This window comes from Trichosurus vulpecula, chromosome 5 (assembly GCF_011100635.1).
Source record: "Trichosurus vulpecula isolate mTriVul1 chromosome 5, mTriVul1.pri, whole genome shotgun sequence".
NCBI classification, from domain to species: Eukaryota; Metazoa; Chordata; class Mammalia; order Diprotodontia; family Phalangeridae; genus Trichosurus; species Trichosurus vulpecula.
The window spans coordinates 294,657,799-294,783,420 of NC_050577.1; the positions used below are offsets into that span (position 1 = coordinate 294,657,799).

General features: G+C 48.1%; 1 protein-coding gene across 1 annotated transcript; it reads right to left on the minus strand.

The window, feature by feature from the left end:
• Positions 1-20,451: 20,451 nt before the first annotated feature.
• Positions 20,452-101,178, minus strand: MYH9 (myosin heavy chain 9). Its single transcript, XM_036760448.1, has 39 exons — positions 100,882-101,178; positions 69,830-70,181; positions 63,331-63,487; positions 53,131-53,158; positions 51,497-51,590; positions 47,028-47,120; positions 46,353-46,416; positions 45,094-45,192; positions 44,321-44,464; positions 43,285-43,380; positions 42,368-42,486; positions 41,513-41,665; positions 41,003-41,176; positions 39,581-39,754; positions 38,999-39,113; positions 36,806-36,999; positions 36,384-36,505; positions 34,842-34,911; positions 33,658-33,818; positions 32,965-33,073; positions 32,493-32,624; positions 31,521-31,727; positions 30,825-30,962; positions 29,978-30,101; positions 29,198-29,369; positions 28,367-28,579; positions 27,925-28,069; positions 27,314-27,520; positions 25,807-25,911; positions 25,415-25,567; positions 24,618-24,866; positions 24,304-24,516; positions 23,619-23,831; positions 23,120-23,281; positions 22,669-23,010; positions 22,361-22,569; positions 22,136-22,244; positions 21,877-22,049; positions 20,452-21,769 (listed from the first exon to the last, which is right to left on the minus strand). The coding sequence occupies exons 2-39, from the start codon at positions 70,160-70,162 to the stop codon at positions 21,652-21,654; spliced, it is 5,883 nt and encodes a 1,960-aa protein (XP_036616343.1). The 5' UTR covers positions 70,163-70,181; positions 100,882-101,178; the 3' UTR covers positions 20,452-21,651.
• Between the last annotated feature and the right edge of the window lie 24,444 nt (positions 101,179-125,622).

A 125,622-nucleotide genomic window follows, 5' to 3' on the forward strand; every position in this document is an offset into this window, starting at 1 on the left:
AAAGTCTTTGTGCCTGAGATTCTTTAACTGTCAAATGAGGAGGTCGAGGTAGGTGGCCTCTGAGGCCCTTTCCAGCTCTAGGTCTGAGATTCTATGTCATGTAGCCTTCCTGAGACTACCATACGTAAAATGTTGGTGTCTGTGGTCTCTGTGGTCTCTTCTGCCTCTATACCTCAATGATCCTAAAGGTTCACTATTACCCGAAGCTGCAGCCTTCCTCACCTCACCCCAGAATCTTCTATTCTTGACTTGCTTCCCATCACATGGGCCAACATCCCACAGGATAGATGGAAGAGGACAAATTAGAGGATGTTAGAGATTCCCAAAGGGAGGCCTGCTTTTCCCAGGCTGAAGGGAGGGCACTTTGTCTGGAGAACTTAGACCATTTTTTTAAAATAAAATTGTATTTTCTTCATTTAACAAACATTTATATTCTCTTCCTCCCACCCCTTGCCACTGGAAAAAAAAAGAAAATTCTTAAAAAATAATGCCAGTCAAGTAAAATGAATGCCCTATTCTTGGCCTTATCCAACCAAGCAGGCCTCAATCTGCATCTTCTGTCCATCCCCTCTTGGTCAGAAAGTAGGGAGCAAGCTTCCTCATCAGTCCTCAGGAATCACAGCTGGTCAGTAGCTACTAAGCTACTAAGCTATCAGAGCTATTAAGTCTTTGAAAAATATTCCTTTTTATCAGTCAATAACATTTATTAAGCACCTACTATGTGTCAAGCAATGTACTAAGCAATGGGGATACAAAAAGAGGCCAGAGACAGTCCCTGACCTCAAGGACTTTACAATCCAATGAGCAAAGTAACATTGGAACAAATACGTACAAAGCAACCTGTGAGTAGTCGGAGCTGTCTGAAAGAACCCAACCAATTGGGTAACTCAGCTTGTCCTCTCCCTCTTCTCCCCTCCAAAAGAAGGTAAATTTTGACGGCTGGAAGCTCCCCAGTTAACTTGGGGCTTACTGGCTATATTCCTGCCTTTCTCTCTCTCCCTCTCTTTCTGTCTCCCCTTCTCTGTCTCTCTCTGTCTCTGTCTCTCTCTCTGTCTCTCTGTCTCTTTCTCTGTCTCTCTCTCTCTGTCTGTCTCTTCTCTCTCCCCCCCTTTCTCTTTCTGTCTCTCTCTGTCTCTGTCTCTCTCTCTGTCTCTGTCTGTCTCCTCTCTCTCTCTCTCTCTCTCTCTCTCTCTCTCTCTCTCTCTCCCTCTCTCTCTCCTTTTCTCATAGATCAAACCTTAAACCCATTTCACTCTGAAGCTCATACATTGGACCACAATAGGTCCCTGACTAAGCTCCACTTAATGCCTAAATTTTGGACCCTCCTGGCTCAGAGTGGATGTCAATGGTAACTGTTTCTCTTTGGAGTAACTGTTTCTCTTTGGAGTAGCAACCCTGAGGGGCTTCCTCTCCCAGTTTGATTTTTTTTTTAAATTGAAGGGGCCATCCCTTCACTAACTGCTAAAAGAGGTTAAGTCACTGAATGGACGTTACCTCACTTTAAGTGAGAACCTGAAAAGATCTTAGCCTAAAAGGGATAGGGTCTCCCAGTGCATTCTGGGCCATCTCCAGTCATCCTGATGAATATCTGCCCACTGGACCCAGATGACTCTGGAGGAGAAAGTGAGGCTGTTGACTTTGCACAGCCCTCCCTCATTAAATCAAAGTCAACTGCAAGTCATGTCATCATCTCCCTGATGTCACGGTCCTCTTTGAGAACGAAAGACAAACACAACACACACAAAGATGGTCATACCCTTGATCTTGCCATTGCCCAGAAATGTACCGTCTCTACATTCAGGAATTCTGAAATTCCCCTATCTAACCATAATCTATTGACTTCACTTCTCCTTCTGCCTTCCCTTACATAACCTAACTCTTCATCTGCATTTAACCTCCAGTCCCTTGACTTGTCACCTCTCTCCCAGGTCATCTACTCTTCCTTCTCCCCATCTTGACTTCTTGGTGAACCAATTCAACTCTCCACAATCCTCCTCTCTTGAATCCCCAGTTAACTTGGGGCTTACTGGCTATATTCCTGCCTTTCTCTCTCTCTCTCTCTCTCTCTCTCTCTCTCTCTCTCTCTCTCTCTCTCTCTCTGTGTCTCTGTCTTTCTGTCTCTGTCTCTTTCTCTCTTTGTCTCTCTGTCTCTTTCTCTGTCTCTGTCTCTCTGTTTCTCTCTCTCTCTCTCTCTCTGTCTGTCTGTCTCTCTCCCTCCCCCCTCTGTCTCTGTCTCTCTCTGTGTTTTATCATATTGCCAATTATGTCTAGTCAAGCCTCAGCCTTCAATCACTCCCACCATGGATCACCTACACATGAGCTGCTGAACAAGGTAGAAAAGAGCATGCATTCATTCTGACAGGGTCCTCTACAAATATGTTTGTTGTTGTTGTCATTCAGTTGTTCAGTTATGTCTAATTCTTTGTGACTCCATGGACCATAGCATGCTAGGCTCTTCTCTCCTCCACTACCTCCCAAAGTTTGCCCAAGCTCATGTTCATTGCTCCCATGACACTCTCTATCCCTCTCATCCTCTGATGTTCCCTTCTCTTTTTGCCTTCAACCTTTCCCAACATCAGGTCTTTTCCAATGAGTCCTGTCTTCTCATAATGTGGCCAAAGTGTTTAAGCTTCACCTTCAGTATTTGACCTTCCAGCAAATTAATTTCTTGCCTGATTGGATCACCCTGTTGTCCAAGGGACATAAATAATCTCAACTGGGCTCTCACTGCTGCCAGGCAGTCCTGCTATACCTCCCTTATTAACTCACTAGCCCACTCTCCACAGCAGCTGTTCCAAACCTTTTCATCCCTTCTCAAACCTCCCACTCCCTCAGCTGAGAAACTGGCCTTATATTTTATAGAAAAAATTGAGGTCATTCACCATGAGCTCTCTCTTCTCCCCTCTTCCTATCTCCTATAGAGATGATGCCTTCTACCGCTATTTCCTCCTTCATCCCTGTTTCACACGATGAGATGGCCTAACTCCGCAGCAAGACTAACTCTTCTGCCTGCTCAAGTGATCCCATTCCATCCCATCTCCAAAAGACTGGCCCTTTGTCATCCCCACTCTCTCACTTATTTTCAATCTCTCACTCTCTACTAATTCATTCCCTTCTGTCTACAAACATGCACATGTCTCTTGCATCCAGAAAAAAAGTCCTCACTTGAACTGTCCATCTCTGCTATCGGCCCAGAACTCTTCTGCCTTTTGTAGCTAAACTCCTCAAAAAGGCCACCTACAGTAGGTGGCTCCACTTTCTCTCCTCTCACTCTCTTCTTAATCCTTACAATGTGGCTTCTGACCTGCTCACTCCACTGAAACTACTCTCTCTAAGATTACCAGTGATCTCTTAGTGGCCAAATCCAATGGCCTTTTCTCCAGCCTCACTCTCCTTGACCTCTCTGCAGCCTTTGACACTGCTGACCACCCTCTGCTCCTTGATATTCTCTTCTCTCTAGGTTCTTAGGATACTCCTCTCTCCTAGTTCTCTTCTCAACTAGATAGGTAAGATAGGCTAAGTCAGATGACTGATCCTTTTCTGTCTCATTTGCTGGATGCTCCTCCAGATCACATCTCCTAACCATAGGTGTCCCTCAGGGTTCTATCCTGGGCCCCTTCTCCTCTCCCTATATACCTCTTCACTTAGTGATCTCATCAGCTCCCACGGATTTAATTACCATATCTATGCTGATGACTCTCAAATCTACATTTCCTGACTAACCTTTCTGCTGACCTCCATCTTACATCTCCAAATGCCTTTCACCCTTCTTGAACTGGGTGTCCAGTAGACATCTTAAATTCAACATATTCAAAACTGAATTCACTATCTTTCCCCCTAAACCCTCCCCTCACCCATCTACTTATACAAAGGACAACACTCTCCTCCCAGTCTCTCAGGCTCACAATCTGGGAGTTATCCTGGATTCCCCACTATCTCTCACCTTCTATATCTAATCTGTTGTCAAGTTCTATTGACTGCAGGCTGGCAGAATCTGTTGAATACACCCCCCTCTCTCCTCTAACATCGGGCAGGTCTGTATCATCTCACACCTGGACTATCACAATAGCTGCCTGCCTCAAGTCTCTCCCTACTTCAGTGCATCCTATACTCAGCCACCCAAATTACTTTTCTCTAAGTCCGGTCCTCTGGTTTTCAAAGCCCTTCCTAAGCAAGCCCCCTGCCCCCTTTGCAGTCTTCTTCCACCTTACTCTCTGATGCATGCGCTTTGATCCAGTAACACTGGCTTCCTGCAGTTTCCATGAACAAGCTGTTCCATCTCTCTGCTCTGGGGATTTTCCCTGGCTGGCTTTCACCTCTTTTTTTTTTTTTTTTTTGGTATCCCCAGCACTCACTTTAGTGTCCCTAGCACATAGTAGGTGTTTAACAAATATTCATTGATTGATTAGTGCCCAATTCTGCCTCCCTTTGCATCCCTAGCACTGAGCACAGTGCCTGGCACATAGTAGGTACTTCATACATGTTTCTTGATTGCTTTTATTTAAGCTCAGGTCTACCCACTTATTTGCTGCTTAATTTTGGAAATTTTCTTAACCTCTCTGACTCTGGCTTGCTTCCCTACCAAAAATGCAGAAGTCTCTTGCTCTGCCTGCCACCCCAGGCTATTGTAAAAAACCAAGTGAAATAAGGCAGAGGAGGTGGTCTAGAAACAGAAAATTGGTATACAAATGACATGTATAATGATCGTTTTTATTACGGTTTTCTGCTGACGTCTGTTTTGGCCTGAGTTCAAATCCAGCCTCAGACACTTACTAACTGTGAGCAAATTATTTCATTTCCATCTTCCTCAGTTGCATTATTTGTAAAAATGGGAATAATAATAGCATCTGCTTCTCCGGGATATTGTAATGATGAAATGATATAGTGTCTGTAAGGGGCATTATGAACCTTAAGATGTTATATTAATACTGGTTACCTTTTGTTGTTCTCATGATGCTTATTATCTATATTGGGCAGCAGTCGTGTGTCTTCTTCCTCTCCTCTGTCTCTTGAAGCCCCAGGACTGAGCACAAAACGTTGGTACCTTCCAGCATGGGACAATCGCCTCCCCATGTTCCTAAGGCAGGGGCTTTTCGCTGGTCCCTTTGGCAGTCCAGTATGGTAAAGCTTATGGAGCCTTTCCCAGAATTGTGTTTTTAAGTGTATAAGATAAAATGCAAAGAAGACCAGTTATGTTGAAATGCAGTTATCTAGCTCATTTTATTTTAATATATAATATAGTTTTAAACTATATATGAACTATTATATTTAATAATTTAATAGTTTTAAACTGTATATACAAGGTACTACATTTATGTATTTGTGTATATGTATATTTCTAGATACACAATTTTAATAGTGCATATATACATGCACACACACACACACACACACACACACACACACATATATATATATATATATATATATATATATATATATATATATATACACAGATAGACATAACAAGTTCATAGAAGTCCTACCCTAAGCCCTTCCTAAATCTCCACGGCTATTTCCCAGCTAATGGGCTGTTGTCCTTTCTAGAAGGTCAGACATGAGGGTGAGGGTGAAGGGGAAAAGAGGGTAGGGAGGGCAGGTCAGCTCTGGAAGAGGTATCTGCTGCATCTTCCAACTACCAGATGAATAATTAACAGGGGTCTGGCCCTAAGAGCCCTGAGCCATCATTTCTGGGATGACTCAAGTGGCCAATCTGTCACCAGAGGCCAAGCTCATAAAGCTCTCTAGGCTAAGCTGAGGGATCTTAAAGGCTAAAATGCCAGGGAAGAATGAGATCATAATACTGATAACCACGATAACATCCTTCATTTTTACATCTCTGTTTCTGCTAATGGCGCCAGCAACTTCACAGTCACTTGGCGTCATCCTTGACTTGATTGGCCACCGAACTAGGAAAAGCTTCCCCTTCAGGAGACCTGGCTTGCTCTTTGTCTCTCTGTCTGTCTCAGTCTGTCTCTCTCTTCCTCCCTCCCTCTCTCCCTCAAGTAGAGTAGCTAATAATTTCTTGACTTGCCAATAATAATATCATATTTCAAATGGCTGAGCAACCAATGAGGGAAATGGCTCTTCTGTGTCTGATTCTCAGCAACAAGAAGAAATTGTTTTCTGGGATGGATGTTATGGGGTCCTTGGGGGGAAGTAACAAATCACAGAATGTGTAATAAAGAGAGGAAAGGCAGGAATAATCTGACGTGTCCTGTAGATGTTTGAGTGTTCAGAAAAAAAAGCAAGTAGGACATCAGATTCTTTGTAATCTGAGTCCATGGGCCCATGGGTGGCAGCAGGCCCATCATTTCAGGTAATCACCTACTACCCTGGAGTCTGGACGGACTTCAAGGAGACTGTTGCAAGAAACTGTTTAATCGCATTTTATGACATGGGTAGAATGGAATGGGCTGATAGGACCTCCCTATTCCTTGGTGTTGTTAACATTTAGGGGGTAATGAACTTTTCTTCAGGGTCATGAATTGACCTGCCAAGTTGGAGGTTGTAAAGGGAGGCTTAAAAACTTAATTGAAAAGATCAGAGGGCAGGAGCTTCGAGCTCAGCTTTGGAGGGCTAAGTCAACTTTATGGGATTTTTAAAAGGACCTATAAAAGCCCTTTAATGGGAGGCAGTATGGTACAATGTGAAGAGCATTGTTCTGAGGTGGGAGGACCTGGCTTCCAATCTCACCTCTGATGCTTAGACAGCCCCTATAATCTGACAAGCTGAGCCCTCAGACAAGGTGACATCCCCCCTTCTTGGGGCTTCGGAAACACCCTTGAAGGGCTGGAGCAATGCTACTGGCTTGAATGCCCATTCCAATGTATTCTCCAGAGCATCAGCTGCCAGTGATTAATGCCTAGCATCATTTAATCAATTAACATCAACCAGCTTTTGTTGTTGTTTGGTCATGCCTTACTCTTCATGACCCTTTGGATTTTGTCCATGGGGTTTTCTCGGCAGTGATACTGGAGTGGTTTGCCTTTTCCTTCTCCAGCTCATTTTACAGATGAGGAAAATAAGGCAGGTTAAGTGACTTGCCCAGGGTCACACAACTAGTAAGGGTCTGAGGCCAGATTTGAACTCAGATCTTCCTGACTCTAGGCCCAGCACTCTGTCTACAAGGCCACCAACTACCCCCAAATTTATTGTCACAAAACAATATTTACTAAAAATATATAGCAAGAAAAGAAGTACTAAGGTTTCTCCCCAATGCCTGGGAGAGCATTCTGTCTTAATGCTACCTTGGTCTCTGGAAGAGTCAGTTCAGATTTAAAGCAGTTGCTGCAGTGTTGGCCCCACCAAGCTGAACTATCCCCTCTTATGAAGCTGAGCATCTTGGCTGGGGGCAGAGGCCACAACAGTCTCTTGCCGGGCTGGGCCTCAGAGCTGTGCTGGCAGGTTAGGCTCAGTTGAACTCTGGCACGGACTCCAGCCTAACCCTTGAACCAGAACTGGCAACCAAACATCTGGATTTGCTCCAAGGTCCACATGGGGATTGTAGGCATTGATACATACAATGCGTGCTCCAAAGGGCCAAGTCCCTTTCACATTCGCTGGGTGTGGGACTTTGGGCACAGCACTTAATCTCCCTGACCTCAGCTTCCTTCTCCGCAAAATGAGACAGCTTTATGCCTAGTAGCTATAAAGCCTTTGATGCTATGATTGGAGAGGGGAGAGTGGAGCCAAGTCTAGGTTATTGTCCTGTTATATAGGGGGAAATCTCTCTAACAGTGAGAGTGACTTCAAAGTGGGCTGCCTCTGCAGGTAGTAAGTTTCCCCATCACTGTAAATCTTTAAGTAGAGGCTGGGAAACCACTTGTTGGGGATGTTAAAGAAGGGGTGTGTGTGTGTGTGTGTGTGTGTGTGTATGTGTGTGTCTGCGTCTCTGTGTGTCTGTGTGTCTGCATGTCTGTGTGTCTGTGTCTGTGTGTGCAGGGGTCTAATTCAGGTACTAGTTGGACTAGATGGTCTCTGAGGTCCCTTTTCAAATCTCAAATTCTGTGTTTTTGTATGAAACAGAGATGGTGTTGACTAATCTGATCTCTTTGGCCATGAGATTCTAGGAAGCATTGAGGACCCAGAGTCAATCCAGAGTTACTGACAGCCTGCAGATTTCAGTACTTGTATGCTCTTCTTTAGAAGTGACCAGTGGCAGGAATCCTTCCTGAGAAAGCCTGTCCCATCCAAAGAGAGGTCACTATCTGTCTTCTTGCCCCTACCCTAGATTGGTACAACAGAACTCTCCCCTAAAAGGATTAACAACTTTCCTCAGAAGAATCTGGTATGGGACAGCTATTTATCTCCTCTACCACAAAAGATATTTTTAAAAAATTATACAATAGATATATATTAAATAGATATTTCTTAAAACCCCAAACCTGAAAGGCACATATTAATACATATTTAAAACATAAAACAATAACCCTTCAACAGAGGTGCTTTTGTACCCTCAATAACAACAATAACCCCCCAATAAGTACTATTACACCCTCTTGAAAGGCAAAGGCACTTTGTGAGACTACTGAACAGACATTTCCCTTTTACCTCAGATCTGTACTATCTGAGCAGCTCACAAGATCTAGGTCTTCTGGGCATCCGGGACATAGCTTAGGCCATCTTAGTCCTTCTGGCTATAGCATCTTTCTGGTGGTGGTGCTCTGCCCTGAGAAACCTTCTTTCTTTTTTTAATTTCTTTATTTATTTTTAGTTTACCACACACGGTTCTACATAGTTTTGAGTTCCAGTTTTTCTCCCCTCCCTCCCCCCTCCCTCCCCAAGACGGCATGGAATCTCATATAACTGTCATGTATAACTTCGCATTGAATTAATTTATGCACTAGTCAAGTCGTGGAGAAGAATTTTGACCAATGGAATGAATCATGAGAAAGAAGAGACAGAACCAAAAAAAAAAAACCCAAAAACAAAAACAAAAAAGAAGCAGAAAAGGCGAGCATGTAGTGTGCCTCAGTCTGTATTCAAACTTCGCAGTTCTTTCTCTGGATGAAGATAGCATTCTCCATCGTGAGTCCCCTGGAGTTATCCTTGCCCCTTAGGTTGCTGAGAAGAGCGCAGCATCTCAGGGTTGGTCCTCACGGAATCCATATATCTGTGGCTGTGCACAACGTTCTCCTGCCTCTGCTCCACTCACTCAGCATTATGTCGTGTAGGTTTTTCCAGGTTGTTATGAAGTCTGCATCATCCCCATTTCTTATGGCACAATAGTATTCCATTACCTTCATATACCACAGCTTGTTCAGCCATTCCCCAATTGATGGGCATCCCTTTGATTTCCAATTCTTAGCTACCACAAAAAGAGCTGCTATAAATATTTTTGTACATATGGGTCCTTTTCCCGCTTGTGTGATTTCTTTGGGATACAACCCTAGAAGTGGTATTGCTGGGTCAAAGGGTATGAACATTTCTATAGCCCTTTGGGCATAGTTCCAAACTGCTCTCCAAAATGGCTGGATCAGCTCACAACTCCACCAGCAATGCAACAATGTTCCAATTTCCCCACATCCTTTCCAGCATTTATCATTTTCCTGTTTTGTTATATTAGCCAATCTGACAGGAGAGATGTGGTATCTAAGAGTTGTTTTGATTTGCATTTCTCTAATCAGTAGTGATCCAGAGCATTTTTTCATATGCCTATAGATAGCTTTAATTTCTTCCTCTGAAAACTGCCTGTTCATATCCTTTGACCATTTCTCAATTGGGGAATGGCTTGTGTTCCTATATATTTGGCTCAGCTCCCTGTATATTTTAGAGATGAGGGCTTTATCAGAGATACTAGTTGCAAAGATTTTCTCCTAATTTTCTGCTTCCCTCCTAATTCTTGTTGCATTGGCTTTTTTTGTACAAAAACATTTCAATTTGACATAATCAAAATTATCCATTTTGCATTTTGTAATGCTCTGTATCTCTTGTTGGGTCATGAATTCTTTACTTTTCCACAAATCTGATAAGTAAGCTATTCCTTGCTTTCCCAAATTACTTAGAGTATCAACTTTTACTCCTAAATCATGAACCCATTTTGACTTTATTTTGGTATATGGTGTAAGATATTGGTCTATGCCCAGTTTTTGCCCTACCTTTTTCCAATTTTCCCAACAGTTTTTGTGAAATAGTGAATTATTAGCCCAGAAGCTGGCCTCTTTGGGTTTATCAAAGAGTAGATTGCTAAACTTGTTGATTTCACCTACTTGTGTACCTATCCTATTCCACTGATCCATACCCCTGTTTCTTAACCAGTACCAGGCAGTTTTGATGACTGCTGCTGTGTAGTACAGTTTAATATCTGGTGTGGCTAAGCCACCATCTCTAGCATGTCTTTTCATTAATATCCTAGATACTCTAGACCTCTTGTTTTTCCAAATGAATTTTGTTATTATTTTGTCCAGCTCAGTAAAAAAAATTTTTGGTAGTTCGATTGGTATGGCACTGAATAGATAGATTAATTTAGGTAAAATTGTCATTTTTATTATATTAGCTCGGCCTAACCATGAGCAACTGATATTTCTCCATTTATTTAGATCTGATTTTATTCACGTGAAGAGTGTTTCATAGTTATGTTCATACAGGCCCTGGGTTTGTCTTGGCAAATAGACTCCCAAATATTTTATAGTGCCTTCAGTAACTTTGAATGGAATTTCTCTTTCTATCTCTTGCTGTTGGGCTTTGTCAGTAATGTATAGGAATGCTGAGGATTTATGTGGGTTTATTTTATATCCTGCAACTTTGCTAAAGTTGTTTATTATTTCAAGTAGTTTTTTACTTGATTCTCTAGGATTCTCTAGAGAAATCATCATATCATCTGCAAAAAGTGATAATTTAGTTTCTTCTTTTCCTATTCTAATTCCTTCAATTTCTTTTTCTTCTCTTATTGCTACAGCTAATGTTTCTAGTACCAAATTGAATAATAGGGGTGATAATGGACATCCTTGTTTCACCCCTGATCTTATTGGGAATGCATCTAGTTTATCCCCATTACAAATAATGCTTGTCGATGGTTTTAGGTAGATGCTATTTATAATTTTGAGGAAGGTTCCACTTATTCCTATGCTTTCTAGTGTTTTTAATAGGAATGGGTGTTGTACTTTGTCAAAGGCTTTTTCTGCATCTATTGAGATGATCATATGGTTTCTGCTAGTTTTGTTGTTGATATGGTCAATTATGCTAATAGTTTTCCTAATATTGAACCAGCCTTGCATTCCTGGAATAAATCCTACCTGGTCATAGTGTATTATTCTCATAATGAGTTGCTGCAATCTTTTTGCTAATATTTTATTTAAAATTTTTGCATCAATATTCATTAGAGAAATTGGTCTATAATTTTCTTTCTCTGTTTTAACTCTACCTGGTTTGGGTATTAGTACCATATTTGTTTCATAAAAAGAATTTGGTAGGACTCCTTCTTCACCTATTTTCCCAAATAGTCTACAAAGTATTGGAATTAGTTGTTCTTTAAATGTTTGATAGAATTCACATGTAAAACCATCTGGCCCTGGAGATTTTTTCCTAGGGAGTTCGTTGATGGCCTGCTCAATTTCTTTTTCTGATATGGGGTCATTAAGAAATTTCACTTCCTTCTCTGTTAGCCTGGGCAGTTTATGTTTTTGTAGATATTCATCCATATCTCTTTTAAGGTAATCATTTCCCACTAGATAGTTAGCCAGAACCAATTCACGAGCCCAGGAACTCTTGAATTCAGGAGACAACTGGAAACATTCCTTTCCTAAGATTTTTGGTTGCTGGTGACAAGAGTTGTGTTGAGGGAAGAAACACAAAGACGGAAGGAGGCAACCGGGCTCAGGCTCCTGCTCAGAAGCACATGCTGATCGCCATGTCCTGGTGCTGCAGTCACAGGGATGGGGGGTGGGGAGCAAGGGACAATGAAAAGAATGAGGAAAGAGAAATTTCCTCCTCATTTGCTAGAAGTCTAATGAAAAGCTGGTGCTTCCAAAGGGATGAGGAGCTCTTTAATAGCCTAACTTGGGGTGGAGGGCATGGTGCATTTTTCTATCCTCCACAATGCTCAGTGTTCCATTTTTTCTGACTCTACCGAGCTCCCAGCCATGGGGAGGTGGAGGTGGCAGTGGGGAGGGAGCAATACAGAGCTGCTACATCACCCCAGCAAAGCGCGGCCCGTGTCCTCTGGCAAGAGGCCAACGTACACGGCCAACTCCTGGGATCACCCCTATTGTATACACAACAGTTGATGTCCTACAAAACTGGCAGAGGGTGAACGTCCACAAAATGGATCACAAGGGCAGTTTGGGGAGCCATACCGTTCACACACTGTGGCCAATCAGATAACAAAAGATGCCTTTACTGTTTATCATGTCTACATACGCAGAAAGATACAGGATAGAATAATTACACAGTTAGAGAGATCTTCATTCCAAAACTGGAGATGCATTCCATTGCCACCACTAATCATACTTCTGTCTCCTTGAAGACAGGGAGATCCTTGCTTTTGTTCTTTTATACCCAGTGCTTAGTACTTAAAATGCAAATAATAATAACAAACCACCTACTATGTGCCAGGCACTGTGCTAAGCACTTTATGTCATCTCATTTGATCCTCACAACAACCTATGCCCATTGTACAGTTGGAGAAGCTGAAATGAGCAGAGGTTTAGTGACTTGCCCAGGGTCATACAGCTAGTAAGTCTCTGAGGTTAGATTTGAACTCAGGTGTTCCCAATGCCCTCTGTTCTTGGCGCTCTGTCCACAGTGCCATCTAGCTGCCTATACTTAGCAAACAGTTGTGCCTAGATTGAGAGTTGAATTGGTATAATGGACAGAGAACTCAGTTTAGTATCAGGAAGACCTGCCTCGGATACTTGCTAGGTGTGTGTCCCTGGGCAAGTCATTTAGCCTCTCTGGGCCTCAGTTTTCTCATCTGTAAAGTTAGGGGGTTGGGCTAGGTCCTTTCCAGCTCTAAATCTATGATCCCATGATCACTGCCAATGGGTCAATCACCAAGCATTTATTATGTGCTGGCTATAATCCATTCTCTTCCTGGCTGCTCTTCCATCTCTCCAGACTTCACCACCATGACCCAACATCGTGGAGAGGATGTCTTCTCTTCCCCACCATGACCCAACATCGTGGAGAGGATGTCTTCTCTTCCCCACCATGACCCAACATCACGGAGAAGATGTCTTCTCTTCCCCACCATGACCCAACATCACGGAGAGGATGTCTTCTCTTCCCCACCCTCTTTCCAGTTTTCTCTATGGTGTCTTCCTCTACTAGAATGGAAACTCCTTGAGTTCAGGAACTGTCTTTTTGCCCAGTGCTTGGCATACAGTAAGTGCTTAATAAATGATTGTTGCCCATGGCCTGTAAGTCACTATGCTAAGTAATAGGGGTATAGAAACAAAGCAAAAACAATCCCTGTTCTCAAGGAGTTTACATTCTAGGAAGTGCCAGAGACATGTTCTTCCTTTGCAGTGCTTCCTGGGAACAGCAACATCTCATGAAGGCTTTCCTGAAGTCTCAGTAAAAACAATGGTGGCTTGGGTCATGAGGACAGTGGAGTGGCATGAAAAATGTTGGATTTTGGTGTCAGAGAGTCTAGAATAGAAGCTTGGCTCTGCTCTTTTATTGGCCATGGGCTAGTAAAGGCAAATACCTTCCCTTTTCTGGGCTGTATCGTTGGTGAAATGATGTCTAGGGTCTCTCCCAGTTCTAAAGTCTGGTCTTTAAGTCGGAGTGGGTCTGTTGCTACAGAATCCATACTTCTATTTTCCTTGAGTCTTCCAGCCATGACTTTGTAGACTGAAGAATTCTCAAGTTGAGATCTCCATCTAGTGGTCACATGAGGCACATGAGTTAGGAATATGAGTTTTGGGAGTCTAGCTCCCCACTCTGCCGCTGACTTTCAGTGACCTTGAGAGAGGCACCAGTCCTCTCTGGGTCTTTGTAAAATGAGGCCTAGCTAAATCGTCCCTAAACTCCCTACTGGTTCTGAGATTCAATGTATGGATAACCATTTTAAATGATTAAGGAAGTTGCCTGGTTGGGTAGCTTTATGTGGACTCTCCAGAGTCATCGAAATCCAGTGGCAAGAATGGCCCTGGATGCAGTGGGTGACCTTGGTATCTTTGATTCTTAACCAAGCTCTAAGAGCTCCTCGGCTTCCAATTCAGCCATCTTCATGACCTTTGGAACAAATTGTCTGCATCTGGGGTAGACAGCCCCTATTATATATTAGATAAGAACTCTGTTCCCCATTTCTTTCTGCCCCTGCCTTCCATTAAGACCCCAACTGAGAAGCTTCTCCATCCACAAAGTCTTCACAGAACCACAGAATCTCAGAGTTGGAAAGGACCTCGGTGACTCTTCCATCCACTCATACCAGAAAGTTCAGACCACTGTTTGCTTGAAGGCTGCCAGTGAGTGGGAACCCATCAGCTCCCAAGGCCACCCATTCTACTCTGAACTATCTCTAATTGTTAGGTGGCTTTTGCCTCGGGTTCGACTCTGAGATATTAGGTGACTTACTTGGCAAATTTCCCAGTGGGATTTGAAAGCAGACATTCCTGAATCCACACCTCTAGCCTCTAGCCACTTCACAATGATCCCTGTTTGTTGTTGACTCAGCCTGGCCATGATTTATTCCACCAGGGGCCAGAGTGAGGATGGGAGCTCTACACCATGACCCGGAGCCTGTGGGAAAACACAGCCTAGGTCAGGAGACCTTTTCCCATGGTAACCAGTAGGGATGGCCCAGACTGTATAACCTGAGCACATTGTGGGGATGGGGAGAAGATGAAGTGTGAGCTGGGGTCAGAGGGGCCTCCTGCTCCTTTACCCCTTAAGAGAAAACTGAAAACACAGAATGTCAGAGCCAAGAGTGATTTTAAAATGGGGAATGAAGCTAGGAGGGCCCTCAGGACAGGGGATGTCAGAGCTGGGAGGGCCTGAGAACAGGGGATGTCAGAGCTGAGAGGGCCCTTAGAACAGGGGATGTCAGAGCTGGAAGGGCCCTTAGAACAGGGGATGTCAGAGCTGGGAGGGCCCTTAGAACAGGGGATGTCAGAGCTGGGAGGGGCCTTAGAACAGGGGATGTCAGAGCTGGGGGGAGGTATTGTCCTCAGCCTCGATCTCTGGTTCCTCATCTCTAAAATGAGGGTGTCACCCAGTCTAGTTCATCTCTAAGGTCCCTATGTGCTCTAAGCATCTCTCTGGGAAGAGGGTGAAGGAAGGAGACATCCATAGAGGTCCTCTGGAACAAAGCTGGGTTTGGACTACCCAGTCTCTCCCCAGGCCCTTCCAGCTCAAACATTCAAGGATGCTGTGAAATCAAGAGCCAGGAGACAGAAGAGATGCCATCTCTGTCCCAAACCCTTCTCCCCACACCTGGCCCCACTCATCAAGCCAAGGGTCTGATTGGGAAGCGGGGTTGGGAGACCATTTGGAAATTAGATTCCAGCTAATGGGAATGATGCCAGAATGCTCCGCCATCATCATGCCCACAATCTGAGCTGCTCAGATGAAGCCCCTCCCACATCAACAGGCCTTCTTCAGCCAGCTCTAATTTTCCCCCTGCCCTTCTATAACTCAATGCCCCTGGGCTTTGGAGTGAATGGAGGAGAGAGCACAGCTTGGGAGCTCCCAGGCAGCCTGACCATTCATCATTCTCCTTCTGACCTCCAGGGGCCTCCTTTGTCTTCAGCGCCCCCCTCCATCCCCCTGCCCCAGTCTCTACCACCTGACTTTAGACACATAGAACACAGCACCTGCTGTGTGCAAGGCCATTCCTTCTAGACTGGACATTCTCTGTCATGTGCACTAATAGGCATCAAAGCTTTACGTACCTAGATGTAGATTTTTTTTCCTTAATAACTTTGTTTTTATATCAATCTTTTCCAGCATAGCTGTTAAATGGTTATCTAGTGTTTGCCCTTAGATTTTAATGAGGTGGAACCCACCAGCACCTAGGCAGTCCAGTCCACTAAATTTTAAGCTTCTTTTTTTACATGTGACAGCTAGGCGGTACAGTGGATGGAGGGCTGGCCTTGGAGTCAGGAAGACCTGAGTTCAAATCAGACATTTCCTAGCTGTGCGACCCTGGGCAAGTCACCTAACCCTGTTCACCTCAGTTTCCTCATCTGTAAAATGAGCTGGAGAAGGAAATGGCAAACCTCTCCAGTAGCTTTACCGAGAAAACCCCAAATGGGGTCATGGAGAGTCAGACGCGACTAAACTATGAACAAGACATTTTTTTTCCCTTATTCAGCATCAGTTCACAGAAACCTTCACATCTTTGCCTTTTTCGCATCACCCAGAACTCAGCACGGTATCTGGGAGATAGTAAACACTCTACGAATGCCTGTTGACCAGCCTTCACTAGCAGCCATTTTATATATAACGCTCCATAAGCTCCAAGATCTCCAGGGGGGAGTGAGAAGAAAAATCACCTCCCTCCACCTGGCACTGAAGGCCCCTCTTCGTTCAGGCTCTGTGCTTCCTTTTCAGTTTTATTTCTTGTTTATTTTCTTCCTCTTCACTTAGGTTCCAGCCTCATCCTTGCCCACCTCCTCCTCTGTGCATCCCCTTCTCAGACTCCTCCCAGCTCTGACATTCCCTCTTCCAAGGGCCCTCCCACAGTCACTCCAACTCTTCATCTTCTGCAGGGTTCTTTATCTGGGGCCCACAAAACTTTTACAGTACTTTATTTTATGCATTTAAAACATTGTTTTGAAAAGGGATCTGTATAGAGGCTTCACTAGATTGCCAAGACATCCATGACACCCACACAAAGAATGTTAAGAACTCTTACTCTAAAGAATTTTCTGGTTCTGATGTTAATAATAAAGCTCTGAAGATGTGCAGGGCCTATTACATGCTGTCTCATTAGATCACATCCTGTAAACTGTACTCCTCTCTCAGCCACATTCACACATTGCTCATTTCCTTTGGCATTAAAAATGATAATTCCAGAGGGCCATGGATAGGGATGCCCATCAGTAACCCATCTCACCCCACCCATAGGGAGGACACGATTTTGGAGAGAATGTTATCCATCTCCATTTCTCCTCCTCCTCGGCCATTCTAGCCTATGCCTAGATTTGCTTACTGCTTATTGGCCAAAGTTGGGTGCCAAGGGCTGCCTCTCACCCTCCTCTGTACCATCTCGAAATTCCTGAGTTGAGGGAATGCCAGAAGGAACCAAAGCCATATCCATGGGATCACCCTTAAGGATCGGAATGAGGTCCCATCCACCTCCATTCACCAGCAATGTAAACTGAGGCATGAGCTGATGTGGTGAACTTCTCCAGGGTCCATAGCTAGTTGGTCCAAGGGCAGGGACTGGAGTCCAAGTATCCTGACTCCCAGCCCAGGGTCTAAGCCAAGCCTCTCTCGCATCCTGAAATTTCCCAGTTAACCCTACCTTCTGTCTCAGAAGATGACCAGTGGCCTCAGCTGCCTGTCCACCCTTCAGCAGCAGCAGGGGGTGGTCAGCCTGGGATGTGGTCTTCAGAGGTGACATCATGACACTTGGGTTTTCCCAAATGCCTTCTACAAAGCTGGGGAAGGAATTGTGGAGGGGTGCCCTAGGTGTGAAGACAGGCAAACACTCCCACTTTGGGAAGGTTCTGTCAGTCCTCCTCTCCTCTTCCCATTGTTCCTGTCCATAATTCTGACCCCACTCCAGGTCTCCTCTTATCCAGCGGCTTCCTGAGTCACGTTCCTTTTGCTTGGCATTCAAGGATCTCCACACCTTAATTTTCCAGCCTGATCTAATTTTATTCCTTCAAACACTATGCTCTACTCAAAATACACAGTCCTTGGCCAACATGACAAAACAGGAAAAAGACAAATGCTGGAGAGGACATGGGAAAACTGGAACATTGTTACATTGTTGGTGGAGTTGTGAACTGATCCAGCCATTCTGGAGAGCAATTTGGAACTATGCCCAAAGGGCTAGCTATAAAAATGTGCATACCCTTTGACCCAACAATACCACTTCTAGGGCTATATCCCAGAGATCACACAAAGGGGAAAGGGACCCGCATGTGCAAAAATATTTATAGCAGCTCTTTTTGTGGTAGCAAGGAATTGGAAATCAAAGGGATGCTCAACAATTGGGGAATGGCTAAACAAATTGTGTAGGAATGTAACAGAATACTATTGTGTTATAAGAAATGAGGAGCAGATGGACTTCATAATAACATGGAAAGACTTATATGAACTGATGCCGAGTGAGGGGAGCAGAACCAGGAGAACATTGTATACAGTAACAGCCACACTGTGTGATGACTGACTTTGATAGACTTGGCTCTTCTCAGCAATACAAGGTTCAAAGACAGCTCCAAAGGACTCACAACGGAGAGAACTATCTACATTCAGAGAAACTATCTGCTCTCTTTTTCTTTTTCTGTCTCTTCTTTTTTGGCTTTGTTTCCTTTCTCATGATTCACTCCATTGATCATGGTTCTTTCGACTATTGTGTAAATATGTTTAATGCGATGGTATATGTAGAACATATATCAGGTTCCGTGCTGTCTTGGGGGGGGAGGGGAAGGGAAGGGAGAGGAAGAAAATTTGGAACTTGTGGAACTGAGTGTTGTAAAATAAAAATTAAAAAAAATCTAAAAAATAAAAATTACACACACACACACACACACACACACACACACAGAGTCCCTGGCTGCTGGGGGGGGGCTTGGAGTCAAGAACACCTGAGTTCAAATCTAACCTCAGATACTTACTAGCTATGACTAATTTTTGAAGTGATTGACAACTTCTGTCTGCCTCAGCTTCCCCAATTGCTAAATGGAGATAACAGCACCTTCCTCTCAAGGTTAGTGAAAAGTACTCCTGTAGCAGGCACTTAATAAAATCCTTCCTTCCTTGCCTCCTTCCTCGTGCCTTCACCTCCTTAGATCAGGGGTCCTGCTATACCTGGAGTATCACTCCCCACCCCCCAATTTCACTCGAATCTGTCCTTTAAAGCCCAAATGAACCTAAACCGCTGTCTCTAGAATGCATCCCCCCACCCCCACCCCACCCTTGGCTTCACATCTCACAAAAGCACAAAATCGCATTTCCCTTCCTCTGGCTACAGCCACTCTCCAGGGCTCTGCTCCTCCTAGGCACTGGTGGAACGTCACGTGGTGGCATTTACCTGTCCTGGCTACAAGACAGAGATGGGTTTATCCACCCTTCTTTGAACCTGGGGCAGGCAGCTCAGCAACAGCAGGCACTTTCTAGTTGATGGCAGGCCTCTCTCCCCTAATCAGAGGGCATCTGGAGTCCAGACCCCATGAGCACATTTTACGATGTTACACTGACAGGCTGGAAAGCACCAAGGGAACAAGGGCCCACACCCAATACAGAGCAGAGCCCCAGACCCAGAAATAAGGCACCAACTACCAGCCTCCACCGCCACCTGCTCTATCACTAATGAGTCCCAGACAAAACTTCTACCTGGCAGCCAGGACTTGCTTCTTTTTGTGTTCCCTTGATTGATAATGGTAGGAGGAGGAAGCTAAGATTCCCTAGATGGGCTTTAAGATAAAAAGCTTGAGCATATCCCCTATCACCCAGGCTCACCATTTGGGTGCTCTGCTAACTCTGGGATCTGAACATACCAAGGCAAGAGTCCCCTGGAGATCCTTCACAGCGGGGATGATTTGGAGGGCCTGGATTCAAATTCCACCCTGGAAGCTCATTCCCTGGGTGATAAGCCCTGTTTCCTCCTTTGTGAAATGAAGCAGTTGGCCCAGAAGACTTCTAAGCTCTCCATGCAGGGTCTTATGAGCCTCAGCTCCCGGGGGGCATCTCCTTTAGTCCCTCAGGGACCCTCTCATGCCTCTGCTGGGCTCTGTGCACAGCTCATAAAAGCCCCAAGAGCCATGGCCCTTCTGTTACTCTAGTCAGGTCCCTTTCAAGGCATCTGTGGAATTGGGTGGGGAAAATGACATCTTATTTTCCCTAACTTGACCTGAAATTTAGCATTTCCTTCATTTGCTTCAAAAGCCTTCTGAGAACGGCCCAGAATGCCAAAGGGGCGGGGGTGGGGGGAGATCCAGGACAGAGTTCTTGGCCCTTTTTCTCAGCATTGCACAGATCATCGCTCCATCCGCTTCAGGGTGGTGAGAAAGACCAAGGCTCTCGGTTCTGCCCCACACTTTTCAGCTAACAATCTCCTTTCTACCTATTACAAGGCTCTTGATCATTGCCTTGATACAAGGCTATAAAGCAAAGAAAAGCAGAAAAGACAAGTTGGGAGCAAGAGTCTGGTCTAAGCTGCTCCTACCCCCCCAAACCTCTTAAACTCCCTCCTTCACCTTCTCCCCCAAGAAGCTCAGGAGTGGCCCCCACTGCCCACGGGAGGAAGGCTGGAGCAAGGCCCCAGGGCGGCCCCTGGCAAACCCTCAGTCATACATGCACCCACAACATACAAGAACGCACACAAGACACAGGTTGGTCTGCAGCACGTGGTGCTCTTTATTGACACACAGGTGGCTGCAACATACACTAAGGCACTTTTCTTATATAAAAAATGGGCGGGGCTTGAATGAATTTCTCCGTGACAGCCGCTGGGACCTGACCTCAGAGCTTAGGCATAATGGAGCTTCATAGAGTTTATGGTCTGGGGAGTTGATGGTGGGTTTTTTTTTAAATTTTAAAGTTTTCTTTGCTCATAGGTAGGTAAGTCTGAGTAATGCAGCACGTACAATACAGTTAAGAATACAGGTAAATCCAGCAACCAGTGTATGGTGGAGAAAACGCAGACTGCTCCCTAGAACCACGGTCCCGGGGGGAAGGCAGTGATCAAGACCTTTCTTTTATTCTTGAGAGAGACACGAGACTGTGCAGGCTAAGGACTTTCTGGGGTGCAGAATGAGCTCCCCCTTCCCTGGGCCTCTGCCCCTCTCTCTTCCAGCCCCGCTACAGCCAGGCCAATGAGAGGAGTCCTTGAACCATTAAAGAGATTTGGTCCCCAAGAGTTACCAGAAAAAGCCACCTCCGCCTGCCCCCCACCCTCGCCCCCTGAGCCAGACAGAGAGCACCCAAAGACGGAGAGCCCTAAGCTAGGAGCATAATCATTGCACTTGAACAAGGCCGGGGGGCTGACGACTTTGGCAGCGGCTCCTGGAGGCCTCCCTTCACCTGACTCCAGCCCACAGCCCCTTCTCCTGCCCATGGGTCTGGGGCTTATGTGGCCAGGCAGGGCTGTGAGGTCACCCAATGTGATTGCCAACAGCAAAGGAGGTCTAGGGTGAGGGTGGGGGTGTGGCAGGAACTGCCCTAGGGCTCTATCAAAACTCTAATTTGAAGAAAAATAGATGAATAGAAAACCACCTCCCCTTCCCTCCCCCTCCCCAGCACTCGTGGCTGGCAGCTGGGCTTCAGGGGGAGAGCGGGCCTGGCTCCCCAACGCCGCTGTGTCAGGCCAGAGGCCCCCAGCCTGGGCTCTTTGGTATGTGATTCAGGGGAAGAGGAGGAGGAGAAGGAGGAGGAAGAGGAGTGGGGAGGAAGCTGAGTGCCTGCACCAAGGCACACGATGGGGAGGGGGAGGAGCAGGATGGGGGGCACCATCACAGCAGGCTGAAGGGGAAGTGGGGAGAGGGAGGCTTGGCTCCAGCTCAAGTAGCCTGGGGGGCCCAGGAGATGGGACTTCTACTCAGTAGCCTTGGCATCACCCGCATCAGCCTTGCCGTCTACTTCCTCATCTGAGCACTCTCCGGGGCCTTTCCGGGCTACGCGGCGGGGCACGACAAAGGGCAGATCACCACGCCTAGAGAGGATGGGAGACATCAGCAGGACAGCTCTGGGGCCAGGCTGGGGGCTTGGCCCCTGTGCCCCCAGCCCTCGGTCCCTCCTGGGCTGGACATGGGGCCTTACCTGAGCTTGTTCTTGAGGGAGCTGACTTCCCGGTTCATGGCGTCAGCTGTCTCTGTGGCATCCTCCAGCTCCCGTTGAAGCTTCCTGCGGGACGCATTGGCACGCTGCGCCTCCTCCTCTGCCTCCTCCAGCTGCCGCTTCAGCTGCTTCAGACGCACGGTCACCTTGTCAGCCTGCAGAGGACAGGGGGTCAGCCGAGGGCGCCCGAGGATGTGTGGCAGGGGAGAGGGGGGTAAGGGGGATGGGGGCGCACACCTACCTGGTCCTTGTACTGCTCGGCATTGCGCCGCTCATCATCCACCTGCAGGATCACGTCCTTGAGCTTCTTCTCAGCCCGCCGCACCTGCTTGCAGGCCGCCTGGCGCTCCCTGCACCCCGGAAAAGAGCTGGTCAGTGGGAAGCCGCTGAGGGTCCCGCGGCCCTCGGGCGAGGCCCCGTCCCCTCTCCCGTCCACCCCCTGCCAACCCGCCCCGCAGGCCCATACTTGGTCTCGTTGTCCAGCTGCTCCTCGAGCTGGGCGATCTTGGCCTCCAGGGCAGTGATGGACGCCTTGTACTTGGACTTGACTGTGCCCTCCATCTCCTGCAGCTTCACCTTTAGCTCCTTGTTCTGCCTCTCCAGTTGCTGGCGTGCGTTCTCGTTCTTCTGGCCGTGGCTGCGCTCCATGTTCAGGTCGGTGTTGATCTGGTCAATCTAAGGGCGAAGAGGCAGGTCAGCCCGGAGCAGGTGAGGGGGCAAGGGCAGGGCGGGCATGCTCCTCACCACCTCCTGGGGCTTTCCCCGGGGACACACCTGGAGGTTGGCTTTCTTGAGCCGGTCATTGACCAGCTCCGTGTTGCTCTGTTCCTCCTCCAGCTCCTCCTCCAACTGTGCTATGCGGGCCTCCAGGCGCCGCTTCTCCTCCAGGGCCAGGGCGCCTTTGCCGCTGCTGTTGGCGATCTCATCCGCCAGCTCGTCCCTCTCCTGCTGGGCCTGACGCTTGGCACGCTCAGCAGCTGCCAGCTCCTCCTGGAGCTGAATCATCTCCGCCTCCATGCTCTTGAGTTTCTTCTCGTTCTCCTTGGACTGGGCCAGGATCTCCTCTCGGGAAGCCCGGGTGTCGTCCAGCTCCCGCATGTAATCCTTCATCTGGGCCTGTGGAATGAGGAGGGAGAGAACGGTGCTGGTACCATGAGCGCTCGGTTCTAGAACCAGGGCTCAGTTCTAGAGCCAGGGCCTGGTTCTAGGGCCCTGGAAGCCTTACCTGCAGTTTGCGAAGCTGCTTGATGGCCTCGTCCCGGCTCTTGTTGGCCGAGTCGATGTGGGCCTCCAAGTCCTTCAGATCCAGCTCCAGCTTCTTCCGGGCGGCCACAGCCATGGAGCGCTGCTTCCGCTCATCCTCCAGCTCAGCCTCCATCTCCCGGACCTTAAGGGGCACACAGAACAGAAGCTAAGCCTCCCCACCTTGCCAGCCAGCCTGCAGGTGCTACCCACGCTGAGCCCCAGTCACTCTGCTCTTGGGAAAAGATGCCAAGCTGGGGGAAGGAGGCCCTCTGCACTGGACTGGGCCACAAGGAACAAAAAGGCCTCAAGAGCAGGGAGCCTTTGGCAGAACCTTGAACCTGGGCCATTACAGGTGGCAACAGGGCTCTTCCCATTGAATGCAACGGGAAACAAAGCCCTGGGGACTAAGTGCCTGGTCCCAGACGCTGACCTGAGGGCCCAGATGCCAAATCTGGTGCTGGAAGGGTTGGGGGCCTCACCTGTCGGACCAGCTGCTTCTTCTTCTCCTCACTCTGCTCATCGCGACCCTGGAGATCCCGTTCAAACTGGGCCTTGAGCGCCTGCAGGTTCACCTCGAGCCGCAGCTTGGCATCCTCAGTGGCCTGGAGCTCATCTTCCAGCTCCTCCAGCTGGGTCTTCATCTCCTCCACCTGCTGCTCCAGGGCCCGTTTGGACTTCTCCAGCTCATGGACCTGTGGGCCAAGGGTGTGGCTGAGGGTCTGTGTCACTCCCCACCCTCACTTGTCCCAAAGTTTGCATACGTCTGAGCACTGTTCACTGCTGGAACTTGTGCTCAGATGGAGCGCCCTCAAATCATTGTCCCACCACAAGCTTCAAGTGCACCCTCTGCTCACAGCCTAACACAATTTGGGGGGTGGGGTGGAATGGTGGAGCTGCGGCAGTCAGACCAAAGCAGAGCCAAAGTCAGGGCCTTTAGGTTTATGACTGGAAGATAACCGATATCCAACAGAGAATATAAACAATGCAGACCTTGATTAACACTTCATTCTTGGGTGAATCAGAGGGCATTCCTGGGGGCGGAACCTTTGCCTCACACCACCCAGGGTTCAACAATCAGGGTTTGTCTGTACCTGGCTGGGTCACGGCCAGAGCCCCTGCCTCCCATCCCCGTGAGCTTGTCTGTCCCGCAGCCCAGTGACTCACACTCTTGCCAACATCGTCCTTGGAGCTCATCAGGTCCTCCATCTCGGCCCGGAACTGCTTGTTGAGGCGTTCCAGCTCGGCCTTCTGCTCGATGGCTTCCTCCAGGGCCCGGGCAAGAGACAAGGCCTTGGTCTCCTTCTCCCGCGCCTCGGCCTCGGCCCGGTCACGCTCCTCGGCATACTTGGCCGAGATGGTCTTCTCCTCCGCCAGGAGCTGAGGGATGAAAGGCTGTCAGTACCTCGCACACCACAGACGGATGGCTGTCATGGACCCCCAGAGTGCCCCCATCCCTTCCCATGGGCCGCCTCACCCACCTGGTCAAACTTCTTCTGCTTCTTCTCCAGGTTGGAGACGATCTGCCTCTGGTGATCCAGGTCGACCAGAAGGTCATCCAGCTCCTGCTGCAGCCTTGTCTTGGTCTTCTCCAGCTTGTCATAAGCTGCGGCCTTCTCCTCGTACCGCTGGCTCACCCCCTCCAGGTCCTTCTGGAGCCTCCTCTTGGCTTCCTCCACTGACTCCAGGCAGCCCACGCCATCATCCATCTTCTTCTTCATGTCAGCGACCTGTGGGCGGGAGCGCACATGTGCCCGTGGTCAGTGAGCTTGGCCACCCACACTCCGAGGCTGTTCTGCCCCACTCAGGCAACAGAGCTGGGATCACAGCCACATCACAGAGCTTGACAGGGGGACAGACTTAGTTACTCCCCCAAACAGTTCCCTCTGTCCTCAGCCAGGGAAGCTGAGTCTTTAGGATGTCCTGGTCTCTGAAGCCCAGGGGGCCAAGGGTCCTTACAATCCATACAGCCTGACTTCATGCCTAGGACTGAATCTCTTCAAGTCAATGGGGAGCCCTGAGTGGTCAGGGCTGGAAGGAGCCAGAGAGGTTGACGGCCAAGGGGACTGAGGCGGGTACTTCCCAAAAGTCATTTCTTACCAACTGGCTTCACATCTTGGTTGGCCAGTAGGGCCACTGCTGGGGGAGTTGGTGCATAAAGGGAAGCCAGTCTTTTTCTCCACGGGCAGGAAACAAAGCAACCAAACCCCACCCCATCCAAGAAGCTGGCCTTTTTGGTGACCTTTGCCCACCCTCCTCCAGCCTTGGTACCCCATACCTGAGCATGGAGGGTGGTGATCTGCTTTTCTAGGTTCCTCTTGGCCTCTTCCTCCTCCTCCAGCTGCTCCTTCAGGGTGCCCTTCTCATCCTCCGTCTGCTTCAGTTTGGTGCTCAGGCTCAGCTTCTGACGAGTCTCCTCCTGCAGGAGCTCCTATAGAAAAGGAAAGACAGGCCACAGTGGTCCCCATGCTCCCCATTCCGTGACCTAGGATTACACTGGCGGAGGCAGATCGGCACTGCAAGCTTCATAGATCTGCCCTCCAGGGTCCCATGGACTGTCAAGGTGACTTCCAGAAAATGTGATGAGGATAAGGACAGTCCCCGCCCCCTAGGTGAGAAGTGAGGTCACCAAGGGCACCTCTGAAGCCACCCACATGCCCGCACGCTCACCTGTGTGTCTTGAAGCTGAGACTCCAAAGCAGAGAAGTCTTTGGCCAGCTTGCTGGACTTGCTGTCTGACTGATTAAGGAGGCCTGTGATGTTGTCCAGCTCAACCTGCCGTGCAAGTGAAAAAGGTGCCAAAGTGGGTGCCCAGCTCAGTCACCACGCATGGGTGCCAGGAACAAAACCTCCCAAAGTTGACGCTCCCCCAAAGAGCTGCAAGTGGGTCAAAGCAAAGTGCCCACCAAAGACCATTCCCAGGGTCCTTTAACTCCTACATGTTTTGATAAAACCAGTGTGGAAATCCTCTATGCTTCCACATGCACATTTGTTACAGGGGCCTTGCTTTTATTTCCTTTCCAGGGGTGGGAGGGAGAAGAGGCACGGGAGTCCCTGCCTTGATACCCTGGGTGACTTGTCCCGGGTCAAACAGCCAGGATGTATCAGATCGGGGATTTGAGGCCAGCCTAACGCCAACCACAGTGTCACCAGCATTTACTGTGCATCTGCTCTGTTCCTGCATTGTCTCTGCCTCCAGGAGTGTGGGGGTACAGTCTGCTCGTGGCTAAGCACCCCCAAAACACAATTTAGTTTGGAGAACAGGACAATTTAGGGAATTAAGACAGCCCTCTTAAAGGCAAGAAGGGGGAGCATTCCCAGCCTGGGATCAGCCTGGCCCAGCACGTCACATAATGTAAATTGGAGCAAATGTAAAATGGAGCTGCCAGAGGTGGGGAGTGCCTTAAGTGCCAAGCATGGGCACCAGCATCTCTCTTTTCCCTGAGAGGTAACGGGAAGCCACTAATAGGCAGAAGCAGCATTAGGAACCTCCTTTCAGCAACTGTGTGGGATGGAGTGAAACGGGGGGATGATGAGGCCCTGAAATAAGGTGGTGCCAACAGGAGCATAGAAGGAGCAGGGTAGGGGAAGGGAGGGAGGGCGATACAGGACATGTTGCGAAGGTCGAACTTGGGAACTTAGGGGGTGGGCAGAGTGGTCCAGGATGACTCCAAGGCACAGCCAGTGGAGGTGGGGCATTTAGAAGAGCAGTTGGAGCTGGAGACACCCATGGGACACCAAGGTGGGGGGTAAGAAGATGGCAGCTGCAATGTGGAACAAGTCTATCTAGGAGTCACCGGCACAGAGATAATGGAAAAAGCCACAGGGGCTGAAGAGGCCTGGGAACGGGCCAGTGCTGAGAGAGTGCTTGGCAGGGCCAAAGGCTGCAGAGATGAGGACAAGGAAAGGCCTTTGGATTTAGGGAAAAGGGATGATGGTGACCTTGGGGCAGACTCAGTGTGAGGACAAGAATCAAACGGCAAGGAACAGGGATGTAGTGAGGAGGCTTTTTCCTGGATAGACACAGAACCACAGCTTGAAGGGAGGAGAGGCGGGTGAACGTGTTTGGCAGTGAGGGAGTCATGTGTTAGAGGGGGTGAGACAAGGGGCACACGGAAGAGCAGAGCAGCAGCTGGGCCACCCTAGCCTACCTGCTGGCCTAAAGCGGCAGACCCACCTGCAGCTTGGTGACCTTGTCAGCCAGCTCTGTCCGCACCCGCTCGCCCTCAGTGAGCTTCACCTGCAGCTCCTGGAGCTGCGTCTCCACCTTCTTACGCTTGTGCTCCGAGTCTCCTTTGCCCTGTAGAAGGGCCTTCACCTCGTTGGAGAGTTCTGCACGCTCGTTCTCCAGCGCCTGCTTGGCTTTCTCCAAGTTGGCTTTCACCTGGGGGTGGGGAGAAGAGTCAGGATGATGGCAGGTGCCCTGGAGGGCAGTGGGCCTGGAGCCGGTGCCCAGCCTGGGGCATGGGCAGAAATCAGGCTCACATCCCTCTGGCCCAGGAGAAAGGACGCCTTCCAAGCCATGCCTCACGAAAGGCTGACTAGGAAATGGCCAGGCAGCTCGGCCCAGAGGTGGCCCCCAGCACAGCAGACACCCTCCCATGCGTGTCCCCTGGTGCTGCCAAAGACACACATGGCACCTTCCCATACGGCCACATTGGGAAGGGAGCGAGGGGCAGTGGGAGGGAGCACTCTGCCGGCTCTGCTGCCTCCCCAGGACCCCATGTCCTTATCCGGGTTGAACCCTGCTCTGACCTCCGCTCCCCAGGCTGGCCCGAGCCCCCATACCCGTCTGGTCTGCTCCAGCTGCTCAGCCAGCTCCTCCACGGCCTGGGAGTGCTTCTGCCTCATCTCCTGGATCTGGGCTTCGTGAGTCCTTGCTTCATCATCAAGAGTCTTCTTCAGAATGGTGACTTCCTGTTCCCGCTTTGACCTGGGCAGAGAAAAGTCCATCCCTTAGCCCAGGCTGAGACAGCCTAGTGGTCTCTTTCCAGGGCAGAGAAAGGTCCATCCCTTAGCCCGGGCTGAGACAGCCTAGTTGTCTCTTTCTAGGGCAGAGAAAGGCCCGTTCCTTAGGCTGGGCTAAGGCAGCCCAGAGGGGACGCTGCTGCCCTGGACCGCCCTCCCCAGGGAGTTGTGGGACACCTGTGTGTCCCTTGGTCCCTCTGCCCCAGGGAATGCTCTGGCCTTAGCTGAGGCGAGGCCCTGTCAGAAGGGCCATGCTACGCACCTGAGCTCCTGCTGGGCAGCGGTGGAATCCAGGGTGTCCTCCAGCTCAGTTTTCAGAGCCTCCAACTCCTCACCCAGATCACGCTTCTGTTTCTCGGCCTTGTTCCGGGAAGCCCGCTCGGACTCCAGGTCCTCCTGAAGCTCAGAGATCTGTGATTCCAGCTCGCGGATTTTCTTCAGGGCCAGGTTCTTTTGGGCCGCTTCCTCCTCCACTCTGGAAGAGACCAGGACACCAGCACATCAGGGCCAGGGTACCCTGTGCTGCAGAAGCCCCCTGGGAGACCTCAATAAGGCAGCCCCAAGATGCCCCAGGGAGATGGCAAAGGTCAGTATTCGCTTCACGCTCCAAAGAAAGACCCATAATTTCAGGGTTGGGACTCTTCCTTTCCTCCATAAAGGACTAGCCTTGGTACTGCCTGACACCATCAACTCCACCCAGACCATGGAACCACCTCACACTGTTCCTTCCCCTTGACCCACTCACTCACGTTCTGGCCAACAAAACCCTAAATGTGCTCCTGTTACTTGCCCGTCTGATCCTTCAGGTCTAGAAGGGACCCCGCCTTTACCCCCTCAGCCCCCTGGATCTGTCTGCTTGATTCCCTCCCTCCTTCCTTCCTTGTCCAACTCTGAGACCCTCCCCTGCTCCTTGGTCCATTTTTCTCTCTCCCTCATAGTATTTAGGGCTGTGCTTTCTCCATTCAACTCAAGGTTCCTGGCAAGGAGGACCCGGGCCAGGTCTTACAGGTGTCCTTGCTGAAAGTACTGGTATGTATGGTGCAGGCCGGGGGATAAGGGTCCCCGGGGCTGCTTCATGCATCTGAGCCCTCACCTGGCCAGGGCGGCCTGGAGCTCCTCTTCCTTCTTGGCAAGCTGCATCTTGAGCTCTGCGATCTGGGCCTGCAGTTCCGCAATCTGGTCATTCAAGTCTGTGGAATCTCCCTCTAGCTTCCGCCGGGTCTTCTCCAGCTCCTGCCGCTGCTTCTCTTCCCTGCGCAGGCGCTCTGAGGAACAAGGAGACAGGAGCAATGGCTCATTCTGGCCATCTTTGACTGGGACCCTCCAACACTGGACCACAGGCCATGAGACTCATGGCCAATGAGGGGGGCGCCCGGCAGGCTCTGGGCCTATCTTCAGGATCCTGGGGGGCCCAGACGGGACCCTCTCTTCCTCCTCCTAACCCTCATGAAAACCACAGAGTAGCTTTGTGTGTTAGACAAGATAATATGAATGTGAAGGGCAAGAAATAACTCACACCCTGAGAGTGCTTTAACATAAGCTGCCAGGGAGGGCAAGTATCATTATTTCTAATTTACAAATGAGGAAACTAAGACCCCGATGGGTTAAGGGGTCTTAGTTAAGGGGGGAAGATGTGAAGTGGTATCTTCTGCTCTCAAATCTACACCATCGCCTCTTCTGATCACAAAAACACTCATGCTCCAGGGCCAAAGAATTCCTAGGAGGGAGGAAACCTGAACTACCAGTGAATCTTTTTAGTGACAGTGAAGTCACAGTGTAGCTTTGGGCCTCGGGAGGCCTTGTGGAGTTGGGGGAGAAGGCTGAGCTGGTGCCACACCCTCCCAAGGCCCTCCCAAGGCCCTCCCCATCCTACCTTCCAGGTCTGTGATCATGGCCTCATGCTTGTTCTTCAGCTTGGCCAGACTCTTGGACTTCTCCTCCTCTTCCGTGAGGTTGGTGGTGAACTCTGAGATCCTGTCCTCTAATAGTTTCTTCTCCTGTGAAGGGACAGATGGAGGTGTGAGCTCACCACAGAACAACCCCCCTGGTCCAAAGCCCCTGAGCCACCCTATTCTTGACCTCAGGGAATTCCTGGAGGAAAGCTGCTCAGGGAGGCCAGAGACCCGGGGGTCCATGCCTCGAAGGATGCTCCCAAGATGCTCAGCTCTCATTCTGCTGGGGGAGGAGGCTCCTGATGGCTCACCACTGAGCACACATCTCTCTGGAGTGTCCCCCAGTGCTCCTGGCTCTACCCGGCGCAGCAGCAGAACAAGGCTAAACCCTTTCACACAGCAGAAGGTGGCTGTCCTGTGCAGGCCAGCCCAGTTTGCCCCTTTGCTGTCCTGGAGATCCTCTTCTCCACCTGTGCCATTCCCACAGTGGGTCCCCAGCCCTGATCACGGTTCTCCAGCTGCACAGGCCTGCGGCTCTGCTGGCTGTAGAACCACTCCCAGCTACTGGACTAAGTTAGGCCTTAATGGTGCAATGAGTGTGGCTCTCATTGGTCTCTCTAGTACCTAGAGTTTATCTGTCTTCAGACACCATCCCTGGACTAGTCACTAGGTCTGTCCTGAGGCGATGGCCACAGCCCTCCCAGCCTGGGCCAGGCCTCCTGTGGGCTGCTCTGAGCATCCTGAGATCTACAGAACTCTCGGGCCTCCTTGACCCCTAGCACTATTAGGTCCCTGGGCAGGGCCCATGCACAGCTCCGGGCAGCTCACCTTGGCAAGTTTGCAGTTCTGGTCTTCTAGGATAATCTGATCTTCTTCAAGCTTCTTCAGCTTGGCTTCTGTGGTCACCTTCTCCAGCTGCAGCTTCTGCCTCGCACTCTCCTCTTCCTCCAACTGTTCCTCTAGTTCCTGCAAAGAGCCCCAAGACAAGGTGAAGGAAGCGCTGGCCCAGGGGCTTTGGGACAAGAGGCCCGAGGTGACAGAGCCTTCTTCTGAAGGGCAGATCATGAGAAATGGCCCCTTACGAAGGAGTCTAGATGCCCCCACCTTTACTGAATATTTCATCTAAGGTGAGATTTTGGGGTTCATGCGTTTTATTGATCTCTTTTCTCTTCCTTTTTAAAAAATCCTCCTCATGAATGACCAGGCCTTCCCTCTCAGGTCCTCCTGGCTGGGGGTCCAGCTTTGCACTCGCTTATGGCCTCTCTGGGCAAACTGCTTTCTCTCTCAGGACCTTTCCTCCTTGGTAAAACGAGGGGGAAAGTCCTTGGATGGCCTCCAAGGTCCCTCTCAGCTCTGGCACTCTGTGATCTGATGGCAGAGCCCAGGATTCAGTGACAGAATATTAACCACAATCCTAAACATCACCAGGTCCTTCTTCCCTCCTTCCAATTTCCACTTGAAGTGCCTTGAGGGCAGGGGCCCACTTCAGCTTTGCATCCTTGGCACACAGTCAGGTTCCCTCACCTGGATGTTTTGCTGCATCTTCTTTTTCTCTGTCTGCAGGTGCTGGCAGCGCTCCTCCTCCTCCTCCACTCGGGCCTCCAGGTCGTGGCAGATTTCCTCCAGCTCCTGCTTCTTGGCCGTCAGGCGGGCCCGAAGCTCCTCAGCCTCAGCACACAGTTCTGTCTCAGCCTGAAGCTGTTCCTGGAGCTGTAACTTCTCTGCCATCAACTGCCAAAGACATAGGCCTAGAGTCACTTCCAGTCATCATACAACATCCTGCCCAGAAAAGAGGCTCTCTAACATCAGCCCCTCCAACACGGGAATGGATTTAGCCCAGAATTCTTGGCTGTGAGGGAAGCCAGCCCTCCACCTGCTGAACAGCTTCCTTAAAGGAGCCCCGAAGGCCTGAATCACAGTCCACGTTGGTCTAGGGCATCAGCAAGGGGAAGCTGACCAAGAAGAAGCTTTAAGTGGTGAAGGCCAAGATGGAGCAGTCAACAATGGGACCCACTGAAGATGGGGGACCAAGAGCCAAGAAGAGCTCGCCAGGAGAATGTGAGCTTCTAGAAAAGTTATTAGAGAAAAATTTAACTGGTATAAAGAAAGCCAATGTAATTGAGATTAGAAGGGAAACAGTTTACAGGGAAAAAAATCTTTGCTGAAAGTCTCTCTTATTAAGGTCTCACATCTAAGATACAGAAGGAACTAATTTGAATTTATAAGCTTAGGAGGCATCCCCCAGCTGGGAAAATGGTCAAAGGTTATGAATGGATAGTTCCCAAGCTACCAAAAACCAAATGAATAAGCAGTCCTAACGAATTGAGAATTAAAGAAATGCAGGTGGGCAAAGAGAACGACAAAGACACATGACCAATGCAGGAAGGACACGGGGAAAACAGTTCCATTGATGTGGGGCTGGGGGCGCTGTGAACCGGTCCAGCCATTCTCAGAAGCCTGCAGGCCCAGAGTGAGGCTCTGTGGGTGGGTGCCCACCTGAGACTGCAGGGTCTCCATCTCAGTGAGTCGGTTCTCTGCGGCCAGCTGCTTCTCCTTCACTTTGACGAGCTCCTCTTCCTTGGCCATCATCTCCTCCTCCTGCCTGCTGACCTGCAGCAGGGGCTTGACCTAAAGAGACGCAAATCAGAAGAAACCAAATGACACTGGACAGACAGGCACACCCTGACATACCTGGACACAGTTCAGCCTTTGACACCAAGAAGAGGGTGATCCTATCACTATGGACACGCATGGCCCCTGTGGGTCACTGTGTAGCCAGGCAGGGGGCGAGCCCCGGGCACACAGAAGGGTGAAAAGCTGGTCACTGAGCCCACCCAAATACTGGAGGAGCCAATGAGGAAGAACGAGGGATGGTCTTAGGAAACCCCTCATGCATCTCCCAGCACCCACCACCAAGGACCTCTGAGCCTGTGCCCATACCCCCACATGCCCCGTCCACCACACCCACCTTGGTGAAGAGGCGCCACCATTGCCAGTTCCGCAGCTTCAGGTAGGCTGCGCAGTTGCGCTGGAGGACCTTCATGGCTGTAAGCTGCTGCTGTCGCTTGGCAAAGGCCCTACACAGAGGAGCACAGTGAGGCCTGCTGCCCCAGGGGCAGGCCCCTCACAGGACTCACTGGCTCCAAGCTTCCACCCTTACTGATGAAAAGGCTGAACTGGGAGCCAATGAGGGGCATGGGCAGGGCTTGTCCAGCTCTGACTCTATGGTCTAGCATCACTCCTATGTAGATATAAGGCCAGCAGACTTACAGTCACCGAGAGCCTTAATAGTGGCCATGTGGCAGCAACCCCCCCAGGAGTGGTTTGTCCCATGCTGGGAGGCCCCCTCAGCCTGCCTCTTTCCCAACCTCCCCCTCTCCCACTGTCTGGGAGGAAAGCTTTGAGTAAAAATTCCTCCCCCACTTAAGTTTTGAAACTGAACGTGGCCCCAGTGGCAGATCACATGGACCCCCACAAGAGTGAGGCCTTGCCAGTCACCATGCTAACTTACCCCCATCAGCCAGATTCCCCACATGTCCCCCCCTCACTGACAGCTGCTCTGCTTCAGCAGGCAGCTCCCTTCCCAAAGGCTGGGCACAAGAAGGGTCTGAGGACCCACCTGGGCGATGGGGAGGGAGGGAAGAGCACAGCGTCCACTTACTTTCTGGCCAGGTAGCCCCTGCAGCATGCCTGGAAGCCTATGATGACATCTGTGATCTTCAGGTCTCTCTCCTCTTCCAGGTGGGCCAGAACCCCGGCTCGGAAGAACACTTTGCTCTGGCCAATGCGGTAGAGGTTGCTGTCCAGCTCCAAGGCTTTGATCTAAACAAGAGAAGAACATGCTTTGCTCCCTAGCATGGCCAGGCTTCCAGTGGACTGGCACCCAATCCTCCTTGAATAAGCCAGGAGAGCAGGCCAAGGAACAGAGAATGGGGGGTGGGGTGCCCACAATCAAGGGGGAAAAAGATGGCAGAGATACCACTGAACTCTACTGTCCCTAGCACCTAAGGCCCCAGGATACTTCTGCCCCACAGTCAGACCATGGAAGTCCTGGTGAAGGGCCCAGAGAGGGGACAGCACAGTAGCAGCCCAAGCTATGGGCCTTCTCTCCTGTCCAGGATGCCTGGCTGGCATTCACTTATTGTAGCCCTAGCGCTGCAGGGAGGAGCCTGAAGCAAACTGGAAGTCTCTGTCTCCTCCTCCCCTCATGTCTTTCCTTTTCCGTGGCCCTTACTTACTTACTGCCCACATCCTTGACTGCTACCACTTAGTTGTCAGTCTGGCAGGGGAGAGTAGGAAGGAGAGGAGGGAGGGAGGCAGGGAGGGAGTGTTCCACTACCCACCCTGCTGCTTATGCCCAAGGTCATTTCCATGGTCACTTGACTTCCCTCTCTGTAAAATGGGGATAATTTGGTGCCCAGTCTCCCCTGCAGAACGCAGTACATACAAGGGGCTCTTGGGCATATTCCCGTTCCTTCCTCAGAGAACTGAGGGGAAGGATGTGCCCCGATCCCACAGGCAGGGCCAGAGGCAGGGTTTCAAAGACTCCATAACTGCTTCCCCTCCAATGGTGGCATGGATTCAGACCCCAGCCACTGCTCCTGGATGTCCTTGATCACCCTGGGCCCCAGGGTCCTCCTGTCAAACTAGAAGATCTCCAGAGTTCCTGCCCAGCTCTGGATCTCATGAGTGGCATTACCTACTGGACCATCACAGGTCATGCTCTGGGTGGCGCTCCCAGGAGGGTACGGAGTGGTAAATGGGTACGGTCTGACAGGCATTCTGAGCATGTTGGCCCACAGAGAGGGTGGAGGAAGGGGAAGAAGAATTAGCAGCCTGGCTTACCATCAACACACACGCCTGTTTTCCATCCATGAAGCCCTTAGGGATTGAGTTTGGAGTCAGGATCTCATATCTGAAGAAGAAAGACACATTAGCCCTGATGCTGAGAACTTTCACCCTCATTTCTAATGCACTCCACAAAAGCCAGGAAAAGCACAAGAGTCTGAGAGACAAGCGGGAAATGGAGATCATCTCGCAAACTGTAGCAAAAGAATTTTTTAAAAAAATCTTCCAGTGAAAAAAGAGAGAACCAGAAGATCTCAGGTAACAGGATATAGGGCAGATGCTTCACACGAGATTCAAGGGCTCAGGGCTGGAACGGTGAGTGACCTTCCCTATCACAGGCTGGTGACAGCATCTGTTCTCCAAGAGCTAAGCCATCAAAGAATGTGAGCAGCACGTTCTCAAAAGAATTGCCGAGTGTTCACAACCACATGCAAGAATGTTCCAAAACACCAGTGACAAGACAAATGCAGATCAAAACAACCCTGAGGCCTCACCTCACACCCTGCAAACTGGCAGAACTGACCTGCCCCCCCACCGCCAAGGCAACAGTTGATGCTGGAGGGTTTGTAGGGTTGGGAAGTGGCGATCTGGCATTATAAGAATAAAGCGACTGATGTCCACACTCTGAACTAGAGACTCCATCACTGGGCTTACACACCAAGAAAGCCAGTGACAAGGAAAAGGTCCCCATGTGCTTCCCAAATACTTATGGCAGCACTTTTTGGGGTAGCCAAGAACTGGAAACAAAGTAGATGCCTATCACCCGGGGAATGGTTAAACAAACTGGCACATGAGTGTAATGGAGCATGTGTGTGATGGATACGGAGAAGTCTGGGAAGATCTATATGAATTGTCCACAGGCAGCAAACAACGAAAACACCGCAATGTGAATGGGAAGAACGGACCAAAAAATAAAAAGACCACGCAGGACTGGAAGGACAGGCACTCCCAGGCCACCTGTTTGGGGATTGGGTGGGGGTGGGGGGGTCCCAAGGGGTCACATATTGCACATTTGTGGACTTTTTCATGTGTGATCAACTGAATCAATCACTTTAGCTGACTTTAAAGATTAATAAATGCTATAATGAGAAGGATAATTATGACAGTGTCAGAAAGAGAGAACCATCAATAAAACTTGTTTTTAAAGTAGTGTTGGAGGAGGGGCAGTGTTTCTACTGCTCCCAGAGATGCCAGGGAGCAAGGGTACTCAACAAGGACTACGTGACTGGGGCATCGGTGCAGTCTCAGGGGCACAGACCCAGGAGGCACTGCTATGTCTGTCTCTAAGTCCCACATATCTGGGCTGATCCTTCCAGGTATATTTATAGTTCCATAGCTTTAATTAAGAGTCACTGGGAGGAGAGGCAATGTACAAGTACCTTGCCTTTATGAGTAAAAATGGGAAAAGCACGTGTAAATCACAAGACCAAAGGGTCAGACCCTGGCTTGGCCGGGGACCCAAAAAAGGGAAATGAAGGATTGTCACCAGCAAGCCAATCTGGCTGCAGAAGTGCAGATGAGACACTGATCCAAACTGACCTCTGCCGGAACTCCTGGAACACGACCCTGTTGGGGAAGCCCTGCCGACAGATCCGGATTCCCTCCAACACGCCGTTACAGCGCAGTTGGTCCAAGACAAGATGAGGGTCTAATTTGCCAGCCTGGAAAAAGAAAAGATACGGTGATGTTTCCGTGCCAACTGAGTAAGGAAGGATCCCTTCTCAGGTTGAAAAGCTGGCAATGGGACACTCAACATGCAAGGCTCAGAAATTAAGTCACACTTGGCTGGAAGTTGCTAAGAGTCAGAAGGGATAGAACCAATAGGTTACAATCTAGCCTCTCCCAACAAGAACCAAGAGGAACCTCCAAAAGGTCTGCAGAAGATCTGGAAATGGGATTCAGGAGAAATAAAATGGCACAAAGATTCTGCCTCCTAACCAAGGTCATGTTCTTCGCTTTACCTTCTTCTCATGGTTGGGGATGATGCAGCGGACAAAGTTGGGGTTGGTGTTCCTCAGGGTGGCCATCAGCTTGGAGAGCTGCTCCTTATAGAGCTGTCCAACTGTTCGGAACATGCCCTTCCTGGTCTTGAAGGCGCCTGGCAGAGCCGTTTCAGACATGCCAGCCACCTGGTCAAGTCCAATGATGCGATCCACTGCAGAGACCATGCAAAAGGGGATTAGTGACCCACCGAGAGAGAAGCAGGTGGAGGAGCAGACACAACATCGAGCCTGAGGAAGGATCGACAGCAGGAAGAGCAAGGCCTTTTTTGCTTTATCTCTACACGATCTTCCAGACCAGTTGTAAATTCTTGTAACCCTGGTTTTTGGGCAAAAAGCCCAAGAAGGTGATCACCAGTCTTCATCCTCTTCCAGATTAATTTATTCTAACTGGTATAAAGGGCACTCTAATATTCTCTTCTAATCTCTTTAGAAGTTCCTCTTCCGAACAGGGACTTAGGCTAGAATCAAGGAAACCTCACTAACCCAGGCCCAAATTTTTGAGAGTCTGACTGTGATGACTGAGTTGTATGCTCAAAAATGGCTCACAGCACATAAATGAAACCCTCCAAAGATGTATTACTCATGACCTACAGAGAAGACCTTTAGCCTACTCATCAGCACTCCCAGTTTTAAGAAGCTATTTTAAACCATGAGTTGAAGCAGGACTGGATTGAAGACATTGGGCTGGGAGGTTGGCCCCCATCTGCCAATGGCTGTTATCCTCAAGGGGCCTGGTCTACTCTGCTTTGGGCACGGCCATGATAAACCTAAATCAGAAAATAGGTGACAGTAACTGGAGCTCTTGAGAAGTAAGGTATGGGAGAGACCCACATGGAGGAGGATGGTTAGTGATTCTCCAACTTCTCCAAAGTCTTCAAGAACCTCAGCAGAGGCTCTGTGCCTCCAGGAATCCCTAGGTCATCAGCTGCAAAATGAACCACTTTTCTCCAAAAGGAAGCAGTGGCTCTGCCAACAGAAAGCAAGCAGTAGCTACAAATCGGGTTGGGGTGCTCAAGTGGACAATGCTCCACTGCCAGTTGGTGACGATATCCTTACGGTCTCTGTGTAGATGCCATAAGCATTGGCTGAGGCTGGTACTGATAGACCACCTAACTAAAGCAGGTGGGAATCCTGACCTCAGAGACTTAAGGGAGCACATTCCAAGTGGCTCACCAAGGCTTCTTGGGGTTGACTCCCAGTCTGCCAACCAGAGCTAAGGGAGGGCTCAGAGCCACATCCCTAATAATGCTTGAGGTTTATCCCACAGGCACCCCTCCTCCCCACCTCAGGCTGCTGTGTCTGCTGACATCCAAGCAATACAACTGCTGCTGTCCTTGCTAACGGGGGTTTGGGAACAGTTTCACTGCATGGACTCCACAAGCATCTAAACTCAGCATCTATTTGACTGAGGAATAGAGCACGGAGGGATTAGCTTTCCCCCAGTCTAAGGGGTGTTTAAGGGAAGGTGGGAAGGGCCAAAAGGAGCAGAGGACTCCAATGGAATGTCCTGCATTCCATTCCTTGGGTGGCTCTAGAATGCATCTCACACACACACACACACACACACACACACACACACACACACACACACACAGCAGAACACTTGGGCGGCCCAGTCACCTGGTTCTAGATGAAGAATAGGAAAGTGTTGATAGAAATAAGCTCTCTGAGTGTTCTGCACCTCTGGAACACAGACATTAAAGCAAAACCCAAGACAAAGAAAAGGAAAAACCAACAACAAAATTAAGAGACACTTGAAAAATGTACCTGCTATGAGAACAGCAAAAGGAAACTTAGTAAAAACCCCCAGAAGGGCTTTTTGAAAGGAGCACCACCCTCTTGAAAATCCCCACATTTAAAGAGAGGCACAGCCAAACACAGAGAAAAGGATGGGGCAGGGGAGGATCTGGCCTGAGGGTTCTATGCAGATATGGCTGAGAGCTGAAGAGGGATTAGCTCAATCTAAGGAGACCTCTCTCTCCCTTGCACAGAAGCAACATGGAAAGCTACCTGGAAAAGTCAAGTTACAAAAAGGTGTGGAGGGTGGGGGTAGAGAGGCTGAACAGCAAACTTCTTTTGGGGGCTCTGCCTGCAAAGAGAGCGTAGACCAGACCTCACAGAAACAACAGATCCAGAGGGTTAAGGGCATACCATCTTTCCACAGCTCAGAAACAAATTTATCTGAGGACTGATGGAGAAGTGTGGCGATGTTATCATTCAGGGGATCCATGTTCTTCATCAGCCATTCATCAGCTTTATAATCAACCTGAAAAAGGAAAGGTCCTTAGCCATTACAAGAACAGGGCAGTCTGGGGATGGGTGCGACCAGGCCAGAAGGGCCCTGTGTGTGCTCAGGGCAAGGCTGGTCTGCAGAGGTTAGAAATGAGCACATGTCCAAGAGAGCTTAACCTTTAGGAACCTCTATGTGATCAAGTCTATGTGAAAGGAAGGGGTTTATCCCATAAAGATGCCCATACCAAAATACCTGGGGAAAATATTCCCCATGGAGGCAGTTTCTTAGGACATGCATAAATGGTAAGATTTAGTCCTGATAGATGGATCTTCTCAAATAAGGTATGACTGGGCAGAACTCAGGAGGCATCATATACCAGTCAAGTAAGCTTGGACCCAGCCCCAGGGCCCTTCACGAAGCCTGCTGCCAGAGGCTAACCACCTCGGACCTCCCCATGTCTCTCCACAGCCCTCCAGAGACTGAGCCAGGCTGCTCCTTACCTTGCCAGCATAGTGAATGATGCAAAAGTCAGCTTTGTCTTTCAGCTGCTTGGGCTTCTGGAATTTTGGGTGAGTGCCCTGCTCCTGCACCACTTTCTCTACAAAGCTTTTGTCTGTGGCTTTGGGGAACCAACATTCTTCATCTAAAAGGGCCAAAATGCCAGGTGGGCCCGCCTGGAGGGAGCACAGAGAACAGGACAAAGGAGTCAGGCTCTGAGGGGGAGAAGCCAGCTGTCCACACCACACTTAAACTTGGTCTTACACCATAAATCCTCAGCCACCTGAAGCCTTGAAAACGACGGAATCTTGATTTGACTGAGAATCAGAAGGTTCCATTAATGAAAAAATAAATTTCCTAAACGATCCAAGTTAATTCATGTTCTACTAAAGGACAAAAAATGAGGGTATATGCTCCAGATCAGAACGACCCCACTCAATACTCCAGGAGAGGATGCAAAACCAGCTTATACATATATTAACCAGGAATTTAAGGCTCATTCAACCCTAGAGGTGGGGGTGCAATAGACAGAACCCTAGCCTGGAGTCATGGGACCTGGTGCAAATGCCAGACCTCAGACATTTACTCAGAGAGAAGCGACTCAACTTCTAAGAGGGCCAGTTGGCTCATCTGCAAAGAACGGCCACCACTGGTCATCAAAAACTTGTTTGGTACCCACGAGTGGGAACAGGAAGCTTTCCAAATCTAAGAGCTCACGATCAGGATCCCCTTAATAAAATGAGTTGTTCCGTAGAACTTGGACTCAGTCAAGAAGTTGCACCCAAGGACCTAGAGGTCCACACGTGGCCTGGAGGCTGCAGGTTCCCCAACCCTGATTTAAACTGTCAAGGAAGGTCTTTTCATTTGAAATTGGTGGAGATTTCTTGTTTACAAGAGGGTTACAAAGAGAGCACACCAATCACGGGGAGAAATCAGTTGCATCGGGCTTTGCACTGGAGTTTGACCATACTTAAGCTTGCTACATTTCATGCACAAAGATAGCAGGAGCAGAGTTCTGCTTGGACCAAAGCATTCACACTCTCCCCCTGGCTGTAAATCCACACCCAGGCCACACCCAGTTGGTCTCTATGCAGACTGGGACAAAACCCTAGACTTTGGCCCCCGGCTCAGACTTCTCATTTCTAAAGATGAGCTGCTCAGCCTTTGGTCTGGGATCAGACAATGAGGACCCTCCTGCTGAGGTGTGGTGCTTTCTCCTCTGATGGCCACAGCTCTGCAAGTGACAGTGGAGCAAGTTACACTCCTCCTAAACTACTGAACTGGCCTCATAGCACATGAGCTGCAGATCTCCTGGGCTCTCCCCCAGGGCCATGTGAAGGCTCCTCAGAGATGACCAAGCAATCTGCGCCAGCAGCTCATCTGGAACTAAGAGCGACAGCACAGAGGGCCAAGGCTGCACTCACAGGCTTCTCAATGAGGTCGATGCAGGGCTGCAGATCCAGACCAAAGTCAATGAAGTTCCACTCGATGCCCTCTCGCTGGTACTCCTCCTGCTCCAGGATGAACATGGTGTGGTTGAAGAGCTGCTGAAGCTTCTCATTGGTGTAGTTGATGCAGAGCTGCTCGAACGAGTTCAGCTACAAAGAGGCCAATGAGGAGTGGGTGAGGCCAGGCACTTACTGGAAGGTCTGACCATCCCCTGCCCCCAGGAATGAGGCCAGTGGGGTCAGTATGGCCCAGACAGGCCAACCAAGCCCTGCGCCCCAGGAATAAGGCTGATGGGCTGGGTGAGGATTGATCTCTCCCCAGCCTACTGGCTAGGCCCAATTACTGCTGAGACTGGGCACAGCAGAACCTCAGACTTTGGTGGAGCGGGGGTTCCAGCCAACATACAAACTACAAGATGGCCAGGGATCCTGGGGGTCCACAAACAGCAGCCACTCAGCCTACAATGACAATGGGGAAAGGCTCACATCAAAGATCTCAAAGCCAGCAATGTCCAGGATGCCAATGAAGGAGGCTCCCTGCCTCTTCGTCTTGTCCAGGGCCTTGTTGATGCGCATCACGAGCCAGCGGAACATCCGCTCATACGTAGCTTTAGCCAAAGCCTCAATGGCAAAGTCAGCCTGTAAGGGAAGGGAAGTGGGGAAAAGTCCACTGAATAAAGTGCTTCCCTGGCAGACTTGGCTCCAACCATCATGAACCCAACAGCACACCTGGAGAAGTTGTGTGTGTGTGTGTGTGTGTGTGTGTGTGTGTGTGTGTGTGTGTGTGTGTGTTTGTGTGCGTGTGTTCCCTCTTGTCTGATCTCCCTGGTGACCCAACGGAAGACCCTCCAGTCTTGCTCCTCTCACAATTATAGTAATGTCACCAGTAAAACTAAGCGAGAGAAATCAAACCTGGTAAGGAATCTCAGCATCCCAGAGCAGGAATGAATAGCTTACAGGACAGTGTGGTGCAGTGGGTAGAAAGCCAATTCAGACACACATAGTTAGCTTAAAGGGATGGGCCATCATGACCCCCTCTCCTTCCCCACCCCATGAGAAAACAGCTCTGCCTTCCTCAGAAAAGCCCCTCCTCTAGGGAAGGCCCCGCATCGGGGACGTGAGACAATGCATCTGTTTTTCAGACTTTTTCAATGTACTGATCAGTTAGGCTGATTTTTTATTTTAAAAAAGAATTATTTGTGAGCCTCTCTGAGACCAGGAATGGGACTTGTGGCAGGGGTAGCGGTAAAAACAAAAGACATCAATAAAAATAGAATGTTTCTAAAAGGATGCAGTCAATAAGTCTGTCACAAGACAGGCGGTGTGGACTGAAGGACACACCTGTTCTTTGGTCTGGGCTTTCTGGACATAATCCCGTCCAACCTTGATCCGAGGCGTGAGGATCCCTCGAGTGAAATCAGTCACATTGATACCCAGCAAGTGGGAAACTTTTTGGGCAGCTGTAGGCATTCAGGCACCAGGATCAGGTCAAGAAGAGAGAAAAAGTCAGACCATCAGGAAGAGACCATGTACCTCCAGGTCCCTCAGCAGCATTTCTCAGATCAGAGGGTCCCTGCCCAGCAGTGCCCACCCACCCACTGGGCCACAAGGCCTCCAGCAGGAAAGGCCCCATCACAACCACTTTGCTCCTCTGAAAACCAGAGAGATTCAGAGAGACTGTTCCTTTGGGTGTTGATCCTAAAATTCTGTATGAAATAGAAAAGGTGTATCTAAGCTAAAGAGGAGGGACTTCACCCAGTGTTAGAGGTCTCCCTGCCCTCTCTACCACAGGCCTACCCAGGCCAGCCTACAGCTGGGACAGTGAGGCTCACACCCACTAGGCACAGCCTGTCTCCCTGGCTATACCCTTTCCCTGATGAGCTTAAATGCCAACAGGCTTTGAACTAGATGGAGTTAGAGGCCCAGAGGCTCAGTAGGCTCTCTTACCCACTATGCCAATGCCCTCTAGGCCCTAAATCCCCCTTGCCCCATGCCCCCTAGGTACCCTAAGGACTCTGCCACTCCTGCCATTCTAGTCTGGGTTCTCCATGTGTGGTCTCTGCCAATCACATGGAGCTTCTGAAGAGCAAGGACTACGTCCCTTTTTCTATTTGTAGTCTTTGTGTTTAGGACACTTTTCCCTCCAAGTTAAATCCAATAAAGATTCTGCTCCTCAGCTAGCTGGAGGCAGGCAGGACAGTAAACGGGCTGCACTATGGTGGGATGATTGTTCTAGCATCCCCCAAGTGGCCCTGTACCTGTATTGTCCGGCATAGAGGCCTGGTCAGTGTTGCGTTCCTTCTTGAAGGCAATATTGCCGAGCTGAAGGACTCCCGAGATCACTTTCAGCAAGCCTGTGGAGAGGGACACAAAGGCCAAATGAGCTGCCATGATCACCAGAGCATGGAGTGGTCAAGCCAGCCCTGGATTCCTCTTCACTGCCATGGCTATCAGGGCACATATAGATAGATGAGTGGGTGGATGACCCGCCACCCCCCACCATCCTGCTCTCTCTACCTCTCCCCTTGCTTGGGTGCTGCACCTCCCCCAGGAAGCCGACCCTCCAGGCCAAATGATCTCCCTCTTCTTCAGATTTCACAACCACATGTCTGTCTATGTGCCCTGCCCTTAAAACAGGAGTCCTCTTCTCCGAGGAGGCTGTGCCCATGTCTCCCCTGTCTAACTGCTGGGCAGCTGGAGCAGACAGAAAGGTTGTTTTCGTTTAAAATCTTTCCACTGAATAGAAGCAGAACCAAATTAGCTCCCTTCTCATCCAGCCTTAACTGAAGAGCACTGGAGAATCGAGGTTCCAAAGCCAGTCAGAGACAGAAGGGTCCTCCTCTGAGCCAGACTGAGACTGTCTGATGCACCCCAAAGTCTGTACTCCCTGACATTTCAATAAGCCAAGATTTGGGCACAAAGTTCTCTCTAAGCATAAAAGTGAATGTTTCCCATCCTGAATTCAGTTGCTGAGTACATCAGTGGCCCAGGGATCCTCCTTTCTGTTCAACTTTGAAAAAGAGAACAAATTCTCCAGTTTCCTCAAAAGACAATCTCTAGGGAGGTAGGTAGTAGTTGGAACAGAGCCATGGACTACAGTGACATTTACAAAACAAGAGTGGAGGTGGGAGGAGAGGGGAAGGAAGAAGAATGTCCTACCACGTGGGTCCCCTGCCTCGCCTTTCCCTGCTGATGCTGCTGTAAGACGTGAACAATGGCAATAAGCCAGGCCCATTTCTTCCTTGATTTCCACCCCTTAAAAGACCCCGTCCCTTGTCCCCACCGCAGCCGTACCCATCTGCTCCTCCTCAGGAATACTCATGATCCTCATGGCTTCCATGGTCTCCTGGAACATATCCTTGTCCTGTTGGCCAGGGATGGTGACATGCCCGTTGGACAGGAAACGATACTTGTTGTAAGGCTCCAACAGCAGGTCGGCTGCAAAGACAAAAATATGTGAATCCCACAGGGCCGTGGATCAGAAGCTGCAAGGGGTGATGCTGGAGATCGCCTCATCCGAGCCTTCACTTCATCAAGGAGGGAGAGGCAGAGTTAGGCCATGGAGCCTAGAAGCGAGTCTCTCTTCAGTTGGTGAGGGTCCCATCTTCACAAGGGGTTCAGAGACTCGTCTCAGTTCTGCTAATTCCCACACATACTACGAGCACAGTGCTTGGCACACAGCAAGTACTATATGAATGTGAGTTATTATGGCACTAGCCTATGAACAAATATAGACCCAGAAACTGAGGACAAGTCCCTGAGACAACAAAAGGAAAGACACAGGAGTGACTGCCTAACTGCCAGGGTCAATGAAGAAGGGAGGCTTGGAGCCAAGCTGAGACAAGCCACAGCCCAAGATAACACTTGACAAATTCCAGCTTGTGTGGGGATCTCACCCACCATTTTACATACATGTTACGAACAGACAGTTTTAGCATTAATAAATATGCACTTCTGAAAACACTAAAGTGATCCCTGGGTTGGCCTTGGTGGCTGCCTCTCCTGCCTTCACTGGTTCCTCGAGCTACTCACAAGGTCTAGACTCTTTGTATCTCTCAATAACTCACTCTTTAAGTGTTCTCCTGCCCCAGACAGCAGATAGTAGAAGATGTGGAAGGTCCGTTCCTCCTTGGCTTGACGGATAGCCCGTGATTTCTCCAAAAGATCTTTGAAAATGTCAAGGAACTATTGCGGGTAAGATGCAATGGAAAGGGAAGAAACACTCTCTCCAGAAAGACCTAGAACTTCTCATCAGGCAAAAAGTTATGTAGAAAAGTCAAAACAAACCATCTGGATCCAATCTTGAAAGGTCTGATAGGTCTTCGTGTTTACTTCACAGCAATATCTTGAATAATTTAAGGGGTCAGGCACAAAAAAGAATTATGGGATTATAATGCCCTTAGTGGAGGAGGGAAAGAGTTTCAAAATAACCCTCATTAGAGTTCTGAAACCAATACGGCGGCCAAACCTGAGGTTAGCTTGTAGCTAGCACAAATAGGAAATGCTTTACTGCAATGAAGAAGCTAACTGAAAAGGCCATGATCCTTACTCTATTGGGCTCCTTTAAAGAGACAACTATGCAGTTACCCCTTCCACGTGGCAGGGGTTAGGAGCATGGCACCCCAGCAATCTGGAAAATCCATGTTAAATTTTTTGGCCCTCCCTTTGTACCAGAGAAGAAGTCTGAATTTTTTCTTTTTCTTTTTCTTTCATCAGATGTTTACAATACCTTCCTGTAAAATTTGGGTTAAGAATTTGGTCAAAGGTTACATGCAAGTCAACATTAAGTTAAAATAATAGGCATCCGCTGGCTTTCACATTCTTTTCGCAGACTTTACCTTTTTAACTTTAAAAAAGAAACTGTGTATTTTTATGGTAGTAAAACATAAAATATGTTCATAGCATACAATTCTATACGTGTTTTATGCACTTCTGAGTTTCTAAACCTTTCCTCTGTCATCCGCAGGCCTTCACATTTCGTCTGTGACTTCCACAAAATTCCCCCCAAATCCCCATTTAACTTCTTATGTCACCTGTGATACAGCAAAATTGCAATGGGGAAAAGTCATGATGGTGAAACCCAACCAAAACATGCAGAGACAAAGCCAAGAAAAAGAACAATGTTCCTCATCGATGTTGGTGAAGAGTTTGATAAAAGCCTCGATTCAGTGATTTGGCTAGGATCCCAACCCCCAAGCAGAGACACCCCCTGGAATAGAGAAGCTGCCATCAACAGCAAAGCCCTGTCCTGAACCCTGAGTCAATCCAGGCCTGCTCTTCCCCTTCCACCTTAGAGAACCCGTGAACAAGTCGGCAGCAAGGATACAAGTCTCGATGTTGGCTCCCACAATGTAGCCATTGACATCAAAGTTGATTCGAATGAACTTGCCCTGTGGAGAGAGAAAAAGAGAGATCAGAGAGGTGGACTCATGTTCCTGTGCTCTGGTCACCTCACCCTAGCTGGAAGAGTCACTCATGTACTAGGCCCAGCTCATGTGCCGGCACTTCTATCCCTCTGCAGCTGGCACTAAGGTCATAGTAAGGGCCATTTCACCTGGCTCCTCAGACATGGGTCAAGTTCCTCCATGCCCTGCCCTTGCTGGCCTTTCTGCCATCTCCTCTGGGAAATGAGTTCTATGTGGACATAAGAGGGCAGCAGACCTAGTCCAGTCTATCAGGGAGGTGGGGCTAAGTATTAGAACTACACTTAATAGGTATTACAGCAGGACAATTCTCCCCTCCCAGAAGGATTCAATCTAAAAGCACCGAAAGACTGGGACTTTTGACTGAATAGAAAAGAATAGACATAGCTGGTTCCAACAAACTAAGCTATCTCCCATGGTCCTATACTAAGTCTGGGAGGGAGAGACAAGGCAGGGCAAAACCAGCTACTGCCCCCAAGAAGCTCACCTTCCAAAATACATACACACAAGATCTAGACAGAGAAGAGGGCAAGTAGCCGAGGCAGGAGTGGGGCTAGGGCTGGGGGAGGAGGACTCACGAATCGGGAGGAGTTGTCATTCTTCACAGTCTTGGCATTCCCGAAGGCCTCCAGGATGGGGTTGGCCTGTAGCAGCTGCCGCTCCAGTTCACCCTGGGAAGCAATCCAAAGTAACAGTGATGCTCAGTGACAAGTCTTGGTCAATAAGCCCATCGGAACCAGGCAAATCAACAGCACAGCCTTCTCATCGGCTTGCCTTCTACAGCCTGTGCAAGCACCAACAGCCCCTGGTCTTCCTGGGAGGCGGGAGCCCTGGCCCTACAAGGATAGTCGTACCACCAGGGACATTCACAGGAGCATGTGGGCAGAAAGGTTGCTGGACGTCCCCTAGAACAATCGACTCATTGGAAAGATGAGGAAACTGAGGCCGGGAAGGGGAGCCTTGGTCAAGCCTGGTGCCAGTCCTGGCTGGCCCTCTCTGGGCCCATCATGGGGCAGCCCCCTTCTAGTCCTCATGTCCCTGCTGGGGGCCTTGGCTCATCACTAAACCTCAGACCAAGTTTCTTCACTTCCACACTGGAGATGGCGCTGATGGCATCTCTTCCTGTCCTAACAGTCAGTGTCTGTAGTGCTAGAGAAACGGGAGGGGCCAGGGTGGGAATCTAGGAGGAAAACTCTAGTCCAGAGAGTTTTTCGTGACTTGCCCCCAAGATCGTCCAGGTGGGCACCCTCCAAGCCAGCCTGTGCTCTGTCTCCTGGCAGGCAAGTCCTATACATATGACCCACAGGACCCTAGTCGGCATCGACAACAGCCATTTGTAATGGATTTCCCCCCCACCATGACCAAGAATGCTAGTTAGAGGTGACAGCATTCCCATCATCCCCATCTCAGAGATCAGAAACCTGGGCTGGGATACAGACACCACCTCTAGGGTTGCCTGTGTCTTCACAACAACTCAGTAAGGCAGGCAGACCAGCAGGCCAGGCACTATTCCCACTTTACAGTTATGTGCTCACAGACCTCTTTGCCTCTAGTCCAGGGCTCTGCCACCTCTGACTGCCTGAGGGCTGGCCATTGGCCGACTCATCTAGAATGAGATAATTGATGATGAGTGAGCAGGCAGCCTCGGTTCCCCTTCCTGCCACCTCCTACTGGGTAGGGAGACCTGTGTGAGCCAGCCTGTGCTCATTTAGAAGGGACAGACCAAGCCCAAGCTCATCACAGAAAACAGAACCAGAAGGATTTGGGCCTTGAGTTCACAGAACCAGATTATCCTGACTCCATGCAGCCTTCTAGCACACGGGACCCAAACAGCAGGGCAGCAAGCCCACTTAAAGGGACTGGCCCCTCCTAACAAGGTGGCCAGGTGGCCAGGCCTTCTACAAATAGCAGACAATGTGGATGAGCAGTTAATGCCTTTCCTATGAAGGACCCACCAACAAGCCAGACCACAGAGCATACAAATGAGAGGAACACGCCTACACAGAGGTTTTTGACACCAGCAGACACCCAGCTACCAGGCTTCCCACTCACTAGCACCATTGAAGGGGGGCTGGCCTGGAAAGGCTGGCTGCCACAGCCTTTGGGAGCAGTCTGGGAGGAGGCCTGTTTTCCACCCATTAGCTCTTCCTTTAAAGCCACATGTCTAGCTGTTCCCCAGATAAGTCGCCTCACTCTCCTTTTCCTGCTGAGGAAAGGTGGGCTCTGGGAGCCTCTGCCCACCCTGGCCAGCTGGGCCTTCTGCCTGCAGAGAGGAGGCTCCAAGGTCCATATCTAGGACCATGAGGAGTGACCATGGAATGAAGGAAAGGCAGCTGAGTACAACCAAGAGGTCCCACTCTCAGGGCAGAACGAAGGCCCCACTGAAGAGCAGGACAACTAATTGGTGGGTTTGCTTTTTTTTTTAATCTAATTAACCATGCTGGAGATTTTAAAATGCAATTAACTATACATAACATACAATTATGAGCTCTTTTTAATATACGTTCACAGCTTCTAGAAAGACCTAACATGTGCCTGGGTGATGGATTATGGTGGGAGTAGAGGCTGGCACAACCACGAGGCCATTACAGGAAAGCCAAGGTGAGCGGCTCTGCCGAATGAGGCCTTCCCCATGGCCATGGTCAAGCCTTCTGCCACATGTCCCTCTCCAGAGAAAGGCACAAGACAAAGTCCTGCTTGGGCCCCTGGGGTCGGGGCAGCTCCTTGCAGACAGAAAGGATTTGGGCCTTGGGTTCACAGAAGATAGCTAACACAGATTAGATGGATAGACAGACAGATAGATAGACAGACAGAAAGACAGACAGATAGATATAGATAGACAGATCAATCCATCAATACAGATGGATAGATCTTTCCTTATAAAGACTACATGAGTCACTGGCTTGAATAGTGGGTCTAACCAAAGAACAAGGCACTCAGTAAGGGACAGTGGGGCTCGAAGGCCCGGACAGTATCTAGACTGTGTCCCAAGCCCAATGAAAGGGATGCCCCAAAATTTCCACTTTCTTTCTCCTCCAGGAAGCTTTCCTGGATTACTCCAAACCACACAAATTGCTCCCAACTGGGGCCTCCTCTGCATTCCCATCTGGCAGCAGTCTATGTGTGGCCAAACCCAAAAGGCAAGAAGTGTCCACCCCACTAGATAGGGGACACTAAGATTCAAGAAATACTTTATTTCACTGGAACAAGAAATCTTTTTTTAAAAAGCATAGTTGGAGAGCCAAGCCCCAACCTCACGGCTGTTTTAAAAATAAACCTCCTAAAAGTGAGGAACGGAAAATAAAAGAGGGGTGGGAAAGAGAGAAAAAAGAAACTTTATGAGTTTCTAAATATAACCACTAACGCCCCATGGAAAAAACAGAGTCGTGCAGGGTTTGGCACCTAGAAGGTTCCACTTGGTTCAATTCCAGAAGTCTGTTCTCATTAAGACATTAGAGTGTCCACACCCCAGGTCTACATGCAAAGACACTTCCCCCCCCCACCCCACTTATGGATATGCTGCACACATTCCGCCAAGATGTCCAGGTACCAAAAGTAACCCAGTACACCAGGAAAGCTACCGAAGATACCACTGGCATCGGTGGTTTATAACGAAGCTCAGAAACGTGGGTGCACGTGAAAGAGAGAGAGACACACTGTCATGCTTAAGACTGACTGCCAGCCCCCAACCAGAGGAAGACTTCCCTGTAGGCTTGCCTGGCAGCCACAGTGACCTCCAGGCAGGGGGCAGGTCCTGTCCACATCTGGCTTGCACCAGAGTGGGAGAGGATGCTACCGGTGACTTCCACACGATCCCACTGAGGTCTGGTCCCAGAATCAGGACACTTCAGGCACACTATGCTAGACCAAGTTTCAGGTCAAGGAGCCTGAAGCATGGCTCACCAAGTCTGGGTGATGAGGCCCTGGGACCAATTAGCAGTAATTGCTCCGGAGCACAAAAGCAGGTCCCTATGAATCACAAATCTCCAGCCTTAGACCTCCCCTCCAAACAGTGAGCAGGGTCTATGAGAATCATTCTAGCTGCAAGTGATATGGTGTGGAGTGAAAAGCTGATTGGGGGGAAAAAATCAGGACACACGGATGGGAGAACACGCATTCCTGGTGCAAAACGTGCAGTAAACGTGCGGCTCACCTAGAGAGGACACGACTGATGAGTTCGACCATAATCCATCAAAGAAGGGGGAAAAATGCACGTAAGACAACTGTCGGTGGCCTCATTTCCTGGGGGGACAGCCCCCACTGGCATTAGCACAGGACTCTGAAGCACGTGTGTGGAACCGACACCAGCTCAGCACCCCCAGCCTGACACAGGGGACTGCCAGCTCTTCCACTCACGAGGGACTCCCCCACCAGAGCACACACAATTATCTCTGAGCTGCTGTGGCCACAACTAAACCAAAACACCTCCACTCCCACTCCCAACCCACCTCACTCCCCACCCCGCCCCACATCCTGTGGCCACCCTGGGGATGAATGCCCCGCACCTCAGGTCAACAGGCATATACTGCCAAGGCCTGAACTACACTGGCAAAGCCTTCAAAATCCTCAGGCCTTTTTGATATCTTCACTTTACTAAATTTTCTTTTTATTTAACTGTTAGAAGGGGTGATCCTCCAGAAGAGGAAGGCAGGGAAGATTACAGGGAAATATAAAACCAAAAGGCAGCAATAAAATTTGTTTCCTTTAAACCAAGAGCCAGAGCCAGGCCCAGGCTATGAGGAAGCACTCCCTGGGCCAGGCTTTCAGTAAGAATGGCTTCACATACAATCTAGCAGTTTCTCCAAAAGGGCTCCCTACTGACACGACCGGCTCGGGCCTTTACTAATGGCATCTCAGTGGAGGCGTCAGGAGCCCAAAGGTCTCGGGAAGACTCTGGGACCAGCCAGTGTCAGTGACAATGGCAGTTTACCCACCCACCTTCTTCATTTCCTGAGATCAGTAACCCAGCATAAACCACAAGCTGCTTCAGTCCCTCCCTGATCACCTGACCAAGATGAACCAAAGGAAAGCAAGAGAGGGGACTCACCTGGTCTTTTTTGCTCTTGTGTGAAGAAGCCACATAAGCCAGATACTGAATGACCTTCTTGGTGTTTTCAGTCTTTCCAGCTCCTGATTCCCCCCTGACAAAGAGATCCAAGGAAGGGCTAAAGTGTGCGGAGGACACTCCTGAAGGGCTTCCCTTCCCCAGTTCTTCATGGCTACAGCGATCGTTAGGTCCACCCTGGGGCTCCCTCCTGCCACACTGATGGTCTGAGTGATAGACTTGGACTTTCCTCTATTGATTTCCTTAGTATGGCTTCTCACTCCCTTCCTAAGAAGTCTACCTCGTCTCTGCCAATAGTTCTGCTACCATGACATTTTGAGGCCAATCCCAGCCGACCAAGATTCTTGGACTTCCTTTATCTCTCCCCCTCTTTGACCCTTCTCTTTCCCTGCTCATCCCCAGTCATGGCGCAGAGTACCAGCTCCTCCTCTCCCCTCCAAACTCTTCTCTGGACTAAGCTGCTTTTGCGGGGTCCTTTGTCCCTTCCCCTCTGGCCCATTCGGAATTCTGTCCTGAGCCTATATCATCTTTATTCTGGTCTTTCAGGAGAGCAGAGCTTCCCAGGGAAGGAGCTTCTGAAATACCAACATGAGCTAAGCACTCCCCCTCTATGAGACATCTATATTGTGGCATTTGCAGATCTTATCCCATCTTCTCTATCTTCTGTTGTCTCCCCCTTAAACCAATCAGTCCAGCAGCAGAGTCATGGCGGTCACTTGGTATCCCAAGTCTTAAGGCCCAGACCTTACTATGATCATGACTCCTCTCCTCAGGTCACATCATCCCATATACTGGGTATGTATGTCATGGCCCTCCAGCCCCCAACCTCCAATCTCCCCGTAATCCCCCCAGCCATTCTCTGTTCCGACTGCTTAGAGACTCATAAATCTCCTTTCCTGGCCTAGGAAGCTTTCCCTTTTTACCCTGGTTCAACAGCCATGGGAGTGCAATCCCCCTAATGACCAGATTGCTAGCTCTAGCCAAACATTGCTTTGTGGAATCCCTGCTTAGAGAGTTTCCCATGGTCCTCAGGAGGCCTGGCAGAAGTGAATTTGTGTCCACAGCTTAGCCAGGTCACTTGGCAGCTTTCATATCCAAATGGTTTAGGAATGAATTGCAGGCAGCTGCTGGGGGGCGGGGGGGGGGGGGGGTCAAAGGGACTTAAACTTGTTTAAGTTCTTTCAAATTTTTACTTGGACTAAAATCAAAATGTTTTAGACCATTATTAACTCTTTCAGTAGGAGAAGGATTGCTTTCCTCTTGGGAGGGAGTGGCGCTGTGACTTGGGGAGCCAGAAATTACTCATAGCCAGGTAAAGCAGACTTCGTTCTGGAGCTGAAAGCATCTTCTTGCAGCTCCTTAGGGAAAGGTAAATAAATCTCTCACTATGAGATAAGGGCCATCCCCATAGTGGAGTCAGTTGGCACTGACTGGAACAAGAAGCCATGCCCTGCTACTTAGAAAAAGGAACCTGGGAATCAAAAACATTCTGGAAGGGAGATAAATTCTTCATATGACACACAATCTATCCCTTCTCAAATACAGGAACAGGCCAGGGAAGAAAACACAGAACATGGCATCAAGACATTTTTAAAAAAAGCCAAAAGCCCACTTACGTGCACAGAATGGATTGGTCTTCTCGATCTGAAACAAAGGAAACAGGGGTGAGACAGATCACAATGAGTTTCCGCTCCTCACAAAAGCCCTTTGTTCAGCCCAAACATGAAACACAAGCAGGCTCTAAGGGCTCCTTAGCCAGCGTGGCCACACATCCCTGTGGGGAGGGCCCTCCAGGGTGGCGATGACTTCCCAAGTGGCAGGCCTGAGCTAAGTGATGGCCAAGAAGAGAGGAACAGTGCATGTTTCTAGTACCTTTGGATACATTACCCTACTGTGGGGCCTAGAATTTCCCTCCAATCCTGCCTTATAAGTAAGAGAAACCTAGAGGAAATACAGTGAGGGCTGCAGCCACAGACCTAAAACGAACATTTACATTCTTCCTTATCAAAGGACCTGCCCCAGGCCTTGATGCACTGTACCTGCCTGTATGCCTAAGAGCAGGTTTGAAAGAGAGAAATTAGTGGGAAGGAAAGTCTTTACTAGATTTCCTTAGCAATCTGCCCTATGAGTCAGAAACTCTAAGGCTGCCCCCTCTTCTCTTCTGTGGCCCCATTCCTTTTATGCTAAGTGGGGCTCTGACTCCCTGAGGGGTTGGCAGGAATGATCTCTAATGGGCAGTGCGTTTCAGGGCCATGCTGCTTGGAGAGGCCTCTGATGGACACACTTTCCCAAATGGCCAATCAGAGCCCAGATGGCCTCGAGGATGGCTCTGGGTGACCGGGCAGTCAGAAGACATTGGAGAGTGGTCAATGCCTCACTTGCACATGGCCTCAGGACATGAAGCCAGTCCTCTGACGATAGCTGCTCTGAGCAAAGGTAAGCATTCACTGGCTTAATGTCTGGTCGACAAGCCAGGCCTAAGTGGGCCCCTTACCATCACTTCAATTGCAGCCTACTGATAATTCAGCAAAAGGGTTCGGGAGGGTGAGGGGCGGGTGCCGCGTTAAAAATCCCAGCATCCTGCAGCTCCCCACCCCAGGGACCTCCCTCCAGCTTCACTGGGGTCTGCTTAGTCACTGCCTCCTGAAGCCTACAGGAATGTACCTGCGAGTATAGACTAGTCCAGCTGTAGGCAGGCAGGCAGCTGCTACCATAAAAGGAAGTGCTTTCCCTGCCCTCCTGAGGGCCAGGCCCTGAGAGAACTGCAATTCTTCTAATTGTGTGAGGAGGAGGCAGAAGCTAGGGTGGCAGACAACAGGAAGCCAGGGTCCAGAGGAGAAGCCATGGGGCCCAATACTTCACCAACCAAAATAAAGGTTCCCTATTCTGTGCCCCAGTGGGCCCCCACAAAAGCCACCAGCCCTCCCGCACTGTGCCCGGCATCTGAGTCTTGGGGTGGTGGTCTAAGCCTTTAACACTCCAGAAAAAGACAGGGAAGGAGAGGAGGGAGGAGGGGAGGGAAAGGGGGAAGAGAAGCTCCCCTGGCCTTCTCGGGGTCTCAGGGGTGGAGCCTGCCCAAACCTGCTCAGAATCGGGCCCAGGAATCACCCGCCAGTTCCAATGACTCTTGCTTTTGTTTGCCTGTAATCTGGGATGATCCCGTAAACATGTTTCAATCTCCTTTCTCCAAGCAGCTGCAGTTCGTTGTTTTCAGGTAATAGGGTAAGCAGAGATTTATTTGTTCTTTCCAAGAGTTACATTTTTAATAGATATGAACAAGGCCTAAAATTTTCATGTGGTTCTGTTGGGTCATTTGCCCTAAAGGAAGTAGGAAAGAGCAAAGGGAAGGAAGTCTGTGCAGCCTGGAAGGCTGAGGCCATGGGCATGTTCTGAGAGCTGCCTCCTTCCTATACCCTTTGCCTTGGCGAGCCTCCAAAATTCCTGTAGAGAGACGCCAGTGGAAAGAAGCCCCCAAACATGGCTGTGCACTGCCATGCTGCCCTGCGCAAGCCCTTCCATCTGAGATGCTGCATGTCTTCTTCACCCACAAACTGGGCACAAGTTCCCCAGATACCCCACCCCCAGACCTGCTAGTAGCTTTGCTGGTTCTGCCTGCCTCCTCCACCTGTACCAAAATGTGCTTCCTATACCTAGCAGACAAATCCAAGCCTGCTCCTTTTTAATCAAATGTTGAACCCTCAGTGAGCCTCTTTTCACACTTGCTTTTCTCAAAGAACACCACCACCAAATGCTTCAAAAAAATCCTTGTGTCTTGGCTTAAGCCCTCGTAAGGGCTTCTGGACATCAGGGCCTACCTTCAAACAGCTTTGTTCCTCCCCAGTGGGGAGGAGGCAAGAACAGACATCAGCTAAGATCCTTGTGGGGTGTATGAGGCCTCTGGAAAGCCCTCTGCTGAGAAACAGGTTCACAGCATGAATAAATGTGGGCTTAAAGCATCCTGCTTCACCCGCCAAACATTAAAAATTCTCTTCATCCTCCACAGAAGCAGAAACCAAAGCACTTGTGCCTTCACAGAGGTGCCTGCTTTGGGTTTCCTTCTCTGATCCAAAACTTATATTAAGCTACTAGCACCTATTCTGATACAATTGGATTTATACCCCAGTGGGTTGTTTTTTCTGGTAAAACCCTAAATACTTTAGTGTTGAGCCTATGGAGGCGAGGCAACATCCTTCATCTGTGAGTCAGGGTGCTCAGCAGGGGAGGAGGGGTAGGGGGCACTAAACACCCAGGTGTCGGCCTCCCTGTCAACTAAGGGATGGAACCTCCTCCAGGCCCCATCACCCACTTCTGCAAGAGCAGCTCTGGAACCCATTCACAGCCATAAAAGGCAAGCCAAGCTGCTCACAGAATACTGACGTCAACTCCAGCAGGAAGTGAGTATAGCACAGACGGAGGGTTGGGGCACAAACTCCCAGACCCTGCCTATGACTAACTCATTCAAAGACCAAATGGTGACCATCCCTCCATGGTTCTGTCTGAGCTCTACAACCAGCGTTCTCTGGAGAGGGGGCTGGGGCAGTTCCAACTGAGATCAGAGCGTGAGCAGTCCAGGACTGGATGACCTCAACAAACTCAACAAACCCGACAGATCTGAGCTCTGACAGAAGGCCTGGGGGCACCCCAAGACCAGCATACTCCCACTTCATTTCTGCCTCGAATCGGAGGCACCTCCACGAGCTCAGGCAGAGCAGAGGACAGACAGCAGTCTGAGCTCCTTTAGCCTGGGAGGAGATAACACAGAGCTGACTTGAAGCAGGAACCAGGGCCAAATAAAAGATCCATGAAGTACTACAGAACGATAGGAACTATTATTACTGTCACAAAAGGAGAAAACTCCACTTGGGTCTGAAGATTTTCAAGCTATCATTTCTCACAAAACTGACCCAATCCAGGGGTGGCCAATTAATAAGTAGTTTTTAACTGCCTACTAAGTGCCAGGCACTGAAATCATCTCTATTCCCAAGAAGTTTACAGTCTAATTTAGAAGAGAAGTGAGTAGAAGCCTGGCTCAGGTTGAGATAACCTAGCTGACCCCTCACATTCTCCAGATCCATCCAAAGCACGAGCTTCAGGCATTTTAGAGTCTATCATGTGGATCTTCCTTCATGGGGCCTGGCCTGGCAGCTCACAGAAGGCAATGGTATTTCCTGAGACAGAAATCCAAATTCTCCTCAGATAACATCAAGTCATCAGCAGCATTGGGAGTCAAGGTTCAGGGAACTTTAATCAGAAAGTTCTCCATCCCAACCTGCACCACTGTCTCAAAGAGGACCTTGGCTTGAATGGTCTTGGTTCTATGAGTCAGCAGTTCAAGGGACTGCTCCATGTGGCAGGAGAGAAAGGCCCTCTGTTTGCCTTCTAAAAAAAAAAATCAATTAAACATTATGAGGGGGATGAGGAGGGAAATGGAACCAAGGAGGTTTTGGAACATAAGTGAGAACTATTGTTAAAGGAACCTTGGGAAGAAGTGGCCACAGCACCTTACAGTGGAAAGTGAGAATGTCTGAGACAATGCTCCCACGCTGTAGGAAGGCTCATCTCAAAGAGTCCAGAGAAAGGACAGGTACGATCTCACGGCCAAATGATGCTGACAAGGGCTGCCCAGGATGAGCCCAGGAAGACGTGCAGAATATGGCAGCAAGGACAAAGAACAGACAATGAATACAAAAGAGAGGCAAGTTCCTGTAAGAATGGCAGGAATGCTAAAGCTGCCAATGAATGCCAATGACCAACCAAAGGGCCTTTTTTTTTATTAGCAGTTCTGGGGACAGATGACAGAAGAGGCAAGGCCTGCTGTGCCACTCAGGGCAGGGGTACAATGAAGAAAAGGCAGAACTAACGCCTTTCATCTTGTGTCTTTCACCAAGGCTGGGAAATTTCAAATTCAAAATGGTTTCGAGTCCACTGAGATCCCAGATAAGGAAGTGGGAAGATGAGCAAAGAGCAATCTATACGTCCTTCTTGAGCCCAGGTCTCCAGGCTGGAGGGAAGACAGGCATTCAAGGAGGTGTGTTTGAGAGCTCGACCGTCGTCCGGTACAAAAAAGAGATTCTGAGGGACAGAGAGAGGCAAAAACCATCTAGATTTTCAATTAGAGAAACAAAAATAGATTCTAAATTTTAAGGATGAACTTGGATTACATTACAGGCAAAACTTCTAAAATGCATTCAACGGATGTGTGAGCACCTGAAATGAAAGCATCTCCTCCTAGAGAGGCAATCATGCCAAACCTGCCCTATTTCCTTTCCTTACTGATCTGGCTTGTCACAGACAAGGGCCACGCTGGAAAGACCAGGTTCAAATCTGAGTACACATTTTAGAAAAACTGCTGACAAGGCAGAACCCAAGACACCAGGACCCTGAAGGGGTTTGGCAGCATCAGAACACCCAGAAGCAAGTGAAGAAAGGGCAGTTACTTTGATAGAAGGAGGGTAGGTTGTGACAGCTGCATCTGAAATGCCGTTATGTGGCCTGGAGGCTGTTGGGCTCGCTCAGAGTGCAGAGCTAGGAACAGATAAGTAAGTGGCTTGCAAGGAGGCAGACTTTGGGAGATGCCGTCAGGAGTGTGGTTCAGCAAGAGGCAGACCAGCCCATGTTAAAGATATTGTAGAGAGGGGTTTTTCTGCTCAGATCAGTTCCCAACAACACAATGGATAGAGGAGAGCAAAGGTGGATAGTCAGGGTGCTAGAGTATTAAGTGCAGATCAGAGCAGGTCCTCAATGAACCACAGGCCAGGTGGCAGGAGGGCCAAAGATGGCATTATACCACTACGTGGTATGACATGATAACTGCATTGCATAACCAACTGTGCAGTGAGGTCATTACTAACCCAATGCCCCTCCCACTTCAGCTTGCCAGTGTCTCATTGGGGAAGTGGAAATCTAGAAGCAGAATGGGACCCCAGAACTCAGGAGGCACTCAGCATTGGCAGTGGGCCCAGAGAGGAAGGCGTTAAAGGGAAGAACAATAACAGGGCAGAGGTTCAAGGTAAGAAAGGAGAAGGAAATACAACAGTATTCCCAGCAAACCTGGCTCAGAAATGAGCAGGAGAAAGGCTGGGTGGGAGAGCCAGGCTCGGACGGTAGGGGTCCCCCAGCAACCCAGGGCCACGGAAGAATGACGCCATCCTTGGCCTCCCCCCTCCCCCGGCAGCCTCCCTGAGCACACACCCAGCTCACTCCCGGGTCACCTTGATCTCTATGCTGTCTCACACTGGGAAAAGTTCATTCTCCTGAAAGAAGGCCAGCTCTGATCCTAACAACACAGCATTTACCCACCAGAAGTCTGGAATTGACAAAAGCATCATCTCCCACCAAGACTGGAGAGCTTTTCAGAGGTCAAACATTGTTCCTGTAATGGAGAACATCCGCTGGTTGCCCTTAGCTTTCTGGGTGATGGCATCATTTCCAAAGCTTTAACTGTTAAGTCAGAAGGTGGAGCAGAAACAGCTAAGGATAATGGCGGGGGTAGGGGTAGGGGGGGCAGTACCACCAAGAACCTTCGTGGTTCTTTCCCCACATTTATCTGACTACAGAATCTCAGGTGGTGAAAACTCAGGAAAAAAAAAAGTAAATAGACAAGATCCAAACAGGAAGGACTGGCTCTTAGCCAAGAAGGAAAAAGTACAGGAACGGGAATAAGTCAGAAATTGGTTGTTTTGGGTGGGTGGAAGGGAGAGAAATAAATGAGAATAACTGAGCATTCAAACTGGAAGGAACTGGAGAGATCATTAGTCCAATCCTTTAATTTTACAGGTGAGAAAGCTGTGCCATAAAGGATGAACCACAAATGTAATGAAATGTTACTGTACCATAAGAACTCAGAGAAAAATGGGATAACTTGCATGAACTGATACAGAGTGAAGCAGGCAGAACCAGAAGGGGAAGGCACACGATGATCACAATGATGGCAATTTGAAAAAACAAACCACTGGAAAGGGCCAAAACTCAGGTCAGACCTAAGAGGCCACATGTTGGTCCCATACTACAAAATCAATGGACTTGTCTCTGCTTTACTCACCACACAACTACCATGAGCAGCTGTTCAAGGAGATCCTTTCCTGTGACCACTAAGGGATATAAGCCCTGGATGGTGGCTTTGTTCAAGAGCTACTGATGAGTGCCTTGTGTCAAAACAAAGTAGATTCCATTTCTTAAAATTATTTTTATTTTAAAGCACCCAAAATGTTTTAAATGTTTAAATTCTACAAGGGACAGGATGCACTGTATATGCTAAAAAGCAAATCTTTGAAAAGGATCCACTTTAATCACAACTTCAGCTTTTTAAAAATAAGCCCTAACCCATTTTGCAGACTGTCTGACAGGCATTTTAGGCCACAGCCAAAGGACACCTGCGGCCCCCTGCCTGTTGTTCTTGTGTGTCTGTGGAGATAGGAAGTAGGCAGAGGCTATGCACTGGATCAGACTTCAAGGCCCCATCATTTTGTTATTGGGGGCAGACCTGCCAGCAATGCATATCATGCTCTCCCCTGTAAAGAATCCCCAGATTCCTGAGGCCTTGGCTGCACTGAGCTCCTCTGACAGGAGGCCTTTCAGATCCATGCCCCGCTTCCCTCCCACCTACTGTTTCTTGCAAGCAGCTACCATGGCATCTCTGTCTCTCACCTTTGCATCTTTAATGCTCTGATGAGTGCCTAGCATGCAGGAGGCATTTAATAAATGCTCATCAACAGACCAATTGACATAGAAAACTGCTTGCTATAGGTAGTGGTGAGCCTCTCCAAGTTTGGGAGCCAGGGTCTATCCCCAGATATAAACCCTAATCTGTGGTAGGGGATAAAGTCAAGTTAGGATTCAACTACAGGCCAAGAATTCATGGTTTCTGACTCCTTTAGTTTGATGCACTCCCAGTGAAGCTCTTTTTAAAGTAAAGACCAATGAGCAGTGACCGCACATGCTCAGAGACATCTCTCAGACTTGAGCTTATGAAATAGTGGCATGAGGCTCAGGCACTGACTGTTAAGAAATAAAAAAAGAATCCCTTCTAAGGTGTGAGAATGAGGAGGAAAACAATGGATAGAGGAAGGCTGTGGGGGATCTCTGGACTGCTATTAGAACAGGCAAGTAGCTGGCTCCAGGGAGTCCTGGGGATGCTAGCAGCAAGGCCCCAGGGAGAAGAAAGGGGCACCCCCTGCCTAACTCCAGGAGCTTCAGTACACAGGGGGTCCTTTGTGTCAAGAAGGCACCTCCTACTGCCATTAGCAGCTCCCCCTAAGCCTCCTGGGCAGCACATTCTGGCTTAAGCGGAGTCATCATATCTGTGGCTTCCTGCAGCTGTCATCCTCACCCCCTTCTCCCTCCCCAACCCTGGCTTCAACTAGGAGGCTCAGTGAATTTGTCCAAAAGCATATGTCCTTGAAGGGTTTCTCTACATCTCAGGTTGGCACCTACGTTTTGCTACAGAGGCCTCCTTAAGACACAGCTAGGCAGGGCTGCCGACCAGAATGAAGAGGGATGGATGGAAGACACTGCATTCCCTTCTCCCACAGCTCAGACACCAATGGATCCTGTCGGACCATTTCCCATCAAGATGGCTGTAGGTCCCTATCAGAGTCAAAGGGGGATCCAACAGGGAAGTCCCAACGGGCCACCCAAGAAACAGTCTACTGTCGTGTCTCAAGGATGAAAAGGGTTGGACTGAGATGTGAGTTTGAATTCCAGGCCCGCCAATAATTCACTGGGTAACATTAGACATGTCATTTAATCTCCCTAGGCCACCATTTAAAAGCTGCAAAAGGATTTCTAAGAAGCCTTCCAGCTCTGACATTCTATGATATTATGTTTATCCAAAAGGGTGAGTTAGTCGCTAAGTGCTGTGTGGACACTGGCAAAGAACTATTTGCACAAACTCTGAGGAACTGCCCACTTCCCATTCAGCTGCCACCACAGAGCAGGGCCCTGGGGAGAGGAAGGGAAATGGATTAACAGAGCAAAGGGTTAAAGAGTTCTTGGATTAGCCTAAGCCAGGAATGAAAGCAGACCCTCGCTGGCTCTCCCTCACAAGTGCAGAATGCTTATTAAAATACCATAAACCTAGTGGAATTGGCCAGAATCTGGCATCCAAACCAATTAACATGTAAGATTTTTCCACTCAGCAGCTCTGGAGGAGATAGCGGGGCCAGGGTCAAATTCTTCGGCTCCCTGTTCGTCTGTCAGAGCAAATCCTTGCTCACTGAGGGATTCTCTGGCTCCAAGAGATAACAGAGGAATGACAAGTTTGCAAAACAAGTCCCTTTCTTTGTAGACTTAGGGCAGCCTTATCCACACAATTTGAAAGCAGCCCTAACACTACTGAGACACTAACAGAGGGTCAAAAGCCATCCTCGTGAGACCCCAAGGTGTGATGTCTGCCATTTAAGCACGGTTTACTACAGGGTTTAAAGCCATCCGAAGGCACAAAACAAGGCTGGAGTCAGTCAAACACTAAAGAGCATCTGTCCATAAAGCCTATGGTAGAATATGGCTCTTGGATAGTGGGGAGCAGGGAATTCTAGCCATTGCTAATGACTAAGGCCCAGACTTTAAGAAGCACAAGAACACCACAAACCAGAATGCCTAAGGGAGACAGAACCACAGTATAACCAGAGTTCTGAGCAAGAAAGATGCACTTCTGACTTGCTGGGGGGGAAATCAAGGTACCATTTAAAAGGGGGTCTGCAAAGAGGGGAGGGGTTTTGGCAGAAGGGTTTTGTAGGAGGGGGGCCTCCAGGCAAGGGGAACGGTGCTGGAAAAATGAAAGCATGAAAGAGGGAAAGAGAAGGCCAGGCCTCCCTGAGAGGGAGGAGTGTGAGGAGGCTGAAATCAGGCTCAGGGAGGGCCTGAGTGCCGGGAGAAGCAGGGATTTCAGATGGCCCGCAAAGGGGCACAGTCAGGTCTGAATCAGTGGCAAGAGACAAGAAGCAGGGCTGGCTCGCTTCCTCCCTCCCTCCTCAAACCACCTTTCCTTTACGATAGCCCCTACCTCCCACCCCTACAAGAACACAAGAGCCTTGAGGGTAGGAACTGCTGCCTCATTTTTGCCTTTTCAGACCCTGGCAAAACATAGGAGATGCTTAATAGTGGTGGATTTGAAATGAGAAGCTGGGACTAGAATGAGGAAGACCTGAGTTCAAATCCGGTCTCAGATATTTATAAGCTAAGTGATCCTGGGCAAGTCCCTCAACCTGTCTGCCTCAGTTTCCTTGGCTGTAAAAGGGAGATACTGACAGCATCCAACAGCACATAGCAGGTGCTTAATTCAACCTTTCCAGTATAGGAGAAGCATAATGAGGGCCCAGACAGTGGGAATGTTCAGTGAGAAATGCATGTGGATGAAACGATGAGATGAAGCTTCCCAGCAGCAGGGACTGGATCTCATGGAGGGAAGAATGAGCCACCTGGCTCACCAGCAAAGACCTTCCCCTTCCCCAGCTACTACATTTAAAAGAAAAAAGTATCCCTTTTACATAACCCTAAAACATGCAAGGTTTAGGTCATGACAGCAAAAATCTTGAAGGCAGCTTTTTAGAAAGCTCTCACATGAAGGAACACGTAGGCTAAAATACTATCAGTGGCATTAGAAACCACAACACCTGGAGATCTTTTCAGCACATAAGCCTGGCACTTTGGTTTTGGTTTGTGGACCTCTCATGATGTACTGCTTAGCCATCAGTCGTTTATGGAAGGGAGGAGGGTCATTATTTGAAAGCAGAAGGAGAAAGACAAGAGGGGTTGAAGCCCAGTGACTGTGGCTGACCAGGTGAATGGTGCCCTGGAAGCCTCCTGGGACTACTTGCCTTGCATCATGCTCCTATAGGCTGTGTCTGTGATGGCATAGATGTGAGGGGGCATCTCGTGCCGCTTTTTGCCTTTGTACATCTCCACAATCTCTTCCGAGTAGATGGGCAGGTTCTTGTAAGGGTTGATGACCACACAGAACAGGCCTGAATAGGTCTGGATGAAAGAAAAGAACAGTAGTAAGTGACAAGCATCTGCAGGCCTCACCAAATTTTATTTACAGCAAAGTACGACTCTCCTGAGACTTTAGAACACCACCACATGCCTTGTGCTTTCAAGGCTAACAAAGTTCAAAGGAACACTGTGAACAAAAGAATTCTGGGCCCCATTTTAAACATTAGGAGGCAGGCAGGCCCATGGAGAACAGGGATCAAGCCTGCATTGGAACCCAAGTTCTGGATCCAAGTCCAGTCCTCCGATGACGGGCTGCCATCTTCCCAAGAAGACGGGTGCATCTAGACTAGCCTAATGTGCAAAGATGCAGCATCTGGCACCTCCCCGAGTTCTTTGGCCCAGCTCAGGTGCTCATGTTCAAAGCCAGCACTGGTCTGGTACCAGCTTCATCCCCCAAGTCAGATCCACAGTCCTTTGCAGTCTATGTGACTGCCGCCATCCTGGTGTGCAAACCTGAGCATCATACACATGCTTCAGAAGTAACAGTGCAATCGATTGGTACAAAGGAACAGCGGCTTACACAGCACTTGGATTAACACACGTGATCCTTACGAGGAAAAAGCTACTGCTCCAATTTTACAGATGAAGAGGCTCAGGCTCAGAGACTAAATGATTTGCCAATGGTCACAAAGCTAGAAAGTGCCTGAGGCAGGATTTGAACTCAATTTTCCGTAACTCTACCTGCTACCTCATAGTGCTACTGTAAAGCAAGGAACACCAACCTGGTATAACAGGCCTCTCATCTGAAAGTGAATCACTGTGTTCATAGGAAACTGGGCTGGAGCTGCAATGGCCAGTCATTTCATTAGGATGTCTATGTTCTGGAAGCATTTCTTGACCAGTATCAGGGGGTGCTCGTGACAGTCTAGGTTAACAGCACTGAGTCACATTCCTGTTTCCAAAAATCTGGTGCCCTGCCTCCAGGCTGAAAAACGTGGACTCACAAGAACCTTCCAGATCCACCAGTCTATTCAAGGAGACAAAGGCCTAGAAGGGCAAGTTGGCCCTGATCACGTGGCTCTGTGGGAACAGAGCCAACCAAGAGAACCTCTACTCCAGTTCCAAAGTTCACTTTGGCTCCAAAGTTCCCACTGGATGACATTTTTCAAGCCACTGTCATTCACGCCTGGTTCCTCTGCTGCCAGCCCCTCTCTCTGGGCTCATCCATGTGACTTTAGCTGCTAGAGCTCTCCTGCAGATGAGTTTGGCCTGTTGGGAGCACCCGTGGGCACGATGGGCATCAAGGCTGGGGGAGGCTGTCCCATTCACTTATTTCTTTCTCCTTTTCCATAAGCAATCATTTTACAAAACCCCGATCCCTTATTACAGTACCTGGGGAGTTTTTATTAAATGTACTTTCTTGGCATTGTGAGAGGTGTGACTAACTCAATACCCCCCTCAGTGCCCCCCACTCATTTTCAGGGGAGGGCTGGGACTATGCCTGTGAGGACACAAAGGGCCTCTATGGCCCTGACAATGGGAGCAGATCTCTTGTGAGTCTGTATAGGCGTAAAGGCACTGACCACCCAGGGCTCCTGCATGCCCTGGAAGAACAGAGCCACCGTGCACCCACCGAAGGGGCAGTCTTTCAGCTGGGCATGATTTGAGCCAACCCTTTAATGAGATGAAAGGAGTGCGGGGAACCTAGAACCCACTCTTCACCCCTAGAACATCTGTCTAAACCACATTCCAAATGGGGAACCGTGGGCCTTTAGCACTTGGCATGAGCATTTCACAGCTGCTCCCCAGGCTCCTGTGGAACATGTCCCTGGCTTTACAGTCTATTGAGGAAACCTTAAATCTAAGGAATGTAGGGAGGGCTGGGTCCCCCAGCACCAGCTCAGGCCTTCCCTTAATGGAGGAATCCTGGATACCAGCAATATCCCAACACATCTCTACTGCGTGGTGCTTTCCTGAGCCCTTGCAAAGAGAGCACTTGGAGGGAAAACAAATGACTGATTATCCCCAGGAATAAGTACAGTTGAGGGTCCAACATCCATTCCTCCTCTCCCTGAGGAGTGGCCAAACACACTTGGCCCTTTCTGAACTCAGTTGTGCTTTTGAATGCAGACCAGTGTTGGGTGTGTGGGCCCTGAGAGGCGCTACTTCCTAGAGGGCCTTAGCTGTGGAATTCCAAAAGCAATGTCGCCTTATTCTCCAAGCAATGTAGGGGGAGCAGGAGGCCCTCATGGCCTCTGTGCATGTGTGAAATCCTAGGAGCCACGGTGGCATCAGGGCTTCCCTTAGGTGTGTAATCATGGCGTTCAGGAATGCCAGTCAATTGTGAGGGGGAACACTAAGACAGTGTAGCCCAGTTCCCCAGTAGTCTCCTTGTCAACGTAACACTTTAGAATTGGTCAAAAGAACGCTGTACTTGGGGAGTTGAGACCTGGGTTCTCCTTGTGACTCAATACTTAGTAACTGTGTGACCCGGAGGTCCTTCTATTCCTTTGCCTGTGTCCATGTGGATTGGCTTGTTCTTGTTTTCTGGGGCAGGACAGTTACAGGACAGCTTAGGCCAGGCTAGGAACTGGGTACCACAGCTCATGGAAAAGGAGAGGAAACGAATGGATGGAATCTCCCCTCAAATATTTAGTTGGACAAAAGTTTTCATGCCAGAGGATGCTCCCAACAGGCTGAAGGTCATCTAGGGTGGAGCCCAAAGCAGAAGAACTCATGTGGTATCTCTATTTCAAGATAAATCTAGGGGACACCAGGGAGAGGGGATAGCACCCAGACAGCATCTGAATGCCTGTGGCTAGCAAAGAAAAACCCTCCATGACAACAAGGGTCTGAGAAATTCTGGAGGCCAGAAGAAGCCAGAAGAAGCCATCCCCAACCTGCTGTTCCTTCAGAAGGAAGAGGCTGGAGCCAGGTACTCCTCACAGGTCCTATAGTCCCCTCCTGCCCCACAGAAAGCAGGGCTGCACAGAATCATGGAATAGAGAGCGGCAGGGTTCTTACTCATTTTAGCAAGGAGGGTATCCCTACAGGTACAGTCAGGAGCAGACCCAGCACTCTTTCCATTACAGCGTAAGTCAAGAGCATTTCTTGGCTCATCTGCAGAGAGATGCCAGGCAGAGGGGGCCAAGTAGAAGAGGAACGTGTGTCTCCTCCTAGGATCCTCTCTAAGGACCCTAACTCTCGGCCACTGAAGCTTTCGTCAGCCTTGGGCTACAGGACTACAGGTCAAGGCCAAGGGACAAAGGAAAAGGGGCTGACTCTGTCTCTGCTATGACCACCTGTGGCTGTCCCCAATGTGGCAGATAATCTTCACATAAAAGCCTTATTTCCAACCGATTATTCCTTCACAGAAACACCCAAGACTTGCAGAGGTGCCAAGATTCACACTAAACCAAATCCATGAGACTGATGCTGCCCAGGAGAAGGGTGAGAATGAGCTGAAAGCTGAAAGACCCACGGGGCACCAAACTTTCACATTGCCTTCACAGCCCAATTAGAACTTAGTCACAAAGTACCACCAACTCCAAGGGCCATGGAAACCAACCAGTGCACATTCTTCATGACCCCAATCCCACCTGAGCCAGGGATCTGAGTGTCCAGCAGGACACTCTGACTCCAGAGAGGACTCCTGCTTGGTGGCCTTGGTCACCTGATATATCTCCATGAGACTTCTTCTTGCAGGGTGACACTGAAATGGTCATGTAGGCATCAAAACCTCCCTCTCGGGATGATGTTAAGGCTAGGGTCACAAATATATTCCTTCCAAGTGGTGCAGGGGAATAGAGCTCTGGGCCTAGAATCAGAAAGACCTGAGTTCAAATGCATGTGTGACCCTAGAAAGAAACTTGACCTCCTTGGTTTGTATCAGTTTCCTCAGCTGTAAAAAAAGTGGACAAGAGCAACAATCCCCTAAGGTTCTTTTGAGGATCAAATGAGACGCAATTGAGATTCACAAAGCACTCAGCGCAGTGCCCAGCCCGGCCCGTGACTCAGTGCTACATGATGTTAGCCATGGTTGTTAATAACAACAGTGATAAATCACTCAGCGCAGTGCCTGGCACACAGTAGGGTCATTATTATTATTACAGCACCAAATGATGACAGTGTTTGCAATTGACTACGATGATGTACAGCCCGAGATGGTGGTTATGGGAAATCTCAGAAATACACCAGTACTTTAACATTTAATAACTACCCTTGTCTTCTGTACTATTTTCAGTAAGCCTGTAGCATTAATACTTCTGAAGTTATTAAAGCATAAAACTGCAATAAGACTTTTGGGATCTGCTGCATAGGCACATGGCAAACTCTAGACCAGGCCTGTGCAGCCTGTGGCCCACTTGGGTGGCCTGTGAAAAATGGAGAAGCCGCATGAAATCCTTTGGCCAGCTATGAGCAGCCCGCACAGGCCTGCCCTAGAATTTCTTTCCTCTTAGGGACCCAGGGGTGGCTCTGAAGTCTGAGAGCTCCGATGTCCCAACTGGGTGCCTCAGGACTCATCCACTCTCTCCAGGTTTGCCCAGAATGCTGGTGATGTCACCGGTCCTGTCTGTATACAGCCGTGGTTCCAGCACCGCCAGGTGCTGCAGGGCAAGCACTGTGGTCCACACCTTGATACTCTAGTCTGAGACAAGAGACTTAGCTTATCTGGGCCTCAGTTCCCTGATTGGTAAAATGAGGGGACTGGACTAGAGGGTCTTTAAGCTCTTTGAAGCACAGGCAGAGATACTGGAGTGGTTTGCCATTTCCTTCCTTCTCCAGCTCATTTATAGATGAGGAAACTGAGGCAAACAGGATTAAGTGACTTGCCCAGGGTCACACAGCTATGAAGTGTCTGAGGCTGGATCTGAACTCATGAGGAGTCTTCCTGACTCCAGGCCTGGTGCTCTGTGCACTGTGGTGCCACCTACCTGCCTCCCTTCAAGCTCAAACATTCTCCCATTTACTAATACTGTGAATATATTATGATCTTGGCTCCAAGAGACCCTGAGAGGAAGAGTTACTTACCTCTGGAGGAGATTCCAGCCCAACCATCCCACAGTTCTACCATCTGAAAGGGACAAAACTACTTAGGCTCATTACTAAGGAGTAATTAATTACCAAAGGTCCAAGCACAAAATGCAGCACTTTGAAGTGAGGGGTCAGCCTTGAGACTACAGGGCTCGATGCTCATATGGCTCCCTCGGCAGCCTAAGTCCCCTTTGGACCTCTCCAAGTCAGAAGTCACATTCTATTTCTACAACCACTGCAATTACGCAGACTAACCAGCAGCACCCCCATATTGTAGATGAGAAAGTAAAAGCCAGTTCAGCTCCAAGTCCCACCACTCTAGGAGGCAGAGCTGGGACCAGAATGCGGACGCCATCCTGGGAGCCCCTTGGGAGACTCGGGCAATTCCCAGATCTTATCATCTCCCTTCTCCAACTCTGACTGTCTCAAAGGGAAAAGGCCCAGAGAGGCTTGGCTGTCACCCCAGGTCTGGATGTCTTTGTCTGTTACAGAAGGCAGCCGTGACATGTAAACAAAGGCATTCATTTATCACATTCCATATTAAGAAAATTAAGGTGTTGGAGTAGAGGACACCTCAAGTCCCTTACCCTCGAGCTCCACAATCTGAAGACTACAGATCAGAATTATCTGAGGCTAATAACTGTTCTAAGAGTGACTGACGACGAGCTCTCCATTGAGAACACTGTCCTAGTGACAAGAGACCGAAAAGCCTAGAGAAATCATACTGCCAAGGACAATGTGACATCCCCATTTCTTCAAACGAGAGCTCAATAGTGCTTTTTTCTTTTGTTAATTTATTTTTTCATTTATTTATTTAGGTTTTTTTTTTTCTGAGACAAATTACATCCAATCCTATCCAATAGACCAATCACTTCCCTTTTCTGGGGCTCAGTTTCCTCATCTGAAAAATGAAACACTGGAAGCAGAGAGCAGCTAATCCTATGATTCCAGGGTCATTCTGCTCCTTTGAGATGAGTCACTTGAACAGAGCTGTCCACTCAAATGATGCTCGTGAGAAATTAGCCTGCCGGCCCACAGTGAGAAAGGACCACCTATCTGGAGAGGGGACTGACGGGCTGGTGGCACGGGCAGGCAGGCCCACCTGACCCCAAAGTGGGAGAAAAGAAACCAGCTGCTGAATGGGAAGACCTTTCTTATTAGCTTTTTTGGCTTGGAAGGCGCTTCCTGTTAACTGCCAAAGGATACTGTTGCCAACATTCCACAAAGAGTTCTAATGCCAAAGACCAAGCACCCTCCCCATTCCTTGTGGGGTGCCCCAAGGCCTTATGGGGTGCACAGGGGCCACTCTCACCAGCCCCATGTTTCAATGGCTTCAGCATGAATACTTACATAGATGAGCCCTGAGTAGTACCTCTCCTTCAGGTTGTGGAGCACAGATGCCTCATTGAGGCAGGTGAGCTCCGCCATGTCCTCCACCTTGGAGAACTTGGGGGGGTTCATCTTCTGGATGTCATCCTTATTCACTTTGACCTTTTTCCCATTCTCAATCAATTCCACGATGGCCTCATCACCCACTTCCTCTTTGAGACTAGCAGGCTCAAAGCCATTCTTCTCGGAAGGGACCCAGACCAGCTTCTTGGCAGCCCAGTCGGCCTGAGCCAATGGGTTGTTGATGAAGTTCTTGTCCACATAGAGATACTTATCAGCAGCTTGCTGGGCCATCTTGATTGCTAGCTAGGACCTGCGAAATAGAAGGAGGAAAGGAAGACATTAGATATTGCAGCATCCATCTGAGCTCCAGTTACTAATACAGGCTCACAGGATCATTCACATTTCCACAGCACTTGAAAAAGCACACACACCACTGTCCTTGTGACAATATTGGGAGATGGGTACAGTAAGCATTAGCTCAGAGAATCTGGTGGCCCATGGGGTACCCAATGAGGTCAGGAGTCCAGCCTCAGATGGAGGTCAACGCCAAGGGCTCTTTCCACCAGGTCCCTTCCTGAAAAAAAATCACCTCATGGTACAGCAAACTCTCAATTAACCAGAATCTTTCTGCGTTCTACCTTTACAGAAAGAAGCACATGCTATTGAAGCTACTGGAGATATTTAGCTTATAAAGCAAAGTCTAGCTCTTGGTCAGGATCAGATCACAGTAGATCTGCTGTACAATTCAGAGTAAGGATGTGCTTGCAGAAAGATGAAAGTGGAGTGAAGGATGAAAACATTCATTTTCAGAAGGACGCTTAGTCAGAAATATAAATTATGCTGAACATACTGAAGCCCCCAAACCCACCCAACCCATAAATAACATTCAGATCTGAATACAGAGCTCTTTCTGAATGGAAGTTGAGAGGTATGGACTGAAAAATGAAACCAATTCCTGAGATTTTTGTACAAATCAGATAAGGCGGCCCCTCCCAGCTCCTGCAATGTTCTCCCAGGCCACATCGTGAGGCTCACAGAGGCCTTGTCTCATGGTTCTGAAGCCAAAAGAAGCAAACCGTGATTCATATGCACATCTTACCCCTGAAGAGGCCAGCCTGGTCCCTAAGGGTCATCCTCAAATGGCCAGCCTGTGTTTAAGTTCTTTTTTCCTTAAAGAAAGGGCCTCTGTGGTCATCAGAATAATAGCTCACAACTAAATTGCACCTTCAGGCTTTTCATTTAAAATATTGTTAGGTAAGAACCAAGACTATGAATCTCCAATAGGGACAGATCATTTTAGGAAATTTTTTGAACCAAAAAGAGGATGGAAAGGAAGAGGGCTGGTTCTAATTAACCAGAAAACTTAAAATGTTGGAATCCTTTATTTGGGCTGATACTGCAGTCATACACTGAGCCTCCTTAGCCTGGGAAGAAAACAAAGATATCATTTCATTCACTCCCAGATTCAAAATCAGTCAGGAAGATCCACACAAGCCTACGCCTGAAAGAAATACGCTTTAGTCCAGTGAACTGGGCAGTGGGCAAATGTGGAGACAATACAAGTTTTATGTGAGTGGTGCTTAAGAGCTTAACAGACGTATCATTGAGGCCACCCTAGTACGCAGAGAAAGCAATGATCAGTCTATAGCCTAGACAGTTGTATGTGCACCCACACACAACAGAATGAAGTTGGGTGCTTTCCAATTCCTTCTGATATCTAAAAAGATCTACCCAACACAGACGGTCTGACAGCCGGCCACAGTCAAGAGACTTGGGTTCTCTTCTCAGCTCTGACCATAGCAGCACATATGAAACCAAAGGCAGTAGGTCATTTTGGCTTCCTCTGCTGTCCAATCAAAGGGCTGGACAAGGTCCTTTGTTGGGAGCTCTAATGCAGAGGCAGCCGGGGCACAGTGGATCAAGCCCTGGGCCTACACAACTCCTGGCTGTGTAACCGTCTTTCTCAGTTTCTTCAACTGTAAAATGGGGATAATCAAAGCACCTCCATCCAAGGGTTATTGTGAGGATCAGATGGAATGTGTGAAAAAGGCTTAGCTCGGGCTTGCCATGTAATGAATGCTATATAAATATTGGCTATTATTATTATTATTATTAAATAATACATGCTACTAAGTCTGTGATATGAGGATCATTCATCCTCTTCTGCCCTTCCCTCCCAGCATGCCCTTGGGACTCAGTTATGGCACAAGGCAGAGTCAGAATTTGGCCTCCACCACCTGTGGGAGATAAGGCAGGCCACGCCTCAGTTTCCCCTCCCTCCCACCTCTAGCACCATGATTGGCTCCAATTCTTTACTGCTTCTCCTAAAGACAAATCTCTTGGCACATTTTCTAAGGCTGGCACCACTCTCTCATACCCCCTGTCATCTGGGGACCTGGAAGAGATGTCACATCCCCTGTTCCCTAATTCTTGTTCCAACAAATTGAGCAGCTGGCTCAGTGTTGTCTTCTCCACCCTAACTTCAACCTTAGCCCCTTTGAACACCCTGGCGTCCCAGCCAATCAGCCTCACCTTTCTGTGACCTGAACCTCCATACTAAGAAGGCATCATGGTCCAGTGGGAAAAGCACCAGTAGCCACTAGGAGGCTCACCTGTATGCCCTTAGGCAGATGGCTTACTTAACTTCCCTGGGCCCCAGGTAGGACCACATGACCTCTGAAGGGCCCTCCAGTTCTACACCTGTGACCAAGCACACGACTCCCTCAGCCAGACAGGAGTGGTGATACCCCAGATCACCACCAACCGCTTCTCTGGCTCAAACGAATTTGCTCCAAGTGCCCCTAGTGCTCTGAGCTTGTCTGACCTCGCAGCAGAATCTAGGAACACCTAAGAATGTCTAATGTGCTGAAAACAGGATGAGGGAGGACACTTTGTCCCTCCACACCAATTCGGAGAGTATAGTCCAGATTCAAATCTCAAGCAGTATTGTTTCAAATGCTTCCAGAATTGGAAGCCATGGAAAGTCTAATGGGATGGGGGGGGGGGGGAGGGGAGAGTGAGAAGGACCAACAAAGTCATGTGTCTGGGCTCATTAAATGGGTTTCTAATAAAAGAAGCCCCAATTGTCTCATGGAGCTTTCGGTCTCTCAAGATGGACACTGCCAAGGTCTCACACAGGGCATGACTCAAGCAGGTGCTTAACAGATCCTTGTGGACTGCTGCTGGGGGCAGTGGGGGCTAGGTCTTTTCAGCTCCCTACACACCAAGGGAGGAGGGTCTCTCTACAGAACTTAAGCAAATGTCTCCTTGGTCACTGGTCAACATTAATGGCTAAGGTAGGAAACCAGCTGCCATGATGTGTGTAATCAGGTACTTCAATCAAGCATTTACAATGTGTATGGCATTGTGTGCTAGGTGCTTGGTGAACACACAGTAGTGAAACCTGGGCTCTAGTTAGATGTCATGAGTGGACAAATCCTCAAGGACGGGTCTATGAGAAAAACTACTAGCTGAGGTGAGCGAGGAGAAAGCCCTATTGGAGCAGGCCCTGAAGAATGGCGGGCTGTGATCTCAATAGGCTGAGGGGAAGAGAGAAGGCAGGAGGAGGGGAAGGGAGCTCATTTGTATGGACCGAAGTCGCTATATACAGTAAGTAGCCTCTATGAAAAGGAAGGCTTCTCTCTCCCAACAGGGTTACATTCCAGTAACACCAATGCCAGCTTTCTTAAAGTGCATGAGACTACAACACAGATGAAAAAAGGACCTGTCCAGCCATGTTGCCTTCTCCATCACATCTCCCTAGTCTAGAAACTGGAGTAAACTATTCTGGTCTTTCATCCAAGTACTTTGCACCTGGAAAACCATAAAAATCCTAAGTCAGCTATAAACAGGGGGGAAAGGGAAAGGGTTCTGCAGTGCTTCCTGCCCCTGGAGCCCCACCACAGCCCTCCCCTCCCCTCCTCCGAGCCTTGGAAGAGCCACAGGCCTAATACCTGCATATTGTTTACTCCTGATAATCTAACAGAGGCCTAGAGCCTGAAACTTACACATCCTGTAAGAGGAGGGAGGGGACACAGCCCATCCTCCCAGACTCCCCAGGGCTCAGGGTCCCAGCCTCAATGGCAGTTTCCAGAAAACAAAGCAAAAAGAGCTCCCTTCCTGTTAGTGGGAAGAGGCAAAAGGAATGTTAGCAAAACAAAGGACATTCGCAGAGTCTCTGCTTGCTTGCCACAATCAGAACTTAATTAAACAGCCTAGTAGGACTTTGCCAGGCCAAGGACACAGCAACAAATAACTTGAATGGCATGACGTGGACCCCAAGTGGTGCCAAGATCAATACGCTGGCCCTGGGTCTGGGATAGTGGCTTTCCAAGCAATAATAGGGCTTCTATTTAGGGCTGGCTCAGCTAGTTATGAACCTCTCAAATTCACAGATAACAGTCACTGTTCAACATGCCCCAGGCCTATGGAGGGTCATATCCCCACCCTTGCTGTTGACTCACTGGGGCCCTGAGCAATGATCCACTTACTCAAATGAGGAAACCTATACCAGATTGTTTAATGCCTACCTACCCTCAAAGGTGCCGGTGGATAAACCAGTCATGGTAAAGAGCTTTTGTGAAAATTAAAAGGGTCAATATAAAAAGGCTCTTGCGGAGGTGAATTTCCTAAATGTTGAGCTGGCTCCTGGCTCTGCCTTCACACCATGTCCCCTTCCATGCCAGAACCAATTGGGGGGGGGGGGAGCTGCAAGGAGCGGGGCCCCCATATCAGAAAATCTTTCCAAAGTCAGAAAACAACTCCTGCTTATGTGAAGCTAACAGAGCAGTGACAATCATGCAAGTATGGCCGGGGAAGGAAAAATGCTCATTGTCTGCCTTAACTGTAACAGGGTTGGCTGGCCAAGGCAAGGGCTCTGCTCTCACTGCCCCTTCTCGGCTTCCTGCAGAGAATTCCAACTCCAAGAAACCAAACCAGTTGCCTTTTTAGGCCATAACCGAGCAGGATGCAACCAGAAGCTAAATTAGGACTTTCAGGAAATGATGCAATTTCAAGTAACTGAGTTGACCAAAAAACTGTTTCCAGCCCAATACATATACATACACACACACACACACACACACACACACACACACACACACACACACACACTTCTCCCCCTCCCTTGACTTGGTACTCCATATCCCACCATGCATGAGGGCAATTTTGCTTTTCCCTTATACTGTGAGAAACATCTCTTTTTGGAAAGAAACAGTCCAGGAGGGGAAATCTGTAAGTGTCTTAAAAACAGTTAAATAAAATAATCCAGAGACCCCCCACTCTCTCTATTCAGAGGCATGGCCATGCTGTCTCAAATCAGAGAGTGAGCTCCCTGGGACTGGAGAGAGAGTAGTGCACAAGACTGAGGATGTATGTGGTTTAAAACAAGAGGCTTCTAAAAAGGGCACAATTTCAAAGTTGAGAGCCACAGGTGACCCCATGATCTGCTCAGCCAAATGTGCTTCAGTATAGGAATGCTCCCAATCTGGTTGATTCTTGGCATTAAGGCACTGGGGCACATGGGCCAATGGAACAAACACTGGGCTTGGGGTTCCACAGTCCCAGTTCAGCCTTTATGAGCTTGCCCTTGTGGGCAAGTCTCTTAGTGGCCCCCCTTCCCCTCAGTTTCCTCTCTTAAAACCAGGGTTGAGGGGGCAGGTAGGTGGAGCAGTGAACAGAACACCAGCCCTGGAATCAGAAGGACCTGAGTTCAAATCTGGCCTCAGACACTTGACACTTGTTAGCTGTGTGACCTTGGGCAAGTCATGCAACTTGCCTTGCCTCCCCCCCTCCAAAAAAACCCCAAAAATAAACAACAACAAAAAAACCCCAGGGTTCAACTAGACTTGAGATCCTTTTGAGCTCTAAATCCCATGATTCTAAATCATTTATGGGCGGTCATGAAATCTAAGGATGCTGGAAACCCACTTTCTGTCCAAAAGCCTATACATTGATAAGACCAGTGGCTTCTGCCCTCACTTCTCCATTCCACTAAGCAAGAAAGGCTGGTTTCCTTTCTCCTTATAATTTGCTCGTTTTGTGTTAAAATGATGTCAACATACCCAGTCCCTTTTTCTGAGTCTCAGCCTCTTCATCTGCCAAAATGCCTAACCTATCTGGTAGGGTTGCCTGCAGGCCCAAAGATGATAACGGACTTGCTAGGCCAGGCCGCCCTGCTGAAAGGGCTTCTGGGCTTAGGCTCCATCCTGCAGCTCTCCAGAAAGGTCGGGTAAGGTAGGGGCCGAAGGGGGTGGCAGGCTCTTTTCCTGCACCCCAGAGTGGGAGGGAGGGAGGGAAGGAGGGGCTTGAGCAGCTGCTCAGGAGGCTGGTGGGGAAGGGGATGGTGGAGAGGGCCCTGGCTAGCACCCCCACCTCAGGAATGTTGTTTGCTTGGAGAAGGAGTTCAGACTTGTTTCCATTAGCAGTATTCCAACCTCTCTGTGATGTTTAGCAGATAAGGAAGCCAGACTGGGAAAAGGCAAGAGAGGAATTTAGCAGTAGGGCTTAAAAAGCCTCTCCTCCTTCGCTAAAAGACTTCCCATGACTCATCTCAATTGAAAGAACATTTCCAGTTAACATCAAGACTGGAATGGGGAGCTCTCCACCTTCTCGAATCACCACTGGCATCTCAACCTTTTTCCTGAAGAGCGGCAGGCCCCAAGCTTATGTTGTTGCTCCCTGCCCTAGGTTTGCATCTCTCACAGGCCACAATGGCTCTCCCTAGGTTTCTCTAGGACCAGAACACTTAAAAAGCCCTTTTTAATAATAAGCCTCTTCCCTTCATCATTCATCATAGGGACGGAAGAATTCAACACCCCCTCTGTGACCTTATTTCACTCCTATCTGGAGCATTAGGGACTGGAATCTGAGGCTGGGCGATACAATCAAGATGTCCACAGAGAACACTGGATCTGGAGAGGAGAACCAGGTCTGCCTCTGCTACTCAGACTAGTGTAACTACCGAGCAAGTGAATTCTTACTTCCCAGACCCCCAGTTTCTTTACCCAGAGAATGAAGGGGCTGGACATGATGGACCCTTCCAGCTCTAGCTCCTCCAATGCTATGACTAAGCCACTTCCTGTGCAAGTGGGTGTGGATGGTGGGGGGTGGGGGGGGCCGAACAAGATAAGACTCAAATCCCAGGAATGCCGGGTAATGTGGGGAGAGGGGGAAGGAGGGCACCCTGGAGCAGAGGCTCCATTTACACCAGAAAGGCATCTTAGAGGTCACTTAGGCCGCTCCTTCTGTACACAGGTCATTGGTACATTCGAAAACACTGAGCACAGCCCCAGGCACAAGACACTGAATTGGGCAGAGAGGGACAGGAAAGGAAAGGCAGTGCTGGGTGTGGGGGGGGGAGGGGAGGGTGATGCTCACTGTTCCTCACTAGCTACACACACAGTGGTGGGCTCTCTGGGGGAGGCTAAGGCCTGCTCTGTCCCTTGGGGCTAACACCTGGACCTACCTACCTCATGTAAGGGTTCTCTGTCAACTAGAAAGCAGGACACAAAAGGGCAGCCATGCCAAGCCCAGCCAGGACACTGCCCTAAGTTTCTAATTAGCACAAATCAGTAATCTCCCAAGGTGGTTTTTTCTGATAGAACTTGTCCATCTTTTTCTTCCAAAAATGGTGCCAACAGGTTTGACCAACTTTGTCCAGAGTAGAGCCCAAAAGGCAGAACTTCTGCAGATCAAATAAGTGACTTGGCATTGAACATCTGACTTGTGTGTTTAATTGGTGAGCTATTTGAAGAATGAGCTCATTCCTCCAAGTCCCGCCCTCACCTGCCTAGCCTGGAACTCTCCCAGAGCTGCAGGCCCTCAGCTCCACCATTTGCTGCTGCAGGCTCCTCCAGCCTGTAAGGCTCTGGCCTCTTCCTCCCCCCTGCCCCCTGGTATGGGAGCCTGGCCCATAAAACATTACCCCTTGCCCTCCTTCCCCCATTTCTTTCATTTGAAATTCTCTCACTTTCTTCTTGATGGTGGTAGGTAGAGCAAGGCTTCTCTCAGTTTTCCTTCTGTTCCCATCCCCACCTTGGATTCATTTGTGGACTTTCTTACAGCCTCCCATCCACATGGCTGCGTGTACTTCTTGCTCGTTACTGGTTGGGGGGGGGGGGGGGGGCGCGGCCCCGGCCGGCCAACAGTACATTCTTCCCTTAAACAAATCCCAGCAAACTAGAAAAAACAGACCACATCAGCCTGCTTCTCCCACCCCCTCCTCCTGCATCATTTACCTTATATAGCTTGTCTCGGCTTAGTAAGTTTTAAGGAATTTCAGCTGCAAAGTTACTATTTAACAACCATACAGGCCTGTAGGTATTTTAGCACACTGTGTACACCTGGCCCAGGCTGAATCCTTGTCCTTAGTCAGATGATATTTTAAGTAAATACACTTGAAAGAGGGAGAAAAGTCAACTTTCAGATAAAGAAAGCAGATCATAAGATTAAGCTGAAAAGCACCTTGGAGATCATCGAAATCCAATCCTCTCATTTAACAGATAAAGAAACTCAGAGAGTTTCCAGAGAAGTTACATGTAAGTGGCAGGGCCAGAATTCAAACCCAGAGCCTGTGCCTCCAACTGGAGGGCCCTGCTCCACACCATGTGAACCACAGCAGGGCCCACTCAATATCTGAGCCACAGCTACCCTTTCCCCCTAGTTCTGCTGAGAGAACAGTTTTTCTTTTCTCAAGCATCTGAGTATAGTTTGCTGAAACCCAATGCAGAAAAATAACCATATTTAAGAGATTTAATTATATAGCAGCTGTCTCAACTGGAAAGTGCAGCCTATTGGTTTTTCTGAGTTGACACTAAGATGGCTAAAAACTTAACATGTGACCAAAGAACCGAAAGCAACTGCTAACGACAAGATCTGTCTCTCCAACCCATGGCCCATCCGGGCTTAAGTGGTTGGCTGGCTGGGGGGAGGGGTGGGTGGAGAAGCTGCTTAGACCAAAAGCCACAAGGCCCAGGGCGAGGCTGGCTGCCTGGTGATGGGAGCTCTCCAGTCTTCCAGTAGGTCTGTGGCTCCAGGAAAAGGGGGAAGGAAAGGGATATTACATGCCAGGCATGGTGCTAAGTGTTTTTTACAAATATGATCTCACCGAACTTGGTTCACACACTGCTTGTCACTCAGCCTTTGGAGCCCGGTTACGCCATATTACTGACTACCTTGGTTTCCAAACAACATGCTTTTCTCAGTCATGGCTCCTGATGGTAGCCTTTGATTTGCAGGTGAGGTTCATAGTACTTGCACTATCTCCCTCTATTACCAAATAGATCACAGAGGACACAAGCTCTCCTTGGTCTTCTGTTCCATGGCCTAACATATCTCAAAGGGTTCACTAAACCATCTGGGAGAGGCACCTCACCAGGTACCTAGTGAAAAGCTCTGTTAGTTGAGGAATTTTGCCTTGTGCTGAGCAGAAATCCACATCTTTCCACCTTCAACTCACTGGTCAGCCCTGGGGACCGAGCCAAACAAATCTACTAACTTACAGCTAACTCCTCTAAAGGCTCAGCCCACAGCCTCTGCAGACCATCCTCAGAGACTTCATTCATTCTTCTCTCCCCATTCTGGCTCTCTTCATCACCACCTTTCCAAAGGAGGTGCCCCAGGACCAGACTCCAGTGGTCATCTCTCCCCATCTTATCTTCCTTGGACACACACTAGATTTCATTTCAATTGTTTTTAATTAAAAAGACATAGGACCAACAACGTGAAGCTATGTGTCCTGGTCAACATGGGAGAACAGGCAGGTGCTAGATTAAGAAGCTGGAGCCAAAGCTGAGTCCTGCCAAATGACCTTGGTGAAGTCATTGTATCTTCCTGGGCCTCCCTTTCCTCGCCTATAAAATGAACTCACTGTTGGACTAAGTTGGTAAAGGCTGTTCCAGATCTAATGGGAGATTTCTTCCAGCCTCAGACTGGCTCATGCGGTCCCTGATTTCCTATGCAGTAACAGACATTACTGTCCAGCAGATTGCCTGAGAAAGTGCCTTGACCCACATCCTGCCTTGTCTAAATACAATTTATTTCACCAGAGAAAGGTGACTCCTTTCCCATAATTCTGCAAGGAACTTCAACTGGAGATGGATATCTTGCCACTAGGTGTGTCTAGATGCCAAGGCGGTGCTGTCCGGGCCTTTCAGTGCTGGCTGGACACATGGGAAAGAAAGGACCTTTGGTCATTCCATCAAACCTCATTTGGCAGAAAAGGAAATGATGGGCCTATGAGGTTAAGTGACTTGTCCAAGGTTATCCAGCTGGTCAGGCCAAGTAGAAACTAAGTCAAAAGAAGAGACTGTGGAATATTCCACCTTCATGAGGATCACTACAACAAAGCAATAGCAGATAATGAGTAAGAATAATCTCATATTTATACAGTGGATTATGGTCACAAAACACTTTCTCTCTCTCTCTCTCTCTCACACACACACACACACAAGATGGGCCTAACAAGCCTCTAAGGCAGGTTGGGCAGATACAATCCCCTCCTCCACTAAAAAAAAAAAAGAATAGCTTAAGAATACTATTAGGTCTGTATCTCAAAAGAAAAGCAAAAAGAACCTATACAGACAAAAATATTTATGGCAGCTCTTTTTGTGGTGACAAAGAATTGGAAACTGAAGGAACACCCATCAATCAAGGAATGGCTGAACAAGTTGTGGTACGAGTATTAGGGAGTACATGGCTAATATGTAATCCCATGTATAATCAATATCATATTGCTTGCCTCCTCAAGGGCTGGAGAAGGGGCAGGGAGAGAATTTGAAACTCAAAATTTTTAAAAATGAATGTTAAAATATTTTTACATGTCATTGGGAAATATTTAACAAAATAAATTTAAGATTGCTAAAAACAGCGTAAGAAACTCAAGATCAAGATTATGGTCGCTCTTCTCTTTTTCCTTTTTTCTGTTACAAGAAAAGGTTCACTGGGTAGGAGGAGGGAGGAAATCTATTTGCAAATAAGGGTGATATAAGAAAACAGCTTGTGTGAAAAAGCCCTGGGGATGAACAGAAAACTTTTAGAAACTGAATTTGGGAAGGTAAAAGTGACTTCCTCCCAAACTCACACAATTAGTGCAAAAGGTGGAATTGGAATCCAGATCTTCTGCGTCCTAATCCAATGTTCTTTCAGTCACATACACACAGGAGGCTTCTAACCAGGAAGGAAAAGGTAGAAATGGGGACAGCAGCTATAAAACAAATCCTGCTTTAAACAAAAGATTAAAATAATCCCCCACACCCAAAAATACACTGGAAAATGACAGCTATTGATATTATACAATTTCACAGACAACACGGCCAATCCTCAGAGCTGGACAAAGAGACAGGACCTAAGGCAGATAATGTCGCCCTAGATTTGGGGCCAGAGCCCCTGGATTCAAATGCCCACTTTGGCAGGGATCATCTGTAAGCTATCACCTCTGGTCCTCAGTTCCCTCATCTATAAAATGAGGAGGATGGACTAAAAAAATCTCTAATGTCTGGCCTAGCTCTCAATGGAAGGTCTCAGGAAAATACAAAGGGGTTTTACTTCCTTCAGGGCAGAGCCCATCTTATTTGCATCTTGCAAGACCTTCCCTATACCCACAGGAACAGGACTAAAAACCTAAAGGGGGAGGTGGGGGAGGTAAGAGTAGCCAACAGGGCAATAGGCCTAGAGGCCACATGAGGACCTTGGCCTTCTAGGTCCTGGGTGCAGCCTTTTCACTGAGTCCCAGTTTTACAAAACAAATCCTTTTTTGAAAGGGATTTGTTCTGGGAAGTCTGGATTTGGTAGGGAGGGCTGCACTTAAGGACCTAGGGGGGATCTGTTCCGTGAAGTTGGATTCAATGGGCCACCCTTGAGGACCTACAGGGCCACAAGTTCCCTACCCCTGGCTTAGAGTAAGAAAGACCTGAGTTCAAATCCAGCCTCAGACACTAACAGGACCCTGGGCAAATCACTTAACCTCTGCCCACCTCAGTTTCCTCATCTGTAAAACAAGAATTATCAGCAGTACCTACCTCCCAAGGCGGTTGTGAGGACTAAAATTCTGCATATCAATGAAAAAAAAAAAAACCCAACTCAAGGAAGGCTGAAGAAATCCTTACTGGCTGAACATCAACTAAATCAGGTTAGGGAGCCAAATCACCAGGCTAGTGACCAGCTTGTGGAGAGAAGCTAAGGGTCAAGTTTACAAACAAACATGTAGTGGGAAGAGCACCAGCCTGAAGCACTGCGCCGCAATCTCCCCTTTCACATTTATTACTATAAAGTAACCCTGGGTAAGTCATTTCACCCATTTCCTCAGTTGTGAAACATTTACAGCTCAGTACTTCACAGACTGGTTCTGAGGCTAGCATTGTATAAACTGTGGTGGGTGAGCTGCTGCCACCACTCCTGGCACTATGACCAAGAAGACATTTGTAGCAATAGGCTGAAATGCTCCAAGTTTGTCTTGTGGTCAAGGTAAGTCTTGAAAACAACAGTCTCTAAACCAATCCCTCTCAAGTATCCAAAGACCACGCATGGAAAAGTCTCCTGTCATTAGGGGCTTACAACCGCAGGTTGGCACAGGCCAAAGCTGAGATAAATTACAACTTGATTCAGGGTTCTTTAGGCACCTATGAATAGGGAGAGAAGGCGGGGTGGGGGAGGGAAAGGACATTTCTGTTGTCTGGGTTTGGTTATACCCTAGGCTCCAATGTATTTACTGAACCATGAGGAAACAAAAAACCAAAACAAGTCCAAAATCTGACTACTAGAAAGTTAGACTGAACTCACCAAGTCCATGCCGCTTGATTCCCTACTAAAGTTGGGGCAACATTTTGTCAAGTGAAATCATGTTGATAGCACCCCTGAGTTTATGGACTGGTCTGGCCACCACTTGTTGTGTTGGGTGACCTTGGGCCAATTTTCAGATCTGTAGAGCAAGAGTAGCTGGAAGTAACACTGCAAACTTCTGTGACTCAATGTGTAGTCAGTTTGTAAGATTCAGACTAAAGAAGAGCCAGGAATGGTGCAGAGGGGCGTCTTGGATTTGACAGTAAAGGCCCACTGAATGCCAGACTGTCTTCTCTAAATACAGGAGTCACTTTTAAGTAGAGATCACAGGAAGAGAGAACATGCGTATACATAAATACACGAATTTAACCCTAAATGTGTGTGTGTGTGTGTCTGTCTCTCTCTGTAGCATGGATAGGGGATGGAAAGCCAGCTTCCGAACCAGGAAAGCTGTGTTCTGGCTGTGTGGCCCTGGCCAAGCAGCCATTTTACCCCAGGTTCTGAACATAAAGCTCAAAGCCAAGAAGAGGCTTTGCTGCCTTTAACAGGTGGAGGGAACTTCTGTGCTGCCAATGGAATAGCAGCTTCCCTCTCTACCTCAATCTAAAAGTCACAGACCAAGAGACCACAGAACAAGCACTCCCCCCGCAACCCCACCCCTTCATTGCTTTGCTTGAATCTCGATGCCCATTTCAAGCATATCCAGGAGATTTTCACTAGCTTGAAGGACTAAGGCAGGTTATTCCACCCAAGAGCACAAGTCTGCCTTGGGTTGTTTTACTACCCACAAAGAATGATTTGTGGTCACTGCCAGGATCATGTCTGGTTCTGAAGAGACCAAAGCAATGCCTGGGAGCACAGAGGAGGGCTTCACTAGGGGCTGAAAAACAAAAACTTCACACTTAGATGACACCCACAAGCAGGACAGGGGAGCCTTTGGGGAGGCACTGTCTCAGTGCTTTAAAGCAAAGAACTAAGGTTCATATTTCAAAGGACTACAGATGCAGAGTGTGAAAAGACCTTGGTGGTCACTTCACCTAATTGCCTCATTGAGGCCCAGAAGTGAAGGACTTGGCCATAAAGTCCACTATGAGTCAGTGATGTTTCAGGGATGATTTTAGTGTCATTAAAAGCACCCTGCAATTTCTCAAAGACCATCCAAGGCCCTTCTCTCTCCCCTGTAAATTCTAGGCCACACTCATTGTCCATTCCCAGTGTCTGGTCAACACTGATGTTTTCCCAATGAGGATAGATGTCTAAGAGTCATAGGAAAGGACAGTCACCACCCATGACCAAAAAGGAATTGTGCCCAAGAAACAAGGATGTGACCAGAAAGATGTATGACTGAAAAGAGAAAGCAGGCCAATTAGGTACTTAGAGCGAGGGATAACTGGCAGACAAGCCACTTGTTCCACTGGTATCCACACAATAAGGAAAGCCCTGAGTATGCTGGGAGGAGCCCTGGTGGAGAGCTGACCTGGCCAAGAGTAAAATGGGATCAGGTAGGGAGATGTGGACGGGTTCCAGCCTACGCTAGTTGAAGGAGTTCCCACCTCAACAAGAATTCAGAGCCAGTTAGTACTGGCAAAGTCTAGTGCTGAGTACTAGCTACAAATACAAAGAGAAAAATGCCCATCCTTGCCTTCTTCTTTAGTGCAATGTGTTAAGAGAGTACGGGATTTGGAGCTGGAAGGCCAGGGTTCAAATTCCATCTGTCATTTCTTTTCTATACTGACCTTGGTAGAGACCTTAGGCCTCAGTGTATTCAACTGTAAAAGTTATCAGGTAGGACTAGATAATCTTGAAGGCCTCCCCAAGTTCTAAACCCTACAGTCCTACAACCCACACCCAGGCTAAAGACATTCTCTCTCCCCCTTTTCTCTACTTCTCTCCTCACCGTACTCTCTTTCACTCCTGCAGAGTGAGCTGGACCACTCCCTTCAGTCTGGCCTTTGGTGACACTCTACATTAAATGGAACAAGTCCTTATCAGACTGCCATGAATTGTGGTCAGGTAGGAGGACTTCTAACCACAGACAAGTCCAGGACAAAAGCCATCTGATAGTAATCCAGCCTTGACCTCTTCCCTTTATCCTTGATCACCTAAAACATTCTTTAAATTCCTATTGGAAACCAAAATGCTAGAAACTTCAACCACTAGTTCACCCAAGAACAATTAAATAAGAAAAATAGTCACTGAGCTACTGCCTTCTCCCCTGAGAGGCCCGTCTGCACCATGGATCTGAGCTGTTTAATTACAGAAGGATTCCACACTTCTTCCCTTTGGCAAGGAGGACAACTGTGTTGTGCTGCTCAGTGATTTGGTGGGGATTCAGAAGGAAGCCCAGATGAGATAGACAGAAGGCCAGCCAGGCAGAGGTGACAGGGTATCCTGGCTCCTGGGGCCTCAGCTCTTCAGGCAGCATCTTCACAATGAGGTATTTCTCAATGGCTACTGGGCATTCCCCACCCACTCCTCACAGCAGCAAATGGGAAACAGTCAGAAGGAGAGGAGCCAGACTTTGTCCAATAGCAAAGCTCTCTGGGAAATGGTTTTCTATCTAGCATGGTGCCTGGCCTTGGAAGACTTGCCTCCCTCATGACTCCTAAAAGAGATGGGAAAACTCAGGGCCCCTTCAATGTAAGGAGGCTGGCAAGGCCTTAGACCAGTCGCCTTGCTGGCTTAAGAAATCAGATCAGTCTTGGCTTGAACACAAAGGGTGGTGCTTTATAATGGGGCCTATAAAATTAGCTAGGCTAAGTAAGCCCATGCACAGGGTCTGAGGGATAACTCGCCAAGCATCACTCCTGCAGCACAACGAGGAAGGCATGTGGCCAAGGGGAGGGGGGCAGGGAGGGGGAGAGAGAGAAAGAAAGAGAGAGAGAAAGAGAGAGAGAGAGAGAGAGAGAGACAGACATACAGACAGACAGACAGAGATGGCTGTTCTACAAACCAGTTCTGGTGCACAGCAAGCTCCAGCTGGCTGCCACCCCACATCTGGGATTGGAATCCAAATTTCAAGTTTACGATCAGAACCAATACCCCCTTGGGGGACTGTTGTTTTTCATTAGCACAGGCATAAGGACATGTATCCTCAGAAGAACAAAAGTTCTCTCTAAGAGATGCTGTGCCCACAAGCAAAAACTTCCAGAGGGGAGAACACATTCTTGGTAGCCACTCCAAAATCAAGACATAAATAAAACCCTGTCCCGTAAGGAGGGAGGACAAGGGCAACCTCCTCCTGCAAGAGGCCTTCCGGCCCACTGTTCTGCAGGGGCCCTCTACGATGAGACAGATGGAACTTCAGTGATCTCCAGAGAGCAAGAAGAAATAGGAGGTGTGAACATTTATGGAAGATGGGAGGGCTTTCCCATCTCCTAATCCTGGGTCTGAGGGAGTCAATCTCTAATAAGTGAATTGATTTTCATTGTATCTAAAGCACCTACTATATTTACTATAGCAGGTAATGGTTTGAAGGTTTGCAAAATACTTTAGACACATAACCTCTCTCACAGTAACTGTGGAGTAGGCACTTCAAGTTGTTCATCATATGTAAAATAAGGATGACACTCAGATTTAACTGACCTGTCCAAGGTCACACAGGTACTAAGCGTCAAATTCAGGACTTATACCCAGGTCTTCTCTTTAAGACCAAAGTTTTCTCCACTACACTACCAAATGAATACTTAATTTTCAAATCTCAAGATGGGCAGCCAGACTAGGAAGAAGTCATGGCAACTAGTATCAATCACAACTGAAGAAAAGAAGGCATAAAAACCCCACCTCCACCCACCCCCACACTCCTATTGTTTTTTTAGCAGGTAAAAGGGTTACCTGCCAGTGAGTCAAGGCAAGAACTCCAAGAAAGGGTTAGATGAACTTGATGCAAATGGATGGGGCTCTGGACTGAGAATCGAGCAATCTGGTTTCCACTACTGACTCACACTTACTAGTTTTGTGACTGACCCTGGGCAAAGCACCCTTCTTCACTGGGCCTCAGTGTCTTCACCCATAAAAAGGAGAAGAGCAATGGGCTGAATAATCCTTCTAGCAATGGTGTTTGTTCTCCAGGCTAAGGGAGAGGTGATTGGCAAATAAGGGCCCAAACCAGATTAAAATGAAATTGGGAAATAATTAACAAACTCAATAAAACCATAATGAACCACAGATTATATTGTTAAACTGAATCAAGATGCAGCCCAAAGGGGATGTCTGGATCAGCGGTCCCATTTCTAGTTGAGTCTGCCATTGCTGGTCTAAGCCACCCCACCGACTAGGCAGCTCTGAGATTTCAAGGTCCCTCCCACCCACAACTTCGGACTTTCCCTGGTCTAGGACTCATCTATGTTCTAACACTGTACACACTCTCTAAGAGCCCCAAGCTCAGGTCTGATATCAATGCAGCTCTAACTTTTCCTCCATTCAGTGGCATCCCTCATTTCTCATAAGAGAACCAACAGCTTCTCTCAGTGCTCTCTAGGAAGTAAAAAGCATCCAGGCAGGACTAACATTTGTGGGTTTGAAAAAAAAAAAAGGGCAAGCTGCTCAATAGTCACACGAAAAAATGCTGTTCATTTCTCTAATCAATAGTGACATAGAGCATTCTGAGATACATATCAGAAATCATACATATCAGAAATAATAAATGCTGGAGAGTTTGGAACAGTTTGGAACTATGCCCAAAGGGCTATAAAACTACATACCCTTGGACTCAGCAATATCACTACTAGGTCTCCATCCCAAAGAAATCAAAGCAAAAGGAAAAGGACCCACATATACACAAAAAATATTTACAGCAGCTCTTTCTGTGGTGGCAAAAAACTGGAAATTGAAGGGATGCCCATCAATTGGGGAAAGGCTAAAAGAAGCTGTGGTATGTGAGTGTGATGGAATACTATTGTGCCATAAGAAATTATAAGCAAGATGGCTTCAGAAAAACCTGGGAAGACTTATATGAACTGATGAAAAGTGAAGCAAATAGAACCAAAAGATTTTATACAGTAACAATGCTGTACAATGATCAACTGTGAATGTCTTGGCTATTCTCACCAATACAATGATTCAAGACAATTCTAAGGACTTGTGATAAAGGAAGCTATCTACCTCCAGAGACTGATGGACACTGAGTACACATCATAACATACTTTTTTCACTATATGTTTCTTATGTTTTATTGGGGTTTTTTTGCAACATGGCTAACATGGAAATGTTTTGCATGACTTTACATTTATAAATGACATCATATTGCTTGCCTTCTCAATAGGTGGGGGAGGGGCAGGAGAGAAGGAATTTAGAACTTAAAATTTTTAAAAACTACATTAAAAGTAATTTTTTTTTCAAACAGAAGGGCAAGCTGGTCCCTAAACATCAAGCAGGGAAAACAAGAAGTCTTCTAAGGCAGCTAGGTGGCTCAGTGGACACAGTGCTAGGCCTGAAGTTGGGAAAGACCTAAATTCAAATCTGGCCTCAGACACTTAACAACTATGTGACCCTGGACAAGTCGCTTTACCCTGTTTGCCTCAGTTTCCTCAACTGTAAAATAGAGAAAAATAACAGCACCTATCTCCCAGGGTTGTTGTGAAGACCAAATAAGATATTTGTTAAAGCACTTAGCACAGTGTCTGGCACATAGCAGATGCTTAAGAAATGCTCATTTCCTGCCAAAGTGGAGAAACTAAAACTGAGAAGTTTTAAGTCAAATGGGAAACTAAGGGAATCCATTGTTCTCTCCCCAAATTGTGCAAGAGAAAAGCTTCACTTGCCTGTTCCTCCTGGTCCATCCCATCCCCAATCGACAAAGGAAGTGTAGACACTTGAGGGCTGTGGGAACTTAGGTTTCCACTTCACCTCATGCACTCTGGAGGAGGGCGTGACCATGGCTCCCAAAGTGGGTCGGCCAATGGGCTTGGCAGCAAGTCCTTGCAGGACCTGCCCCCTTCCTCCCTCTCTGCCCTGACTTTCTTGGTCCTGACAGTCCTTATCACTGTCACTAACTTCCCATTCTGAGTTCCCTGTCTGGCCCACAGCAGCTCTGGCCTGGCTGAAGGCCACCACAGACCATCTCCTGAGCCTGCCTCCTAGGACCCCACCTCTTTCTACTGCCAAGTATTTTCTGGTCCTCTGGATGAGAACCCTAGAAAGAGCCCATGATTGGGAAACACTTTCAGGGAAGTCTGTTCTTTCTGTCTTTATAGTTGTGATAAAGAGCCTCCTCTCCTTCTGGGTATATACTTGCAAGCACCTTACGTTCTATAGTCTCTCAGAGAATCCAACTCTTCTGCCTAGAAGGAACCAGGAGATGAAAAGAGGAGCTCATCTAATTCATGAGGCAAGGAAGGAGCCAATCCTATCTGATGCCTGTGTAACCTTGGCCAAGTCACTGAACCTTTCTGAGGTTTTCTCAACTATAAAATGATGGAAATGGATTATTAGAGAGCCTTCACTTTAAAGATGCTTTCCCAACCCTGTGCATGGGCTTCTTGAGAACTATCATCCCTTTTTACAAATGAAAGAAATGAGACCCAGAGAGACTAACAAATAATGCCATGGTCTCAGTGGACAACAGAATGAGAACTAGATCTGACCCAGAGCCCAATGTTCCCTCCACTAGAACACAAGGCCTCTAAGATCCTGGAATCCTCTTCTTTTATTGAAGGCAGAGGAAATCCAAGGTGCTGAATTCTTCCCCCCAAACTGACCAATCTCTAAAGGGAACAAGTCACTCTCTTATTCAACTTAAGAAATATTTAATTAAGCACCTGTGTGTGACACTGTGCTAGGTTAAGACCCCAAAAGAGTAAACAGCCCCCATAGCCTTCAGGGATTTTCCCAAATGGTGGAAAAACAAGACAACTTTGTCCATTTTCATCTGCATAAAGAGCCAGTCTAGAAGAGCCCTTCTAAAAAGGCAACTTCAAGCAACAGGGGCTGCTTTCTGACCAGTACCCTACAAATGACTCAAGCCCAGGTCCTTTAGCTGGAAAGAACCAAGGGGCTCCCCCTGAACCAGAGTCCTTCAGAGGGAGTCCCAGAAGCAATCCATATAAGGGCTCTGGGATGCAGGACTGTCAACAGAAGGGGAATTTGGAAGGTAAACCTTTACACTGCCATATTCATTTAATAAAGAGTAAGGAAGGACAGACTTAGTCAGCCATCTGCCCGGGTTATCTTATATTAAAGGGCTGGGCTTAGCTAACAGACAGGAAATCTCTTTAGGAGGTGATGGCAATTTGCTAAGTGCCCTGAATCAATATTGAACAGAGAGCTCGGCCTGAGCTCCCTTTGAGTTCATACAATATTCCCAACTGCTCAATAGAGGAGCCAGATCACGCCCCAGACCTTTGAACAGGAACACTGCCTGTTATTTTTGTCCTTAACAAATCAATTAGGTTTTAATAGAAACGGTCCCACCATCATCCGTGAGAAAATGTTCTCTTCTTTCCTACCATGGGAGACAGGGTGGTCCAGTGAGTGGCCCACAAGTGTTGACCAGTTTAATTCCAAGGATATCTCACCCTAGACACCTGCCTACTGGCTAGATAATCAGTGGCACTTCAGGGTCTCTGACCTTCAGTTGCCTCACCTGTAGAATGTGGTGATGAGGACTACTGATGTACAAAGCTAGGCCCTATTTATGCCAGGTTGGCAGCTGGTTCCCCGGTTCCTCAAGCCTCTCTCCAGCCTGATGTATCTCCTACCCACCTGCCAAGGGGATTTTTCTAAAGCACATGTCTGACCATGTTACTCTCCCTGCTCAAAGAGCTTCAATGGCTCCCTATTACCTCCAGAATCCCCTTCTCAGTTTGGTATTTAAAGCTCTTCAGAAGCTGGCCCCTTCTTACGCTCAGGTTCCTTTCCCTGCACTCTATGATCCAGCTAGACTGGTCTGACTTGCTGTGCCTCCCACACACCACTCCATCTCCTGTCTCATGCCCTTGCAATGGCAGTCCTCCATGCCCAGAATGGTGTGCCCCTCACACCAGCCTCTGCATTCCTTTCCTTGAAAACTCAGCTCAAACATCAACTTCTTCATCGGGCCTGTCCCAATGCCCCCAGCTGCCTTCCCTCAAAGATTATTTCCCATCGATTCTATTTCCAATCTCTATGCCTAGTTATTTACATGTGGTCTCCTCTATTAGAATCTGAGCTTTTTGAAGAGAGGGATTATTTTGGGGGCCTTCTTTGTGTCCCCCTAGTAAGTGCTTAATTCTTGTTGACTGCCTGACTAGTTATGGGACAATGTAAAACTGGCTTGTGAGCCCCCATCAGCACCTTCTCTAACCAACGAAGCTGATAAGGCTGCCATGCTTGGCTAACTTGGAATCCTTCCCATTATGCAAAGGCCTGCTGGAAGTTCTTCCTCCTCTATGAAGTCTTCCCTGCACCCTGAAGTCTACAAATGATCAGCAAACATTCATTAAGGGTCTCTAAGAGCAAAGCAAGAGGGCAGCTAGGTGGCACAGTGGATAGAGTGCCAGGCCTGGGGTCAGGAAGACCTGAGTTCAAATTCAGCCTCAGACACTTAGTAGTGGTATGATCCTAGGCAAGTCACTTGGCCCTGTTTGCCTCAGTTTCCTTACCTGTCAAATGAGCTGAAGAAGGAAATGGCAAACCACTCCTGTGTCTTTGACAAGAAAACCTCAAACGGGGTCATGAAGAGTAGGACACGACTAAAATGACCCAATGATGACAAGTGCACAGTATTGTGCACGGCTCTGGAGTTGTAAATACAAAAAGGAAGCAGCCCCAGCCAACAAGGAATTCACATTCTATTGGAGGGATATGAGTAAATACAGTAATTCCAGGAGGGAGAAAACCCTAAAAACTGGAGGAAGCCATTCTAAGCAAAAGTGAGGAGGGAGTACATTCCAGGCACAGAGGATAGAGAGCCTGAGAAAAAGCATGGATGTGGGAACGGCTCAAAGGTCACTGTAGGGGAAGTAGCAGCAAGATTGTAAAATATTAAATATCAGAACAAAAGGTGTATTGTAGCAAAGAGACAACAGGGAGAAGATGAAGATCTTTGAGCAGGGGAGACATGGTAAGACCTACTTCTTAGCAACATTAATAACTACTGGATTTGCAGATGGATTGGAGAAAGAGCCTGGGAACTGAGGGGACCAATTAGGTATTAAGTGGACAGAAGATGAATGCCAAAGGAGAGGGAAGGGAGAATGGCCGAGATTTGGCAAATGGGGAAAAGAAGGATCAAAGGTGACGGAGGTTGCAAAGCTGGGCAGCTGGGAAGATGATGCTCCAAACAATACCAGCAGGAGATCTGACAGGGCTTAGAGCAAAGATGGCAAGCTGCTTTGAACACCAAGTGAGATTCGGGTAGAGATGTCTGGAGCCCAGGAGAAAGATCAAGTCTGGATACAAGACTTTAGGATCCTGTGCCTAGAGATAACCTAATGAAATTACCAAGACAGTTCATAAAGTGGGAGGGTCCAAACAGAGTCTTGGGAGATAGCCAATGATGAGAAATGGATGATGATGGGAGGAGACTAAGGAGCGGTTGGAAAGACAGGGCAACCAAGACACTGCAGCGGCACGGATGCCAAGAGGGAAAGGCTCATAGAGAACAATGGGTGTCAACAATGAGGCCCCAAAGAAAGAGGTCTAGGAAAAAACCTTTGGTCCTGGGGGCTAACAGCTTATGGGTGACCCTGAAGACAGGAGGTTGAATGAAGCTGAAGAATAAGAAGCCAGTATACCCGGGGCTGAAGAGGAAAAAATGAAGGGAAGACCTCCAGTCCAGCTCGGTCTTTCTAGAAGTCTGGTTATAAAAGGAAGGAAGGACTATAGGCCCAACAGCTTGAGGGGATGGCACAGGCCAGTGCAAGACTTAAATAAGGGCAGCTAGGTGGCACAGCTCAGAAGGACATGGGTTCAAATGTGACCTCAGACACTTACTAGCTATGTGATCCTAGACAAGTCACTTAACCCCAATTGCCTCTGAAAACTTAAAAATTTTTAAAGATGGAGAACCTAGGCATATTTACAAGGTGTAAAGGGGCAACCTGTGGATAAGAAGAGATGGAAGATGAGAGAAAGAGAAGGAATGATAAGCGGGGCAGTGAGGTGGCTCAGTGAGTTGAGCACCCACCCTGGAGTCAGGAGGACCTGAGTTCAAATCAGGCCTCAGACACTTGACAATACTTACTAGCTGTGTGACTTTGGGCAAGTCACTTAACCCTACTTTCCCCCCTCCAAAAAAAAAAAAAAGGTTTGATGTAGAGAATAGGAGTACCACCACCTCTTCCATACATGTGTGGCCTTCTAGGCCCTTTGGTGCAGTCTTTCACCCAAGTTTTACAGAACAAATTCTTTTATAAAGTGGATGCATTCTGTGAGATTTGGATTCAGTCAAAGGGCCACATGAGAGGCGGGGGAGCCTAGAGGGCCACAGGTTCCCCACCCCTGGACTGAGTGAAAAAGAAAGTGAGGAATGTAACTCTCTCCCCTCTGGATTCCTAAAAAAAGCACTTGTCTGAATAACTGCTGGATGGCAAAGTATTTTTCATTCGCAAATACAGCATATGCTCTTTAAGACAGCATTTTAACAACTTCCGTACTGCCCTGCACCTAACATTTCTTCAATAAGTGTGTGCTAAGTGACTGGGACGTCAGAAGAGGTGGTGTTTATTTATAAGAGAAAAGGATGAGCCAGTGGCATCAAAACCTTCAGCCACTCCAAACAGGCTGCCAAGAAGAGGCGCCCAAAAGACCAGAGCCTCCTGGGAAACCAGCCACAGAGCCACAGTCCTCTCCACTGCTACACCCCAATGAGATGGGGCCACCCAAGTGCTTCTGTCCTTTATCAGACAGGAAGCAGCCTTCTTCAGTCTGATGACTTCATCAAAACACAGGAAACCCAGGCTTCTGAACATACGTGATTCTAAATAAAGGCAATTCCCTTGCTTTTGTACAAAGACTAATGTAACAGAAAAGTCTAAAGCAGCTTGATGAGAGTTGGCAAACCAGCTGGAATGCTGAGGACATGACTGTCACTAGTAGGTAACTTTTAAGGTATACAAAGTCCTTTATAAAGATCAGCTCCCAGATCCTCTCCCAATCCTGTGAGGTAGGTGCTATTATCATCTGCTTTTTTAGAGATGAAGGTAAGTGACTGGCCCAGAGTCAAACAGCTACAAAGTACCTGAAGACAGGATTTGAACTCTGGTCTCACTAACTGGGAATGCACAGAGACAGTCACGGTACCTTGCCCATAGTAGGTATTTAATAAATGGCTGCTGAATAAGCAAAATTTAATACAAACATCATGTCAGGAATGACTTTGGAAAGTATTTGTCCTCACCCAGTCCTTTCTGGTGATCCCAGGTAACATCTATTCTGTATTGATCAGGCTTTTCAAATCAATCCCAAAACAGTTTTCTGAGGCTAGATGCAAAAGACAGCATTAGGACCAAGAACCAATTTTTAGTTTGGAAGAGAACAAAGTGATCAGGGCACATTTGGTGGCTATTTCCTGGCTACCCAAGGGAGCATGGAGATTTTTACATCACTACAAACCAGGAGGGGTGTGAAGCCTGAGGAGAGCCACGGGCCAATTACTGGCCTCAAGAGGCGACTCTCTCTATCCACACCCTCCCCACCCCTGACCCCAGAAGTAGCATGCTGGGCAATGCTCCCTCATCACACATCACCGAGTTGCCAGGTGTCAATCAAAATACTCTGATTGGATTGTGGGAATCTTGGTTCTAACAGGCAGAATCGGACTGGGAAAGAATTCAGATGATGTTGGCCTCTTCCATCCCCAAAGATTAAGGGACTAGAAGGATTGACTTTGGAGGCCAGATTAAAGGAGCTAAGCATGTGGTGTTTAGCTAAATGGTATGTGGTGGGAGAAGGCGAAGAAGACAGGCGATGATAGCTTGGATGTTCTGAAGGAGACAAATTCCAGTAGGTAATGGGTCCTTTTCCTCAGTACTTTATAACTCTCAGGTACTAGTCCTGATCTATTTTATTCTTTGGTTATCTCTGGTTATCTTCTCCAGACCCACCCCTCACCCCACCCACAGCAGTGGAAAGGCAGACACACTGTGGTGTTTAGCACTTCATAGCCCTCAGTGCCTAATACATTTAATTCAAATTTGTGAAATCAGGAACTTCAGAGTCATTCAATAAATGAAAACAATAACTAAATCCAGAAATGCCTTCCCAAAATTTGGATACCCTCACATCGAGGGACAGATGGAGATGGGGTGGAGTGGAGGAGTGCAAATGGAGATCTCAACCATGCTCAAAATCAGAAAAGGCCCTATAGGGATAATAACATACTGGGGTCCACAGGGACAGAGCCCCAGTTAATTTTTCTGAATTAAATACACTCATTCAAGCTCCTCAGAGGCCCATCAGCAATGAAAGTCCCCAAGGGCTGAGACTGGAGCTCACAGATTGGAGGGCGGAGACCATCAGAGTAAGCCTTCAGAAAAGGATAAAGGTAGGGCCTGTCAAGGAAAAGGTCAAATTAAGGAGAAATAAAAACAACAACAAACCCACAAAGTCTGAGTCAGCAAGAAACAAAATTCCAAGGACTCCAGAACCCAAGCGGGCAGCTGGCACGCTGCTCTCTGCATTCAGGACACTCAATCAGGGCAGACAGTAGACATCATTTGCCCTGATGTCAGAATATGGAACTAAGTAATCAGAGCATATGCTAAGTTCCTTTTTAAAGAGACATGCATCAGCCGTGGTGGGGAGGGGGAAGCTCAGAGCATGCCTTCCTAGGTTTACAGACATATCTAAGAATGGAGATCTTAGGAAGAAGAGTCAGAGCCTTCCTTTTGATGGGAGAGCTGGTTCAATTGGAGACCTAGTCTCAGGGGGTTTCTAATGACTCTTGTCTCCCCCAAAGGCTAAAACACTGCTCTGCAGAAAGGATGCTTCACCCTGGGAATTCTCGAGGGGTGGAGGGGTAGAGTGTCTCAGCACTGCCTACCTGCCAAACTCAGCTATTCTATCCCACTGTTAGGGTTACTAAGAAGGCTACATAACCATAGGGTATGGCAACTTGGTTCTTAAAATCTTTTAAAATCTATAACTATATTCCAAAAGAATCAGTTTCTTTTGCAAACCTATTTGTGTATATAAAACATGACTGTGAGCAGGATTACTCCCTCTGTTTCCCCAACCTGACTGCACACACAAGAGGTCCACAGCACATAAAGGTGGAGAAAGAGCCCTATTCTAACTCTGATACTCATACAGAGCTCTGCTCTCTCTGGTAGCACCGCTACCACCCAGCACATCAAGGTGATGTTGGTAGAAGCAGGACTAAAGCCCGGAAGCCAGACAGCCTGTCAAAGAGGAAGAAGAGCAGGGGATTGGGAGGGAGGAGCCCCAGATTTAAAATTCTCCTCAAACATCTATAAGCAGTATGCCCTTGGCCAAGTCACAGCCTCTCGAGGCTGTGTCTTCATCTGTAAAATGGAGAAAAGAAATGTACTATCTGGTTCACAGGGCTGTTTGCCAACATAAAAAGTTCTCAATGTGAATCAGTATTATAGGACGGGCAATGGAAGTCAGGACAATAAACATTAAGTACCTACTATGGGCCAAGCATTTATTAAGTGCCTACTATGTATGGGCCAGGCACTATAAGCTCTGAGGATGCCAAAAGAAAAAAAAAGACAAAAACCAGTCCCTGCATATTGAGTAGGTTTATGATCTAATAAGGAGGGACACAGAAATATAAATATACAAGTATATATATAAGTATACAAATATATAAGTATACAAAATCAGCTCTCCCAGCGAAGGCTTCCTGTAGAAGGTGGGATTTTAGCTGGGATCTGAGGAGCTGAAGAGGCCAAGCACTCTAGGCCTGGGATGGAGCCCAAAGGTGGCAGCCAGTGCAGAGAAAGCAGAGTGCGCAGCAGCTTTCCAGAGGAACACTTTTTTAACACTGGTTTTTATGAATGTATGTTTTTTAACAGCAGAGAACTTCTGCCTTGCACAATAGACAGGTATTTATGTTGCAGTAAGCCAAGCTGCACATCTTAGGCTTAAATCCTCAGGTAGCTTAATGCACAAGGCAGAACAATTTTCCGACAGCAATGTCCAAACTTGTCTAGGCTGCACACGCCTTCTGGGCTCTGGCCCGGGCATCAGGGTTTCTTGGAGGGGCTTTCATCATCCAATATACCCAGAGCAAAGAATTATCTGTAAAAATAAGAAGAATACTCCTGACTACCCTCCCAAGAGTGTTTGTGAGGAATGCTAGGGCCTGCCTTGGAGTAAGGAAGGCCTGGTTCAGATAATGCCTCAGACACAGATGGACAAGTGATCTGCCTCAGTGGAGTGACTGTCCACATTGGGAGTTCCTTCACCCAGTGGGTGAAAATACTCCAGGCCAAAAGGAAAAATGCTATATAAGCAGGTGCTACAATTATGATGGCAGCATGGCACTATAAAAGGGGCCCTACATTAATTCATGAGGTAGAAGACCTGGGCTCAAGTCCTCCATTTGATACTCATCAGTTAAATAAGCTTGAATAAAGTTGTTATCTTTAATCCTCAGTTTACTCATCTACAAAATGGAAATACCTGCCACAGCTTCCTTTTTGTACTTAGAAAACCTTATGTGACTATGGACTGAACTCCATCCCTTCCTCCAACTGTCCCCCACTGCAAGCATGGAGGCCTGCCAAGGACCTCAGTCCAGCCAAGTTCACTGCAGGAAGAAGTGCTTCTCAAATCAGGGGTGAAGGCCAAGAGACCCCACTGCCTGGTGGAGCCAAACAAAGGGAGGATTTCTAGGGCATTTCCTGCCCTGGGCACCTCAAGAGAGGCTGCTTTCCAGTGAATTAGGGCCATTCCCCCAATTCTGACACCACCATGGTGTTATTTATTCTTGCTGTTTCTGGAACATGAGACTAAGGAGGAGGAGGCGTAGGCTGGGTTGGGTTTTTCACCCCTTTTTGTTTCTTTCTGGAGGAGGAGGGTAAGGCTATGCTGAGAGGAAGAACAACAGCCAAGCCCTCTCCTCTCCTTTTGAAATAAAAACGTCAAGCTGGTTAAGGGCAGTCCTAAGGTACTTCACTCAAGGATTAGCAAGAAAGGAAACTGCAGAAAGCAGGCCCATCCTGGTTCCCGGCAATATTCTACCGGCTCCAGCATGGTGCCCAGTAAAAAGAAGCCAAAATAAGCAAACTGGGATTAATATGCAAGTCTTACTCCAGGAGAGAATCAATTGGACACCATCTCCCATAGCCAACTTCAGTTTAATGATTTTTTTTAAAGTGACCCCAGAGCTACAATTATATACAGCTTCCCATCTTAGATCTCAGTGGATCCAAACTAGAGAGATCAGAGTCCCAAAGCTACATTTCTAGGAGCCTAGGAAATGCCGGCTCCCATTTCTACCCACAACGGTGCCCAGAGTCATGGCATGTGTCATGTCATTTGCTCCCCACAATAGCCCTATGAGGCAGGTAGCAGGTCAAGTATCATTATCTCCATCTTACAGATGAGGAAACAGTCTACTCTGGGAACCCACATTCACACAACCTGGTCAGTAGAAGAGTGGGACCAGGGACTTCTCTGGCATCCAAGTCCAGGGCATTGCACTCCACTGCCCTTCAAACCAAAATGCCCAAGACTAGATAGCTCAACGGCAGCTGAAAAGGGCAGCGTTTTCCTGTCACACTTAGCCTGGGGTGAGCCAGCCATCTGCGGTCACGATGGCTCTAAAATTATACGGCACAATTCTGAAGTTTTTAATTACCCCCAATTACCTACTAAATGACTCTTCACTTTCTGACTGGACCTAAACTTGCCTCAGTTAGCAAAGCCTACAATGTGCTTCCTCAAGTCTCCTTTCTCACCCCCCTCCCCCAAACAGAAATGGGTTCTCCCTTCTCTGAACTCCCACAAGTCTAAGGCCCTTCTCATGAAGCTTTTATATGTGCCAGCCACTGGCTAGCTGGTGCTGGTGGGGGGGAGGGATGGGGAAGGAGGGGTGGCAATCCATTAGAGGGCCTCTGAAGCCCTCCCCAGATCTAGGATTCCAAGTCTTACTGAACAGGGAGGAATCATCAGAGGCTGAGATCTGAAGCCTGGTCTTCTATTAGCCTGAGGGCTACCAGAGATCAAGGACTGTCCTATACAACCCACAGAAGCTAGGCAAGTTTGGTAAAAATATAAATAAATCTGATTCCTCTATTTAAGAAAAAACAGGTAAGATGAAGCAAGTAACTTCTCAGCCTCCCAGCAAACCAAACCTAGCCACATTGTTACACGATGAACAAGATGAAAGTCTCTGGACTTTCAACAGTAACTGATGCATCCTGTTACTTTCAAAGCCAGGAAAAGATGTCAATGAGAACCTGAAAGTGAGCCAGTACGTTCTACGGACAAACAGCTGTGTTTCTGTGCAGGACCCAAGTGCTACAAAATACAAACTTCCAGGCTCACTTTAGCTGCCTGATGTGACTTGCTCTAGTCCTCACTTGGTTGTCGGGACTAGCTAGACTTCTCATAACACCTTTCTCAGCTCAGAAGACCTAAAGAAACAGATCTTTTCTCTCGTCCACCTGGCATGGCTTTTTTGTCTCCCGCCGCCCCCCCCACCCAAGAAAAAAATCAGCAGGGCTATCTAATCCTTCCCTTCCCCCGGTTTTCCTCCCCTCCCCTTCCAGGGGCTCCTAGTCTACAGAGGACCTGCCCTCTAGCCCCACCAGGGTGTGGCCCAGGAGGGGAAGGGGAAGGGGGAGGGAAGGGGAGAGGGCAATCAGGGAAAAACCCCAAACATTTGCAAAACAGGAAAGAGGAAACTTAGGTCTGCCCAGAGAGCGCAGCCACAAAAGATGGGTGGGCTCCTCCGTAGGGCAAGGTGATCGGAGAGGGAGCACAAAGTTGAGGGCTGCACCTCACTCAGCAAGTTGGGGCAAGGTAAGGAAGGCTCACAGGCAGAAAGGCCAAAGCAATCCAGGCCAGCACCTCACCCCTGGCGGCCCTCCTCACCCAAGGCAAGGGTCAGAGGACAGAGGAAGCTGCCCCGGGGATGGTGTGCCAGGCTGGGACTCGGCTCCTACTCCCTTCCTCGGCCCAACTACACCCACCCCCCTCCAGCCTCCAGCCTCCACCCTCCCTTTCTTGGCTCCACGGAGCACAGCCAAGCGAATGAGGAAGTCGTGATGGGAGGGCGGAAACCAGGGCTGAGCTCAGAGCAATGTCTGCAGCAGGACTGTCTGCCTCTGACTCAGGAGGTAACACCGACAGCTGCCAAACGGTCTCCAGGCCGCCCGTTACCTCCGAGGAAGGCCGGGAGACCTCCCAAAGTGCCCGGAGCGCGCTGCCCCAGAGAGCCAGGAGCCCGGCCGGGGAAAGCTCCGGGGAGGGTCAAAAGCTGGCCCAGAAGCGAGCCCTCCCAGCGGGCACTTGAGGCAATCCAGGGGTGGAGAGAGAGAGAGATAAGGAGGAGGGGGATGGGCAACTGCAGGAAACTGAGTCACCGAAGGCCCAAGGGATGGAGGGGAGGGGGAGGAGAGGCCAGCGTCGAGGGAAGGTAAGCGCCTGGAGGGCAGCCACTTTGTCTTTGTCTTTTACCTGGGGCCCGGACTAGGAGGGGTTTAATAAACGCTCCTTCAATTGAATGGGAGAGAAGGAAGAAATAGGAGAGAAAGAAGTGGGAGGCAGAAAGGGAGAGAGGAGAGAAAAGGGGGAGACAGAAAGGAGAAACAGAACGGGGGAGGAAAGGAGGAGGCAGATAGGGGGGAGAGAAAAGGGGGGAGGCAGAGGGGTAAGAAACAAGGGGAGACGAATAGGGGGAGACGAAAAGGGGGAAGAAATGAGACAGAAAGGGGGAGGAGATAGAAAAGGGGGAGTCAGTGGAAAGATAAAAAGGGGAGCGGGAGGGCCTGGGGAGGAAGGAAAGGGGATGAAGTCCGGGGGAGCTCTGGCCCTCGGGGCGCCTCCCCCCACCAGGTTCCGACAATCCGAAGCCACCCCCAGCCCGCAGGCAGTGCCTGCCCAAGGCCCCCGGAGGCGGCCGTGCCTGCCCTCGGGGCGCTTCCCTCGCTGGGACCCCGGCAGGGCACTGGTCCCCGGACGCCCGCCCGCACCCATTTCCGGGCCCGCCGCGGCGGAGAACCAAGCGGCGCCCGGCCGCTGAACTCTGCGTGCCTCGTCGCCGCCCGCCCCGCTCTCGGGCGCGCCGCGCGCAGCGCGCGCAGGAGCCGCCGTTGGCCCCGGAGGACGCGGGAGCTCACCTGAGCCGCGTCTGGTCCCTCGAGCGGACGTGCGGCCGCTTCCGTGCGCCGACTCCGGCTTGCCACCTGCGCTGGGGCCAAGGGAACGAAGGCGAACAGGAAGAACAGGAAGGCGGACGGGCGGGAAGGAGGGAGCGAGGCCGGCAGCGCCAGGCAGGCAGCAGGTCAGGGTCGCTCTGTCTTGTGCCCCGGCCGGCCTGCCCAGGAACGGCAGTGATCTGCGAGCCGCGCCTCGCCTCGCCGCGCCCAACCCTGCCGCGCCTCTCCGCGCGCCGCCCAGCCCCGCCTTCCAGGCCCTCCAGTCCAATGCTTGTCTCCCCGTGCGGCCCCAGACCCGCCCCCGGGGCACTCGCGGCCAATCGCAGCCCGCTGACGTGTCGACGGACGGGCATCTCGGCCCATGGAGAACCGAGGGGGCGGAACAATTGAAGCCAAAGGAACAGGCTTTTCCTTAGCTGCGCTCGCTTTTTTCCCTCCCCCCGGCCGCCTCGCCCTCCAAGGCCCCGCCCCCTAGCTTCAACTAGCCCAGTCGAAACGCGCTTTTGCACTTGATGGATGGACAACTTGACCCATGGGAAGCCGAGTGGGCGGAGGGAAGGGCGTTGGAAGCCAAAAGGACCGGGCTTTTCCTCCAACCCACCCCTCTTCCTTCACCCTCCCTGCTGTCTAGGCGGGAGCCCCGCCCCTCTAAAATGCTCTCCAACGGACCGCCGGGTTTTGAGGACGATGATTGGCAGGAGGAGGAGCCAACCAGAAGGCAGCAGACGGGACCGTGGAGCCGGCAGCTCGGTCTGGGCTTCCCGGCTTTGGGATGGGGCGCGGTCGGTGAAGGGAGGAGCAGGAGCTAGGGGCGGGCTTTATAATTGTGGTCAAGAGAGTGGGGCGTATGGGGAGTGATCCCTGCTGCAGAATTTCTAGCGCTTCCCTCCTTTCCCTTTCAAGTTCAAAGTCGATTATGCCCATTTTACAGAAGGTGAAACTGACGCCCTGAGAGAGGAGGGGTGACACACAGGGGCACGCACCCCGCGGGGGGCCGAGTCAAGATTTGGGTTAGGAACCGAAGTCCTCCAGCTCCCAATCTAGAGCTCTTCCCAACCACGGCCATCCGCCTCGAGCCCCAAACCTGCCTCTGGGAATATGACCTCACCTCGGGGTGCGCGGAGAAAATGCAAAACACGCCGCCCTGCCCCCTCCCCACCCCGCCCTTCTGGGCTCCCATTGTCCCAGGTGAAAAGGTGGCTCTCCTCCAAGCCCAGGGTAACCTGTGCCCTTGATCCCAACCCCCTCCGGCACCAGGACGGGTCCCGGTGCTGATTCATCTGCCCTGCCCAGCCCCTCCCCGCGGCTGCACCCCCGCAGCTGTCCAGCCCAGTCCTCACTGATGTCCCCCCAAAGGCATCCCCCCTCCTCAATGTCCTAGTCACTGCCAGCCCCCAGACTCAGCATTTGGCTGACCTCCCCCGCCCCGAATATAACTTGCAACCCAATCCTGTGCTTTCCACCCTCCCACCCCTCTCCATGTGCGCCCTTCTCTGCATCCCCATAGCCACCCCATCCCACTTGACTGTCCAACCCACCCTTCACAAAGCTGCCCGTGAAAGGGAGGACGTCACCCCTCTACTCAGCTCTCTTTTATTACTCCCCATTACCTCTAGAATGAAACGCGAATTATTCAGTGTCCGAAGCCCTGAAAGAAAGCTCTCCAAAACCTGACCCCCTTTCTAGCTTTCCAGTCTTTACACGCATCTGCACTCTCATCTAACCACGCACAAGAGGCTCCATCATCGTGCCATCCCAGTACAACTTAAGTGTTCATTTTGTAGCGTACAGGTGTCCCAAATGTCGTAGTGCTCAAGTCTAAGCCTTAGCAGCTCAGAACCACACTAAGACTTTATGGGACATCTTATATTCTGCACATACACTATATTTTCATCCCCCTATTAGAATTAGGGGCAGCTAGGTGGTGCAGTGGATAGCGCATGCCGCCTGGATTCAGGAAGATCTGAGTTCGACTAGCTGTGTCACCCAGAGTGAGTCACTTACCCCTGTTTGCCTCAGTTCCTCGTCTATGAAATGGGGAAGGAAATTGGAGATGGAAACGGCAAACCAGTCCAGTATCTTTGCCATGAAGATTCCATGGGGTCCTGCAGATGCAGACAGGACTGATCTAGGACAATCAGAATACCGACTCCTCAAGAGCAGGTACTGTTTTAATCCTGTCTTTGGATTCCCTGTTTTTGGATTGGTGCATTATCTGGCACATGCTAAGTATTTAATAGACACTTCGTAGTTGATGGGTCGGTAGGATAGGTAGGACCTTAGAAATACACATCCAGGTACTGGACGGGAGGGGGACGGAGTCCATGTCCACCTTCAACCCAATCAATGTGATCTCAGAAGGGCTAGGTAGTTTGACTGAAGAGATGGATCAAAAGTGTAAACTTGATGCCAAGCAACCCTTAATTTAAGAGGCATCAAGTGTTTTGATAATTGGATGATATATCAAGACTGGCTAAATTCATCAGCTGCACACCTGGAGGGAGGCTATTTGAATAAAACAGCAAGGCAGCTGGGAATTAGCCAGTCTGGTGATGCAGGAGCCCCAGATGAGCCCCATTCTACAAAGGAATTCATTCTGGCTAATGGTCCAGGGGAAGCACACTGTAAGGGGCTTGTGAGCAACAATACTAGAACCCCTGTCTCTTGGGGTTACCCCTAGAACCCTGAGGTGAGAAGAAACCTTCCAGAGTCCCAGCCAAGCACACGAGAGTGAGAGTTAGGGAAGGAAGCCCCGAGAGGATGCTGCAGGTAGATCTGAAATAGATACAGGGTGATTAGGTGACAGGGGATAAGACAATAATGGATGCAGGAATCCAGAAAGGTTTCTTGTCCAAAGTGTCACTTGAGGGGAGCCTTGAGGGAAATCAGGAACTCTGAACAAGCCCCTCACTTTAAAAATGATCATAGGTAATCCCAGGACATTTTCTAGGGGTGTTCACTGAGGGATTTTTACTTATTATTAAAAAGATGAATATTTGGTGACTACCCAATCATAAAGGCTATTTTAAATCATCAAACCAACTAAAGAAACCAAAACTTAAATTAAAATCCCTTTTTAAAATTAGTTACTAAACTTTATATTCAAAAATACAAACTCTTAGAAAGATACAAAATGTCACTATAGTGATAAAGAGTCATACATAAAGATAAAATCCATGTTCATGGTCTTTATATTTAGTCAGACAATGAATTCTAGGCACTCCATCCCCATTATCCTCTCAGAGATCATCAGCGATTGGAAAGCCAAGTTTCAGTAGAGTGATGGGTCCAGAAGTCAGATCAAGGGGAACAGAGTAGGTGACAACTAGAGTCCCTGAGTGTAGACTATCTGAATTTCTCAAAGTGGATCAGGCACATGGAGGTGAAAGAGGAAGTGATACCTTGAAAGAAAAGTAACAATTGACATTTATATAATGCTTCAAGGCCTGAAAAGCATTTTATAGACATTTATAGATAATATAGAGAGAAATATTATCTTTACAGATATTATAGATGTCTATATACATGGTATCTATATAGATGTTATAGACACTCTATATGGATATTATTATATAGGTATTATCTTTATAGATGTAATCATATAGATATTAGCTTTTCAGAACAGCCCTATGAGGTAGATGCTAGGGTTATTATTAACCCACTTTATAGGTAAGGAAAAGGGAGAATCCAGGAAGTTAAATTTCTTGCCCAGGGTCACACAGCTTATAAGTGACAGAGGTAGGATTTGAACCCAGGTCTCTGATGACTTTAAAGCTTCCTCTCTCTCCATGATATCAGACTGCCGTCATGAAAAAGAGAGAATTATTACCAAAGCAAGGTGGGCAGGGGCACAGAAGGAAAGATGGAAGGAGCGAGAAGGCATGCAGGGATGAGACCAAGGGCAGAGGCCACAGGGTTCCAGATCTACAACCAGAAGGAGGCTTAAAAGTCATCTAGTCCACTTCTCCTGATTTTACAGGTGAGAAAACTGAGACCCAGGGAGACAGAGCAGTCATCTTTGACAAGCTGAGACTAAAGGAGATGAGAAGGATGAAATTAATACAGAGCTTTGTATTTTTCTCTGCCTTCTTTACAGGCTCAGCCTGTGCCGCCAGATGTGGACTTCCCAAAGTTTTTCTGTTTGTTTCTCTCTGGTGATGGGTGCATCTTCCTTGGAAATCTTCAAGCAGATGCTGAAAGACCACTGATTGGATCTAGTATTGAAGGGATTCCTTTCACTTATGGGTCCAATTCCATGGCTGCTGAGGTCTCTTTCAACTTTCAAATTCTTGATCTCTTTATCTCTTGATCTATTTAACTCTTTATCTGTTTCTCTCCCTACACTCTCTTCCATCTGCTCGCACAATGTCAGCTAACACCTCTATGTGAAGGATTCACAAATCTCTATGCTCAGCTTAGACCCAGTTCTACATTTCAAGTTACCCACATATATCTATATCTATATCTATATATCTATATATCTGTATCTATATCTATCCATTTATACTTCTATAGTATTTGGGTGTCATCCCAGCATTTCAAATTCAATGTGCCTAGAATTGACCACATCATCTCTTCCTTCCCCAAACTTGCTCCTCCCACTGACTTCTGCAGATTTACCAAAGGCATCACAATCTCCCCAGCCACCTCTTCTGAAGTATTCTGCCCTTTTCACCTCCTTCCTTCCTCATTGTCTCCTTCTTCTCCCTCATTGCCCAGGTCTAGTCAGCCTCCAACCTCCTCCTCAGATCTATATTTCTTTGCCTTTAACTCTCATGAGATGGTCATTACATTGGCCTTCTTTCCTCTACTCAACCATAACCTTTTTGAGGATGGGAACCTCAGCTCATTAACCTCTGGGTCCCCCAAATGGGACTTAAGATAGTGTCTTTACCATAAATATTAGTTGATTTAATGAGTGAATGAAGTTGTCATAATAAGGGAGACAATATATCAAAAGGAAAAGAGTGCTGGAGTTAGCAGTCTAGACATCTGGAACCTAATCCCAGTCTTCCCTCTTTGCCTTCCTGTGGGCTTGAATCCCTTGGGTTGTTAGTTACCAGACTGTGGACCCCTCTCAGAATCAGGATTTTAAATGCATAAAATAAATCATATAGGATTATATAGGGAACCAATTATAATTGGATAGTTATCAAATTGTTTTTTGTTGTTTCTTTTTAAACAAGTTCACAGATCCCAGGTTAAGAAGCCTGCACTAGACTCAGGTTGGACAATGAGATCACAGAATTTTAGAGCTGAAGGGGACCTTTTAAGTAGTCAGTCCAAGATCCAGGATCATCTAATGTTGGTCCAACTTATTTATTTTAAAGCTAGAGAAGCTACAGAAAGGGCAGGCCACCATCCCAAAGCTTTGATTTGGGTGGTTTCTGTCTAGACCTGGGATTTCATTTCTGTGGATTCCCATGGAGGAAACTCTCTATCCATGCAGATCTGTAAGTGTTCCATAAATTGAAGTTTTAGAGAATTGCCTAGGATCATACACCCAGTGTATGTCAAAGGCAGGACCTGAACTCAGATCTTCCTAACAGTCAGTCAATAAAAACTTAAGAATCACGTACCCTGTGCCAGGCATTGTGCTAAGTGCCAGGGATACAAAGAATGGCAAAAGACAATCAGTCCTTTATTCTCTGTCCTATGTTGCATCTTAGTTCAAAGTTACCCAGCTGGTAAGTGGGATAGCCAACACCTGACTTGAGACAGATGTCCCTACAAACTCCAAAGTTTATGATCCTAGCACCCTGGGCATTATATTGTCCCTTCCTTCTGAGTGGCACCAAATTTCTGCCATTTCTGACTCACCAAATACAGGCAAGTGGCACTGATGACTGATAAAGCCATGAACAAATAACTTATTGAGTATGACCAAAGGGAATGGGCCAGCATGAACAGGGAGCCCATACTTTGAAGAAGGGGAAGCTACAAAGATAGCCCTGGGAGGAAGAGATCCTTTGGTCTTATTGTCCCAGGACAGAAATGGAGTTAGGGCAGCTTCAGGTGATCATGAGGTTTAAGGTGGGTGTACAGCAGAGGTCCTTGGGCAGCCATGGCTAAGGTTGCATAAGATGTCTTTGCCCCTAGATACTGGTGCATGGAAGGGCAAAGTGAAGCTCCCATCTTGCTCAAGAGAAGCGCTCACTTCCATCTTTGAGACATTTAACTAAAGGAAATTGTAACTAAACCACAGAGTGTTCTTGGTCAAGATAGGGAGGTGCTGGCAAATATGATGAAAGAGACTTACAGCTAAGTGGTCTCAGTGTCCACAGATGGCAAAAATATTAAGATAGTGATGACAAGAAGGAAATGGGAAAGGCAGAACAGGGGACAGAACATGTTTTTCTCATGGGGTGTTACAGAAGATTAGACTACATCTGGCAGGGCCATTGTTCAAGGTGGAGAAATGAGCATGCCACCCCATACCAATCCATTCTTAGTAGTCCATGAGTCAGAGGTGTCTTTGGTCCAAAGGTCCAGGGTTGAATGGGGTGAGGGGGAGACAGGTTGCCGTAATGGAGAGAGGCCTAGATTTGGAGTCAGAAGACCCCAGTTTGAAGGCTGACTCTGCTACTTACTACTATGTGGTTTGGGACAAGGCATATCTCTTCTCTGGGCCTCAGTTTCTCCCTCTGTAAAATGAAGGGACGTGGACTTGATGCCCTCCATGGTCACTGTCAGCTCTAGATCCTAGGATCACACTTCTTTTGGCTCAAGCCCACATCCTATTGGACAGAGCCCCAAATCAGAAATTCATCGATGACCATTTTAACAAGACCCATAGCTCCTCTTGAATGCCAAGGACCACTACTTGCTGCCCACCTTAAATTTCGTGATCACTTGAAGCTAATCCAACTCTCAGACCTCTCCTTTTCCCCTTTCTCACTCCCTAAGTCCTCTCCATCCCTTGACCCTCCCCTATTATTCTGGTTTATCACCCTGACAGAGCACATAGTAGGTGCTTAATAAATGCATGCTCTCATGTATAATTGAGATCGTATTGCTTGCCTTCTCAATAGGTTGGAGGGGCTGGAGGGAGGGAGAGAATTTGGAATTCAAAATTTTGAAAAATGAATGTCATAAACAAAGAAATAAATCATAGTGGGTTTTTTTTTTTAAAGATGAAGAGAGCAGCTAAATAAATCACCAAATGCTTGTTCCTTGTTCCCTACTCCCTTGTCAGAGCATTACTTTTCTGTAGCTTGGGCCCCAGGGTTAGTCATTTCAACAAAACCTATCCATATTACACACAGTATGGTTTATGTTGCATCTCCTGATAGAACGTAAGTTTCTCAAGGACACAGACTGTTTCATTTTTGGCTTTGCATCTCCAGCAGCCAGCCCAGTGCCTGGCACACAGTAGGGACTTTGCCTTCTGATTGAGTCCAGTTGCTACCACTGAGGAATCCTGCTCCCCCTTGACCTTCTGATATTCTGGATTTGCTGGGCCTCAGCCCCAGGGGAGCCCCATTGTTTGCTTTCTCTGACCCTTTCCCTAGGCCTTCTAGCATCACTGAACGAGGTCATCAAACCCCTGCTGGCCATGCCCACTGCAAATTCATGCTATTTAACCTCAACTGGGCCCTCTGTGCTGCTCAGAGAGCCTTATTTATCGTGTGTTGACATCCTATTGGATTCCCCAAGCAGCTGTTGAAATCTATTCCGCTGTCCTCAAGCCCCCATCCCCACCCACCCCCTTTATTCTCAACAGATGATCTCACCTCCTACTTACAGAGATTAAGGTCGGTCAGGGTGACCCCCTTTGACTTCCCTCCTCTCCACCTCAAATTTCCCCATATCTTCCACTTCCTTCTTTTCCTCCTCCTACTCCTTCTTTCCCTCAAGTAAGAAGAGCCTCTCTTCCTTTTCAAGGCTAACCTCCTAATGGGTGCTCTGGAGGTATACCCTCCCAAGGCCTTCTGGATCACACCATCATTCTGAGGATGAGAACTCTAGAGCTGGAAGAGACTTCAGAGGCCGTCTCTGGGGAAACTGAACCCCTAGAATATTAAGTGACTCACTCAAGGTTATCAAAGTAGGTAAGGGTCAGAGGCAGAATTTGAATCCAGGTCCTCTAGCTCTTACTACTACAGCAGGCTGCCTCCAAGTACCTTCACCAATCCTCTCATGGTACAAAGGAAGAGCCTGAACCCCAGAAAGGTTCAGTGACTTGCCCAAAGTCACACAGGGTAGTGAATGACAGAGCTAGGATTTGAACCCAGATCCCCCACTCCAAATCCATCAGTTATTCCATTGTATCTCAATTTGTATCCATCCTCTCTCCTTTTCTCTATTCTCTGTCCCTCTGTCCCTCAGTGTATCCGTTCCTCTCTGCATAGCTCTTTCCATCTCTCTGTCTCTCTCCCTCCTTCCCTCCCTCCCTGTCTCTGTCCCTATCTCTCTGTCTCTCCTCTGTCTCCCCATCTCTCTCTCTCTGTCTCTGTCTCTCTCTGTCTGTCTCTGTCTCTGTGTCTCTGTCTCTGTCTCTCTCTCTCTGTCTTCTCTCTCTCTCTGTCTCTCTCTCTCTCTGGTTGGTGAGATGACTGCCTTTGTTTTGACAGGTTGATACTACAGGTATTACCATTCTCCATTCTTCATATAACAAAAGTGAGAGTCAGAAAGATTCAGTGACTTGCCCAAGGTCACATGTCAGTGTCAGTGGTGGCATCTGAACCCAGGTAGCAGCCACTTTGGTGCTGTCTAGAAGAAATGAATGAGGCTGTTTAAGCAGGGAGAGAAAAGGCATTGGTGGAACAGATGAAGGCCACCCTTTTCTCTACTGTGGGGCATAAATTAGTTTTTCATTCAAATGAAATGAAATTGCTTTTGTTTTCAGAACCAAGAACATCAGGTACTCCCTGTGGGTGTCACAAACCAGACTTGCATCTCCCTGAGGTCCCTTTTGAAGGATGATTTCATGACAGTGTCAGCTCCCAGAAACGGCCCTTAGCTGATGGGAGAAACCCACACTTCTTTATGTGACCTGGTGCCACCAGATGCCAGGAACTGGTCTCTCTCAGCCAAGCTCATTGATTTGTTTTTATTCCTGGAGCAAACACATTAAGCCACAGAGGGCTACGTCAGTCCTTTCTATGGGAATGAGGTGTCCCTCCTCGGGTGTCCCAGGACACCTAGATTACCTTGCTTAGTTGAGGAGATGATCTGGCCCCTTTAGCTCTGTGGATGCCATTCAGACAGCTCTAGAGAGCTCTGGGTGACTCACTTAGTCATACTGATCTGGCTGCAGCGTCCCAGTAAGGAGGAAGACTTAGCAGCTGCCCTTCTGTGCATGTCCAGACTCTTTCACTCAGTGGCCAATCAGCTTCCTGAGCTAACCGATAGTCCTGCAACGCCTCCCATCCATGCCTTCCTTTTCCCCCACCCCCACTGGCCTGAAGCCCTGGCACATCTCAGTATTATTCAAGGGGTAAGCCAGTCCTCAACCAGCTAAGGAATAAGCCCAGAAACGGGGATGGAGATTGGACCTTTGATCTCAACGGTGTAGGGAGCTCCCAGGGAGGAAAGTTCTTCTACCAATACAGGTTGACACCCTCTTATAGTCTTTAGGAGTTTCCTGAAGCACTGAGAGGTTAAGGATTGCCTAGGTTTGCACAACCAGTAACCAGTGTGTGTGTGTGGCAAAGCCCTTTGCTTATATTTCCTCCTTTGTGCCTCAGAACAACCCCCAGCATGGGCACTACAGGAAACTGAGGCTAAGAGAATCTGATTGCTGTGTCCAGGGTCACACAGCTAAGTAGAAGAGCCAGGATTTGTACCCACGTCTTCCTGTCTCCAAGTCCAGCATTTCTCCCATGACACTGAACTACCAAGAAAAGGTGAAGATGATGCTCTGAGGCTGTAAGGGGCCTCACCAATCCCTACTACAAATGTCTGCCCTCATTTACTTCTCTGACCTCATTCCCGTTCCAAGTTCTGGCCTTCAGACCAATCTCCTCTAGAAGTAGTAGAGTTTGAGGACAAGAACACTACCTCTGACACTAGCCATGGGAACTTAGGCAAGTCATTTCATCTCTGTGGACCTCAGTCTCCTCATCTCTTAAAATGAAGGGTTGGACCAGGTAACCTCTGAGGTCCTTTTTGGCTCTGTCTACTACTCTATGTCCCTACACAAACTAGCTCTCACTGGACATGTCCCAAAATTCCCAGGTCATTGGGATTGCAGAATTAAAGAGTCTCTTCCACCCATCCACCCATCCATCCATCCATCCACCCATCCATTTGCCCACCCACCCATCATCCATCCACCCACCCATCTACCCATCCATCCATCCACCCACCTACCCACCCACCCATCCACCCATCCACCCATCCATCCACCCATCCACCCATCCATCCATCCTCTCCCTTTTGTTTCTCTTCTCAGTAATCTCAATTATCCCTCCCCTACACGGTGACCTCCTCACTCCAACTTCACTTTCCATTAATGAAGTAGGCTCCACAGTGGCTGGGAAGAGATAAATCAATGGAGGGAGATGGGTTGCCTCCTGTTCTTCCTTGGCCCTGCAGACATTCCATAGGGAGCTCTGGCTCTCTAACCAACCTATTTTCCATTATGTTGCTCCCATTCTGGGACTAGGACCACGTGCCAAGCAGTGAGTTCTACCCTCAATGAATTGCACTGAATGTGATGAATGAAAGAGCCTTGATTTCACAGACAAGGAAATGGAGGCTCAGAAGGGTTCGGTGGCTTGTCCAGAGTCACACAGCTATTTAGTGACCTGAGCTTAACTGAGTTTTTTTTTTTTTTAAGCCAGCTGTTGAATTTCTCGAGCTTCTCAGTCCCTTTGCCTGGGGGTGATCACTCAAAGTCCCCAGATCTTTGATGCTTTGGGATACTGCTCTATTTAGGCCCTGAACAGTGGCTGGAACAAATTGTACAATGCTTCCCCAGCTGTTTTTGTTTTTGAAAAGACCAGAGGAATATAGTCCCTGGAGGCCTGGGGCTGGTCAGTTTGACCAGGATAAAAATTATGTTAGAAAAGAGCATCCGCTCACTCATATTTGAAGGAGAACTTTTGCCCTTCTGGGCCCTTTGGATTGCAGTCGATCAGATATTCAGAGATATAGAGGAAAATGGACAGAAAATGTTTACTTCAGAGATGAAAGTACATTGCTAAATGCTAACCACAGAGACTTGCGTACAGAAACCACATGTCTCAGCAATGCTAGGGAGTGCCACAAGCAAAAAGCCTTGCTTCTGCCACCGAGCTCTAGGCCCAGATCTCCTCCTCCATCAGCGGCCTGCCCTGATGGGGCATCACCCAGGTTGGGTGAGGCAGGGCACTGCCTTGGTACCCATCACATCCCATGCTCCCAGGTGCTGCTAAATGGGAATCAAATCAGGTGACACCAACAAGCACTTAGTGAGCGCCCACTATGTGTCAAGCACTAAGGCTAGAAAGAAATGCGAAAACAGGCCCTGCCCTCAAGGTTCACAATCCAATAACAAACTAAGAGTAGAGAAACTTTAACCTCCAGGCCCCTGCACTTGGTACAGTGCTGGAATGTAGTAGACACTCCCCACACTCCCCAATCCTCTTCATGCACTGAACAGTCCAGCCATTTTGGCTTTTTTTAAGATGAATTTGTATTGATCACCGGCATTTCCTGATGAATATATCCTTTCTCTTCCCTAAACTCCATCTCCCAGCTAGGTGGCATAGTGACAGAATAGCCTCAAACAATTCCTAGCTGTGTGACCCTGGGCAAGTCACCTTATCTCTCTGAGCTTCGATTTCCTTGTCTGTAAAATGGGGATAGCAATAGAGCCTACATTGCAGGCTTATTTTGAGCATCAAATAAGACAATATTTGCATAGGACTTTGCAAACCTTACAATGTTTTTTTATAAATTCTAGCTGTCATTATTATTATTAATTATTAATCTCCTTTACACAAGCTGTCTGCCCAGTCCTAGAATACTCTCCCTCCTTCTCTCTTTCTCTTAGAATCCCTAACTCTCTTCCAAAGCTCAGCTCAGACAGGTCAGCTCCTACATAGATCCTTTCCTGGTCCTTTGGGTTTCCTGGTGTCTTCCCCAACTTCAACCCCCCAAATTACTTTGTACATGTTTTGTATATTCCTACCTAAGCTCCTTGAGAGTAGAGACTATTGGGGCAGCTAGGTGGTGCAGTGAGTAGAGCACCGGCCCTGGAGTCAGGAGGACCTGAGTTCAAATACGGCCTCAGACACCTGACACATTTACTAGCTGTGTGACCTTGGGCAAGTCACTTAACCCTAATTGCCCTGCCTTCCCCCTTAATAATAAAAATAAAAAGATAGAGACTATTTTATTCTCAGTCTTTGTATTGTTGATGACTCGTTGCCTTTGACACATTGAATGAGTGAGTATTGATTGCTATGTACAAGCTATCTCCCCACAGAATGTATGGGGAGGGCAGGGGCTATCTTACTTTTGCCTTTGTGTTCCCAGTGCCCAGCCCTGTGCCTCACACCCAGCCAATGCTGCATAGAAGCATGATGATAGATGGATTGTTTAATTAAAGTGAAAGGGGTTGCATTGAATTGAGGAGAGCTGCTCCAGGTGCTGAAAGGTCTTGGCTTTTCTACCAAGAGTGGCAACTAGAAATGACTTCACTTGGAGTAATGAAGAGGACAAGGCATTGGAGAGTCTTATCTGATAGGATGTCAGCAGGTGGCAAAGGACAGTCCTGCTACGGATACAGTCAAGCTAGGAGAAGGGAGTCCTGGAGAGAAAGGCAGGCCGGGAAAAGAACCACAGTGAGGTGAGGCTGGAAGCATTTGTATCATACATCAACAAAGGTCAGAAGAGGCTTGGGAAGGATTTTCTCACCCTGGGACAAACCCCACTTTGCCCATTGCTAGTCTGTTCCTGCGATGAACATTTGTCATTGATCATAAGATGACAGCTCGAGGGGCCTTAGGGATCATGTCTTCCCAACCCTTCATTTTGCAGACCAATCAGTCAATTGACAAGCATTTATCAAGTGTTCACTACCATGCCAGGTTCTGTGCTGGGCACTAGGCATAGAAAGTCAAAAAGGAAACATTTTCTGCCCTCATGGAGCTTATTTCTATAAGGGAAAACAGCATGTATAGACTAGGAATTGAGACCTGGATCAGGGAAATGCCTAAGGTCACACACACATACACATACACACACATGCACATATATACATGCACCCACACACGTGTGCACACACATGCATGCACACACATATATACATGCACACACATATACATGCATATTCACACATGCAACAACAACATGGTTATTATAAGATCAAAAAACAGAGAACTGCCCTGACTGATAATGCCCTTATTGCAAAATTTTTGGTAAATATGGAGTTCTCTGCATGGAAGACTTGATCTATGTATGAGATCTACACTGTTGGCAAACACTTCAAACTGCCAACAACTTCCTGTGGTCCTTCAAATTATCTTCTCCAGGGGATGGAATGAAGAAAAAGACTGCACATTTTGTGGAAGGTGGAGATACTGGTAAGAAGGAAGACCAGATGAACAAGCTTATTAGAAGAATGAACTAAAGGTCTCTGGCATGATTGTTGTTCTAATGGTCTGTTAATAAAAATACCTGTGATTTTTTTTTTAAAAAGCCCTAAATGGGATCACACACAGAGAGTTGGACACAACTGAACAACAGTAATGAAACAAGGAAAAATCCAAGAATCATTCCTCCAGCCAGAGGTCAAAAGCAATAGAAACCAGATCCCAAGGCTCAAAGTGGGGCTCCTGTGGGGAGCTTCAGAAGTCATAGAATTTTTTTTAAAGGTAGAAGGGATATCAGAAAGCATCTATTGAAACACCTTCATTAAATGAAAGCCCTGAGACACTGATAAATGAGCCACTGGAAAGCCTACTGGTCCCAGAGTCAGAGGGCCTGTGTTTGAATCCTGCCATCTGTGTGACTTTAGATAAGGTACTTGCCCTCTCTAGGCTCCAGTCTCCTCATCTTTCAGATGAGGAGGTTGGACCAGATGGCCCCCAAATCTACTATAATCTTCTAATCTACTAGTATCATCTATAATCTCTCTAGGCCTCAGTTTCCTAATGAGAAAGGTTGACTAGATGGCCTTTGAGGTGCCTTCTAGCTCTATAAACATCCCTGGGCCTCAGTTTCCTTATCTGTAAAATGAAGGGGTTGGAGTAGATGGCCTCCGAGGCCCCTCCAAGTCAGAGCTCTGATCCTGTCTTGTTAGCTACCCATACCAAATACCAGCCCATTGTGCACAAAATCAGAAGGGCAGGTCTCTGTCTGCAGAGAAGTTCACAGTGTGGTTGGGAAGCCTAGACATAGCTAAAAGGGTGAGGTGGTACATCCTCGGGTCCAATGACGGATGCCCCAGGACTTCAGAGAAGAAAGGTCATGGTGGACTGGAGCAGGGGGGTGCCATGGAAAGGTCCTAGAGGAGCTTGGTCATAGGCTGGGCCTGGGAGAATGGGGATGCTGTGGAAAAGAAGAAAAGACAATGTAAATTGAGATGAGAGGGAAACTCAACTTTTGTTTTAGGTTCACTCAAATGGTTTCCCAAGCAACTTGAGTTTGACAAAACCCAAGCCATATTTTTCCTGGGGTGTTCTTACTCAGGGTCTCTAACTTTCAGAGAAATGTGATCCATATGTTTCTAAATCATTCTCATTGAATGCATCCCAGGGTGGTTTTGCAGAAAGTTGTTTAATGTCCACAAAGCCCTTGGAGCTTTTTCCCCTAGAAGTGGGAAGTAGGGTCTGCCAAGACCAAATTGCTCAAAGCCCAGTATCCCTGAGGTTCAAAGGCATCAGGAAAGTCTTGCCCTGGAGCCCCAGGACTGGCTGGCCAGGTGGGTGGCCCATGGCCCAAACACAAAACTGGGAAAGGTAAAATTGATCCACTGAGGAGACATCCTTCCTCAAGCCCTCAGTGCCATGTCCCTACTTCCCTTCCTTCTCCCCTGAAAGAATCTCAGAAGTTCAAAAAAAAGAAAAGGAGTTCAAAGGTCATTTGGCCCCGCTTGTTCTAGGACAGGAATCCCTAGAGAGCATGGCCAAAACCTGTCTATTTAGCCTCCACTGGAAATCCCCATGTCAATTTACTAACAAGCATGTATTAAACGTCTACCATGTGCTAGCCGGGCAATACAAAGACAAAATACAAAGTGGTACCTGCCCTCAAGGGGTTCATATTCTAACCTGAGAAACAACACATAAACATACAACTGAATAGAAAATACATATGAATAAGAAAGGAAAAAAAAAGAAATTCCCCCTAGTGCTTGGGAGTCCACTTCCTCCAGAAACAGTCCATCCCACTTTGGAGTAGTTCCCACTGTTGGGGAGGTTGAGCTAAAATTTGCCTTTCTACAACTTCAGAGCCTTTGTTCCTACAGAAGTCTGGCACTGGAGCTAAGCAACACAAGCCTCAATGTTCTTCCACAAGAGAGTCAGTCCTTCATTTATTTACAGGCAGAGATTGCATTAGCATATCCCCTATATATGGACTCTGAAGATTTAAGAGGTAGCAGGTAGGCCTGGTTTGATGAACAGGGCACTGGACTTGGAGTCAGGAAGACCTAGATTCAAATCTTATTGCACTTTTCAAATATGTAACATGGGCTGGAGCCGGATGACTTTCAAAACACATTGATTCTTCTATGATTTCACAGCTGTTCATTTATTAGCGATCCCTTATGCCACAAAGGAGTAATTAATCAGGACATTTTCCTGCCCCCAGCATTTGATGGAGTAGGCATATTAGGAAACCAAGTCTTGGGTATTTGGACAGAGTGTGTAGTTCAGAGTAGAGTGTGAATGTGCAGAAAATCATATAGAATGTGGTTTGAGAGACGACGTGGAGAGTACGGCAAGTCAGAAGGTGTGAGACAGTGTAATGTGTTGTGGGTGAGTGGGGTAATGTTCATCTGTGAATGTCTGGCAGGACTGACAACAGGTGGGGCAGTGTATGGGTGCAGATTCCTAGAAAGAGGAGGTTGCCCTCTAAGACAAAACTTGATTAACGGAGTGTGGGAGAACAAGAAATGAAGTGGCATTGGAAAGTAGGTATGTCCAGCCGGTGAGATTTAATGCCTTCTGCTCCTGCTGCGCTCCTGATGGATTCCAGTTCTGCAGACAGTAAGGACAGAGCCCAGTCAGATGTGGGATATCTGAATGCTCAGTTCTGAACCCCAAGTAGTCTCATAGAATCATAGAATAATAGTTGGATAGGACCTAACCGGCCTGTACCCAAATGGCTTTTCTAGGACCACATACTTGACAGATAGTCACTCAGCCTCCGCTTGAAGACCTCCCAGGAGGAAGATCCTACCACCTCTCCAGGCAGTCTCCACATATGGAAGAAAAAAAATAGTTTCTGGGGAAGGGGATTCCACTGAGCCCAGAACAAGAGCTACGCAGTGCGTATGTGAATGGGTCCATGACACGAGGCTTCAGCCTAAACATACCCACCCCTTCAGCCAATCCTTAAATGATGGCAACATGACACGGAACAAAGAGCCCTAACCTAGAATAAAAAGAGATATTGGATTGAATCCTATTTCTGATACTAACTATATGACTGTAACTTGACTCTAGCATAGGGATGTCATTTTGGTCCTCTTCGACAATGGAGAACGGCAACCGACCAATAGGACATGAGCAAGTCAGCCTCAATGAGCCTCAGCTTCCCCATTTTAAAATGAAGACAACGATACCCATGATGCCTGTTACAGAATGTTTGAAGATCAGATGCAATCCAGTGTATGTGAAACATTCTGTAAGCCTTAAAGCACCATCTAAATGTCAGCTATCACTACTATATTGTATAGTCTCCAGCCCTCTTGTCAACCTGGCTGCACTATGGACTATTCCAATCTGTCCAAGCCATGGCCAAATGCACATAGAGCCTGAGACTGCGGATGCAATCTGACCAGAGTAGAAAACAGTGGGACTGTCACCTCCTTCTTTGTGGACACTGCAGTCTGAGATCACATGAACTTTGGAAGCTGGCACTCCACACGTTGATTTCCTTGAAATCCACAAGTATGTCCAGTTCTTTATCATAGGATCTCCTCCAGCCTATACTTGTGCAATCAATTAATAAAAAGGGGTGCTCGTTCTGAGCCATTCTTTAAGACTCAAAGTCATTTCAAACTAAACTCATTTCCTGATTTTTAAAAAAAGTTTGTTTTGTTATAAATGTAATCACCATTAATAAAAACATCAAATAAGTATCCCAAGAAGAGATATTTTGTAGTTGTCTGCCAATCGTTTCTGAAGAGGATCAATGATATCGCATATGAATTAGAGTTAAATGAGGCAGAGTTGTACAGTTATCAGCCTCATTCTCTCTTCCAGAGTCATTGAAGTCAAGATGACTGGCAACAGTCCAGGATGTAGTAGAGGACCTTGGCATCTCCCATGTTTGACCGAGCTCTAAGTACTCCACAGCGCCTGCTTCAGCCACCTTCATAACTGTTGGAACAGATTATTCTCTTCTGTCCATTCCATGGTGGGAAGTCTTCATGTGCTTGGGATAGACATTCCCCGACCTCACCTCAGTTACCCTCAACCTGGTTTAGTGCATCTATGTAGATAATTTTACCAGTGTGTATGCTGTACACATATACATGTATACATACATATATGCATGTATGGATACTACTGTGCATGCTATAGCTTCTTGGAGCCACGGGTAAGAGTTGGGTGGCAGTCGGACACCAAAGGTGGATGAGCATAAAATCTTACATAAAACCCTTCCCACAGGGCAGAGGCAAATCAGTTAAAAAGCAAAGAAAAGGTTTTGTTTCGGGTCCCCCTCTGTGTCTGTTATCTAGTTGTCTTGGTGTATTTAAAAGGTCTGGTTTTGCAGATCTCACTTTGCATAGTTTTGTGTATGTCTTTTCCTATTTCCTTGTATGGTTCATGTTTGTCATCTTTGTGTCAACATGTGTTATCATTAATTATTTGTGGAAATATTCTCCAAGCTTTGGACACACGGCTTGTTTCCAAGGTTTTGCCAGAATAAATTGAACAGCTATGAATATTTTCATGCAGATGGATACTTTTCTTTCTTTTTAGTGATTTTTTTTGGGGGGTGGTGTCCTTGAATTGGAATCATCAGGTTGAAAGTGATGACCAGGTTTGTGACTCTTACGACCTGTTGCCATACTGCTCTCCAGAATGCTTGTACCAGTCTTCAGTTCTTCCGGTAGTCGTGCTTTATGGTGCCTGTTTCCCCACAGCCTCACCAACATGGTACTGAATTTGGTTTTGCTATTTTTGCCATTCTAACGGGTTTAAGATGATAGGATTACTTTTTTAATAGGGCTACTGGATTGTCAGATTGGACAATTTAATTCAATTCAACATTTACTAAGCATGTACTATGTATAGCGCCCTATCCTAGGCACTGTTCAGGATATACCAAGATGAAAAATGGCACAGTCTCTGCCTTCAAGAAGCTTAAAATCTAGGAAGAGATTGAGGCATGTACAAATTCCTATAATATGAGATAGAATTTGAAGAATAAATGTGGGAGTTTGAACAGGAATGAGAGATTAGGGAAGAAAGGGAAAGGATGAGGAAGGGAATAAGCGTCTATAGAGTACCTGCTATGTGGTCCCATTCATTGTGCTAAGCACTTTTTACAAATATTTCATTTGGCAGGAATTACTTCTTGCTGGGAGAATCCAGGAGGAGGAGATAATTTTTAATTTTTTTTTAAATTTTTAGTTTACAACACTTGGTTCTACATAATTTTGAGTTCCAGATTTTCTTCCCTCCCTACCCCCCTCCTTCCCATATATCTCCATGTATAATTTACACACTAGTCAAGTGGAGAAGAATTATGACCAATGGAATGAATCATGAGAAAGAAGCAACAGAACCAAAAAAAAACCCCAAAAACAAAAACAAAAGAGAGAAAAAAGGGGGAAAAAAAGGCAAGCATAAAGTGTGGGGAGGAGGAGATAGATTGGCCTTGAAACTCCCTTCAAGAAATTTTCAAACATGTAGACATGAGTCTATTCCAGGAATTAGTCAGCCTTTGTGGAGGTAGAAGAGGAGAATGCTAAAAATATACTGTATCAGGATGTCAACCTGACATTGGACAAAATTCTTTCATGACATTCTTGTGGACAAGATGGAGAGGTAAGGACTGAATGATACTAAACTTAGATGGATTCTTAACTGGCTAACCAACTGGACATTGGAGTGTCACTTAAGAAAATAATGTCAACCTAGCAGTATGTCTCTAGCAGAGTGCCAAAAGGCTCTGTCTTGGCCTTGTTTGATTCACCATTTTATCACTGACTTGGAAGAAGTCATAGATGGTGTGTTTATCAAATATGTGAATATCACAAATCAGAGAGGGATGGGTGATAGAATTAAGATCCAAAAATATCTAATCATTTTGGATCTGTACTACGTCTAATATGCTGAAAATAAATAAAAATAAATGTAGGTTCAAAAAGTCAACAGCACACTTAGAGGCTGGGAGAGACACAGCCATACAGCAGTTTATATGCAAAAGAGCTAGGAGTTTAGTTTCCTACAAGCTCTATATGAGTCAGCAGTGTGATACACCAGCTAAAAATGTTCATGTGAACTTAAGTTATGTTGCTAAAAAGGCCCAACACCCAGAATGAGGGAACTGATAGTCCCTGTGTCTGTCCTAGACAGACCACAATAGTCAGACCACATTGAGATTAGCATCCAATTCTGGACACCACATTTTAGGAGTGACATTAACAGACTGAGCTGTGTCCATAAGACAGTGACCAGGAGGCTGTGAGGAGAGGAAACCTTAACCTATGAACATCAGCTGAAGAAAGTAGGGAATTTTAAAACTCAAAATTTTTTTTCTGGATGGGAGAAGGTAGGGCAATTGGGGTTAAGTGACTTGCCCAATGTCACACAGCTAGTAAGTGTGTGAAGCCAAATTTGAACTCAGGTCCTCCTGACTCCAGGGCTGGTGCTCTACTCACCGAGCCACCTAGCTGCACCAAGCAGGGAATTTTAGATTGGAAAAGAGTAGAAATCAGATGAGGTAGGGGGTAAAATTTCAATTTTAAAGTATTAGAAATATTGTCATGTAGAAGATGGATTAAATTTGTTCTGGTTGGCAGCTGATATTCATAACAAGCACTTGGCACAATGCCTGGCACATAGTAGATACTGGGTAAATGCTTATTCTTTTCTCTTTCTCCTTTCTCCCTTCAATGGCGGAAAGTGTTATAGATATAACTTGTGATTCAGTTCCAAGGACTGGACTTGATAGTCTCTGAAGGCTCTTATAATTTTAGGAATCTAATTATGACTCTTTGACTTATTGCCATTATCAGGGAAGGTAGCAGTGTGGTATCACAGGCCAGAGCCCTGGATTTATAAGATGAAGACCTGCTTTTAACTCCCAGCTAGACCTGGAGTTTTACTGTGTGACTTGGAGCAAGTCAGTTCACCTCCCAGAGGTTCACTTTATTGCACTGTTGTGAGTGTGACGCAGCATGGCGTAGCAGATAGGTCAGTGGACTTGGATTCAGAAATCCTACGCTGGAATCTTGGTTCCGTCAAAGGGTGACCTGTAGGACCTGGGACACATCACAGCTGCTGGGACCTCAGTTTCCTCATCTATCTCATGAGGCCATTGGTCTAGATGGCTCTTTAAGTTCATTTCTAAAGTCCTATGAATAGGTTCATGGTGTTTGTGGGTGTGGCCATCTGGTACTTGTGCCTCTCCACTCACTGTGTGACCCGAATCCTACATATCCTGTCAAGGGCTGACTCCTCCAGCGAGCTTCCTTGATTATCCTGATCATCCTGGCTAGCGGTTGCTCTCTCCTTGGATCTCCCCTGGTACTCTGATCATAACTCTCATCACACCCATTGCTACTAGTTCTGTATGGGCTTTATCACTAGAGTGTCAGCTCCTTGAGGGGACTGTTTTTGTGCCTTTCTTTGCATTTTCAGTGCTTAGCATAGTGTCTAGTATACAGTAGGCATTTAATAAATGCTTGTTGAATTGACTTAACTACAGTACTAGATCGGAAGGTCCTTGAGGACAAGGGCTGTCTTATCTACTCTGTTCCTGCTTCAGCACATAGCACAGGGTCTTGTACATAGAATGGAAGCTGTTTGAGGGCAGAGACTGTCCCACAGTTGTCTTTGTGTCTCCAGATTCTAATATAGTGTTGTTGTTCAGTTATGTTCAGTCCTGTCTGAGTCTCTGTGACCCCATTTGGGGTTTTCTTGGCAAAGATACTGGAGTGCTTGCATTTCCTTCTCCAGCTCATTTTACAGATGAGGAAACAGAGACAAATAGGGTGAAGTGACTTGCCCAGGGTCACATGGTTAGGATGTGTCTGAGGCCAGATTTGAACTCAGGGAGTTGAGTCTTCCTGACTCCAGGAAGACCTAGACAGGCATATATAAAATATAGGGATAGGGCCTGAACCTGTGATTTTGATCATACATATAGAGGTGGAAAGTACCTTAGAAATCACTATTATCTTTGAGGTTTAGACAGGGGCAGTGTTTACTCAGGGTCACACAAATAGTGACATAGCCAGGATATGAACCTAGATTTCTTTCCTCCATCCATTAAGCCACCTAGCTGCTCTGTGCTACCATAGACACTCAGTGACGGTGCTCCTCACTTCTTCATTTTTCACCCCAAGACTTCTTCCCATTTTTTGACTAAGAAAGTGAACCGAAAAGAAGCTGTGGTCACTTTCTCAGTCTGGACGTGAGACTCAGAAGTAGAACTAGACTTGGCCGAAGCCTGAGTGAGTAGGGATACTGATTTCTCACTGGCTGGGTGGGTGGGTGGGGCTTCTTGGAGAGAGGGAGTTTCCCGACCCCCAGCCTGGAGTGGTCCAGCAACACAAAGCTGCTGGGGAAGAGGCCTTGCTGGGTACAGGAAAGGGCAGTAGAGACCCGTAGTCGAGACCCACTCTTACTCTGCCAAATCATTTTCCCTCTTAGAGGTCAATTTCCTGATCTGAGATGGGATCGTAAGAGCCTGGGGCCATAGATTTAGCACTAGAAGTGCCCTTAGGGGCCACCAAGTCCAACCCCCAAATAAAGATGCTCAGCTCCTGCCTTGCAGAGCCCTAGTAGGGAAAGGCCTTTCTGACGCAGAGAATACCAGAGAGGTGAATTTCCTGATTAAATGATTTGTGATGCCTAAACTTAAGGCAGAATTACTGCCCTTGAAGAAATGAAGAATACAGAGGATAGGAAGCCGTATGAACTGAGATACTGTGAATCAAGCAGAATAAAACTGCTGGAGAGAATATCTATCAATCTATTTGTGCAGTCATCTATCTATGGATTTAACAGAAGATATAAGCACATATGTGATATATGTATATATACTCCTCTATTAGTCTTGGGCTGATTAATTCATGCTGCATCAGTTCATATACATCTTCCCATTCTTGTCTGCATTTGAGAGAGAGGCGGGGGGGAAGAGAGATAGGAGAGAGGAGAGAGAGAAGAGGGAGGGAGAGAGAGATAGGAGAGAGAAAGAGAGAGAGAGATAGAGAGAGGGGAGAGAGAGAGAGAGAGTGGGAGAGGGAGAGAGGAGAGAGAGAAGAGGGAGGGAGAGGAGAGAGAGAAGAGGGAGGGAGAGGAGAGAGATAAGAGGGAGGGAGGGAGGGAGAGAGAGATAGGAGAGAGAAAGAGAGAGACAGATAGGAGAGAGAGAGCAGAGAGACAGAGAGAGAGAGACAGAGAGAGACAGAGAGAGACAAAGAGAGGTAGGAGAGAGAGACAGAGAGAGGGAGAGGGAGAGAGGAGAGAGAGAAGAGGGAGAGGGAGAGAGGAGAGAGAGATGAGGGAGAGGGAGAGAGAGATAGGAGAGGGAGGGGAGAGAGAGAGAAGAGAGAGAGAAGAGAGAAAGAAGAGGGAGAGGGAGAGAATGGGGACAAAGACAAAAAGGAAAGCATTCTTGCTCTCCTTAAGGGGCTTATTTTCAATCAAGGGAAACAACGTATATACCCAGATAGACATATATAAAATACAGGGATAGGGCCTGGGCCTGTAATTTTGGTCCTAGATATAGAGGTGGAAAACATTGTAGAGATCACTATTTGTGATAACTTACTCAAGGTCACACAAATAGTGACTTGGACAGGATTTGAACCCAGATCCTCTGACTCCAAACCCAGCTCTCTTTGGGAGAGGCAGCTCCCCACAGAGCCCATGTGCCCCAGGCCTATCAGTGGCCTGACTGTCTCACAGGCCATCCTCCCAGCTAATGTCCACCCTATCCTCTCTTCTGCCTACCCCACCATCATCATGATGAAGAACTCCTCTGCCCTCCAATGATAGAAATGCCTGCTCCATGCAAAGCCTTCCCAGAGCCCTTCAGCCACTCTGGATTCCCCCATTTTCTGACACCTCTCCCCCAGAACTCTCAGTCTGAATTTACATGCCCTTGTCCTTGGTCCTACTGGGGTTTGTTTTGTCCTCTGATTGTTTCATGGGGCTTCATGAAAAGCTGAGATGAGTAGTCCAGCCCCTTATTCTGCAGATGAAGAGATGGACCTCCAGAGACCAAGATGACTCAGCCAGCTTCAAACAGTGAGTTAGTAGCTAAGCTGGGCCTGGGTCCCTGGACTTCCTCATAGTTCACTGATCTTTCCACTTCTCTGTCTCCCCAACAGGCTCCGAAGCTGGAGACCAGAGACTCTGTGTTGCTCATCTTGGGGAGAGCCCAGGCCCCTTGATATGGCTCCCTTCTCACTCATACCAAGGGCAGCATCTACTCAAAGTCATGGTTCTGAGACCCTCTCCCCTCCCCCATGTACCTCTGTTCCAGACCATGGAGATGATACCCAGATTCAAACAAACACATTTAATTAAAACAAGATGGCAAGGTAAATGTAAGGAATTTGATTAAGCACTAAGTGTTCTCAGGACCCATTCCTAAATGGCTGCCTCCTGGGAGTGCTGGTCAACTACCAATAAGCCTCACTATCTCCTCAACCCGGTGGGGAGATCTCTGTCCTCACCAAAAGGTGTTAGGATTCATATGCATAACAGGCTGTATTGTGTCCTCCTATTACTTATAATATTAACAAACATATCATTTACTCCCTTAGTTACTTCCCTTTCCATCTCGGTGCAGCATAGGCCTCCTGGGCACTGCTGATTTCTCTAAGGAACCATAAGTTTGCCTCCTGCAAAATTCCTCTCCACCTCGATCTTCTTTGCCAAGTGCCCTGACTTGGCTCCATTACCATCAACTGCACTCAGCATTGTCTGGGCACAGCCACCGCCATTTCTTGGCATCCCTCCCTCCTGCCTGGCTCCTCCCACACCCCTGGGCCCTAGCAACCACTGGAGTTTTGCCTCAACCTGTAACATTCTCATTCTTTTTTAAAAAATTGCTTGCACTTGGAACACATCTATACAATCCACTCAAGATGGTGTCGCCACACTACAGACCCCATGGCCTGGCTTCTGAGCAGTGTAGTTCAAAACAATTTCCTCCAATGAACGAGGTTCTCTCATCCCCAAGTACTGTAGGAACATTGGCTCTGCACACCTCTTCACATGTGTCCCCCACCCAGTGTGTTCAGCCCTGGATTTATCGGCTAATGGATGTGTCCTAAAGACCTAAAGCTTCTTGATTTATGATTGAATTGTAACAAGGTCCTCTGAACCTCCTCCCTGCCAAAGGAATAGAATC

Excerpts from the sequence above, each read along its gene's own strand:
- MYH9 (XM_036760448.1), bottom strand. The coding sequence starts at position 70,162 with ATGGCCCAGCAAGCTGCTGATAAGTATCTCTATGTGGACAAGAACTTC. Across the intron at positions 41,177-41,512 it reads CTGGCTTTGAGATCTTTGAT|CTGAACTCGTTCGAGCAGCT; the intron begins GTGAGCCTTTCC and ends GCCTCTTTGTAG. Across the intron at positions 36,506-36,805 it reads TCCCCAACCATGAGAAGAAG|GCTGGCAAATTAGACCCTCA; the intron begins GTAAAGCGAAGA and ends TTCTTTTTCCAG.